Genomic DNA, 143579 nt, shown 5'->3' on the forward strand with positions numbered 1-143579 from the left:
CACACACACACAGTTACATAACATCGTAGGCAGTACTCAGTAAACCTTTGCATCATCAATACACAGATCTAATGAATGCATTTGACAACCACAAACTGCCTGCAGCTCAGATCATGCTATCTAATATGCCAAGGGAGTAAGTAAGAGTAAAAAAAAAAAAGAACCTGCCAAGGATTTGATTTCTCTACACTTAGTTTGACAGAATGTAGAGGAATTCGAATCCAACTGAGCACAATATAGCTCCTTTCTGCTTACGAAGAAGGGCTGACAGATTGCTGTATCAGCTCCAACAAGGATAACCTGATGGAGCCGGTCCAGGACTTGGTTCCTCAGCCCTGCTAGCTCCCTCTAAACCACTAGGCCTCACTGGCAAGAAGCTCAGCCAAGGCTGAGGATTGAAAGACAGATGGATGATGATGATGAATGGTGGGCCCTAGCTAGATAGTCCATCGTTTCTACAACCCCGCTCAACTTTCTATTCTGGGGCCTGGTTAGTAAAGACAGCTTTGACAGTTGCGTTGTAAAACCTAAAACTTGAAACTACGAAAAAAAAGTAGTGGCTTGCTGTCTCTGAATACCTCACAGCAAAGTGGGTCCATTTCCTTCCTTACACCATAGCAAAAAAAGACAAAGAAAACTGAGTTGTAAACGCCTTGTCAAAATTCCAAAAGTCTATATCTCTTCTCTCTATGGTAATGATGTGCCCCTGTCAGAGATTGCTGCCCACTGGGGAGAGCTGGGCGAGATGCGAGGAGCGTGTGACATGTGGGGTACTTTGATGAAACGTGTGCGAGGGGACGGAGAGAAGAGGTGGTGGGGGGGTTGAGATCTGCTCAGGAACAAGACGGACTCCCTGTGGTCTCAATTACCAAACCCCTGTTGGTGTCGCGACACTCTCCTCTTTTCCACGCTCCAGCAGCACCACAGGACAGCCGAGTCCGTTGCTCTGTACCGCTGAGATCAAACACACCAGCTCACACCCTGCTTTAATGACAGCACTAGGCTCCTGCAGGGATTCAGGGTCTTCCAGACTTCCTCTTGTCAGTTGCTCGAGACAGATAACTTCCGCTGAAGTTGAAGGTACGGTTTGACTGTTGGGGTTGCCCCACTAAGAATAAGTAAGAACAACATGCAGTGGCTGTGTGTTGGAGTGCCTGCAGATTATAGAATATACAGTGTATGAGCTATTATATAGAGAGAATATATAGAATACAAACAATCGTTTAGTCATGAATTTTATGGACTGAAACCCCATTCGATGAGATAGATGGACAGTATATAGATGTGAATGATAAATCAGGGGTGTTTTTCTGAGGTTATGTTTTAGATTGATGATACCTCATCCTGTAGTGCCTCACCTTCTCCAACCTCTATGATTAGTCCTGAATGGCGATATAAAATGATAGTGCCGTTATGGTGGCACTTACCACACACTGAGGACACTCGACAATCCAAGGTCAAACGGCAGAGTAGGAGCAGTCATTCTGAAAGGACCTTTGTCAAGTCCTTATTGAAATTCATCAATAAAATTCAGGTCTGTAAGCCCTTTCAGAAATAAAATTGTCATGCTAATTCATTTTGATTGCCACGTTGAAGTGGCTAAACAAAATGAATTGCTTGGCCAGATGTGTCCATTGAGGCGGAAACAGGATATTTCATACTGAATTACCCTGATCGACGAGCTCATGGATCTCTGTGCATTTCTGATCAAAAGCTCACACATGTGGAATTGCAATCACCGCTTCTTTGCTCCAACATTGATTTGCGTGTTGAAGAAATACAGTCTGAGGGGTCCTCGAAAGCTTTGCATCTGAGTGGGATTTTTTTATATATTTTTATTTTCACATCAACAAAGGAAAAATAAGATTGGAGTTTTTATTAAGAGACTCTTGATTGTACATGGCGGAAATATCAGCATATTCATGAACCACTGTAGTAATGTGATGAATACGATGAATGACTGACTTTGAAAATGTCCACCCTGTGAAAACTTTCCAATTTCCATTTCAAACCTTAGGATGGATTCAAGTAAAACCTAACTGGATAGCATCACCTCTGACCCGCTACTTTGTATTGAATCAAATCTTACACTGTCAATGAACAATGCAAATACATAGTACCAGAATTTAGAAATGTCATACTAATATTTCTGAGAGAAATAAAAAGGGTCCTAAAAAAGGTTCTATATGGAACCCTATGCACCAAACAGGATTATATATAGAACCTTGCAGACCTGAAAAGGGTTAAAAAATGTAACTGGACCAGGAAAGGATTCCATATGAAAGCAGAGGGGTTCTTACAAATGGTTTAATGTAGCACCAGAAATCATCATAAATCGACTTTACAGCACCATGTCTCCTCTGACCAAAGAGCAGGGAGCTCTATGGGAATACCAGCCGTCTATTCTGCACTGAGGACCAGCGTTCTGTTGGATGCAAGAAGGAAAGGAAACGCTTTTCTAGTGAGCCATCTGGACATACATCCCCCAGAGGGGACACAGAGTAGGACATGCTCGCTCTCTCTCTCTCTTTCTCTCTCTCTGTCTTTCTCTCTCTCTGTCTCCTCTCTGTCTCTCTTTGTCTCTCTCTCTCTCTCTCTCTCTCTCTCTCTCTCTCTCTCTCTCTGTCTCTCTCTTTCATTCTCTAGCTTTATCTACCTTAATCTCGCTGCTTCGCTTTATCTGTCTGTCTATCTCTTTCTCTCCATTCTTCTCTGTCGCACTCTATACATTACATAAAGCTCACCATTAGAGTTAAAAAGGCTAACTGGGATGCTTTTCCCACTCACTGGTAGTGACTCATTGACAGTATCTGTTTGATGCCTTCTCCTCATCCATCTCTCTCTCCATCTCCCACTCTCTCTCCATCTCTCTCTCTCTCCCACTCCCTCTGTCAGATTCAGGGCTGCTGGGGCCCTTAGGGTATTGATCGGGCTCAGCTTGATGCTGTCAAAGTGATGGGGGTCTTGTGAATCTCAGACAGGCTCCTGGCCTGGTATTCACTAGGTCTCCCTACCCGTCTCTCTCTCTTTCAACCACACACACACACACACACATATGCACGCACACACACACATTCTTCCCATGTCTTTCTCTCTCTTTCTCTATTTCACTCCCGCTCTCTCTATGCTCTCCTGACACCCTCAATCTGTCAGTTAAAACCCTCAGGAATAACTGTTCAAACCAGGATGACTTGGACACTGCATTGAGCTCAGGAGTTTGAGCTAATCAAAATTGGCAATAACAAACTGCCTGGAACGCCTGACTTTGTTTACTTTTCAGACATTTTACAGCTGAGGGTATCTTGTTTCCTGGGGTTTCAGGCACAGAATGAAAGTTTGTCCTGGAGGGCAAGCATGTAATGTGCTCAATCACCCATAATGGCAGTCAAGACTACCGGTTTTAATGGAGTCTGTATTCCCCTAGTCGGATGTTTGTAAACGAGAGGGAGGAGAGGGAAATAGAAAATCGAGGCAGGGAGGAAGAGATTTTCGTTTGACTGAATTCTGTTGCAGCACATTTAAAAAAACACCATCATCAAGTAAATGTAACAGTGTCTGCACACTGCGTTGCACTTCGCAGGGTTTACGGTCTTGAAAAATGGCTAGCCACAATGGTCCCTACTCAGGAAGAGATTGACAGATACCAGCTGGACAGACTTGCAAGGAAACAATTATGTAATGCACGGACCTCAGTGTTAAATGGTGCCACTCACTCCAAAATCCAATACAGAAGTCAATAGCCCCGTACGGAGATTGCAACCTTCATCAGAGTTCATTTCCTTACTCCCCGACCAAGTCAATGACACTATCATGGAGGGTGGCTTCTTAAAGGGAAATTTCCAGCTAAATACCCAATAACTAATGTAACTTTATCCACGGCACAGTGAATGTTGTTCTTCCTGTCTTGCCTGCTACGGAGTAGGCCACAACGTCAGTTTCTTAGTTCAGTTGCTCCTCTGTGGTTGGCAGTGTTTTTTGGGGGGGGACTTATTGAAACATTAGCCTACAAATAAACATATCCAACAGATAGGCTGAATATGACATGTACAAAGTTATAGGCACATCTGCCAAATGGGTTTAAAGATGCATCTGGGAATAATATCAAACAAATTAACATGAGAAACTGCGCCCTCAATTCGCTTTGGTCCAGAAAGAGTTTGATAATCAGTCAAACTTTGATTGACAGTGGTTTCACAAAATAGGCCAATAGAAAACCCTGCCCTGTCAAAGGCAATTGACTGGAATAGGATCGCTAGAATAGAATTGGCTGGAAACTAACATGCAGGTCCAATAATTAGAAATTGACATTTCACAGGCACTAAACTGTCAGTGTCTCACTCAGAGTCTCATTAGCTTGCACAACATGTTAATAGGGGAAGAAAACCTTTCTATTTTTATTGAAAAAAATCGTACTTATTCTATACCTTAAAGCAGGCGAATCGAATCTTGTAAGCATTACAGCCTAAAACCACTGTGGTAACGTTGTTCTATTGACAGGAATCTGAACACATTTACAGGTGTTAAGCTGACACCCAACTCTATAGAGTTACGAAATGAGTGAACACAAAACATGAAAGACACTTCTGAAGTAACTAGGCCTATCAGTGTTGTATTTAGAATGGTGTTCATTGCTTCTTCCAGAAAGGCTAGCCTACTCTAATTATTGGGAATGGGCAGAGAACATGTTGCATGGGTCTACTACATCCTGTACAGTGCGCGTCTGTGTCCTCTCTATATTTTGTAAAATGACAGCGAACCTGGCTAAATTTGGCCCCAGCCTCTCCTTGACTCAGTAAATGAGGGGAGTGAAGGATGTTGTGCTCCCTTACATAAACGCTTCTGGCAAAATAGACTTTATTAAGACTCATAAAAAACACCATTAAAATTCACAACCCAGGGAGCGTCGGCTGACCCCTAGAGAATGATAAATTAGCCTTGTCGCTCTAGCAAAACGACCGTTTTACACCTTTATCTCCCAGTGCTATTCACAGCCTCTCTGTTACACGGGCAGACACACAAAGGCTCAGTGATCGTGTTGAAGAGGCTCAGCCCTCAAGTCATTTATAGTGAAACACGTTCCTTTTGTTTTGGTCGAAGAAAAAATACGCTTGTTTGGTTTTGGAACGGTCTATGTGAAGGATGTTCACTTAAGCTAATTGCGCCGTGTTAACACTTAATTTAATCTTTTCATTGTGCTCTCTATGAATTCGCTTATATTGCAAATTGGGTCTCCAGGGATTGTTTCTATCAGTCAATTGTAGTATATATATATATATATATATATATATATATATATATATATATATATATATATATATATATATATATATATATATATATATATAGCTAGTTCTGTCAGATGGAACAAGTTCTAAGTTGGTTTAGCACCCAAATTCTGATTAGGCTAACTGAGGCAGAGGGGAGGGGGGAACAAAATAGTGTAGAAAATAGCTAGAATCAGACCTTACTAGGCCGATAGATAAAGTCGAAGACGAGGTCCTTCTGCCCCACAAGCCCCCCTGTTGCGTTGTCCCTGTGCCTGTGATAACGATGAGCTAGTTAAAGTCTCCAGTGAGTCATCATTGGCGTCTCATTAGCGCGATGCTAAGGTAATGGGTCATCAAATGGACTTTTATGCAGACATTAATGCTAATTTGCTATGCTGCGGTGGTGTTCAACGATGCTGTTTCGAAAAATCAAGCCCTGTGAGAATGTTTGTGCCTCATTGGGTGTGCCTGGGTGAACTTCATCATAAGATTCAGGGCTCGGAAACTAAACACAATAGAGCTAATTCCCCAAACCAACCCCATTGAGGCAGTTTATATCTTGATCTTTCTTGGTATCCCAAACCCAGGGATGTAAAAATACAACTAGCCTGATACAGCCATTAAATAAGAGGGAGATTTGACGTTAAAGATTTGTCTTTCAAAGTGTAGCCTACCATGTTCGAAAGTAGCAATCAAAAGTGTGCCTTGCAGGCAATTATGACCATACACAAAGATAATGGAATAATTCAGTCAGTCCTTTACCCATTTTCTTCCTGAGTATCCTTGATTGCCGCTTATCTTCTCTGGGGAAAGTGCGAGACTGCCACGTACATGTTTCAAGTATTTATTTCCACACAAAGTCTTGATTTAAATAAAAAGCACAATCTAAAATCAAATTGACTTTTTATTTGTGTTGGATTTAAAGCAAAGAAGTGGAGGAAAATTACAGAGGTACAACTCGGCAGAAAGTCAAAGTTAATGTGGACAGCTGATGGTAGTCTTCTTTCCAAATGTATGCTGTAAGAATAATGCAACTACAACCACATGCACGTGCATGCACGCGCACACGCGCACGTACCCACGTATGCACGCGCACACTCCTTAGTCACTCAATCCGCCACAAATATGCACATACTGTAGGCTATACAAAGAAGGTACTCTCCCCCAGTCGCTCATTCACTCACACACTGGCCCACATAATTCTCGAAGGCAATAATATGAACCCCAGAGATGTCAGCTTTTTCTTTTATCATATTTTTAGAACAAAAAGAACACATATATTCACATAGATACATTTCTGGCATAAACACCAGCTGATTCTTCTGTGATTCATGTACAACACTGCCTGGAGCAGTCTCACTATTCCTGAAATGGCAAGTCTCTCTCATGTTAGCACAATGTTATCTTTGAAACATAAAAATACAATGAATTCAATGTATACATCATATGAAATATAAGCAACTGTTTTTAGCAAATGGTACTCATACCACATTATGCCATGTCATCTCAAAATATATGCAAATTTAGACAATAACTTTGAAACACAGTTTAATGAATCCAATGTTACACATTAATGGACACATTCACTGAATTTAAATTATATGACATACATTCCCCAATATAAATATATCTATGTAATTAAAAAACAAATCATACACTATAGCTTGAACATACAGCTGTGAACTTGTAGTGATATGTTTATTCGGCTTTAAGCTCCTACAGAGGTCGATGGGGTTTAATGAGAGGGATAGCACTGTATGTGTCAAATCAATGAAAAATCATGACAACCATTTTTATTTCACAGTGAGGAGGCAGATACACATACACGTGTGCACACACACACACAAGCAGGTGATGTAAGTCCGACAGACAGTGCCTCATAAGCTCTCCATGTGACGCGTGTGTGTTGTATTGACAGGAAGTGTTTGGGGAATTTGAACATACCAACAGTTCCAGTGGTGTCATTGTGAATCAAGATGAACAAAACCCTGTTGCAGTCCAGCCATTCAGCCAAACAGTTAAGAGTGTTCTCTTCCTCATTCCCCCTCTTTAACTGCACTGTAGAAGGAAAATGTACTTACATATTACTCATACAGTTCTCCCTCTCCCTCTCTCACTCTCCCACTCTCTCACTCTCTCACTCACACTCACACTCACACACACTCACACACACTCACACACACTCACACACACTCACACACACTCACACACACTCACACACACTCACACACACTCACACACACTCACACACCCCAAACTCTTGCATTCCCACAGTGAGACAGAAAAGACTAGGCTGTGACGAACAGAGGGTGGGACATGTTGCTTCCATACACAACGGGAGATAAATAGATCTGCATAAGGCTAGCATCCATATGGTACTACATCACCCAACAGAGGCATCTTCCTCCCTATGGAGTTTACAGTCTGTCCTTGTCGAAAAGACTGTATATGTTTCTTGAATCCAGAATCCACAGGAGGGAAAATTGTACCAGGAATGACGTCAAAATGGATACACTTAAAATGACTTGATGGCCGGATGGGTTTGTGTCCGTTAAACTCCACATGATTGCCTGCTCAGATGGTTGAAAGAATATCGTACTGTATGTCTCTTCTAGTTTGGAATAGGGCGGTTTCCATGACGATGTTGGCGATGTTGGTTTCTGGAGACTTGAGAGTTCTGAGAATGTTGGGCTGTTGGTAGAGCCAAGTCTGTCAAAGTCACCCTGGGTGGCATCGCTTACTGATGGACGAGGATGCTGATTGGCTGGAGCTCCAAAGTTGGCGAATGGACAGACACAATGTTATAACCTGGTGACTGGCTTCTATTCCCCTTACACCATGAATGCCAATATCCCTGCAAAAGAGAGAGACCCACACACACAGAGAAAGAGAGAGCGAGCAAAATATTAATTAATTAATTCCAGTGAGCAGAGTGACTTTCTTAATACAATGAAATAAATTGTTACTAATTATAATATATAACACATTTTATTGATTACATTATTTTAAAACTCTTCACATGTCTATCAAACTCTAAAATCAAAAACAATATGATAACACTGTAATCAACTTGTATCTATAATTCCAAATGAATTAATTATTCATGGTGACAATGAGCAAATTTGACACTCAAGATTGCCTGTATGAATCTTTCATACACTTAAATATGAGTCTGCAAATCTGTAAAGAATGTCATGAATTCCAAACCCTCTGCAAATAAATATTTATGAAGCCCCCAATTCCCCTTTTATTCCTGTCCCTGGTAATTGTCTGTGATTCATTTTGTTTTCTTTGTGGAAGAAGGAAAATCAATCTTGGAGTATTGGCTCTGAGACACAAACATGCAGATTTAACTGCCTCCAGTTCATCTCAGTATAACTAACGTTCATAGCTGCTACACAGGCATTTTCTGTTCTAGTATTCCATCGATTCCGAATCCACGATTCTATCAATATTGTGAAGGAGAACACTTCTTCCGTGCTGAAAAAACAATCATGAATGATACTCATCAGTTAAATGAGCTGCTGGTTTAGAGCCTTCTTAGCTAGCCAACAGGAACCATCCCAAAACACCTTATCAATTACTTCCATGGTGTATTTCCTTGGTACTCTCGTACATTGCAGCCAACTGAAGATGTTTTTTTGAAGCTTTCCTTTGAAGTCGACTCTTTGGGCTTTATTAATTTGTAACCTTTCACTTTTCAATACTTCTACTGCTAGCTTCCTTTGATTCCTTTCTTGGCACTTTCTGCAGGCATCAAAGCTTCAGGATATTCTCTTAGGAACATGTACAAGCCAGTGGTGTATTTTATGTATAAAGGAGAGGTTTGACCAGGATATACAGTAGGCACATTTTACCTACTGTATTTTGTAAAAGCAGTGACACCATAAATAACAATAAGAGATGTATTTTTACCTCAAGTTCCTGTGATGGAAATGTTTGGATCCCAGATGTCATCACAAGTTCAGATAAACTTACAACATGCAGTTTCTGCATATTAATTGTTATTGACAAGTAGCTAAAACCAGCGTTAAAGTAGTGCCTGCGGTTTCTACCTCCAACAATGCCTCTTCCCTTTTCATGACATGGTAAATGTAAGAAACAAACACAGAAATAGACTGGCACAAAGTCTACAAACCATAACACACTGAAAAGCATACAGTTTGAGGAAGAATAGAGGCAGACTCACCTACCCACTGATTTCAGAGTTCCTTATGACGGCTCCTTGGGCAAAGGCTGGAGAAGAAAAGAAAAGGTCAGAGTCATAAAAAACACCAGAGGAAGTGACTCTCTCTCTCTCTCTCTCTCTGTCTTTCGCTCTCTCTCTCTCTCTTTCGCTCTCTCTCTCTCTCGCTCTCTCTCTCTCTTTCGCTCTTTCTCTCTCTCTCTCTTTCTCTCTCTTTCTTTCTCTCTCTTTCTCTCTCGCTCTTTCTCTCTCATCAGGTAAGGTATCATACATCCCCCCCCACAAATTGCCTTGAGAACAGAGCAAAGCAGATGTCCATTTCGAAGCACAGATGGCCCCGTCTCTCAATTATATGTAAGGCTAGCTGATGGAAACTCAAGGTTGTTAGTCATTTCACACTTTCAGGACCTCCATGGACCATGCTCTGACTGAGGGATACTTGTGAGGAAGACCATCAGGGGGCTTCTGAGCTGATGGGCCAGACATCCCTCTACCCCCCCCCCCCTGAAAGATCAAAGAAAGATTCACTGAAGTGAAGACCGTAGCACACTTCCTGTATGGTTTTACAGTAAAAAAAAAAGAAAGACTTCTCTCATTTTCCCTGCTCACAATTCACTGGGGATAAACACAGCCTTGCTTTTACTCACTTAGGAACTAGGTCTCACTCTTCCACAGAAACCCATGAGGATTTTAAGTAGCATAAACTAAAACAACTGTTTTTCTTTTGGCGCAGGATGGTTGGGGGTTGGAGGAGGAGAGGTGGCTAGTGCCTTTTGAATGTGAGAGAAACGATATACTCGTGCGAGAGGATAATGGCTGTGATAATCATGATGAGGAAACTAATGGTCTGTTCAGCCAATTGAGGCAGGCAGGGGAGCGCGGCTCCCTGCGAGCAACGCATTGGCATTCCCGACAGCCTCTGCTTGGCCGTACAGCGACGGGCAGAGTTTGGTATTCTGCTGCCCTCCCGCCTGTCTGTCTCTCTGTTCATCTGTCAGTCTGTCCACCTGGCCCCAGCGGGGCTGAGAGAAACAGTGGTAGGAGCAGGGCTGATCCCATCACACCTCTCCTCCAACATGTCATCTAAATGCTAAGCACTTCTACTGCATCTTTAAATCAAAACAAGAAAAGAGGGGTGAGCGTGGGGAAAGAAAGCTCATAAGAGCACTATAGAATCCCTCCAGCATGGCCAAAGTTTTTTTTGTTGTTATTTGATTTCGGGTGCTGAGTAGCTGGAATATTCTCTGGTGCTGTGTGAAGAGAATGCTAAGGTTTTGTCATCTGTTACAAAAGCAAAACAGCAGAAGAGAGGGACAGATATTGATACAGCCCAACTTTGGCACTTTTCCCTTGTTTTCTTTCACAGAAAAACATTCCACCCACACCCACCCTCTTAAGACGTCAGGTGGGATTGTTGCAGTAGGAGCTCCAGTGAGGGAGCGTCCATTCTCTCTCACCACGAGTCTAAGCTATTGATTGCAGCGATACTAACTCAGTAGAAAGTGCTGAGGCGGCAGACACTGTGGCACTATTAACTGCTTACACTAATTAAAAGGCTAACAAGGTGAACTGAGCCCTGAGAGACAAGGTGTGGGGAAAGATAGAGTAACCACTTCAGCTGCCAGACACACACCTGGGCCCAGTCTTTACAGGACAAGGTCTCAAGAAACACCATACAGAAGAAGAGACAACAACACAAATCAGGTTAAAGATGGAAACAGAGAGAAAGAGAGAGAGACAGAGACCGAGAAAGAGAGAGCTAGAGAGAGAGACAGAGACCGAGAGAGAGGGGGGGGGGAAACAGGGATTTTCAAAATTGCAGTTTTCTCCTAATTAACTAGATTGGGTTTAATTAAAATCCATGAACCCTGTCCCTGAGATCCAGGTGTTCACAGCTTGGAGTAACTCAGCTGAACAGTTGTCAAAAAAGACTCAGGAGAGAAGAGAAAATACTGTTTCTTTTGTATATTTTTAAATGAGGCTCATAACTGAATGCAATGACATTGTTGTGCCAAGTAACCTGGTACCTAACACCACAGTCTAACACATTCTCCATTCAACAGGCACATAGAAATAATCCTAGTGGCACTTGTTTGAATCCAACTGAGAAGAAAAACTGTTCACACATAAATAATCTACCAATATAGTCACCCTCCATGACCCTTCCGCCAACCACCACACACAGCCCACCACCCGCCCTTTAGCTTGTTGACAACTGGGAGGAAAATAGCACCACAATTTGGGCAAAGTAAAAAGTACACAGTGAGAACGCTCATTCTCACCCTAACAGCTCCCCGTGACACTGTAAACACTCCAAGCACTCCGCCATGACAGTCAGGATCACAGAAATACACTCTCCCGGCCCCAGGACATCAGTAGCCAGGGCATTGATGTGCTAGCCTTCTGGAGGAGCATTTATCATCTAAAGACTCATCAAGCCTTCAGACTCAAGTCAGACACCAAGGCCGCTATCGTCACAGTGAGGTTCGAGGCTTTGACCAGCGGCGTGTTGGAGAGCATGCTAACAGATAACCACACAGCGTTTATGTGCAAATACCGACAACGGGGTTTCAGATGACTGGAAGAAGAAGAAAAAAAAAGGGAGAAGGGATGACGGTAGTTATCTAACATCTGTTGCCGTTTGGAATTAGCATGTTCTCTGAGGACTACAACCAGCGACAAAACCCAACACCTTCTGTCTGCTGTCGTAGAAAGTGCCAGAGAGAAATGCAGGGGAGGCACTGCGAGGAGAAAATCCACTGTGTACATTTGGTGGTGGTCCAGTCCCAACCTTGATGAGGCCAGTTCTCGCATTTTATGAACTAGGATTCGGTCCTAAGGTACCTAAGCTTAAGCATTGAGAATTTACTGGTCCATAAACATTCATCTTTGGCGTGATACGGCCCTCCTTCAGAAAGCTCTCTGCCCAAGAATCCATTAGCTTTAAAAAGGAAATAATGGCAAAGAGCATCATAACATCCATCATCCCCCCTGACAGAAACTGTGAAACAGAATCAAAGGAGCAGGCAGGGGTGATGGAGGCAGCACTCACCAGGCAGATGCATGTTGTCTGCTATTAGCTGGGCTGAAAGCTGCAGCAGTTACAACGACGCACGTCACTGCACCAGTGTTGAAAGTGTGTGTGACGCTTCCTGGTCTTTCTGACAGGCTGCCTCATCGGGCTCTGTGTGTGCGACTGGCACTACCTACGATGATGCAATGACCATCAGCCGGTGCCAACAGCTGCCTGTCATTAGTGGAATTCGAGAGTCGTTAGAAATGCAGGGTAGAAAGCCAAGCTAGCAATCAGGCTAAGTCTGTTATCTTTATCAACAGGTCTGTTTTCTTTTCCATTACTACCGTCAAGAGACCAAGGAATCCAAACCACTTGTACTTGTTGCAAATTAACTTGAAAATGCAAACTTACTCTCCACTTCATTGCGGGGGCTTCATTGCCATGACATTCAAGGCAGACCTTTGTCAAAGTCGGATATTTTTCACACCAGAAGAGCCCTCAGAGGAAAAGCTGAGCTGACTAAAACACAAATGGCAGTTCAAAGCAAGCCAATGACAGTGCTTCAGATGGGATGCAGGCTCAATATGCTCTAAGTGACAGGGCGAGAGGCTCGGCGGTCACAGAAGTCCCTCCTGACAGAAAACAAGAGCGGTAACATACGCTGGGGCGAAAAGGAAAAAAATACCTGAATTAATAGATAGTGGCAGCACCAGAGTAGTAACAAAAAAAGGGTTCTTTATTTATCTGCACAAGGAGGGCAGGGGCCTAAGGGACATCAGATACAGCAAATTAAATCATTAAATGAACTTGCTGCTAAGATGGAGCTTAAATGTAAAGACGTATCACGAGATCTACCATAGCAGGCACAGAGGAGATTCCAAGTGATTTAAATGGTAATCAGTCTCACTACATATGTTCCCTTATTACATTTACATTTAGTCATTTAGCAGACGGTCTTATCCACAGCGACTTACAGTAAGTACAGGGACATTCTCCCCCGAGGCAAGAAGGGTGAAGTGCCTTGCCCAAGGACACAACGTCATTTGGCATGGCCGGGAATCGAACTGGCAACCTTCAGATTACTAGCCCGCTTCCCTAACCGCTCAGCCACCTGACTCCTTATTATCCGACTGTGTGTTTTCTCTGGCCTCTCCACCCATGTCCCTCTCTCTTCCTGTCGACTCTCCCGCATCAAATGACACCAACGAATACATCGATTGATGCTACACATTTTCCAAGATAACATTTGGACAAAACGCCATTCGTGTTTACTCGTGAAATGCATGATCAAACGGGTTCGGTAGATTTGTCATATCTATAGTTGGCGTTCAGAATCAACTCACTCGTTAAATAACAAGTGTAAGTGTCTTTTACAAAGCTGGATGTAAACAGGGATGTTTGTTGATTGGAACCAAGCAGGGAAAACAGCAGAGGAAAACTGTCTGAAAACTAAAGAAAATTACATCAGGCTTTTATTCCTTTGAGTTCAGAGCTTATTTGAAGTCTGTCAGTTCCCTCAGACAGATAAGGTGATGGGTATATCAAAGGAACTATGGTCCCTGTTAAACATGACTTGGCTGGTTTGTTGTCACGGACATTAAAGCTCATTTTTACCGTGGCACTCTTATCAAAGCTTACATCATCTGTGTTGATTTGGTAACTTGCTTTCTGTGGATTGTGTCTGAGCTGGAGTGATCTAAGACACGAACAAAGGAATAAAATAAGATTACAAGAACAGACAAAACCAAGAACAGGAAGGTATCCAGAAGATTCGACGCTCCTTCTTCCAGCACCACTATGACATGACTTTATTATACAGTTATAGAGTATACAGTTAAAACATTGCTGTGGTGTAGTCACTGGCAACCAAACAGCCCAGCCTGGAACGCCTCCCGTCTATTAACAAAACCACTTCATCTAGCTCCCTTCTGATTCACAAGGACATCACCTCCACATGTTCCTTTCTCTGTCACCACAGGACTCCAGACACGGCCCCCTCGTAGTGTCCTCCACCCCCAGCAAGTACAGGAGCCAACAGCTGCAACAGAACCATCACAGCCGAGGAAGAAAATGTCCAAAACCTTATTGGAATTCTCTCTGACCTATTGGGTCATCTAGCACTTGCTGTAATTTTTTTGTTTCGCGTGCAACCATTTCTTTTTTTGTTCTATTTTTGTTGTTGTTGTGTAAAAGGCATGACAGAAACAATTCCTTGTCTCTTTTCAAGGCCTCAACAATAGCTGAGCTTTGACAGTTGCTACGTGGGCGAAAGGAATATGTGAGCAACTGTAGCTTGTCTGGTAGAGATTCACACTAAACAACAAACAGGAGCTATGATCAAATTAGAGTTAAAACTCTACACATGCATTCCCAAACAGGTCTAGCTGTGCTAAGAATACCCTGTGTATCTGACACTCTAGGCCGCACCCCATTACATCCCATTTGGAGCTTACTCTTTCAGTGTCACTTTTATTACACAGAATCGTTTTCAGCTAGCAAGATTTCAATTTTGTCCAATTTTGTCTGCAGTGGTGCCGCAAAAATACAGTGCCTCCGTACGAACCCGACACCCTGGTTTCCTTCGATCTAATCTCCTGTACGTAGTCTCAAAATCTCACCTCCCACATCAGCCCCCAGCCTCCTTTCTAGCCTGCCAAGCACAGGTCACAATCGGCTCCACTACACAGACAAGACGAACACGCCGTTACGCAACCTGTGTCCATGAATATTCAAAGGGCTCCCCTGAGCACAGCGAGGAGTCTGGCCCGGCCACGGTCCTTCAACAAACCAGCCACCCTTACACGCCCCCCTGTCAAGTTTACGAAAGCCACAAGCACATTCCTCCCTCCCAGCCAGGGTCTCAGCTCCAGAGAATATCATATTTGAACCTTTCAGCAGCTCGCTAGTGAAGACAAATTGCCGGCTTGATTGTAGGCCCCGGTGAGTGATTCATATTAATAGCTGGCTGGTATGGGAGCATGCTGCATATGCAAACTCCATTAGCGGGTTAGCCCAGAGAGAGTGACCTGGCAGAGTGTCACTGCTACACACTCTGGGGGGTGACTGCATTTAGAAAGGGACTGCAGGTACAGGGGTGTGTGTTCCCCTACACACACACACAGGTAGACAAAAAGATCAACAGGGACAGAGGACATGAACTACTGAATGGACGCAGACACACACACACACAGCTTGCCAAACCGCAGTCTGCATCACTCTTTTCTCTGACCTTCTGTTCTCTCTCTGCCCACCAGTCTCTTCAGCCCTCTTTATGGATTTCTCATTTACATCCATCTTCCAGAACATTCTCTTCTCCAACCTGAGGTATCGCCTCTTTCTTCTTCACTCCTGAAAGCCGGTCTCTCTCACCCAAAAACAAGAAGCCCCCTTCACAGGCACCTAATTGAGAGAACATCCATTCACTTGATGAGCGTTTTCAGCCATTTACCGAACTAGCAGACACAAACTCTGCTGGGCTGTCACCCTGCATCCTGTACCCAGGAGTAGGCAAGCGTGAAATCAGCAGCAGCTGCCCGGAGCTCCCAGACGAGCCGCAGTAGACTGAAATACATCAGGCACACAAACAGCGACTGGACGACCTTTCACCCCTGTCTACCTGACAATGAGGACGTCGCGCTCTCGCTCTCTCTCTCTCTCTCTCTCTCTCTCTCTCCCTCCCTCTCTCCCTCCCTCCCTCCCTCCCTCCCTCCCTCCCTCCCTCCCTCCCTCCCTCCCTCCCTCCCTCCCTCCCTCCCTCTCCCCCTCTCCCTCCCCCCTCTCCCTCTCTCTCTCTCGGTCCGTCCTTCTCTGACACAAACGCTCGCTCGCCCGCTCAATCACTCATGTTCGCTCTCCAGCTAGGTCACCACGTCTTGTTCCTCTGCCTCCTTAGCTCTGTCTCTCACTACAATTGTCTCAAGCAGTCACGCTTCATCGGCATATTAAAAATATTATATATATACACACAACCAACATTCAGGCTTTTCCATTTCGGAAGAAATTCGGCACACCTCAACCAGACGTCTCCTCCCCCCCGACCAGACGTCTCCTTCCCCCGACCAGACATCTCCTCCTCCCCCCCGACCAGACGTCTCCTCCTCCCCCCCGACCAGACGTCTCCTCTCCCCGACCAGACATCTCCACCCCCTTCCCCGACCAGACGTCTCCTCCTCCCCCCCGACCAGACATCTCCTCCCTCCCCCCGGGTACAGAGCGTGGTCTTACCGTGACGGTCTTGATGCGGCCGCTGCCTTTGGTGCAGGTCCAGCCGGAGCGGTTATAGAGGAGGCCGCACACCTCTCCGTCCAGGCAGGGCCCCATTTCACACCACTGTCTGCTACGCACGATACGCGCTGCAGGGGGCGACACAGGGGGAGAGAGGGGATGGGGGGGGAGACACGTTAGAGAAGCGTTTGATCAATATGCATGGTCACAACTTCCTGGTATGGTCTTGGCTGTTTTTGTTGGCTGACTGGTTTGCTAGATCCAGGCTTTCATGCCGAGATTCTCTTATGGATGACTTTGGTTTATAAATGCTTTATAAATGCAATGCAACAGATTTGGTCGTGGTTTAAACAGGTTGACAGCTAATATTGTGACCTGTACCACTGTAACGTATTACAAAGCACACAGCAGGTAGTGACTGTGTAAATGACTGCAGCCTGGATAAACGTTTCAATGCTGCTTACTATCAATACCAATATGCAAATCGTGAAGCGTCAATATTCACAAATGAACATTTTGGACCAGCTGATTTAAAATCATAAGTGATGAGACCAAACAGAAAGGAACGAGAGACCAAACGGAAGAAGCGAGCAGAAACATGCAAATCAGACAAACCCCCAAATCTGATCATCTCTGCATTATTAGATCTCCTCAGAGTCGCCTGTCTAGATGGCCCGTGACGACGGAACCACTTCTGCTCCCGAAACACTCATGCCTGGTTGACATTGAATTAGCCTTTGTCTCCTGTTGACACTGATACACAGCGATTGTTCTTCCTAGCACTCTGTGGTGGAGCCCACTCAAAGGTTATCTGTTCTCTAGGGGCCCTGGCCCAGGCTGCTGGGCCTGCCAGAGCACCTCCCACAGGAGGCTCGTGGGCTGGGGCTTAATGACCAGCTAAAAGAGACTGATAGTCTAGAATGTTCCCCTACAGACGTGAGGGGAGGTCGTTTGTGTTGTATCTAAATTGTGAAATGGAACTAGACCTGTATTCCTCTCGATGTTCACGCACGCTAATGCGTGCGCACAAACATATATATACAGTATATATACACATATATAAACATATATACACACACACACAGAGATACACAGCACTGGTCCTCTTCTCAGGATGGAAATTTATACTCATGCTGTCATAGGATCTTGTTTTTGTTAGAACTCAATTTGGGACGGGATAAACAAAAGGCGAAGGAAACAACAAAATGGATTTTATAAGAAAACAGCTATTTTGTTTCCATCATTCATATCGATCCCTTGATCAAGATAAACAGCAAAACGCCCCTGCCCCTGACACAGCAACATCTCTTCCAACAGCTGGTTTTTAGCCCTATCTATCAAGCGTGGCGAGGCATAGATTTATCAGTCACTCTAAAACGTAGTTGCCAGTACGTAGCACGGCAACAAAAACCCGATGCTGCAGAAGAAATAGAGCTGAGTTTGCACAGCAGTGTGCATGCTGAGTCGTGCACCAAGGTTGCACCCCCCCCCCCCCCCAAAAAAAAAAAAAACTCTATTGCATTGTATTCTAATCTATTCCATTGTATTGTACTCTCTTCTATTCTCTTGAGACACCTGAGTGGCCACCTTGGCGTGTCTCAGTGACGGTGCCACCCAGGCCATGTGGCCGGCAGCCCGGGCCTGTCAGCTGCAATGCCTGAGAGCCAGCGCTCCTGTCACTGTCTGAGGCCCTTCCCAGGATCACACATGTGACCATCTGTCTCAGGGCACGGAGCGCCAAGCAGACCTCAGCACCCCAGCACTGCCGCCACTGCACCACCTCGTGGGAGAGGGGGAGGGGAGGAGGGGAGAGGAGGAAGGGAGGGGAGGAGGGGAGAGGAGGAAGGAAGGGGAGAGGAGGAAGGGAGGGGAGGAGGGGAGAGGAGGAAGGAAGGGGAGAGGAGGAAGGGGGGGGGAGGGGAGGAAGGGAGGGGAGAGGAGGAGGGGAGAGGAGGAAGGGGGGGAGGGGAGGGGAGGAAGGGAGGGGAGAGGAGGAGGGGAGGGGAGAGGAGGAAGGGGGGATAGAGGGAGATGTGAGGAGGGGGTAGGGAGGAGGAAAGACACAGAAAAAGGGAGAAAGAGAGGGATGGAAGAGAATAGAGAGAGTGAGCGAGGAAGATGCGAAGGTGAGGGGAGGAAAAGAGTGAAAGTGTGGAGAGGAAAGGGAAGGAGGGGAGAAAGAGAGAGGGGAATTGGAAGAGAGAGATGGATAGAGAGGAGGGAGATGGAAGGTTTGAGAAAGAGTGAGATTGGAGGAGAATGGAAGATGAGAGAAAGAGATAGGAAACAGTGAGTGAAGGAAAGAGAGAGAGCAGGTGGGAGCCAACAGGAAACAGGAGCAAAGGGAGAGCATGACAGAGAGAGGAGAAGTGAACAGCCAATGATTCATTATTCAACAATCTCCGTATTGGTCTCTGTAGCCTTTTTTAAAACAGAAATCCCACCATATTACTTAAGAAGACTCCTCTTTGTGGAGGCTTTGTTGATTCCTACTGAACCAAACAAAGGCAGCGTAATGCTGGCCTGTGTGAGGTTTCAGATAGCAGACCGGCGTTCGGAGGCGTAGAGTAGTCCCGGTTTGGCTCTGTGACTACCTCCGCTGCCGGCTTACTGCCGGTACAACAATGACCCCCCTATTCCGTGCTCGTACCGTTTATACAACACGGCATGAAGCCGCAACATTCCCGCCTTGAACAGGTCGTGTATAAAAGGGGCTTACGACTCCAGTCACTTGTTAAAAAAAACTTTTTTCAAAATGAAGCTTAGGATCCATAGCAGGCAACCTCCCTGTTCCACGACACAGCAACAACCGCTGGGGCCTAATCTCACTTGATCTGTCATGCATGTGTTCCGTCTCCTTACGAACCTTTTCCACACAGCTGACCACAGCTTTTTCACATGTGCGTTTATTCCCTCAGTCCATAAAGACATGTGAAGCTAGAAAGTGCCCCTGATCCTCCTTAATGACAGACGTGCTGAGCCAGTCTGTAAGCAACAGGTCCCTCTTTAATGTACTCACTATTAATGGACCATAGGAGCAGCAGCGGGCGGCCAGTAATAATCAATTTCCTGCTGCGGTAATCATAGTTCTCTGGTAGTTAATTAGAGGCAGAACCACAGGGTTGTGTAGAGCTGTCTGCAACGATGCATTCAAAAATAACTGGTAATAACCTCGGCCTGATTGGTCTGTAATGTAATTGCTCTGCCGGGTGTACGGCGAGTGTTTGGGTTCAAATCCCCTCCACCACCCCACGACAACCCGCCCCTCGGCTCTTCTGCTTCCTTCTCACCTCAGTTTCCGGTCTCCTGTGCCTGGAAGTGAAAACAGGCGGTGTATAGATTGGTACAAAATGTATCTCCCACTTACCGTCTACGCAGGCAGGCCTCGCCCGCGTGGTGCCGGCGATCTGGCCTCTTCTGCAGGCGCAGCGGGCAGTCTGCCGGGCGATGGTGCGCCTGGGCACGCTGCTGTCCCTGTTCATCATCACAATCTCACAGGTGCCCACCGCCAACTGGCCTGCCAAACACATACAGAAAGCACAGGGGAGAACACATTATAGCCCTTCACCACACGGCAACAGGTCCACGCGGCAGGTTCTACAAAGACAGCCAACCGGAAAGGAAGGAATGGCAAGTTAGCTTCAACATATTTACGGAAACGCTTTAGCGAGTGAACTCTTTGTTAATTTACGCCAGAAGTCATTCCATGAGTCCTCCCAACAACTCAATCAGTCGAAGCCATATTTGGGAACAGGTTTGGGAACATCTGTCTCGCCCAGTAAGACTGATGCATTAACATGACATGTTAGTGCCTCCTGGGCAGTGTTGCCCTATTACAGTCCACAGAGTGTTTGCATATTTAAAGCAAGATAACTAACTGAACTGTAACGGTACGAAAGCCAAATGTAAAAACCAAATGACTACCGTAGAAGCCCCGAAGGGTCTGCATTCCCTAGTTTGAACTCTTAAAATGGGATGGTTAGAAAACACTTTTATGACCTTACCTACAGAAACAAACCAGAGTTTTGAAGATCTATAGCACCGCTTCTTGGCCGGATTCCTACCATTTCTACGGCGCCACTACCATAATGTGCATCCTGCTTTCATCCAGCAGCACGGCCTGTTATCTGGTCAATAATCTCCTCACACACAGCTGAGTCAGAGAAACGCCCTCTCCTGACGAGCTCTCCCTGCTGAACTGCAGACAGGACTCGTCAAGTGAAGGAAGAGTCACATCATGTGGCTTTGTTAGAGTTAAATGAAGGTTCAAGGGAGCCAAGGTCCTTACAATGGCCTTTAACAAAGGCGGTCCCTTCGATCGGATTTAATTAAGGAACATTGTTAAATCTGACAGGGAAAATCATTCAGGCTTTATTTTTACTGCAATTTCAATGAGACAGGTATTTACCGTAAAATATGAGAAATTAGAAAATAACAGGGTAGTTAGACAAAGATAGTATAATTAAGCCTCTTTGTTTCCTGAGCTTATATTTAAGTCCAGTAACTGGGAAGGGAAAACCCAAGCAGTCCTCTTGAAGGTTGAATCTCCCAATCGTACATCCTTTCCCTCTTACCCACTTAACATAGGCTCCCACTATCACACCCTGTGACACAGTACATGATAATCTCTGACAGGGACTGCATTACGATAGGAAACCTCACATGCTATCACCCTGGAACTCAGTTGGGGCTATGTTCATTTCATTTCACCACATCGCCCAACACGTTCCTAACCCACACACTCTCCCTCCCACCTTCCACAATTCGAGTCCCTGTGTGTGTGTGCGAATGTGTGTCTGCTTATGTGTGTGTGTGGGTGTGTCTGCGTATGTGTTTGTGTGCGCGCGTGCACAGCATGTATGCACGCCAGAATCTGTGTGTGTTTGTGTGCTCCGGGGGATGGCTGTGCCATCAGATATCAGTGCCCTCTCCTGTGTTTCAACAGCTAACAGATGAATGGGCCACATGCGATAAGCCCGGAGAAGAGGGGGGGATGAGAACGGGGGGAGGGAGGGGGGGATGAGGACGGGGGGAGGGAGGGGGGGAGGGAGGGAGGGAGGGAGGGAGGGGGGGGGGGAGGGAGGGGGGAGTAGGGGGTGGGGGGAGGGAGGGAAGAAGTAGCAGCATGCAGAGAGGTGGAGGGGGGAGAGAAGAGGGGGGAGGGCTTTTTAATGTGCCCCTGGCTATGGCAGGAGCTCAATCTTACAGAGGGGAGTTAATTCATGTGACAGGGGGTTTCTGTCACCGCATGGCGTGAAGGCACTTGGCCTCGTCTCTATTTCCGATGATGAAATGCACATACGGCGTCTGGGCCGGGCTGTGGGGGTGAGGGATGGCGTGGGGCGTCGAGGCTTTGGTTTCCATCACACATGACGACTGAGGGCCATGACACCCGCTACCGAGCAGAGAGGCTGGCTTCCAGGACGGACTGTCAGGAGGGCAAATGACCTTATCACTGAATCTCACACACACACACACACACACACAGGGATGGACACACACACACAAAGACACATACACTAACAAGCTGGCACACACAATCAGGCGCAAACAGACATACCAACGCACACACGCATGTTTTACATGATTGTGATACCATCCATGCGGTTGGCGTCTTGTGGATCAGAAACAGAAATGCCACAAAACAAAAATGTTTTGTCCAACATATGCAGCTGTAGGCTAACATGTATCCTCGTCCACAAGCTTCTGCCATCTTTCCTTTTCTCTTAATCTTGCCAGACAACTAAATATTGGATGCCAGGGCACTACACCTCCAGCACAGTGATGTGCATCTCATTAAACTGCGGCCATAGGCTTGTATCAGCTTACTGTAGGCATTTCAAGCCCTTTATTTCCATGGATGTACGAATCCCTCACATCTCAGTCATCCTTTCATTGGGCTAATCTGTAACACTTACTATTTTAGCAAAACATGACACAGAAACAGTTTTTTTGTTCTTGTAGCCTGGGAGGAAACAAACCCCAAACTGTGTTCAGTGCTGTGTGTGCTCAGAGTCGCAGCACACACAGCATAGAAAAAAAACTTTTCTGTCACTACCTTCAGTAGAAGACCAGCTGGCGTGAAAGGCAGATGTTCATTGACCTTCTTCAACTGTTCTGCCTCCACCATGAACCTCTGTTCCTGTATAACTAGGCCAGCCGTGCAGCGCTGCTGCATTTACAGCCCATCTTTTAGACATGACCTGGCTGGCAAGGCCTCAGTCTATACAACCTTGATTTGCATGTGGCTTTCCAGTGTTGGCCAGTAATTGCTGCCATTACCCAGTCCATCTGTGTGCTGTTATTACAACATTTCTGTTCCTGAGGATTTTTCATAATATAGAAGATGTCCTCTCCTACCTTTGATGAAAAGACAGTGTAATGTAGCACTCTATTGAAGGGAGTCTGTCACTATTTGTAGTGCTTTTACACTGCCTCTGCCTCTAACATCAGACATTTTTGAGTCCAGTGGATTCCATAGAGAAAACACAATGCAGAAATACAGTCAAGTGAGCAATAAACTCAACCGCAAAGGGAAGGGAACAGCTGATGGTTGTGTGTGAAATATAAGCCTTCCGTGCAGTCAAATCGATTCAGCAATAAAAACAATTCTGTTTTTTCCATAAACATCGACATAGTTCCATGGCTTTACTACCCATTGAGGCTTAAGTGTCTAAAAGGTTTGTTCACGTTTTCAAGCATGCAAGGTTGTAATCAAAGCCATCCTCTCTGTGACTAATTACTGCTGAGCTCAAGACATTAGTTGAATGGGATGAATGTTTTAACTTCACAATGTGCGTTTCAGCACTTTTCTTGTGAATGGCCAGTACAGCCCATCTTCATATTCTAGATCTCTGTGGTTAGTGGATGCGGAAAGCTACCAACAGAACAGCCGTTCCCTGAAGGACTAAGTGGGTCCACACTTTTACCCCACTGTGCAGCATCAGGAATGGTGCAACAATGTACAATATCCAATTCATGGATCAACCCAGGTGTGTTGCTGCCTGATCAAGGCTGTCCACAAGCACCTTGCAGAGTGCTCCTATCCTTCCTTGAAAACCAACACCTCGCTGTGCACGAAGGTTTGCTGTTGACACGGTATAGAGGGGTCTCGGACCGCACCAGTGAACCAGAAATCAGTTCCGTTGAGGAAATCCAGACATTTCCAAATTTATCGTTGAATAAACTGGCAGCGTGGAAAGGGGACCTGACAGGCCATCCATCTGCACGGGCGCCGGCCCAATGGTGTAAGCGGACAGCGGCTACTGCACTTTGATTTCCTGTCGGTGCCGCCATGACGGATGGCACGGTGATGCAAGGGAGGCAGAGCAGTCACGACACGACCCATCGCCCCGCTGCCCCTGGCTTCCCGCTAGCCTCTTCCCGCCACCCCCAAAACCACTCTCTGTTCCTGGGGCCCTCGGGGAACGGTGGGCGGAACTTGCTGGCACGCACCAGGCCCCGAACGGTGAGGAATGGAGATACGGTCGTCCCCTGGCTCACAGAATAAAAGTGTTGTGCTTCGCTGATTAATGGATACTGTAGCTCAGTGTTCAGCATAGTCACGAGGCTGCTGGTGGAGAACTTGGGATATTTTGTTTACAACAGGTAGGAAGTAAGGTGGCTGAGCGGTGAGGGAGTCGGCTAGTAATCTGAAGGTTGCCAGTTTGATTCCCAGCCGTGCAAAATGAAGTTGTGTCCTTGGGCAAGGCACTTCACCCTACTTGCTTCGGGGGGAATGTCCCTGTACTTACTGTAAGTCGCTCTGGATAAGAGCGTCTGCTAAATGACTAAATGTAAATGTAGAAATGTAGGTAGAAAACATGGCTGCCTTGGAAAGAGGGTTTTGTTGGGGATGGAGAGTGAGTATTTCAGTATCTTATATCATAGTCATCATTATGGAAAACTGTTAATCCTTGAGTAATCAATTAGAGTTATCTATTTAATTTATCACAGGGCAGAAAAAGGTCCCACATGTGAGATGAATATCTGAGGACCCAGGCCACGGTTAAAGAGAGAAGACCCTCAAGCTCTCAGATGAACAAGATAGATTTTTTCAATAATTTTGCACAATCATATGAGAGCCATCAACGATCTGACTTAAGTGATTGGTTCGTATCAACACCCTCTAATAAAATAATGGTGTAAATCCCATTTGAAAGTATATTGATAATATTGAGTGAAGGAAACAACTATCCCCTTTTCCCTTAAGGGTCATAAAATGTTGACGGCTTGGCAGAAGGCCATGGATGTCACAGTGGTTATTGGTTGTAAAGCTTAAAAGGCTACCTGATGTGTTTGATCATATATGCTTGAGGAACATGAGGGACATGGCCTTCTGGACCGGAAGCACAGGATGAGCTGGAGAGGGATTCATGCTTTGATTTTCTTATCTCCTAGTAAAATGGGCAGCCAAAACATCTTGTTCAGGGTAATAGACCATGAAGAGAACTAAAAACAGGATTTTGCTTTCTCGTTTGTGGATGCATGAACTGAAGCTGTAGCTGTTTAGAACTGTGTACATTATTTAATGTGGAAGGTAACAGTCATGGAATCACAATAGCAGAGTAGGCTTTCAAACAGTATTCCGTTATTATTCCCTAAATAAACCTATCATGCTGTCATGAAAAATAACAGTCAAGTAAAGCATATTTCATAGAATAGCCCACACTTTTCACAATAGTTTGTGTTTGCAACAGCAATGTTCAGCTGTAATCAGAAGGTCATGTATATGAGTTAACATCAAAGATATGCAACACAAATAAACAACAACAAAAAATTATGTAACAGGAAAAAAATGGTTAGGGAAGAGCGAACTGAGTGAGAATCGCAGTGTCCAGTTATATTATCATGCCAATCTATTCACCATCTGTCGCTTAAGCTATTCACCAGAAAGACATGCAGTGTTCCTGCCGTGGCATTGTAAAGAGTTGACGCACTTACCCTCTCTCAGGAGATGCGAGTAGATCACCCACAGGAGCAAAAGACAGCAAATTGACGCTCCTCCACCTGCGGAGAGTGCTTTCACTCCAGTCTGCATCCTCCTCCGTCCTGTCGAATTTTATCCTTGATCTTCTTTCCCACTTTAACGGGTGTGTTTAAACACTGTGCTCGAACTCGGTAAAGGGTGAATACTTATTCCAGTGGTGTTTCGATAGCCCGTCGTTGGCATCCATTTTGAGGGGTAAATTAGTGCAGGAAAAGCCTGGAGATTATGATTGACAGGAAATCCCTTTTATCAAATTCCGTATTTTTCTTCAGCTTGTGATAGTCACTACTGTTGCAGTTGTTGACTGCGAGGCAGATTGATGCGATTACCTCAAGTTCAAGTAAAATAGAATGTCATTGGCAAGTTTAGGAAACCGCGGTTAAAACCGGATAAAACTGTCATTATATAGCAGTCAGTTTAAATGAATAATCCTCCCCATGTGAGGCGGAATTTAACAGTTTTATCCTCAGACTGCAGAGTGGTATTCCCGGTTCAAAGGCTACAAGACGCGACGTTGAAGCGCAAGATCTCCGCAAGCATCGTCAGTTTCTTTGCGGCTGCTCGACGACGCACCACTTTTCCCCACCAACTCTGCCTTCACATGAGGCTGAGCGAGATCCTGTGGAAAATAAAAAGTTATTTCGAAGCACAATATTGCCTGCTGTCCTTGTACTTGGAAACATGGACACGCAGCACTACAACGAATGTAGGCTATCACAACTAGCCTATCATCCTAGACAAACGAGATTACATTTTTATAAGGTTTATATTAAGATAGGAGTTTTACTGATTTAAATGACAAACCGTGCACATATCTTACACTGAAGCTAATTTGAGAGGCATAACAATTTTAAGGTAGTCGGTGGTAAAAATGCCGTGCATAATATCAGTCATCACCGAGTTAATTTAAGAGGTGAGGTGATGATAATCTTTGCACAAATCACCTGTATGCTTCTGATTAGAATCGACATTTACCAATTCTATGAGTTGATCTCGCGAAATGTCGGTGTTCCTTTCTTCAGTCACTTCACCTACCTTGTGAAGTCCACGGAAGCTGGTCTGTGTCATTTACCGACGTAGCCTATCTTCCTGCCAAATCAATACTAGAAACGGCTTGGTTCGTCTGGACGGGGCAAAATCGGATAAGTGAAAAGCACAACATTTTTGTGCTATAAATAAAATATGTAGGCCTACCGTGCTGATTTTAGAGTCGAATCGTCCACGTCCCTGGAGTCACTTCTACTGCACAATTTAGGTTACACTCACTGGATCTCCTTCTATTCATCGAAAGAAAGTCTGCATTGCCAGTTGCCTTGAGTTAACATTCTCCCTCCCTCTCTTTTTCACTCACTCTCTACCCCCACCTCTCTCTCCCCCCCCCCACACACACACACAAACCGCTCTTCTTAAACACTGAACTGAACAACCTCAGTCTGAAGGGCATATTAACCCTGCTTATCACAAACAACGTTTAAACCCAGACAAAGCCCTGAAAGTATAGGACTAAACTAGAACCCACTGTGAATATCATCAATGCCTGTATAGGCTACTACTAGTTTTTCCTTGTCTTCCTTGAGGGTTTAGGTTGGTTGAGGGGCAGTTCTATGGGCATATGTGAAGCCCTCTGTGACATGCTTGCGTGTAAAAAAGGGCTATACAAATACATTTTATTTGATTTGATTTACTCCCTGCCCTTGCAAATTGCACCTTATTGCAGTCAAATCTCCTTGAAGCTGCAATGGGGACATCTTGATGCTCTAGTGTTCTACAAAGGATGCAAGAGCTCTCTGGATCTTGCGGGCTGTAGGTATAGCTGCTGAATCTCTCTCTCTCTCTCTCTCTCACACACACACACACACACACACACACACACACACACACGTACACACACCCACCCACCCACACACACACACACACACACACACACACAGTCAGATTTAGGGCTCTGCAGATGCCACTCTATCTTTTAAATGACCACCATTAAAACTCCCTGGTCGTTGAGTACCATACATATAACTCAGCTTTCTAGTCTGTGGCCAGCAGAGTGCACTTTATTAGCAGATGGAGTGATGGCCTCTGTGCACTTCAATTGCAGGCCCTCACCCAGTCTCACAGGAAAAGATATCATTTTGACGTATGGGCCGCTGATGTGAGACAACCACAAACTAGTTTCAACCCACCATCCATGTCCATACAGGACTCCAAAACTGAACGTGATACACTTTTTTTTCAGTTCTATCTAGGCATTGTAAACGCCATTACTAATAATCTAATAACATAAGAATAATATGAATAAGCATGTTTAAAATGGCAACGTACCTATACACATATCTGTCACCTGACCAGATGTGGTTCTGGTGTCTCCAACATCCTGTTCCACCAAACCCAGTCGGATGAAGACGCTCATCCTCCCGCTCCCACAGATGCAGCGGCGCTCCACCGCGTTCCACGCCGACGAGCGTTTGGTTATTACTAATATGACTTCCTTGCGGGCCGCTCTCCTCCTGGACGAGCGGAGCAGAAGCGGTTCTTTCCTTGGCCCGTTTTCTGCTCCGCTGGAGTGAGAACCGCGATGACAAGCCTCCGGTGGAGGAACGGAGCGTCTGTCTTTTTGAGACGCGGCGGACCTTGAAAGAACAACACATCCGAGACACAACAAGAACTCCCTGCAACGACCATGTGTGTGATGTGCCTCTCACATCAACAGCAGAGCCCAGGACTTACATTTACATTTTGTCATTTAGCAGACGCTCTTATCCAGAGCGACTTACAGTAAGTACAGGGACATTCTCCCCGAGGCAAGTAGGGTGAAGTGCCTTGCCCAAAGACACAACGTCATTTGGCACTGCCGGGAATCGAACCAGCAACCTTTGGATTACTAGCCCGATTCCCTAACCGCTCAGCCACCTACCTGACTTGTTCCTAATTGAACAGTTTGATTGTTTCGTGTTGTTGTCCGGGCCGAAGGGTCGAAATTTAGCATACAGCAACAGGTGTGTTTGACTAAATGGGCCATAGTGAGGGTTCTGACATCATGTTGTTCCTTGAGATTAGTGCGTTGTGTGAGTTTGTTGCCTCAAAATCGTAATGTTTTTAGATAGGACACGACTTATGACTGTCAGAAGTCAAGTCCTCCATCGAGACTGGTCAGTTCTGTTGAAGGCTCTTCGTTTCTCAATCTTGAGAGACTTCCTAATGGTTTGACACGAGTGAATTATGTCTGAGTCAAGTGACACTAGAGAAGGAAGCCTGATCTGAACTTTCAGTACAACCGCAGGAGTCAGTGACTCTGGACAGAGCCGTCCTCACACTGTGTGGACTCAGAGAATAGCCCTCTCAGTTTCTCTCACCAGAAAGTCCTCCATTGTTTATCTTCTACCGTATTGTTGGAAAGGAACTGAAGCAGTCTTGGAGTGTTTGTTTTTGATTAGCAGTGTTTAATGATCTCAACACATTCAATTATCAGCAGCCCACATTTCCAGTCGATAGTCATCCGCTCATTAATGGAGCAGAACTGATTACCAAAGAGAGGTGGGGTGAAATGTGATTTATTCAAACCACTAATTAAATCCACTCACAGAAGAAAAAAAACAGTTTCATCCCAGGTTGAAAAAACTTTCAATACATTTCACTTTCCATTACTTAAAGTTTAGGTTGTGAACTTTGTAAAAGCATGATGATAAATCTAATGTAGGCCCTAATTGTACATAATTGTATGTTACTGGGATACTTAGGGCCATCTCCTCTAAGCACAGCCAGGAACCAGATCTTTGGTTTATCTCTAGGTTTAGTGACATTGCTTGTAAAAATAGCTACACAAATAAAAATTTGATTTGACTAAATATCCTTGTTGGATGCCAGATGTAAAAATTGTTATTTAAAGACCATGCTACCTTTGGAGTAAGAGAATATACTTTATTTATGTATCTATAAAATAAGACTGTTCCAAGTTACACCAGAGTTTAGCACAGCAAACCATGGCTGTAGACCAAAGGTTCGTTTGGAAGCAGAGCATCAGCACGTGCACACAGCCATGTGCTGCTGTTCCTTTACAGAACCTCTTGGTGCACGCAGTCCCATCCATGAAGGTAAAATAGTTTGTGTGTGTGCGTGAGTGTGTCTGTGTGTGCACGTGTGATAGCCTACACGTGATAACGTGTAGCCTACATCGGTGGAAGTGTGTGTGTGTGCGGTGGTGGAGTATTTCATAACATGCAGCTAATTTCATTGCCGTGATACATGGTATCAACGAGTAAAAGTTACACTCGGTCCAATCGTGCGCTATCTAATTTTATCCCACTTTCGTCACACATCAACAACATAATCTACGGAAAGCAATAAAATGTTTTTACTCTGTCATTTTCCTCCGCGGTACACTGCCTCCTTGATCTCAGAGCTCATTTGTGTGTTTCATTTAATGTAATCACTCTGAAATAAACGAGTAGCTGCTGCAGTAAGCAGGCCTTTAAAGCACAGGTGAGTAATGAAGCTTTGCAGGATGTTGGTCGCATGATTAATATAAAATGGGCAGGCGGTCTTGGTGGATAATTGGGATACAACCTGTGGGATCGATAAGTTACTTATCACTAAGATTGCAGACTTTAAGATTGCTAACCTTATTCAATCCACATTTTATTTTACTTCTTCCACATTATCGTCCACGTTGTCACACTCAGCCGTATCACCATCATCGGTGTCACTGTAATGTATGCAATCATCGCAATCATCATCAGCAGCAGCAGAAGAAGAAACGTTAATATAAAAGAAAGCTTTGTCAAATAATGCATAAAAAGCTCAGCAAAACCAAGAATAGAATACGAGGAGCAGCAGAGAGGGGCTTTTCTTTGTATCTGTGTAAGCTGTTAGTCAGAAGTGAATCACGATCCAACATTAATGTGAACGCAGACCTGCCGGGCCGCTAGCTATCTCATTAGGTCAGGGGCGGTGTTGTGACACAGAAAGTATTGAACTGCATGTCCTCCTCAGTACTGCTAAAGCACACTTACAGTGCGCGGCCCTACTTCTGTCTGCGAGCCCGCTGCGAGTGCAGCCTCTTCACGTCTCCTCCCGCAGAGCCATGCCAGTCCACATCCTCGTCAACAGTCTGAGACTGGCGCTATTGTAATGATCGCCTGTAGGGCAGGGACATAGCTAGCCTACATCTTGATTCGGCTGTAGACCTCAGGCCCTCGATATCCACCCAGCTCTCCCAGACGGTGACACCAAATCTAACAGCGGGGAAGATTATTATTATTTTTTTTTACCGTTCAGATATGGGTTAGGCCTATGTAGGCCTACCTAATGTCAGTCATGTCAGAGTGTTAAAGTGCGTATCCAAAGCTGCATAGTGTGCTACTGTTTTGAGAGCTAGTATTTCTGTCCCCCTTGTCTTCCTACTCCTATGATGCGTTTCCATGAGAACAGCGATCTAATTTAAGTAGGTAGGCTGTTTCTCTGCTTTTGGGAACGTCCTACAAATCTTTTCATCATGTTCGGTATCTATAGTAACAAATGAGCGAAATTGGCAAGATGTTTTCATGTACACTCCCACATATGGTGCACTGCATCATGGTCTCACAGACAAATAACTGTTTGGCAGCGCAAGACAGTCATGCAGACAAATTAACTGTACACAGACCTGTTTATGCACAAGCTCTGAGAAGAGGCCCTGCTTTTGGGTTTCTGGGGTCCTGGGAATAGCCTAGTAGCCTACTACATTTCTTTCTGCCCATCCATTTGTTAATATCAGAGTAATGTGAAAATATCTGTTCTTGAGTCCTGCTCAGTCAGTCAGTCAGTCAGTCAGTCATCATATCTCTATCTCTCTCCCTCCCCCCCTCTCTCTCTCTCTCACACACACACACACAAACACACACACAGATCTACAGATTTTCATTCGGGGTGGCAATGGGGTGGCAGAAGGAAGTTGTTGGGTGGCCTCCTGGAGGCGAATCAAAACCCAAAGTAGGGGGGTACAGTACTCCCTATGGTAAATGATTAGGCTATAACATTGTAGTGTAAATTAAACAGTAACATTAATATTATTTATTGAAATGTTCTGTAATGTACAAATAATATTTTCCATGGGAAGATTGAAGTTCATGTTGTTTAATTGTAACTTGTTTCGCTACATGTTCTTATTGTTCTTCCCTTTGGGCTTTTTTTTCACAATGTATGCTTCATGTTTTGGCTACCAGCAATGTTTGGGGCTATCTCGTTGTTATGATCAGTGACCTATGCACTTTTGTAAAGCTCTCTCTTGGAAGTCGCTTTGGATAAAAGCGTCTGCTAAAAAATTAAAAAAAGATTGGGGTGGCAGCTGCCACCCCTTAGATCCGCCACTGCACACACACACACACACACACACACACGCACACGCACACGCACACACACACACATACACACACAAAGATCCTTAGGAAATTCATCCTCTCTCCAAGGACTTCAGAAGTTGCCCGTCTGTGTGAGGGGGTCATACAGAACTAGGATGTGCAGAGCAAGACGTCCTTCCGAAAAGAACTAGGATGTTTCAATGCTATTAGAGCTTCATAAGCCACCGTGACAAAGTGGAGCCATGCAGTCCTATTCATCTTCCAGCTGTGGCCCGGAGACTCGGACACGTCTCCAGACAGAGGGAATAGGAATGGGGCAGCAAGCAGCATGATACTGTATCTTCTGAAAGATTAGGCTTATCTCGGGGCTGTTTGGGCAGCCCTTCAGAGTGTAAACAACAACTGTGTGAAACATAAGGCAAGAGGAGGAAAACCATCAGCGAGAGCCGTGATGAGGGCGCAATATTTACCGCATTATGCGGAGCGCAATTCACGAGCACAAATCCCCCCCAAATAAATCAAGAGTGGATCATACTCCGCTGTGAATGTCATCTTGGTTATACGTCAACGCCTTGCCACAATCATCTTTACAACACTCGAGTCAGGAACCCTTGCGTTCTCTCTCAACCAACTGACACGATTTTCTCCTCAGCGGGAGAAACCAATCAAGACACCTCATCTCATCACTAACTATCGCTCGCTCCGGAGAGTTTCCCATAATGACATTGCTTTCAAGTACGAGATGCCCTTTTTTGGGCCTGATATGAGAATCTCAAGTACCCACCACATTTAAAGCATTTTAGCAATGCACAGAGAGTACCATATCAAATATTCATTTTCCGTTTGCACATCCGCGTAGCATGCTGAAACTGTCCACAGCCCAGACTTCGAGGAAGCACATGGCTGGAAGTAAGCATTCTTTAAATGAACGACACGATGCTCAGCATGTATTGTAAACTTTTTTTGGGTTTTGTTGCAAACTCGACATCAAAGACCAAAACCAGAACTCTAAAATCATGTTCACTGAAATATTCAGCTCCATCTGTCAGAGTGCACCCTTCTGTATGGTGAGCTGAACCCATTTCTAAAGAGCTGTGTGGTGTTCTGGTGTCAAGTAGTCAGCATTCAAAGTGACCCCAAAGTCTTTAAGTAGCTACAGTGTGTATCTTGTCTCTGCTACATCCCTGCGTGCAGTTCCAATGTCATCTCCCTTGCATCACCCAAACTCTCCCCACCCTGAAACCACAGGTGGCAGGGAACGACACATTAACATTTCATGGGTAGGCATTCAAAGAGGACTCATTTTCCATGCCTCTCAAAACCTGTGTTTGAAATTGTTTCAGAAAACATGACCCCACCCCATGCTAGGAGCATCAGTAGTGGAGTAGAAGTGTGTTTTTTTTCCCTTGCTAGTGTCAGTTTTACTCCTGGTTTATTGCTGTTATTGTGATGGGAGCTTTTCCTTCTTGAATCTGAACAGTTTCATTGAAACTGGAAGCATTGACAGTTGTAGCCAGGGGCGTAGCCACGTGGTGGCCAGGGGGGGCCACGGCCACCATTGGTCAGAGAATGGCCACCCTGCCGGTCCCCCCCCCCAACTTCACACACACACAAAAAAAAATGTTTTAAACCCTCCTGAACAGAAATGGTATAAAGCTGAAAAAATGCATTAGTATTTTTTTGAGTTGTAAATTATACAATGCAACACTGCAATACCATGTACAATAAAACTACTTACTACATAACTTAACCCTTGTGTTATCTTCGGGTCATTGTGACCCACCGTCGTATTGAGACAACTTTACCGCATACAAAAACAAAGTGAAGCATTTTCTTTTAACCGTCGGGCTGTCTCAGACCCCCCACATTGTGAAGGTTAAAAGAAAATTATTTGTTTTTGTATTGGGTAAAATTAGGTAAACACAACGGTGGTTCGTTATGAACCTTTGGGTCATGTGACCCGAAGGCAGCACAAGGGTTAAAAGATTTATAACAAAAAGGATAAATTATAGAACTAGGGAGAGATAGAGATAAAGAAAGAGAGAGGAAAGAGAGAAGATAAACTAAGTGAGACAGAGAAAGCAAAGCAGATGAGAATCTAACCAAGCACACAGGATGGGAGATGAAAAGGAGGAAGAGAGAAAACTCAGATCAGAGGTAATCAACCGTGAGGCCGTTGTGCAAAATTTACAGCTGTAATTTGGGATCCCAGGGCCTTGGTCTGAATAGAAAGCCTGTCACATTCTCATTTACCAGAAATGTCTATGCTTGGCGGCTTCTCTGCCTTTTTCTAACGGCTCAGGGCATGGCAGGATGTCTCTCCCTTCCTGCACACTTCAAATTAAACCTGCATAACAGAAGACAGGAGCTGTATAAGTATCACACCTCAGCAGTCAGTCAGGATGGAAGGCACCAGGAGGATTATGAAAATGAAGAAGCAAATTCCAGGAACTGGGACGGACGGAGGCGTGTTTTCATTCTTTTTAGAAAGAACTGCAGCAAATAATACAGATTTAAGATAGCGAGTAAACAAATAAACAATATAGTCACCTTCGAAACAGGGCTTGAGGAGTCTGGCAACAGCCCACACTGTTGATGCTGGTTTATCAGGCCTGGCAGTAAACACACTGAGTGAGATCCGCTAACAGGATTTGATACAATCTTCTGATCTGCTCGTGGTGTTCATCAACAAGGTTCCTTTGTGGTTCCACAGAGGATCATGTCACTGATCATGTTAGTGATTACGCAACTCGGTGTGCAACCTCTGAACATGCTGTATCACACTGTGCAGTTTGATCTAGAAGAAATCCCTCAATGGCTGCTTTCCTATCATCTGGTTACCTTGAGGAGCTGCCTGCAGTTCAGTGAGGGAGCCCTCAGCTCTATGGTGAGAAGAGAGATGGAAGAGGAGGAAGCACGGTTAGTGATTAAGCACTCAGTCTTTTCACACAGTGCATCCAAGAGTCAGGAGAGAGGCAAGGGAGAGGGCCCTGCACTTTTTTTTAACATCCATTTTCCCTTGAAAGTATTGTGGTAAAAAGGTCAGGAGTGTGTGATGAAAAGCACTATTGTAACTGTGCAAGAACACCAAATGTGGACCACTGTAGGTATTCAAAGAGTTTATGCTTTTGTCCTGTGTGTTACGGAGCATTTATGTATTTATTTTTCTACTGTCTGTTTGTATTGTGAATATGTTCATATCGTGTGTCAGTATCGTCTGTGTGTGTGTGTTCATACTGTGTGTGTGTGTGTGTCGGTATTGTGTGTGTGTCTGTATTGTGTGTGTGTTGGTATTGTTTATGTCTGTATTGTGTGCGTGTGTGTCGGCATTGTGTGTGTGTGTGTATCTGCACAGTTCACCCTTCAGCTGCAGAGTGCCAGAGTTTCCTCTCACGCTGCCTGCATAGCCATGCTGTAGCTGGCTAGCTGGCTGTGCTAAGCAGCCCTGCCCTTTCTAGGACAGCTCCCACGGCAACACCATCTCCACCGACCACCACCAGTCTCCATGGAACAGCTGTATTGAGTGTACGTCCTAATGTTCCCATGATGTCTTCCAATGGAGGGGACTCACTGGTGGGTGCCTGTGGTTTCGCTGTGTAATGAAATATGTCTGCTGTGATGTATGACTGCAGGAGAAGCCCAAATCAAAAATTGAATCACACTAACTTAATTTGTGGTCGGGGCAATCAAATTACTTGTTTTGGCTGCAGTGCTGACGATGAATTCATCTTTGTGACAAAGCTGTCAAGGCCACATATGAGGGGGAGGTGGAGATTGTGTGTGTGTGTGTGTGTAGGGGAATGGAATGAATGTACTGTAGGTACCATATGTTGTAGAGCATAGTGGCCATGTTAACCCTCGTGCTGCCTTCGGGTCACATGACCCAAAGGTTCATAACGAACCATCGTTGTGTTTACCCAATTTTACCCAATACAAAAACAAATAAAAATAATTTTCTTTTAACCTTCGCAATGTGGGGGGTCTGAGACAGCCCAACGGTTAAAAGAAAATGCTTCACTTTGTTTTTGTATGCGGTAAAGTTGTCGCAATACGACGGTGGGTCACAATGACTGATGGGTCAGAATGACCCGAAGATAACACAAGGGTTAATGCTAATCCTGTACAGTATGTGACAGTACAGTGGTGGAAAGGCCTTGTGGTGATGGCGCTGTAGCGATTGGCTAGCCTGCTACCGTTGAATATGCTTCACGAATGCCGCGATAGCTGGATGGTCACAAGGCTATGCAGGCTGCAACATGGACTAACACACTTATAAGCTCCATCACTCAACACTTAATGAACAGTCATCCGAAATTCCAGCACCACCTAATGCCACAACCCAAGTGGCTATTATGAACAGTTTATATCAATCAAAGACACTTGACATTATCACCTGCAATTATTATTTTTTCATTACATGAGGTTTTGTGAGCTTGTGGATTTTCTCCAAGAAAGAAAACAAGCTTGATCTCCTCGAAGCGGTTCAACAAGCCACGTTTTCACGGATCGTTTTCAGAGCAAATTGCCGGGCTGAGAATTATGAACAGCGCAGTCTAACCTTGGAGCTGGAATATCGGCAGTGACAGTTCTGTGTAAGGAGAAAAGGAGAGAAAGGGAGGGAGATGTTTCCTTTCTCTAACATACCCTGTCCTAAAGATCTACCCCACAGGCATGGGATGGTGATACAGCAGATCAAAATAACGACCAATGTCTTTTATCCACTGAGGTATACGCAGAACCCATCCATTTTTAAAATTGCGGCCACTGTTCAACCAATTATACCGATTGTGGGTAAGTGTCTGACAGGGCGTTCAAGATAACCATAGATATGCACACACACCATACAGATTTAACCCTCCTTAACAGTTGGCACACACACACACACACACAGGCAGAGTACCTGAATAGTGAAAGAAAATCTTTCCTGTGGGGGCAAGTGTAACCATGCACAACTGATGCAGCAGATATGCAGCACACATCCAAGCTTAAGTAATAAGGTGACACATGAGCACCCTTAAAGCACAGGCCTCTGAAGAACAGTGTTTATCATAAAACTGTGCCTTCCCTGCAGAACCAAGTCATTACTGGAATCAACGGACGACATGTCTATGTCTGACTTTGGCCAATTATGGGATGCTGGATAGATCAGAATCAGAATGGGATTTATTCGCCATGAAAGTTTGCACAGACAAGGAATTTGCTTTGGCAGGAAGGTGCATACAATAAACATATACCTAAAATTTAAATATGTGGACTATCTATACTAAGGGTACATAAACTAGCAGTACTAAGTGGGACTGTGACACCGGCAAATGTATTTTAGATGTATTTTAGACAACATGAAAACCACCTCCCACATTTGTCATACTCGTATAGTTAGTACACAAGTTCACCTCCAACTGTTAGACAATAGGCAGACAACTCACTTGGCTAAGGTGTCACACTGAGAAAGCCTCAATACCCATCTCCCTCACACACCCACAGACACACACCTCACTCACTCTCTCTTTCTCTGCTACTTCAAACACAGAACACCTACTCCTCTCCTCTATCTCCCCATTCCCTCTCTGTGTCTGTGCAGTAGAGTGCACTGCATTTAGCTCCTTTAGGGAAAACAACTCTCTCAACACTATAAATAGCTTGTTTACCCCTCGTGTGTTGTTTCGTTGACTCTCAGTCCTGCTGTGACTGTGTGCGCGCGAACTCGCCGTTTTTTTGTTGCTTTGGCGGTGTCACAGTCTATAATGAATAGACTGAAACCACAAAGGCGAGCTAAGAAAGAGAGAGAAGAGCAGTAAACCTAGGCCTGGATTTTGAAAGAGGAACACATTATTAAGGCAAACGCATGACAGATAAAAAAAAAGTCGAAAGAGAAGGGAAAAAAAATAATCTAAGAGAAAGACAGGTCCTTTGAGACTTCCTGATGTAGGTCCACCTGTGAGGTCCTGTTGTCACGGTAATGACCTGGAAGGACGTCCTCGTCGTTCCACTCCGAGGGTCGAACATGCCCGTCTCTTTTGTCTTTCCGGCTCTCCCTCTCTCATCTCTCTTCACTCCGGAACACCGTGCTAGTGACTAATTGATCCTCCGAGACAGGCTTTTTTGTCCCTGGACTGATGAACAAATGGTGTTAGGTGTAAGAGGATGGAGGACTGTGGAGCAGCATACAGAACGGGCCCTAGGGCTCTGGCGCGTTCCTTCTGATACAGGGTAGGCTGGCGGAGTGAGGTGGTTTCTCAACCTATCACCCCGGAGAAAAAAGGGGTCAAACTAGTTTACGGATGAAGAGGAAAAAAAAGAAGAAAAAAAGGATTCAATGGAAACACACACTCGTTCCTGGACTACATGCCCTCAACTAGATGAAAAACAGTATGTTCAGACGATATGGTTGCAAGGACACAGACTACAAAGCTGGCACCACCTTAGACAGGCTATGTGACGGGACCTACTGGAACATATCAGATCCCAGCATCAACTCCAGATCTCTCCCTCCCCCTCTGGTCCAGCCCTGCCCAGCTTAGAGAATCCACAGACCCCCTTATCCTCCCCAGCCCCTCAGCCACCCACAGGACCCCCCTTATCCTCCCCAGCCCCTCAGCCACCCACAGGACCCCCCTTATCCTCCCCAGCCCCTCAGCCACCCACAGGACCCCCCTTATCCTCCCCAGCCCCTCAGCCACCCACAGGACCCCCCTTATCCTCCCCAGCCCCTCAGCCACCCACAGGACCCCCCTTATCCTCCCCAGCCCCTCAGCCACCCACAGGACCCCCCTTATCCTCCCCAGCCCCTCAGCCACCCACAGGACCCAACTGAGTAGACAGGATGCTTCCAGGAGGGAAGGAGACAGACGGTGCAAAGGGAACCCAGCTAGAGGTGGAGGGAGAGAGTTACGACCACCCCTCCTCCCCCATCACCCCTCCTCCCCCATCACCCCTCCTCCCCAACCACCCCTCCTGCTCAACAACCCCTCCTCCCCCATCACCCCTCCTCCCCCACCACCCCTCCTACCCCATCACCCCTCCTCCCCCACCACCCCTCCTCCCCCACCACCCCTCCTCCCCCACCACCCCTCCTCCCCCATCACCCCTCCTCCCCCACCACCCCTCCTCCCCCATCAACCCTCCTGCCCCACCACCCCTCCTCGCCCCCAACCACCCCTCCTCCCCCAGCACCCCTCCTCCCCATCCACTCCTCCTCGCCCCCAACCACCCCTCCTCCCCCAGCACCCCTCCTCCCCATCCACTCCTCCTCGCCCCCAACCACCCCTCCTCCCCAACCACCCCTCCTCCCCCACCACCCCTCCTCCCCAACCACCCCTCCTCCCCAACCACCCCATCTCCCCCAACCACCCCTCCTCCCTTCGCCCCAAACACCTCTGGCACTGTCAGACATGGTTATGCTTATGAGACACAGGCTGAGGTCACTGCACCAGCATGTATTATCATCCAAATACACATAGGCTATGATAAGAATAGACTACTGACTCACAGCTTACTGTACTCTTCTGTGGAGGGATGGATGAGGAGTGGATTAACCCTTGTGTTATCTTCCGGTAATTCTGACCCATCAGTCATTGTGACCCACCGTCATATTGCGACAACTTTACCGCATACAAAAACAAAGTGAAGCATTTTCTTTTAACCGTTGGGCTGTCTCAGACCCCCCACATTGCAAAGGTTAAAATAAAATTATTTGTATTTGTTTTTGTATTGGGTAAACACAACGATGGTTCGTTATGAACCTTTGGGTCATGTGACCCGAAGGCAGCACAAGGGTTAATGGATCTGGCACGCAGGCTAGCATCAGAGGCTATTCACACGCATAGGCTACCGTGGACATTTGGGAATGGAAGACAATGATGGGAGGGAAAAGAAATGAATCACTGTTTTTTCTCTCGCCTTTCTTTTATCACCAAAGAACATGAGTCACACAATTGAAGAGTGACTGTGAATGTGTTTTTGTAGATTCCGTCTTTCATTATGCTTCACGACCATGCACTGTTGATTTGTGGACAGCTACCTGAGGCAAAAATACAAATAAAAGAAACGTAAAGGAGAGATAGTACATGGACAGAGAATGATAGTGAGGCCGACAAAAAGTGAGAGTGGGAGTGAGAGAGAGTAGGCAATTTGTTTTGCATTCCTGTTAAAAATAACTAAATGTAACCTAACTAATAAGAGGCAACGCTGGAGAGAAGCCCCTTCATCACTTGATTACCGAGTGTTGCCTTTGCATAACAATAAATGTTGTGTAACAGAGTGGCAGTAACCAAATCTAATTTGTCATCGAGAGTGCTACTTTGAAAAACATGTTAAAGCTGTAGACATGCTGAAAAACATACTTTAACTTCACATGACAATGATTTTATCTCAACGACATTAGCCCTTGAAACCCCCCCAAGTGACATCCCTGTGCAGTAACGCTGTCTAATGTCTCGCTGCTGGAACCTTAGAAGCAGACCAGCAGGTGGCAACTACTGGGATATAAAACAGAAGCCACTTTTCAATTCTCCACTTGTTCCCCCCCCTCTCTTCCTGCCACAGGAGCCATGCCCCACTTGTTCCCCCCCCCCCCCCCTCTTCCTGCCACAGGAGCCATGCCCCACTTCACCTCCTCAGGTCGTCCGCATTCCTCCTTTCCTCTCCTCCCTTCTCCCCTTTTTCACACCCTAATCGTTGAGACTTATAGAAAAATCAATTTCCCCTCCTTGTGGGGGGTGGGGAGTGCTTCGGCACTGTGTCTGATTGATGACGCGGAGACGCCTCCCTCACACCCCGCCGCCTTTTACAGGCTCACTGTTGATCGTCGTTCACCCGCAGCTTTATGGCTAATAATAACAAGGAATGTAATGGCCCGAACTGGAGCTAGGTAAATCTGCCCTGGGAGACAGGATGTGGTCAATGGAGACAACTGGAGGATGGTTCCGGTCCAGAGGATTACTTATGGGAAGGGTAAGGCGGAGGAGAGAGAGAGAGGGGGAGTGGTGGTGGTGGCGGAGTGAAAAAAATGAGAAACAGCCATACTGTACCATAACATCTATAATAAGGAGCAGCGAGGCCCAAGTGACTCATAGCTGAATGTAGGATGTTCAGAGGCGTGAATGGACACGATCACTAACAGCGTGCAGTGTTACAGTTGGTGACCGGAACCTACATAAAGCTCAAATCTATCTTGGCACGCCCGTGGATTTGGGTAGGCCTCTCACGTCACAGGAGTCAGGCTAGGTTTGGCAGAAGCCAAACAAACTTTCCTGTTAAGGTCTGCCGGCTGAGGGGCTGGAAGCCTGGATAAAACAGGTCAGGCCCGGGGGGAAGAGGGAGCAGGGAGGGGGTTGTGTCCCCTGAGACCACAGCTCAACACAGCTAAACTGCTGTCAAGTTCATCGATAGGGAGCTTTTCACAAGACTGCACAAAGACAGCCTCGTACAGGCCTCTAACTATGCCCTAAACACTGCAGCGCCTGCTATTGAACTCCCCAATCTGTCAATATCACCCTTCCCTCTTTCCACCAGTTAGCCACTTCGGAGAGGGAGAGGACACAGATGTGTGGAGGGGGTGGGGATGGTGGGGGAGGAAGAGGAGAAGGCTATAGCTGACAACAGAGGGTAGACAGGAGAGCAGAGGGAGGAGGAGAGCCGGCTCACTGGCCCACTTCCAAGCTGGGAGCTTGTTTCTTTCTAAAGACTGAGACCGTGCCCTCTTTTTTCATTCGATTAGAAAACAAGTGTATGGGGCGGAAAATGTGTTCACACTCATATACTGGGACAGTATGTAAGCATGAGCTCGGGAAAACAGGATTTCAACCCTGGTTGCCTGCGTGCGTCTCAGAATAACAACTTTAATAAGGACATAATGAAAGGTTAACTTTGAAAATAGAGCGAGGAAAGCGATTCGCTACCAGGGAAGGGGACGGTAGCCACGATATAAGCTCACGGCCGAGTAATTCTGCACGATGCTTCGCGACCACCCCCCCTTCCAAGGTCGAGTCTGTGGGGCGAAAAGCAAAAAGGGGGTAAAGGAGGCCGTGAAAGGCGCTGGTCCATCCGTCTGAAGATGAACCCAGGAGGGGCAGGCAGCCGTGATCACCTCGGCGGATGCCATTTGTCCCGGTGTCTGCCTCAAGGTGCCTGGCCACCTGTGACAGGCGACGTCTTGATGTAGCCCCTCCTCCCACCTCCACGCTCAGGTCCTTCACCTTCCATCATTTAGGACCGGCGTCTCCCAGCGAGTATCATTTGTCACCATCGACTGGCTCCACAGCCTCTCCTCCTCAGCCTTCTTCCCATCTCCTCCACAGTAAATAGCTAACCCCCCCCCCCCTGCCCCCCGCCGATCGATGGGGCCTATTTAACTTGAGCTATTGACTTGGTGGCCAGGCCCCTCGGAACACAGAGAAGAAAAATACAAACAAATTAGGCGGGTGAAAAGGAACCACAAAAAAAAGAGGGGAGGGCGAGGCGTCGAACGCGGGATTAAAAATGAGATTTTGAATAACACGTTTAGAATGGAGTATCAACAGAGAGAGAGACAGAGAGCGAGACAGAGCGAAAGACAATGAGGATGATAGAGGGGAAGAAAGAGAAAGAGAGGGAGGACAGAGGAGAAATCGATCAATGCTAGGAGATAATCTAGGACTCTGTCCCGATGTGTAAATGCGTGACATTGCAGGGGTGTGCACAACAGGGAAGAGATCAATTTGAGGCTTTTTGTTGCCCAGTAATCCTTAACTATCTATAAGTAATTAACCTTCAGAGGAGAACAGGGAAACAAATAAAGAAATAAATTGAGCAGCCGACTGCTAGTGTCTGCGAATAGCAATGAGTTCTTGTTTGTGCAATCGCAACTTCTATTGTACCCAGACTTGACCCGCAGCAACAAGGAAACAACACTGTTTTCTTGCCGTTTACTTCAATTCAGCCACCAGATGAAACAATATGAATTTTTTCATCCCTTACTGTTGAACTGGTGTTTATTTAATCGTCTACAGGTGACAGGTGTCTGATGATTTGCTTGAAAAACAAATTCAACGCGTTAGCAGCAAATATGAAATAGGTCAGGAGCCGTGCATCGTGCCTGAAGCCTCGTGGTGGAGAAAGGGTCCCTTTATTAGAGACACAGTGCCCTCTGGGGGTGGGCGTTCAAGGATCACCACCATCTCAGCTCACCTCTTCTTCTTTTTATTGGAAACAGCACAAGTCTTGGTGCCCGTTTTAGAAACCGACAGGGTAGGAACACCTGCTCCAGTAAACACACAAACACCAAAACGAACTGTACTGTGCAGGCACCGTACACAAAACAAGCAGCCAGAGATCTTTACACAGTTTTATTGGCATTCAAATGCCGTTACTTATCAACGTTTCGAATGGAACACCCCTCTGGTCGTTCACTTTCAGTCACCGACATCCTCCAATGATGCAGTTAGTAAAAAGCACACAGCCTGTTATTCAAAGTGTCACAGTAATACATGCTAAACACTAGTGGCCTCTATGAAGCGTACATACAGTGTGCAACAAGTAGGAAACGTCCGGTCTTCACTTGTCATTAGTATGGCAGCTGTAGAAAGCTGAAGCAAAAGAGAACGGCATTAAAAACCAAGGTGGCACGTCCCTCTCTCCCAGGCTGTGGCGTCTGAAGCCTCAGTAGCTCGCAGGACTGCCAAGCAGCTTGATGACAAACGATGTGTGGACGCTTGGTGGAGCAATTACTTGGAAACTGGTGCTCATTTCATTATTCACACCAAATCTGTTTGATAAAAACCAAGCTTGTGTACTCAACATACACCCTCCCCCCCCCCTCCCTTCCTCTCCCATCTTAAAAACAAACCAAAAAAAAAAAACTAGACTGAGAAACCCAACCCTCAATGCGATGGTTTCTTCTACAACAGCACGGTAGGATCCCTCTCCTCTGCTGTTCAGAACCGTACAGTACCAGTATAGCCACTGGGTGCTTTCATAGCAGGACAACGTGCCCAGGCTCCTGCATTAGGAAGTGTGATCATGAGCTGGACCTCCATCACAGCTTGTCTACCAGAACGGACACCTGGAGAGGAAAAACAATATCAGTGAAGAAGCTCACTAACAAACACGACCCCCCTGCAGATCAAAACATGTCTCATATGAGCAGAAGAGAAAGCTTCAGCTCCAGACCCCTTCCTTGCTTGCCAGTACAAGTTTTTGTGAATGTAGTTCAGTATTTAACAAGGTATCTATCTCCCATGGCGACAGCTGAGTACTGAACCAGCTGGGGAAACTGTGGGGTTTATGAAAGAAACAAGAAAATAACAGTTGAATTCAGACATGAATAATAAAAGAACCCCCCCCCCCCCTTCAGTTTCTCCAAACCCAACAGTGTTTTTTCTTAGCGTTTATTTCGAAAACAACAAATGAAACAGACAAAGGGAGACAGAGAACCAGCCCCCAGGCTGTGCGAGGCACCTCCACCCGTACTGACCATCCGATGTAGCACTGACACAGGTTCTCGTGAGAGGTGGCCTGCTTGATCAGAAGCTCCACCTGGGTGGGGACATCCAGGGTCTCGTCGTGTGAGAAGTCTCGCCCTGGAACAGAACGCATTAGAACCCCCGTCAGCACAGCATCTTATTGGCTGCTGGGGAAGGGTGCAACGCGGAACGTACCGGTGAGTTTGTCTCGGACCCGGTTAATGATCTGGATGGCCTTCTTGTTGAGGGCTTCGGGCTGCACGAGGCCGTCTCCAACTGCAGGGACACAAACACACACTGCTGACACAACCTGGCCGGCGGCAACAATGACTGTTTATCTGATGTCACTCTATGCTTTTCCCCCCCGGAAAAGAAAAAGGACTGCAGGAATTTCTACTCTATCGAGGAATGATGCCGCTTGAGAGGATGTCAGGCATGAGGAGATACTAGAGAGGATGTCAGGCATGAGGAGATACTAGAGAGGATGTCAGGCATGAGGAGATACTAGAGAGGATGTCAGGCATAAGGAGATACTAGAGAGGATTCCAGAGACAGGACTCACTGAAGGAGTGGATGGATTCGGGCACGGTGGTTCCTGGTTTCTTGAGCGTGGCCTCTCCAAGGTCGATCCCATCCAGGGCCTCTGCACGAGACAATAGCAGAAGACACATGCAGGTGGCTTCAGAAACGACAAGCTTCCAACCGATCTAACGTCGAAATCTTCGGCCTGTGATTAAAACCACCACGACGACACAAACAGAAACTGACCGACGGACTGTCCAGCGGTGTAGGAGTCAGTCCTGGTCCTGGAGCGCTTGTTCCCCTTGGTGTTCGCTGTGGACAACACAGGAGACACATGTTGGAACACTTCCTACAGCCCTGTCATGTCTGGTAAATAGTAGGAGGGTGGGTTACAGGTCACCATCTGTTTGAACCCACCTTTAGCAACTGTGTAGAGATGAGTTATGGCAGGGTGAGAGAGTTAGGGTGAGACCGTACAAACGTGGTTATAGCAGTTTTAGACAAAAAGATTGTGTACAGATGAATTATAGCAGGGTTAGACAAAAAGATTGTGTAGAGATGAGTTATAGCAGGGTTAGACTGGGCAGAGGTGGTCAGAAGTGTGCGGAGGCTGTTGGCGAGGGCTGTTGGCGAAGTCTTACTGTCCATCAGCCTCCAGTTGAGCAGCGGGTCGTAGACGAAGGCCTCCAGGACGGCCATGACGCTGTCCCTGTGTTCCCTCAGCACCTCCATCACCGTGTGACACGTGATCCGGTAGTTACCGTCCAGACCTGTCACCTGGGGCACACACACACACGCAGGCAAACACACACACGCAGGCAAACACACGCACGCAGGCAAACACACACACGCAGGCAAACACGCACACACAAACACACGCACGCACAAACACACGCAGAGATAGACACATTCACATGTGAAGACAGACACACACACACAGAGAAGAGTTTCAATGCTAGCCAGGCTACAGTAGTTTCATAATAAAATGGCTTTAACGGGCTAAACAGCGACCCCACCTCCATGGCGTTGGTCAGCATCCTGGTCAGCCTGAAAGGGATCTTCTCAGGGAACTTCTCTCTGGTCATGGCCACCTGGGAGGAGGTGCCGGCATTTACAAATAGTTGACGTAACTTTTCCAGATAGCTATCGAGCAGGAGTAAATGGAAATTTCTCTCACCTCAAAGCAGTCCCCAAAGTCAATGTGGAGGATTTTGCCACTCAGTCGATCCAACATCAGATTAGATGGATGTCTGTGTAGAGGGAAGGATTGAACCAGAATGAGAGAACCAGAAGGAGAACCAGAACAACTGGAGCCCTGATGAGAGCAGCACCCCTATTAAGCAGTGAGTTACTGCTTAATAGGGATGGGGGAAAACATCGATTGAATCAAAATAAAAAATCTTTTGGTTAAAAAAAATTCGTGAAACGATTTTTAATCGAATCGTGACCCCAAGAATCCATCCGAATTGTGAGGTACCAAAAGCTTCCCACCCCTACTGCTTAACTATACTCAGCATTTAGTTCCTGAGCTGTTATTGGTGGAGGGGCTCACCTGTCACCCAATCCCAGGATGTAGCCCACCATCGACATCACAGCCAGGGAGCGCGTGTAATTGGTCCTCCTGTCAAACCACACCTACAGAAGGATAACATTGTCTCACTGTTACATATTTCTGTTAGATCTCATATGTAACGCACGGCTGAAACCCTGTTCTGGCAGAGCTTCCTTCCTGCAGGCCTTTACAGCTGGATGATTCATGAATGAACTCGTTTTGTCCTAATCTGAGGTTAGAATGAGAACATGCAGAGGAAGCAGGACTGGAGAGCTGCCATCCAATTCACCTCTAGGCAGGTGTGTGTGTGTGTGTATCTGCATCACCTCTATGCAGGTGTGTGTGTGTATCTGCATCACCTCTATGCAGGTGTGTGTGTGTATCTGCATCACCTCTATGCAGGTGTGTGTGTGTATCTGCATCACCTCTATGCAGGTGTGTGTGTGTATCTGCATCACTTCTATGCAGGTGTGTGTGTGTATCTGCATCATTTCTATGCAGGTGTGTGTGTGTATCTGCATCACTTCTATGCAGGTGTGTGTGTGTATCTGCATCACCTCTATGCAGGTGTGTGTGTGTATCTGCATCACTTCTATGCAGGTGTATGTGTGTATCTGCATCACTTCTATGCAGGTGTGTGTGTATCTGCATCACCTCTATGCAGGTGTGTGTGTGTATCTGCATCACCTCTATGCAGGTGTGTGTGTGTATCTGCATCACCTCTATGCAGGTGTGTGTGTGTATCTGCATCACCTCTATGCAGGTGTGTGTGTGTATCTGCATCACTTCTATGCAGGTGTGTGTGTGTGTATCTGCATCACTTCTATGCAGGTGTGTGTGTGTCTGCATCACTTCTATGCAGGTGTGTGTGTGTGTATCTGCATCACCTCTAGGCAGGTGTGTGTGTGTGTGTGTGTATCTGCATCACTTCTATGCAGGTGTGTGTGTGTATCTGCATCACTTCTATGCAGGTGTGTGTGCGTGTGTGTTTGCATCACCTCTAGGCATGTGTGTGTGTGTGTTTGCATCACCTCTAGGCATGTGTGTGTGTGTGAGAGAGAGAGCGTCACCTCCAGACAGGTCTGACAGGGTGTGTGTGACAGGGTGTGTGACAGGGTGTGTGACAGGGTGTGTGTGACAGGATGTGTGTGACAGGGTGTGTGTGTCAGGGTGTGTGTGACAGGGTGTGTGTGACAGGGTGTGTGTGACAGGGTGTGTGTGACAGGGTGTGTGTGACAGGGTGTGTGTGTCAGGGTGTGTGTGACAGGTTGTGTGTGACAGGGTGTGTGTGACAGGGTGTGTGTGACAGGGTGTGTGTGTCAGGGTGTGTGTGACAGGTTGTGTGTGACAGGGTGTGTGTGACAGGGTGTGTGTGACAGGGTGTGTGTGTCAGGGTGTGTGTGACAGGGTGTGTGTGTGACAGGGTATGTGTGACAGGGTGTGTGTGACAGGGTGTGTGTGACAGGGTGTACCTCAGAGCTGGGGCTCTTCAGCCACAGCAGCTTGGCCAGGTCGTCTCCAGCCGTGTTGTTGACCGCATGTTCAAACACCTCCACCTTCTCCATCAGAGTCAGGTGGTCGTAGTCTGGAGCCATCTGCAGACCACAGGGAGACACATCACATCACATCACCTCACATCTGCAGACCACAGGGAGACACATCACATCACATCACCTCACATCTGCAGACCACAGGGAGACACACACATCACATCACATCTGCAGACCACAGGGAGACACATCACATCACCTCACATCTGCAGACCACAGGGAGACACATCACATCACCTCACATCTGCAGACCACAGGGAGACACATCACATCACCTCACATCTGCAGACCACAGGGAGACACATCACATCACCTCACATCTGCAGACCACAGGGAGACACATCACATCACCTCACATCTGCAGACCACAGGGAGACACACACATCACCTCACATCTGCAGACCACAGGGAGACACACACATCACATCACCTCACATCTGCAGACCACAGGGAGACACACACATCACCTCACATCTGCAGACCACAGGGTGACACATCACATCACCTCACATCTGCAGACCACAGGGAGACACATCACATCACCTCACATCTGCAGACCACAGGGAGACACACACATCACCTCACATCTGCAGACCACAGGGTGAAACATCACATCACATCTGCAGACCACAGGGAGACACACACATCACATCACATCTGCAGACCACAGGGAGACACACACATCACCTCACATCTGCAGACCACAGGGAGACACACACATCACATCACATCTGCAGACCACAGGGAGACACATCACATCACCTCACATCTGCAGACCACAGGGAGACACATCACATCACATCACCTCACATCTGCAGACCACAGGGAGACACATCACATCACCTCACATCTGCAGACCACAGGGAGACACATCACCTCACATCTGCAGACCACAGGGAGACACACACATCACATCACATCTGCAGACCACAGGGAGACACACACATCACATCACTTCACATCTGCAGACTACAGGGAGACACATCACATCACATCTGCAGACCACAGGGAGACACACATCACATCACCTCACATCTGCAGACCACAGGGAGACACACATCACATCACATCTGCAGACCACAGGGAGACACATCACATCTGTCGACCACAGGGAGACACACACATCACATCTGTTCAGTGCTCTTTCAAGGGGGCTTACTACGTTTTTCTTTCTGTTTGTTTGGTCACCATTATAACGCATCATATCCTAATTCATATTTGGTCAGTTGGCCGAAATAACAGACAAAACACCTCTGGCGAAAAACAAAAGACACTTCTGTTCATCGATTTGTGTAGCCGTTATCTTTTCGGATATAGGATTGTGTGTTCCTCCCATATGTGTGGAGGGCTGAGTGTGAAGGGGTTCAGTGTGGAGGGGTTCAGTGTGAAGGGGTTCAGTGTGGAGGGGTTCAGTGTGGAGGGATTTATTGTGGAGGGGTTCTTTGTGGAGGGGTTCAGTGTGGAGGGGTTCAGTGTGGAGGGGTTCAGTGTGGAGGGGTTCAGTGTGGAGGGGTTTATTGTGGAGGGGTTCTTTGTGGAGGGGTTCATTGTGGAGGGGTTCAGTGTGGAGAGGTTCAGTGTGGAGGGGTTCAGTGTGGAGGGGTTTATTGTGGAGGGGTTCTTTGTGGAGGGGTTCAGTGTGGAGGGGTTCAGTGTGGAGGGGTTCAGTGTGGAGGGGTTCAGTGTGGAGGGGTTCAGTGTAGAGGGGTTCAGTGTGGAGGGGTTCAGTGTGGAGGGGTTCAGTGTAGAGCGGTTCAGTGTAGAGGGGTTCAGTGTGGAGGGGTTCAGTGTGGAGGGGTTCAGTGTGGAGGGGTTCAGTGTAGAGGGGTTCAGTGTGGAGGGGTTCAGTGTAGAGGGGTTCAGTGTGGAGGGGTTCAGTGTGGAGGGGTTCAGTGTAGAGGGGTTCAGTGTGGAGGGGTTCAGTGTAGAGGGGTTCAGTGTGGAGGGGTTCAGTGTGGAGGGGTTCAGTGTGGAGGGGTTCAGTGTAGAGGGGTTCAGTGTGGAGGGGTTCAGTGTAGAGGGGTTCAGTGTGGAGGGGTTCAGTGTGGAGGGGTTCAGTGTGGAGGGGTTCAGTGTAGAGGGGTTCCTACCCGGAGCATGATGCGGTGCTCTATGTTGAGCAGGATCTTCTTCTTCTCCCGGTAGTCTCTGATGAGGGCGTGGAGCGTGTCACAGTGAGGCACCCAGCCAATCAGACCAGAGTTTGTGGACAGAGGAATCACCGCATACCTCTGGATGCTGCCACACAAATAGAAATGTGTTCTTACTATGTGTGAGTGGATGGAACAGAGTATCTGTTTGTGTGTGTGTGTGTGTGAGTGTATGAGACGGTGTGTGTTGGCGTATGGGAGAGTGTGTGTGTGTGTGTCCAGCAGCCCCCCCAGGTCTACCTGAGGTTCTTGCGTAGGGAGGCCGGGTCGTTGGCTAGCAGGGTGTTGACCAGACCGAACAGCTGCATCACCCTCTCATCCTGCCTCAGGTCCTCGTGACCCTTCAGCAGGAACATGAACTCGTGCCCGTTACTGCCTGCAGGGGGCGCCAACACACTGCATCACAACACCCAACATCACAACACCCAACACCTCTGACGCTGCCGCGGCAACGTCGTCAGAATGTAGCCAAGTTATTCCCGAAAGCCATTCAGCATGTAATTAAAACGCCATATGTAATTTATCAACTACTGTTTTTTAGAACGGGGATCATCTCAGGAGGAAAAAGTCCGGGTAGGTTTTAATGAATTTCAGAAACGGCTCTGTTTCCAGGAGACAGTGAATAATGTCTGGTGGGCTAGTTAGCTAATACTCAGTGGACCCGCTAGAACAACGGAAGTGATCCGAGTTCCCACTCAAACGTCCCCACTGAGCCAGATGTTACATAAGGAGAGACACCCAGGGACACCGTGTACACAGGGGAGACCCGTGGAGACAAGTGTGTGTGTGTTGCTAGGAGACAAAGTCTGTTGTCCATTTCCCCAAAGTTATTTATATCAGTAGTGTGTGGGTGTGTGTACTGGTGATGTTGTAAGGTTTGAAGGGTAAAGGCTAAACAGTGTTTGGGTATAGCGTCTAGGCTAGCACGGAGGCTAATACTGCTACAAAAAGAATACGTCTAATTCCCCTTAAATACAATTATATAAATGTTTTTTTTGTGATGAACTGATGTTTACGGTAGGCACCTCTCCTATCAAGGAAACAGTATCTTAGATCGTGCTACCTCCAGGCATAAGTACAGCAGACTAAAACAACGATAAAAAAACAAACATAAATAAATCCTGGCTAGTTGGCAGGAGCAGCCAGGTGATCAGGCCGGTGGAGGCGGAGGGCTTACCCATGATGGTGAGCTTGCGGGGCCGCTGTTTGGAGGTGATGACCTGCAGCGAGGGGGCGATGGACTGGATGCGGATGATGGGCTGGTTGGGGTCGTAGGTGCCGGGCACAGCCAGTTCCAGGTCTCGACACATCAGCAGCTTAGGAGACACGTACTGCAGCTCCAGAGACGTCAGCTGGGACACACACACACACGTTAGAGATTTGTATCCATGTAGCTGTACAGAGGGCAGTGTGTGTGTGTGTGTGTGTGTGTGTGTGAAAGCGACATCAGGAGGGCATGTGTGTATCTGTGTGAGAGGCGGTGAGTCACAGATAGAAGGTGACAGTGTTCAGTGTGGTTGTGTGTGTGACTGTGTGCATAAAGGGAAAAGTGTTTCCCAGTGCCATGACCCTCTGTCACTCTTCCTCCTTCAGCCTCCATCCATCTCTCAGTCTCTCCATTCATCCATCCATCCATCCATCTCTCAGTCTCTCCATCCATCCATCCATCTCTCAGTCTCTCCATCCATCCATCCATCCATCCCTCAGTCTCTCCATCCATCCATCCATCTCTCAGTCTCTCCATCCATCCATCCATCCATCTCTCAGTCTCTCCATCCATCCATCCATCCATCTCTCAGTCTCTCCATCCATCCATCCATCTCTCAGTCTCTCCATCCATCCATCCATCTCTCAGTCTCTCCATCCATCCATCTCTCAGTCTCTCCATCCATCCATCCATCCATCTCTCAGTCTCTCCATCCATCCATCCATCTCTCAGTCTCTCCATCCATCCATCCATCTCTCAGTCTCTCCATCCATCCATCCATCCATCTCTCAGTCTCTCCATCCATCCATCTCTCAGTCTCTCCATCCATCCATCTCTCAGTCTCTCCATCCATCCCTCCATCCATCTCTCAGTCTCTCCATCCATCCATCCATCTCTCAGTCTCTCCATCCATCCATCTCTCAGTCTCTCCATCCATCCATCTCTCAGTCTCTCCATCTCTCAGTCTCTCCATCACTGCCAGTTTGATGCTTTCTCATAGCGCAGGCCTCCTTTTGAAAATAACCTTCCTCCAGGAAATCACCTGTGCAAATACAGCCTAAGAAAGGAGTCTATGTTTCTCTCTGGCAGTGCTGTCTCTCTAGACTCCACAACGCTGTAACAAAGTCTCTACAGTGAGGCCTCCACAACTCTAACAATGTCTCTACAGTGAGGTCTCTACAACGCTAACAAAGTCTCTACAGTGAGGTCTCTACAGTGAGGTCTCTACCGTGAGGTCTCCACAGTGAGGTCTCCACAGTGAGGTCTCCACAGTGAGGTCTCCACAGTGAGGTCTCTACAGTGAGGTCTCTACAGTGAGGTCTCTACAGTGAGGTCTCTACAGTGAGGTCTCTACAGTGAGGTCTCTACAGTGAGGTCTCTACAGTGAGGTCTCTACAGTGAGGTCTCCACAGTGAGGTCTCCACAGTGAGGTCTCTACAGTGAGGTCTCTACAGTGAGGTCTCCACAGTGAGGTCTCTACAGTGAGGTCTCTACAGTGAGGTCTCCACAGTGAGGTCTCCACAGTGAGGTCTCCACAGTGAGGTCTCTACAGTGAGGTCTCCACAGTGAGGTCTCCACAGTGAGGTCTCTACAGTGAGGTCTCTACAGTGAGGTCTCTACAGTGAGGTCTCTACCGTGAGGTCTCCACAGTGAGGTCTCTACAGTGAGGTCTCTACCGTGAGGTCTCTACCGTGAGGTCTCTACAGTGGGGTCTCTACAGTGAGGTCTCTACAGTGAGGTCTCCACAGTGAGGTCTCCACAGTGAGGTCTCTACAGTGAGGTCTCTACAGTGAGGTCTCTACAGTGAGGTCTCTACAGTGAGGTCTCTACAGTGAGGTCTCCACAGTGAGGTCTCTACAGTGAGGTCTCTACAGTGAGGTCTCTACAGTGAGGTCTCCACAGTGAGGTCTCTACAGTGAGGTCTCTACAGTGAGGTCTCTACAGTGAGGTCTCCACAGTGAGGTCTCCACAGTGAGGTCTCTACAGTGAGGTCTCTACAGTGAGGTCTCTACAGTGAGGTCTCTACAGTGAGGTCTCCACAGTGAGGTCTCTACAGTGAGGTCTCTACAGTGAGGTCTCTACAGTGAGGTCTCTACCGTGAGGTCTCCACAGTGAGGTCTCTACCGTGAGGTCTCCACAGTGAGGTCTCTACAGTGAGGTCTCTACAGTGAGGTCTCTACAGTGAGGTCTCTACAACGCTGTTCTTGGCACTGTAGGACACATACGTGCTACTCCGAGTGACGGAAAACTATTTGACATGAATCATCACGTCTATCGTTAGTGAATCACTCTGGTTATGGATCGGGATATGACCCAGGTGAATCAGCTCCTCTGTCCTGCCACACCTGGGCAGGTACGCCTGAGCAGGTATGCCTGAGCAGGTATGCCTGAGCAGCAGGGGAAACATGCACGTCTCCGCAGCTGCTGAGAGACAGGAATGCACACACTGTACACACAGGAGGAGCCCACTGCCACACAGGGCTCCGGCGGGTTCCTGAAGCCCGCATGCCCCTCTCGTATCAAGTTAGGAGACTTGTGTCCTACAGGTAGACATGACCAAAAGTGTGAGTGTTTATATGAGACAGAGACATCAGTGTGGTGTGTTTGTGAGTATGCATCATGTGTGTCTGTGTGCGTGTGTATGTGAGAGAGGGAGTGCGGGTTTTAGAGAGAGTGTGTGTGTTAGAGAGAGAGTGTGTGTGTGTGAGAGAGAGAGATAGAGAGAGTGTATGTGTGAGAGAGAGAGAGAAGCGAGAGAGGGAGAGGGAGGGAGAGAGGGGGGGAGAGGGGAGAGAGAGGGGGGGGAGAGGGGGAGAGGAGACACAAAGAGTATTTGTGTGTGAGAATAGAGAGTGTGTGTGTGAGAGTGCTCCCAGACCTGTGGCAGCTGTTTGGAGATGCGTCTGAAGACGTGGTAGTACAGGTCCCAGGCCTGGGTCAGGTCCTTCACGTTACCAGAGCGCATGTACTTCCTGCACCAGTCCTGGGCCTCCATCAGGTCCCGCCCGTACGTCTGCAACAACAACAAGAACGGCAACTCATCCACGAGAACGACAGCACATCATTAAATTACATTTACATTTAGCAGACGCTCTTATCCAGAGCGACTTACAGTAAGTACAGGGACATTCCCCCGAGGCAAGTAGGGTGAAGTGCCTTGCCCAAGGACACAACGTCATTTTGACACGGCCGGAAATCGAACCAGCGACCTTGTGATTACTAGCCCGATTCCCTAACCGCTCAGCACCCTGACACATCAACCACAACCAACACACCCCACACACCCACAACACATCAAACGCAACCACATCAACAGGAACCACAACTCTGGATCCCTCCCTGAAAAGCAGAGCTCCCTTGGACGGCGTGGCCCCCCGAGCCAGCGTACCTGGTTGAAGGAGGTCTCCTTGAGCGTCTGCGGCCCCCTCTCCATCATAGCATGAAGGGGCTCCAGCACAGCGAACATGCCCTTCACGTTCCTCTCCCCGAAGTAGAGGCGGGACGCCTCCTCCAGGCCCTCGTGCCACATCTCGTGCCACAGGATGGCCACGCGGATCAGCTCCTCGCTCACCTGGGGGGCACGCGGGTTAGCCGGGAGATGTGTGTGTGTGTGTGTGTGTGTGTGTGTGTCGGAGCGTGCGCTTCTGAGTGCGTCTGTGTGGTTCTGAATGTGTGTGTGTGTGTGTGCATGTCATATTCGTGTGTACGTGTGCATGTCATATCTGTGTGTGTGCATGTCATATGCGCGTGTGTGTGTGTATGTGTGTGTGTGCATGTCATATCTGTGTGTGTGTATGTGTGTGTGTGCATGTGTGTGTGTGCATGTGTGTGTGTGTGCATGTCATATCTGTGTGTGTGTGTATGTGTGTGTGTGCATGTGTGTGTGTGCATGTCATATGCATGTGTGTGTATGTGCATGTCATATCTGTGTGTGTGTATGTGTGTGTGTGCATGTGTGTGTGTGCATGTGTGTGTGTGTGCATGTCATATCTGTGTGTGTGTGTATGTGTGTGTGTGCATGTGTGTGTGTGCATGTCATATGCATGTGTGTGTATGTGTGTATGTGCATGTCATATCTGTGTGTGTGTGTTCTCACCATGATGGCCTGCTGCACCAGAGCGTTGCAGTGCTCACACATGTTCTTGAGGATCTTGTTGGCAGCGTTGTGGCGGGCGGTGGTGGTGGACTTGGACGCCACGGTCAGAGGATAGATCAGAGCCTGCGGAACAACACAATCAGCCAATCAACGAGGGATCGACATCCTGTCTCCATCCTGTCTCCATCCTGTCTCCATCCTGTCTCCATCCTGTCTCCATCCTGTCTCCATCCTGTCTGCATCCTGTCTCCATCCTGTCTGCATCCTGTCTGCATCCTGTCTCCATCCTGTCTGCATCCTGTCTGCATCCTGTCTGCATCCTGTCTGCATCCTGTCTGCATCCTGTCTGCATCCTGTCTGCATCCTGTGTAACAGCAGGTGAGGTGTGTGGGGTGGGGTACCTGGGGGTGGTAGCGTCCAATGTCGGTGAGCAGCTGGTGGATGAGACGGCCCACCAGAGCGCGGGGCGTGTCAATCCGAGCGATCAGCTGAGGGATCACCTGTAGGGGCGGGGTTAGGGGCGCGGGGTCAAAGGTTAACCTGTGGATGTTTTGGGATTGAAGGTTTTGTTTCCCTGGGGTGAGAGGACTCGTGGGCTACTGCAGGGCTCCCCTCTCTGGGCTCCAGGGAGTACACAGGGCAGGGAGGGAGGCAGGGCAGGGAGTACACAGGGCAGGGAGGGAGGCAGGGCAGGGAGTACACAGGGCAGGGAGGGAGGCAGGGCAGGGAGTACACAGGGCAGGGAGGGAGGCAGGGCAGGGAGTACACAGGGCAGGGAGGGAGGCAGGGCAGGGAGTACACAGGGCAGGGAGGGAGGCAGGGCAGGGAGTACACAGGGCAGGGAGGGAGGCAGGGCAGGGAGGGAGGGAGGCAGGGCAGGGAGGGAGGCAGGGCAGGGAGTACACAGGGCAGGGAGGGAGGCAGGGCAGGGAGGGAGGCAGGGCAGGCAGGGAGGCAGGGAGGGAGGGGAGAGAGTGGTGCTCACCTGCAGCCAGGTGTCTATCTGGATGGTCTTGATGCCCTCCACCAGCGCCTCATTCACCTCGGGCCAGTGCCCGTAATCAAACCACAGAGTCAGAACCCTGGAGGAAGACAAACCACTCAGCGACTCTAACAACTCAAAACGACGAGCTCCCTTCTCGGAACATTCACCCTGTCCACCCTCAGAGTAGCTCCCCACGCTTCACCGGCACGTCCGGGGCATGCAGTGAGCTTTTCTTCCACCAGAGGTCTCCCTTTCCCACCCTCGCACCTCCCCCAGGTCCCCCCTGTGGTGAGGCCCAGGCGGTGGGGGGGGGGGCTGCTCACCTGAGGGTGTCCTGCAGGTTGTTGCCCCGGGACAGGGAGATGGACCGGAAGAAGCCCTGGACTGCAGGCACCGTGTACATCAGCAGGGTCTTAGACAGGTCCTGAGGGACAGGCAGAGGGGGGAGAAGATATATATATATATGTATATATGTGTATATATATTTATATATGAAGATGTAGCTGTTAATTTAAGAGATGGATTCTCCCCCTGTTGTTAATGTCCTTTAAAGTGTGTTTTGTGTCTGATTGGCTTTTGTTTCTCAGTGTTCTTTAAAAGAAAACCTAATAAAAAGTTTAAAAAAATTGTTTACAGTATGATTTATAATATTAGGTTCTTCTGTGATGGCGTACAACGTCTGAATGCCTACTGATGCCTCAGCATGACTGAAATCCCTCTGATGCTGAGTGAATGCGGCTTGGCCTAATGGCATGTCAGTTCTCTTTGGCAGTCTTAGTACGTGTGAAATCAGTTTGTCACTTCTCCTCTCCAAGATGTTAATGAAGAATCTGTACAATGTCTTGAACTGGGGCCATTTATTATGGCAGTTCTTGGTCAGTATTGTAAGGATTTGTGTGTGTGTGAAAGAGAGAGGCTAGCCTCTAATGTTCTGGCTGAGTGTGCGTGTATGTGTGAGTCTTTGTACGTTTGACAGAACCTGGTTCAATTTTCCTTTGGACAGGTGGCGGAATGGAACATTGAGACAGTGTGGGTGTTTAGTGTGACCTCACACAAGCCTCAGTGTGTGTGTGTGTGTATATGAAAGTGTGTGTGTGTGTGTTTAGTGTGACCTCACACAAGCCCAAGTGTGTGTGTGTGTGTGTATATGAAAGTGTGTGGGTGTGTGTGTTTAGTGTGACCTCACACAAGCCCAAGTGTATGTGTGTGTGTATGTGAGTGTATATGAAAGTGTGTGTGTGCAGCAGCCCTCCTCACCTCGCTGGCCTTCTTCTGCCCAGGGGAGGGCACAGGGCTGTGATCGGTGCTGTCCACCTCGCTGTCGCTGTTGGACGCCTCGCTGGTGGCGCTGGTACCGCTGGCGTGGCGATGCTTCTTCTTGTCGTCGCGGCCCTGGTTCTGGTGCTTGTAGTGGAGCACCGCCTCAAAGTTCATCACCGCCCAGGCGTGCCAGGCCTGGACCGGAGGGAGGAGGGGAGGGGGAGAGGAGGACAGGGGGAGGATGGGAGAGGAGGACAGGGGGGAGGAGGGGTGGGGGAGAGGAGGACAGGGGGGAGGAGGGGTGGGAGGAGGGAGGGAGGAGGGGTGAGAGGAGGGAGGGACAGGGGGGAGGAGGGGAGGAGGGACAGGGGGGAGGAGGAGAGGAGGACAGGGGGGAGGAGGGGGGGAGGAGGGGGACGAGGGAGGACAGGGGGGACGAGGGGAGGGGGAGGAGGGACAGGGGGGAGGAGGGGAGGGGGGAGGAGGAGGGGGGGAGAGGAGGGAGGGACAGGGGGGAGGAGGGGAGGAGGGACAGGGGGGAGGAGGAGAGGAGGACAGGGGGGAGGAGGGGGGGAGGAGGGGGACGAGGGAGGACAGGGGGGACGAGGGGAGGGGGAGGAGGGACAGGGGGGAGGAGGGGAGGGGGGAGGAGGAGGGGGGGAGAGGAGGGACACGGGGGAGGAGAGGAGGACAGGGGGGAGGAGGGGGGGAGAGGAGGGACAGGGGGGAGGAGGAGGGAGTGGGGATTGGGGGGAGAGGAAGGAAGGAAGGGGGGTGGAGGGGGACAAGGTGGAAGATTATGGAGATCAGGTGAGTTGTCTGAATGTCCGTCATCACGAGGAGCGGGTAAATGTCCCTGAGGGGGATTGGGTTAGAATGTTTTTCTGGATCTGAACAAAGCTTATGTAATTGGCAAACGAAAGCCAAGGGGTGAAAGGGAAGGAACAGATCTTGATCTTGATAGAGCGAGCACTCAGTTAAGAGTGGCCTACAGCCTGGGCATGGTCATCACTGGTTAGGCCCCGCCGGTTCCTTTCAAGTCAACACTTATCTTTGACGCACCAGTGGAAAGAACACTTGAATGTGATGCTTTGAGAAGTGATGATTCACTTCACACAGGTAGCGCTGAAAGGTTTTATTTATGCAGCCTGACCAAATCCAACTTCAATCACTTCAGGCTGTACAACACTACGGATTTGGTGTTCACAGACACGACAACAGGGCAAGGACGAACCCCTGGTTCTCTACATGGGCAGGGAGGGAGGATGTGTGGTGACAGGGAGAGTGTTGGAGGGACTGACCTTGTACCAGTTGCGGTCATGCTCGGTGGAGTGGCTGTAGTACTGCAGCACCTTGGGGATGGTGCTCTCGTTGATGCCCTGCAGACTCAGCTGCCACTCTCCCAGCTTCAGGAAACACCTGGGGGGAGGGAGGGAGGGATGGAGGGAGAGGTTCGGTGAGAGGTCGGAAGTTGGGAGAGAGTTGGGGAGGGGGAGGTTGGATGAGACGGAGGCAGAGAGGAAAAGAGGGGGAGGTTGTGTAAGAGGTAGGGAGGGCGAGAAGGGGACGGAGAGAGAGAGAGACACCAAGGTCTTGGTCAACAGATTAGCGGTTGCATTAGAGCTTTGATAAATCACGGAGGGCATCCATGATAAACACTGATGTCAACAGCCCCAGCACGACAGCAGGGAGAGAGGCCTTCTCGCGGCGAGCCTTGGGCTTGTTTTGCTGTTAAGATGAATAGGTTCCTCGTGCGTTCTCTCCGACACAGCCGTCTAGGCCTTAAGCCCAGGTCTGTGGTACACTCTCTAGTAAAAAATAACACATGAATTCAATTCCTAGTTTCGCAGAAGACAGCGTTCTGCTGTCCCGCGTCCAGGGAGACAAATCTCAACACTCCGCTGACTGTCACGGCTTGTCGAGAGGGGACTTGGCCCAGGTATCCAAACCCACTGCAGGACAGTGTATTAAATGGACGTGGCGTTCACATAGGACACTTACAGTAAAGCACCATGAGCAGAAGGCAGCCGTGCATTTAGCCAATGAAAGGTTCTGGGATCACTCAAAAGAGGGGAGTGTCACAAAGTCAATAATTGGAGAATTCTTCTGGTCTGGGAGCAGTGCCTTGTGGTCTCCCTCCAGATGCTCCGAGCCCCCCCCCCCATCACTCTCACAGACACCAGCTCTTCAGGGCAAAAACGCTCAAATCAAACTAGCCGTGTGTGATGTACCTGCGCCAGAACATGTAACCGGATTAGAACACGACGTGACGAGAATCGTCGAGGGACTGTCGTCCGTCTCATCCATCAGCCTCCTCTTGTACTACAGCTGCTGCTATTTCTAGAGCACTCCTAATAAATCAGCCATAAAGGTGACGTCATCCCCGTTGAAAGCTTTTCCATGTGCGGAGGCAGCGGTGCAGAGTGACAAGCTGGCGTTGACGGCACACGCTCTGAGCCTATCACTGTTGGCCTTCCAAACGGCTCGTCTGTGCAAACACAGTAGATAAAACCCTGAAATGACAATGCATTCTTTGGGAAGATGGCAGGACACGTGTGTGTACACGTGTGTCTGTGTATGAGTCTGTTAGTTTGTGTCTGTGTGTGTGTGTGCATGTTTGTGTGTGTGTGCATGTGTGCGAGAGACAGAGAGACAGAGAGAGAGAGAGACACAGACAGAGTGCAGACCAGGTGTGCACCATTCCACGCTCCCAACCTGTTTTCAGGAAAGCGTGTCATCACGTCTGAGCCACGGGGGCCGTACAGGTGTTTTCCCCGGCAAGCATTCCTGGGACAACACAACCTCCTGTCTCAAGACAGGAAAACATTTTTCCTGGTGCCATGCTTGCTTGTGGCCTCCCATGAATTATGAGGTGTGAGGGTGTGTATGTCCGGATGTGTGTGTGTGTTTCCCAATGATGAGTGTCTTTACAGTAGGTTTAACTGTATGTCGTCTCTGATTAAGTGTGAGGTTCTCTCTCCTCGCATAAAGAAAACACGAGTGCTTGTGGCCTCTTGCTTGTTGTTTGTCCAGGGTGAAACCCTGCACAGCCTCCCGCTCCAGCTCTGGGAGCAGCACACCGTCCCCTCACAGACGGACCGGCCCTCGGAGGACTGGGATCCCCCTCTGGGTCGTCATGTGAAGTCCTGAAGGCCCACGAAGAGGGCGGCTGTGGCTCAGGGGGTAGAGAAGGTCATATGTTCATCGCAAGGTTGGCAGTTCGATCCCCGACTCCTCCTACGTCATGTGCCGAAGTATCCTTGAGCAAGACTCTGAACCCCAAGTTGCTCCCGATGGGCAGACCGGAGCCTGGCATGGCAGCTCGCTGCCGTCGGTACGTGTGAGTGAGAGTATGAATGGGTTAATGAGAGGCAAAATTGTAAAGCGCTTTGAGTGCTACTAAGGTAGAAAAGCGCTATATAAATGCAGTCCATTTACCATTTCACAAAGAAGGAGGAGGCTCTGCTTCAGGGATCCTTCTGTCACGGCCCGCAGAGCAACAACATCCTCGGGCTCTGATGTCTAGGGGAAGCCATTTTGAAAAACTCGGGGAAGGATATTCCCATCCTCAAATCTCTACTTCTGCTTTCGATGCTCTGTCCAAACTCTCTGGACAGACGCACGGTGCCAAGCAGACAGTCCTGCAGGAGCACAGCAGGAGAGGCCGGGGTGTGAACGGGTACTGCAGGGCCACGCCCAGGTGGAGGTCAAGACACGGGTGCCGGCACAGGAGCAGGATGCCAGGTTGGGGGGAGGAACCCAGCTGGCCCCTGTACCCGAGAGGATCACGCTAACTGTGGGTTGGAGAGAAGCAGCTTGACGGCCTGCTGCCTGGAGGGCTGAAGAGAGCGCTTGGCTGGTGTTTGATGAAAGAGAGAGATGCCAGTAAACGAGTGAACCGCCGCTGCCAGTCAGGTCATGGGAACCAAAGAAACGCTTCGTTCTGCGCCTGACCTCTGGTGTTCTGAGCACGAGAGCGGAGAACCTGGCTGACCCGCCGAGGCCACTCGGTTCCTCCACACGAACAATCTCTATTACGCTGACTGTTCCAGTCCAAGATGCTGCCAGACACACACAGCCTTCGTTACAGCGAGGGCTGAGGTGGTGAGTTACCTTACCTCTCAGGGCACATAAAGAGCCTGAGAAGTTACTACACAGCAATTTCAGCTTCTCCAAAGAGCTGCTTTCAGCCAAGACCAAAACATTCACAGTCCCATCTGGTACATGATAAAACCCAAATGTTGCATTTTGGATGAATAGTCAAACGATTTGAAATGTTGTTTGGTGACTGAAAGTAAAGTCGACAGTCGAGACATTTCTAAAAGGCCTATCAGATGCTGGATAACATGTTGCCTTAGAGACAGACAGTGTGTGTTCATGTTTGCGTGCATGCAGGTGTGTGTGTGTGTGTGTGTGTGTGTAAGGGGTGCTGACCTGGCCATGAGCTTATGCAGCTCCTGCTTGTGCTGCTGGTCCTCTGCAGCGATGGCATGCTGGGCCTGCTGCTGCATGCCCTGCACAAAGTGCTGCATGTGCTGGAACGCATCGATCTGAGGAGGGGAGGGGCAGGAGGTCGTCAAGGAGACGGAGAGAGAGAGACAGGAGGACATCATCGAGACAGAGCGAGGACAATACCAGCTCTACGTGTCGGAGAATCAATGTTTTTCTTGTATGTATATCTAGCGTGATGAAATTCTGTTGACCCTGCGAAATAGATCAGCGTTTAAATCTATTTCCATATCCCGTTCCATTAAACTTGAGATGGGAGTCGAATCGTTTTAACTTGATTTAATAGAATAAATCCCAAATCGATTAGGATTTTTGAAGGTAATCAAATTAATCCTGCTCAACAGCTGAGATTTAATTACAGTTCCCCAAACAGGCCGATCCAATATCCATAAATCTGATAAAAATTATTCTTTAAGAATTTTAACTTAATTATATTCCACCCTTCGTAATCCTTCAAGATATCTGATCTTTGAACCTTGTCTAACAGAGCTATACTTATGAGAAATGGGTCTAGTCTGGTGTATAGTGTGTGAGTGAGTGTGTGTGTGTGTGAGAATGTGTGTGTGTGTGTGTGTATGTGAGAGACTGTGTGTGTGTGTGTGTGCGTGAGAATGTGTGTGTGTGAGAGACTGTGTGTGTGTGTGTAAGAGACTGTGTGTGTGTGTATGTGAGAGACTGTGTGTGTGTGTGTGTGTGTGTGAGAGAATGTGTGTGTGTGTGTGAGAATGTGTGTGAGCGACTGTGTGTGTTTGTGTGTGTATGTTAGAGACTGTGTATGTGTATGTGAGAGACTGTGTATGTGTGTGTATGTGTGTGTGTGTGTGTGTGTGTGTGTGTGAGAGAGACTGTGTGTGTGTGTGTGTGTGTGAGAGAGACTGTGTGTGTGTGTGTGTGTGAGAGACTGTGTGTGTGTGAGAGACTGTGTGTGTGTGTGTGAGAATGTGTGTGTGCATGTGTGTGTGAGAGACTGTGTGTGTGTGTGTGTACACGTGTGTGTGTGTATGTGCGTGTGTGAGAGAGAGAGACTGTGTGTGTGTGTGTGAGAGACTGTGTGTGTGTGTGTGAGACTGTGTGTGTGTGTGTGTGTGTGTATGTGTGTGTGTATGTGCGTGTGTGAGAGAGAGAGACTGTGTGTGTGTGTGCGTGAGAGACTGTGTGTGTGTGTGTGAGAGACTGTGTGTGTGTGTGTGTGTGAGAGACTGTGTGTGTGTGTGTGTGTGTGTGTGAGAGACTGTGTGTGTGTGTGTGAGAGACTGTGTGTGTGTGTGTGTCATTAAGATTCCTGCCTGGTGAGTGGAGCTGCTCCTGCAGCTGGCCCCGTGGCAGACAGCGGGCGGGCGTGCGAGGATCACACTTACGTAACCTCTCCATCACAACAGGCTCTAACACTTCACTAATGAGACACACACCAGGGGGGCAGGGGGGCCAGGTCCACTGGGGAGGACACGGGGGAAGGGTGCGTGTGACAAAACGTGTGTGTGTGTGTGAGAGAGTGTGTGTACTGACAGAGGTGTGGAGTGGAGTGAATGAGTTCCCCTGCTGTTCCCCTGTGGTTGGAATGATGAGACATTCTTCACTACTGCACATTATTCCTCGGAGCGTTCTCCAGGAAAAACCCATCCTCACACGACAGCCTCCGCAGGAGTTTCACAAGAACGCATTCCAGTCTGCTCCTCTCTGGCCTACCCTTCCCTTCACCAGCGTTTTGTGAAGAAGATGCACAAAAAATACCAAAACAAACCTGCCACAGGACCAACTACTGTACCAGGAACCAGGTGTGGCATCACAGACCTCCCCTCTCCTCCTTCTCCTCTCCCCTCCTCTCCCCTCCCGTACCCTCTCCTCCTTCTCCTCTCCCCTCCCATCCCGTACCCTCTCCTCCTTCTCCTCTCCCCTCCCCTCCCGTACCCTCTCCTCCTTCTCCTCTCCCCACTCCTCCCGTACCCTCTCCTCCTTCTCCTCTCCCCACCCCTCCCGTACCCTCTCCTCCTTCTCCTCTCCCCCCCTCCCGTACCCTCTCCTCCTTCTCCTCTCCCCACTCCTCCCGTACCCTCTCCTCCTTCTCCTCTCCCCTCCCCTCCCGTACCCTCTCCTCCTTCTCCTCTCCCCTCCCCTCCCGTACCCTCTCCTCCTCCTCTCCCCTCCTCTCCCGTACCCTCTCCTCCTTCTCCTCTCCTCCCCTCCCGTACCCTCTCCCAACCCCCGATGCCCTCACCTTGCGGGTGCTCTTCCACATGTACTTCATGTAGGCGTAGGTGACGTGGGGGTGGGCCGTGGGCAGCGGGTGGTCCAGCTGCTTGGAGGGGTCCACTCCCAGGAGCAGCACCAGGGTCTTGTGTGCCAGGGCCTGGAAGGGGGGGAGGAGAGAGAGAGGAGAGGGGGGGGGAGAGAGAGAGGAGAGGGGGGTGGAGAGAGAGAGGAGAGGGGGGGGGAGAGGAGATGGGGAGGAGGTAGGAGGAAAGGGGGGGGTGGAGAGGGGGGGAGGAGAGAGAGGAGAGGAGGGGAGGAGGTAGGAGGGAAAGGGGGGAGGGAGAGAGGGGGAGGAGAGAGAGGAGGTAGGAGGGAAGGGGGGGGAGAGAGGAGAGGGGGGGGGGAGAGAGGAGAGGGGGGAGGAGAGGAGATTGGGGAGGAGGTAGGAGGGAAGGGGGGGGGAGAGAGGAGAGGGGGGGAGGAGAGAGAGGAGGTAGGAGGGAAGGGGGGGAGAGAGGAGAGGGGGGGAGGAGAGAGAGGAGGTAGGAGGGAAGGGGGGGGGAGAGAGGAGGGGGGGAGGAGAGAGAGGAGGTAGGAGGGAAGGGGGGGGGAGAGAGGAGAGGGGGGGAGGAGAGAGAGGAGAGAGGGGGAGGAGAGAGAGGAGAGAGGAGGTAGGAGGGAAGGGGGGGAGAACACAGTGTCAGAGGGTTAAATGGTTAAAGAAGTGCTGGCCCCTGAAGGTCTCCACGGTGATCCTGTCCCTTAACAAGCCTCCGTAACGAACACCAGCCTGCTGGAGCCACATGGCAAATAAACAACTCAATTAGAGCTACAGAGGGGGTGTGTGTGTGTGTGTGTGTGTGCATAAGTACGTGTGTGTGTGTGTGTACGTGTGTGGAGACCTGAGATTGCGTCCCCCCCCCCCAGGGAGAGTGTTTTATGCAACAGTGTGGTCATTCTTGCCCCTGTTCAGTCATCTACCTCCTGGTTTTCCCTTCATCACCCCCTCCCCCACGCCTGTGTTTGATCTGCATGGCCAGGAGCCAGGCACAGCTCTCTGTGAATGACATCATACCGGATGTCACTGGAAGAATTCTGTGTGTGTGTGTGTGTGTGGTAATTTGGTGTGCTGCCTGCAATCTAGTACAATCACCTGGAAAAACAGTAGAGCAGAGAAGGAAAAATTGTGACACTTTTATTGAACAGATTTAAGGTAGGGTTTCTAAACAAAGTGATTGGGAGACTTACATTACATCCATCAGTAATTTCAGAAAAGCTTTTTTTCCCCCGGTTTGATTTCCATTTTCTTCATTGTCACAGCAAACTGAAGTAAGCTTGATTTGACAAGAGGCTTATTTATAAAGGTCAACCTTGTTTCCTTGCTGTCTGAAAGTATAGTTTGTGGGGTCAATCACATATCCATGTGTTTGGGTAAGTTTATATCCATCTCACACATGCCTAGGCTACACGACCATGCCTTTCTAACTGTAATGAACGAGGCAGAGTATTAACTGATGTACTGACCACCAGGAGATGTGCACAGGGGTGTAGGTTTGTTTTCAGAAGTGGGTGAGAAAGCTTTTTTTGTTTTTTTTATAAAAATATGTTAAATATGTTTTTCTTAATAAAAAGTGTTTTTATTTATTTATTTTTTTGCAGATTTGCAGTTTTTAAAAGTGTGTGGTACATGTCCCACTCCATGTCCAGTGAAAGCGAGGCCCCTGGACGTTCGACACGTCGTCATGACGAGGCAGCGTGTCGTCGTCATGACGAGGCAGCGTGTTGCCGGAGCGACGTGCGTACTCACCAGGCGTCCACTCTTGCCACAGAGGCTGGCGTACTTCAGCCAGGTCCTCATGTCCTCGTGGGGGTTAATGACCAGGGAGCGCACCATCAGGATCTTCTGCCAGTCCTCCACCACACGCTGGCAACCCTGGAGGGAGGAGGGAGGGAGGAGGAGGGGAGGGAGGAGGGGTGAGAGGAGGGAGGGAGGAGGAGGGGTGGGAGGAGGGAGGGAGGAGGAGGGGTGGGAGGAGGGAGGGAGGAGGGGTGAGAGGAGGGAGGGAGGAGGAGGGGTGGGAGGAGGGAGGGAGGAGGAGGGGTGGGAGGAGGGAGGGAGGAGGGGTGAGAGGAGGGAGGGAGGAGGAGGGGTGGGAGGGAGGGAGGAGGAGGGGTGGGAGGAGGGAGGGAGGAGGGGGGAGAGGAGGGAGGGGGAGGGGTGGGAGGAGAGAGGGAGGAGGGGTGAGAGGAGGGAGGGAGGAGGAGGGGTGGGAGGAGGGAGGGAGGAGGGGTGAGAGGAGGGGTGGGAGGAGGGGTGGGAGGAGGAGGGGTGGGAGGAGGGAGGGAGGGAGGAGGGAGGAGGAGGGGTGGAAGGAGGGAGGGAGGAGGGGTGGGAGGAGGGAGGGAGGAGGGGTGAGAGGAGGGAGGGGGAGGGGTGGGAGGAGAGAGGGAGGAGGGGTGAGAGGAGGGAGGGAGGAGGAGGGGTGGGAGGAGGGAGGGAGGAGGGGTGAGAGGAGGGGTGGGAGGAGGAGGGGAGGGAGGAGGGAGGGAGGGGGGGAGGGAGGAGGAGGGGTGGAGGAGGGATGAGAGGAGGGAGGGAGGAGGAGGGGTGGGAGGAGGGAGGGAGGAGGGGTGGGAGGAGGAGGGGTGGGAGGAGGGAGGAGGAGGGGTGGGACGAGGGAGGGAGGGAGGAGGGAGGGAGGAGGAGGGGTGGGAGGAGGGAGGGATGAGAGGAGGGAGGGAGGAGGAGGGGTGGGAGGAGGGAGGGAGGAGGGGTGAGAGGAGGGAGGGAGGGAGGAGGAGGGGTGAACAGTAGAACACTCTGTCAACACAGCACAGCAACACACGTCTGTCTCCTGCCCTGCGTTCTGTAACCAGCACAGTCTCACGGGGAGACCAACATGTGAGCAAACAGAGAAGGGAGACAGATGCTGCTGGAAATACCTGTGGGACGCCAGGATGTACACTCTCTCTTTCTCTCTCTCACACTCTCTCTCACACTCTCTCTCACACTCTCTCTCTCTCTCTCTCGCTCGCTCGCTCGCACACACACACACACACACACACACACACACACACACACACGCACACACACAGACACACACACACAGTCACATAACGTTGATCACAGGCGCTGTGTGTCTGTATGAAGGAGCTGAAGAGGACCACAGGGATGCTAAATGGTGAATACACACGCTATGTGGTGATGCAGGTTCCTAAAACTCACTGATTCATTCCAGCCTTTTGACAGACGGGAGAGAGGGAGATGGAAACAGAGTGTGAGAGTATAGGACGGAGTTAGAGAGAAAGTGAGAGGGAGAGAGAACGAGATGTGGTGAGTCCTTGACAGATGTGTCAAATTAGCCGCCAATAAATCACAGACTAGGGATCCCTGCCAGCCAGCCGGCCGGCCAACCAGCCAGCGTGCTGAGGTCTGGAGCTGCCATCAGGCCCCGGTGTTTGTTCAGGGAGAGCCTCTAGATCCAACCACCTCTTCCCACAAACGCTCCACAGCTTTTATGAATGGAACAAGTCAAGTTGATCAAGGAGGTTTTGACAACATAGAGAGTGAGGGTGTGTGTGTGTTGGGGAGGGGGACACCTTTAGGGCCCATGCACCCCTCAGGGGAGACACATGACAGTCCCGAGGAAAACGTCAACAACCGCCTTGTTGGGTTGTTGCCTAGGCAACGGGCGTGGAGAGTTTTTTTTGGCTCGATGCTTCCAAGAGTCGAACACCTGAACTAGCACGGAGGGTCTGGAATGCCCGAAGAGACAGGAGAGAGACCATTAGAATGTCACGCTGGGTATCAGGCATGTCTGGAGGCGATGCCGTCGCACGCAAGGAACGGCTTCAGGTCTCAACCGTTTACCATGCCCTCCTCATGCCTTCCTCACCTCCCCACCCTCCCGGTGTCATGTTTTGGCCTTTTGGTAGCAACAACACGCTAAGGCAAACTCCCGAAGCCACTCCAGTCACAGCTACGGCACCGGTAAAACCAGCGGTAAGACAAACAGGGATTCATACTTTCAACTGTAACTACGGTAATTTCTTGACGGGCCAGCATTTGTATTTGGTTGCGAGAGCTTTGCGGTGGAGCCTGTGTGTTCCGACCAGAGGTGGTTAATGTGCTCATCTTCATGTCGCTCTCACTCTGCCTCCGCTGATGTCATTAACTGTCATAATCACTCTAATCACAATCCAGCCTTCCGGACGATTGGGCTCTGGGCGCTTGGCAACGCTTGGGTTTGGACGCTAGACACCGGACCTTAGGGTTGATACAGGGCTTTATAAATAAGTAAAGAAACAATATTAGCCTTAGAAGAAAGAAGAAACTAATCTCCTGCAGCTGAATTTTTTTGAAACTTACATTTACATTTAGTCATTTAGCAGACGCTCTTATCCCGAGCGACTGACAGTAAGTACAGGGAATTCCCCCCGAGGCAAGTAGGGTGAAGTGCCTTGCCCAAGGATACAACGTCATTTTACACGGCCGGGAATCGAACCGGTAACCTTCAGATTACTAGCCCGACTCCCTAACCGCTCAGCCACCTGACTCCTTGGCCCCATTAGTCAGCAACAAATAACATTGCAAAGAAGCTATTAGTAAAAGCAGAGTTAATTTAACGAGTAAAGACGTGTTTCCTATTTGGGACACAGTACTTAGTCGAATATAGATGATGTCATACAGTTCTTCGTGGGCCAGTTGTGTGTAGACAGTTTCAACTTTTGAAGATGGATAGGGGGGGTCATTCAAGGATGCGCTGATGATTGTGTGTGAACTGTCCCTGTGTGTCTTCTGGACTTGGGTCTGCTCCCCTCTAACACATAACTCCTTAGAGCGTGTGTGTGTGTGTGTGTGTACTGTGTGTGTGTGTGTACTGTGTGTACGTGTGTAGTCACCTGCAGTCTCTCCCACCAGGTCTCTCGGATGATGTCCCTCCTCTCTGGGACCAGCTTGTACTGAATCACCTCCTCCAGCTCTGACAGCATCTGGCATGACACCATGGCCTGCAAAACACATACACGCACAGGAACACGCACACACACACCAAAACATACACACACACAACACATTCGTACACAGTCATTTCAAATCCTAACTACAGTATGTGATAACCGTTCCATAAGACTGAAGGCACTCACAATGAACCAGCAACACATTCATACTCTATGATGACATTCTCTATAAATCCGTTTTTTTATAATAATTTTTTATCTGCGGTCAATTTCTAAATATCACATTGTTAAGGTCATGGTTTAGGTGCAGACAGGCTGAAGGGCTGCTATAGAGGGAGCCAAGCAATTTCCTCTTTCCTTTATCCTACTGATATCAGTGTCAGACCTTATGTTAATGCTATTTTTTTTTGTTATCAGACAACATCTGCATGAGATCGGCTCCTGTGATGCTGTTCCAACTGTCATCTGGCAATGTTATTATATAATTCAACAGAAATGGATGAGGAAAATACAGTTCAGTCATGTGGAGTTCACGGTAAGGACCCAAACTGCAATTAATCTAGTCAAATTAAATTATTTTATGAATATAAATATTAGAATGAATTAACACTGAATATGAATATTATAGACAGAAGAGAGACCAGAGGAGAGACCAGAGGAGAGAGACCTACCCCGTAAGCTCGGCTGTAGCTCTCTCCAGCCATGGCCGTCAGCTCAGCATCCAGCAGGTCTCTGGCCTTGTCGATACACTGGAACACAAAACACACACACACGTTCATTATTAGGCTGCAAACGTTTTCCAAGCAAAAGCCAGGACAGTCAAGTCAGGACAGTCAAGTTAACAGTAAAAACAAACACGACCAAGTGCAGTTTCTGACAACCACTTGATAAGACATTTGAGGGCTGACGAATGAGCATGTCAGGAACAAAATCGGCTCACCTTCTCACCTACCCTCTCAAACCCTGTCCTACCCTCTCAAACCATCTCCTAACCTCTCAAACCCTCTCAAACACTCTGTGAAAATAAAGAGGAGTGAAATGTTCCATTTCCTCGGTGAAGAAAACGAGTCTGGAACCCAGACCGTACAGTGAAGCAGCGACCAGAACTCATAACCCTCCTAATCCTAACCTCGTCAGCTCCTGGCACCTCCGCAACGAGAAGGGGATTGAGCTCGGTTCACATGAAGTCAGATGGCTGAGCGGTGAGGGAGTCGGGCTAGTAATCTGAAGGTTGCCAGTTCGATTCCCAGCCGTGCCAAATGACATTGTGTCCTTGGGCAAGGCACTTCACCCTACTTGCTTCGGGGGGAATGTCCCTGTACTTACTGTAAGTCGCTCTGGATAAGAGCGTCTACTAAATGTAAATGTAAGGCCCGGATCAAACCCAGGCAGCATGAACACACTGGGGAACGCACCCCCTACTTACTACAGCTCAGAACTGCCGACGCTGGCACGATGGACTGCTTTGATTAAACGAGCCGTGTTAACACTGGGGTGTTTGTGTACACAAACAGCCTCTCCCTGTGCCAGGTGCTGCATATGAGACAGACAGCAGCCCTTCGTCTGAGCAGGCGGGTTACCAGAACTGCCTGGATTGTTGATTACTGTTTGACAAAGCTTTCCAGATCCCTTTTATGTTCTTTGCAAACAGCAACCCAAACGAGGAGGCAGATATTAACCTAAAAAAAAGAGAAGAGAGAGTGGAGAAAGATAGAAAACAGAAAGAAGCAGCTCTGTGGAAACATCCAGACAGGCAGGCAGAAAGACAGGCAGGCAAGTAGGTAGACAGGCAAGAAGGTAGACTGGCAGATAGTCAGCAAGGTAGGAGGGCAGGCAGCTAGGCAGGTAGACAAACAGACAGACAAACAGCCAGGCATACCGATAGACACAGACAGACAGGTAGACAGGAAGGCAGACAGTGAGGCAGCCAGACAGGCAGGATTTAGCAGACTGTAATTAGGCCCGGGACCAGATAAGGGAGGACGGAGAGGAGGCTAGGCAGCGGGGAGGGAGGGTCAGGGGGGGACAGCTGTTTCAGCAGGCCTGGAGCAATTACTTTTTTGGAGGGGGGAGTGATTGCGTGCCAAAACACCCAACAGGCATTCACAACACGGGGAAGGGAGGAGGGGGGGGCTTTGGGGAGGGGGGGGGGGGAGGTCTCTGAGACGAGGTGACAATGAGGCTGGTTCTTTATGATCCGAGTAACTACTCAACTAAGGGTCTGTTTACTCAAGGCTCACTGTGCTGCACATTCAATTGAAGTCTTGTCTAGTTGACTCCTGATAAATGCCATGTCTTAGCAGCATCCTGAATGTGTGTGTGTGTGGGATGGTGCGTGTGTGTCTGGTGCAGGTTACAGAGTGCACGTCAACACACCGTTCATGCATTACCCTCTACAAACACGTTCAGGCAAAACGATGATGAATGTAATTGTTCAAATGTGCGCACAGACATTTTCCTAACCAAGATACTGTACATCCTGACTATTGGCAAGGCAGCTAGCAGCATTGTTAGGCCAGAGAGCACCACTGTTGTGTCTGCACAGCTACAAGAAACAGATCAATCTCTCTTAGGTTTACAGCGTCGGGCTAGATCCCTTCCAGAGAGATACGTGTGGTTCCTCAGAGCCCACGTCTCCCTGTAGGAGAGAGAAAACTCCTGGAGAACAAGGCCTGGAACCAAAGACTTTAAGCCACAGGATTAGCATCCATATCCGGAGGACAGGAGTGAGCTCATGTTCACATCGAAGCTTTCACGCTGTTCTTCTTTCCCTTCATCTGCTTCTCATTCAGCCTTCTGCTCACTGAGAACCGGCCCTCCCTCCAAAACAAGGCAAAAGTCACCTTGTCTTTTCAGAGTGCTTTAGGCCACACCTGGTCTTCATCTCCAATCAAAGGGAGGGTTTGGAGGGATAGGGGGGGGGGGGGAGGAGGGAGGGGGGGTGAGAGGAGGGGGGGGGAGAGGAGGGAGGGGGGGGAGGGGGGAGAGGAGGGAGGGGGGGGGAGGGGGGGACAGCTCCGTTGACGACTCCTGAGAGTCTGAGCAGTGGGTTTGTAGCGCTGTGCTGGACCGTGAGGCCCGTGCTGGTTCGGCTCCCCACTGGCATCCAGCCTGGACAGAGCTCTCTCTGGAGACCATGAAGTCATAGAAGTACTGCCTCGGCTCTCGGCCAATGAGGAAATCAGTCGCTTGACCAGACCCAACCTTGTTGATAACCATAAAGAGGGCTCTGTATTCGCCCCAGGCTGAGTAACGCCGATGACTTACGATTCTGGACAGTTTCATAAAGTTTCCAAACAGAGGAAGTGGCACATTGTTAAAAGAAGGGTTTTATTCATTTCAGGACACGGCTGAAAAAATTACGAATTCCGTTTTGATATATTTGTGAGGCCATTGATGCATTCCTTTTAGGCCTTTTATTAAACTGGGTGCTAAAGCAATATGGAGTAGTTTTCCGCTTCTGCGAAACAGTTAGAAAAGTGTCTAACTTTTAAAACCTTTTTAAAGTCTTAAGCAAAGGCGCCAGCAGCATTGAAGCCAGACAAATAAAAATAGGTTATGAACATACAATATGTCTCAATGTACACTGTTTCCAAGTGGAAAAACACCTTTGTAAAAAAATAAAAAAATAAAAACAACAGTCAATCAACTGATCTACAGTATATAAAACCCCCAGACTGCCTCTCCTGTTGGCTGAGCCAGCTCCTGTACAGGACAAGTGCTGTTTGGTGATGTCACTCACCTGCTGGGCCAATGAGAAGAGGTCTTGATGCAGGGCGAGGACAGCTCTGTAGAAGGCCCCGTCATGGGTGTCCCTGGGGATCATACAGGTGTACTCTTCCATGCTGTCCCAGTGGCCTGGGGGAACACACACACACATCAACATACACCACAGTGGTCCAGACCCATCAGCGTCCTATGAGGAACTACTGGCAGCTACTTGGCTGATTGAAGTTAGCCCGTGATGGATGGTGATAGACAGATGGTTCATCCAATCACGTGGCTGCCCAAGAAGTCCTTGGAAAGTTTGGAAAAGGGCAGGCACTTCAAAACATACTGTTGTTACACTGTGTGGATCCGCTACTAACCCAACTGCTGTTACACAACAAACCAAGTTAGATAATAGAAATGTGGTGTTACTTTTCCTGTGGTGAATTCCTTTGTTTTAATTTCATCTGTATGCTTCAGGGTTAGTATGAGCTCCACACAGAACTAACAAGGACTGTTCAAATGTGTTCTAAGATTCCTTGTGATTAATAATAGACTACAAATAGTCTCATGGCTCCAGTACCACTGTGGTTTCTGAATAAACCTTCAAACAAAAACTAATAAAAAAAGAAAACTGGAATAAAAATCAAAAGAGTGTGGCTGGAGTTAATATTTTGATTACCCAGAACAGCAACGAGTGTGTTCAGGGTCCAGGTGGACTGGGCCTGTGTGTGAGCGGCTCTGAAGGGTCATGGATCAAGTTCTCCTGTAATGAAGCCCTGGGCCTCGGGGCTCCGGGAGCACCCAGTGTAGTCTCCGCCCCGGGCTCACCACAGAGCAGGCTGGCCGGGGGAGGGGAAGGCCTCCTTTCCATCTTTGCACGTTATGAGATGGTTACTCTTATGAGTGAATGCCATTCTCAGGTGGAGGGGGAGAGAGGATCTGGAGCCTCTGCTGGTGTCGTTGGCGCTCGGCCGAAACAGCCGTGAGTCGGGAAGGACGGCGCAAATCCCTCTTGGTGTGTGATGTGTGTGGACAAGTACTGTGGTTAAACGTGTGCTTACAGGGATTGCAATTCAACTAAGTGAATATGTTCGATATACCTACGTTATTTTAAATTTCTAAATACAAACAGTACAAAATAAAGGGCAGGCAGGTACTTTTAGGCCACCTTTATACCGACTTAGCAATACATTATTTTAAAGCTAGAATGTATGTTATTGTTATTTTATTATTATTTTACCATTCAGATGTTGTTTATAGGCATCATACATTTTGAATATCGTATTAGCAGTGAAAGTAATAAGAAATATTGTATTGTAAAACTACTGTAACAGTTGACCCAGAGTGTGAGGCGGTCGTGGTCTCTTACCCAGGCCCCAGGCTGCAGCCGCGGCCATGCGAGCCATCTTAGCCTGGGTGTCCTCAGTCACCAGGGTCCACTCCTCACAGCACTGCTGGTGCAGCTGGCCCCTGGACACACACAGATAGTACACACACACACGTTTCAGGAAAGGCATGGGGTGACAAAAGTGATACTCGTTTTGGAAGAAAAAGAATTGGCTGATAACTAGGGTTGCCAACTTTGTCTCTATGAGATATGGGACAGAAGGTGGTCTCCCGCAGCAGTGTGGGTATGGTTTTGTGTGAATGTAGTGTTTTGTTTGGCTATATGCACACGACAGTGATGAGTATTTCCGGGGGAAAATAGGCCAGCTCTAGAATTTCCGGTGAAGTTGGAAACGTGATTATTAATAACCAGAACAGGTTATGTGTCTTACCTCAGAGACACACGATCAATCTCAAACTCAAAGAGCTACATTTACATCGTCAGAAAGACAACACTTCTTGAAATCCATCCCTATGATTGATCCTACTAACTCTGAATTATGAATTGATCCCGGATAGAATTTCCCTTCACCGCACCCCTGCATTCTGTTCCCACTGACCCTGCAACATTCGCTTTGCCCGTGGAGCCCTCCTACCAAGCAGAACTGGCGCAGGATGAAAAGAAAAACAACTCAATAAAGGATGCTCAGCTTCACTGAAAACCTGGCCTCCTCCAGCTGTCCCCCAGCCTCTCCGACCGGGGACGGTATGGCTCTGATAATCACTAACCCAATAAACACACCGGTTCCCACCATGACCAGGTGAACTCACCCAACCTTTACATGACACGAAGTACCGAACTGTACTGCACGTTCCTTCACCCTGCTCCCAGAGGAAGGAACCCTGGCGGCTGCCCCCTCGCCACGTGCATCATGGGAAAGACGGGGGGGGGGGGGGGGGGGGGGGCAGGAGGCAACGAGAATAAGAATTTCCCCAGCTGTCAGGCTTGGATAATTCATGGAGGCTACAAAAACAAAAGGCCCCTGTCACCACTGCTGTGCGTGCCTGTCGTAGTCTGACCTAGCGGGGAGAGCACAGCAGAGGTATGATCAACGCACGAGCCGGCAGCACATCCTTCAACCTGCTGGAATTCCACTGAAATAATATTCAACAGATATGGTGAGACTGGCCATGGTTTCTTCTTATTTTAGAGGCATTAGGGGCCCCCTGTTAATGTCACCTGTGGTAACCTTGCAATGTGGCAAAATGATCTGAGGTCTAACTGTAAAGGCAGGAATCTGTGTATCTGTGGCTGGATTTCCTCGAGAACCGGGCACAGTCTGAGGATGAAATGTGCTCGGTGTATTGCTTAGGACCTGCAGGGTTGTCATGTGTTATGTTGTTTGGAAAAGTGTTTCTTAACAACCACAAAAACGATATATATATACCTATTTGCAGCCATGTGGAGCTGCACTAGCTGATAGAGCTATGAATCTTGTGATAGTTAAATATAGACGTTCACTGCTAACCGGTACTGCACACTGCCCTAGTGAAATTAAATGGAAGATGCCAAGTGCATTTGTGCCTTTAAATACCACATTGTGGAACAAGACTTTCTTTAGAAAAAAGTGTTAAATGTTTTAAATCTAACAATTAAATAATACTTAGCCAAATCCTTCATTTACGGTTATGGCCTGTGTGGTCTATCAACAAAACAGATTCACATTCTGTACCTTCAGACCGAACAACTTCTGCCAAACTGACTTTAGACCACTTTGGAAATGTGACTAAACAGAACAAAATGTGCAAATTCCACAAGGCAATAGATATTCCCGTGAGAGAACAATCCTTAACAATTAAGAGAATTATAATGTTCTGTCCTGTCCCCCCCACAAACACACACACAAACACACACACACACACACACACTTGAATCATGTTTTTGTTCAGGGGATATACAACTATGCCCCAACATCACCAGTTACATAAGCTAGCTAGGTGCTTTTAACAGAATGCTTTTCACTACACTCCAACTTTTAATAGGGAACATAATTACAGCTTACAAAGATAGGCGGTGAGGCAATTTATGCAGTAACCCCACACACACACACTTGAATCATGTTTTTGATCAGGGGATATACAACTATGCCCCAACGTCGCCAGCTACATAAGCTACGTACGTGCATGTTTATCACCAGGAACTATGACGCTGCATATTACTGAACTCTGTTTCCTAATGACTCCTGGAAGAACGTACTGATCCACCTGCTTCAAGCCAGACATGAGGGAGACCAACAGAGATGGATGATGAAGAGAGATGAAGATAAGAGAGTGTTCTTGGCGTACGGTAGATTTGAGGTTTCATCTATTTCTGAACCACAGAACCATTCACTGTCCTGGACTGACTGTCCTGGCTCTTTCCAGCAATATTCTCTCATTACAGGAAATGTAAATCTCTCTCTCTCTCCATCTCTCTCTCTCCATCTCACTCGCACTCTCTCTCGCACTCTCTCTCACTTTTACCATCTCTCTCTCGCACTCTGTCATTCTCTCCCTTACTCTCCCTCTCATTTTTACCATCCCTCTCTCTCTCTTTCTTTCTCTCTCTTTTTATCTCTCTCACAGATCCAGCCATCTCAGAGCCTAATGTCAGCTTCCATTAGGAACAGGCTGCTGGTCCGCTGTGTTCAAGTACAAAGTGCTGAGGACAGGTCAGCTTACGGCAGCTTCTCTTTCACAGACTTCATCTTCCTCCATTACACTCAGGAGTCAAACTTCTTTAAGCAGTGAAGCGATGGGCCCAGAGCAAAGCGGTATTTAGTGAAAAATGTTGAGCCAAAAAATTAAATCAGGCCCTGACAACTTGGATATGATAAAACAATGTTTTAAGTCACACATTATTACGTTTGGCCAATATTTTTTTTAAGCTAAACACATAGAATACTTATACCTTGATGAACAACTTGAAAGAGAAATGTGATTCTTTGGCCCTCTTCCAACGACATTTAATGGAATTTAATTGAAATCAAACTGTATTTGAATCAAACTGTATTTGAATCAAACTGTATTTGTACAGATTTGAACAGCAGTTTGATGTGACTCACCATTCTCCCAAAGCCTCCAGGCAGCGCATGCGCCCCAGGATGAGCTCGGGGTCCTCGTCCTTGTTCATGTCGATCTTCTTGTCATACGCCACCAGGGCGTCTTCCCACTCATGCAGCTTCTCGTACCAGGTGGCTTGGATTTCCTGTCAAACGAGACCGTGACAAGAAAGATACGCTTCTATGAGGTGATGAGTGGTACATGTATACACAGTCCATATAAAGTACATGGGATATATCTGCTTTATGAATACAATGACTAATGGATATAGGAGGTGGGTTTGTAGCATGACGGTACGTCAATCCAGTGAAAGCAAAATGACTACAATGAGACATTCTTAATCTTTCAGATATCTCCGTTGAGTTATTTCATGTATGTACCAGTCACAGGTCTGCCACTGAAGCAGACTTGAGAAATTAAATGGAAAGGGACAACAGTTTTCCCGTCACAGGCATCTCATCGAACTGTGACCGTCACGTGACTTCCCGAGTCGCCGCTGCGTGTTGACGTCTTGTCAGTGACCTGAGGAAGTGATTCCCAGACCTGAGGAGACCTTTAGCGACCTGGTGATAAGCCTGACTGGGAGGACAAACAAAACATTGTCCGCCCTGTCCATGGTCTGCTAGTTCGCTCTCGCAGTAAAACGCCTCAGACTGTTTACCTCATAAACAAGGTTTCTGGAAGTGCTCTCCAAGGTGTTTTTAACCAAAGGCTTTTCACTACACTACAACTTTAACAGAGAACATAATTACAGCTTATGAAGACCGGCGGCGAGGCAATTTATGCAGGAACCCCACCTGTGAAACAGTCGGGGGTCTAACAACCGGACTCTGGGCTTAAAGTAGCCACTTAATAAAACACTAGTGGCACATACTGTAAAATGTACATTTAATCATCTAGCAGACGCTCTTATCCAGAGCGACTTACAGTAAGTACAGGGACATTCCCCCGAGGCAAGTAAGGTGAAGTGCCTTGCCCAAGGACACAACGTAATTTTTCACAGCCAGGAATCAAACCGGCAACCTTCTGATTAAAAGCCTGATTCCCTAACCGCTCAGGCATCTGACCCCCCTTCTATTTGGGTTGTTTCTACTTCCCAGCTAATTTTATATATTTTCCTGTTCAACTTTCAAGTAAGACTTGAGTTGAGTTCATATTATTTACGAGCCGTGCTTACTTTCAGCAAGTGACAATGCCGATACACATCAACTGGCTGATCAAACACAATAACAGACTTGTGTCATTACTGGAACAGAAGGAGACAATCGGGTCCAACAAGGAATGCTTTTCTGGAGTGTTACGTAATGGATGTGGAAAGCTGGGGTGAGGGCTTCCAAGACATGTACTCTGTTTAGATCTGTTCTTTTATATCTGGAACAGCTCCATCTAGACAACGTGAGAGACTCTGAGCAGAGAGGTACTAGCTAGCACAGTTCAAATTATGCACAGGTTCTGCAAAATCTGTTGGAAAATTGACAAATTATCCGAGAGTGTTCGATTAGGAATGTTTTTCTAGGAATGCCATCTGAGACAGTGAGAATGAAGGTGCAACAAGTTCAAAAAGTGACACATTTTTGACCCTTGATTTGGCATGTAAAAAGTCCCTAAGGAACATGATTAAATACTGTACAGTGAGTTATATAGTGGCTCTGAGCAGATTTCACAGTTAGATAAATATTACTGTAAGCAAGCTTGGTATGGAACAAAATGTCCACAGTCACAATTTTCACAGACACATAAAAAAAAGCAGTAAGTACAGGTGAAATTCAGAAAAAAAAACAAAAAAAAAAACGATATGTCACCCATTTAATAGAGGGGGAACGGCACTCTTGCCCTTTAACAACACGAAAGCTACCGACCATCGAAGCAGATGCTCTTTCCACATGTTGTGAGGCGAAATCCCCACGTGCCTCAGACAGCGCTCGTCCTCCTCTGGGTAACGGAACGAGTCACAAGACACCCTGATGGACCACTTGTGAGTATAAACACAGATGAATAAAGAAGATCACGGATGATCAAACACTCACCAGCTCGCCAAAGTGTTTCATGGCGTACTCCAGCACCCCTGATGCTGCCTCTGGCTGCTGCAGTTTGTTATTGATGCTGCGACAGACAAGACCGAAACACACTTTAGACAGTTTTCATACACAACATGGCAAGCAGCACAAAGACAGCTCTCAAGAGTCGCTTGGAGCGTTGTCAGGGTGATGGATGGCAGTTGAGATCATACATATAGATACGCACACAATCAGAGCTGATGAAATAGGAGGAACAGGATCCATGCACTGCTGTCACTTTGTGACTAATGGGTCTGAACTACCACTTGCTGATGGCCAAGGAAAATGTTTAAGAGTTGCTTAACATGTTGCTCACATGCGAACACCACGAGTTGTGCAGTTGTGCTATCCTAAGATGATATACAACTGTCTGATTCACAAGCTGGGTTTCTACGGTCACCACTGTCGAGAATGAAGAAACGACCTATCAGAGTCTTCACCTTTGCCTTTAGGGTGTTAAAACAAATGCTTCCTCTTTTAACAAAGGTGTGTATTCTGAAAGGTAATTGTGCTACCGGCAACAATAGGTCTGTGGACGATGCAGTTAACATGGCCCTCCACTTCACCCTACAGCACCTGGACTCCCCAGCATCCTATGCCAGGATCCTGTTTGTGGACTTCAGCTCTGCCTTCAATACCATCATCCCCGCCCTGCTTCAGGACAAGCTCTCCCAGCTGAACGTGCCTGATTCCACCTGCAGGTGGATCACAGACTTCCTGTCTGACAGGAAGCAGTGCGTTAAGCTGGGAACACAAGTCTCTGACTCCCGGTCCATCAGCACCGGATCACCTCAGGGCTGCGTCCTTTCTCCTCTGCTCTTCTCCCTGTACACCAACAGTTGCACCTCCAGTCATCCGTCCGTCAAACTCCTGAAGTTTGCGGACGACACCAGCCTTATTGGGCTCATCTCTGGTGGAGACGAGTCTGATTATAGGTGGGAAGCGGCCAACCTGGTGACCTGGTGCAGCCAGAACAACTTAGAGCTCAATGCTCTTAAGACAGTGGAGATGGTTGTGGACTTCAGGAGGAACACAGCCCCACTCACCCCCATCACCCTGTGTGACTCCCCAGTCAACACTGTGGAGTCCTTCCGCTTCCTGGGCACTATCCTCTCCCGGGACCTCAAGTGGGAACTGAACATCAGCTCCCTCATCAAGAAAGCACAACAGAGGATGTACTTCCTTCGGCAGCTGAAGAAGTTCAACCTGCCAAAGACAATGATGGTGCACTTCTACTCAGCCATCATTGAGTCCATCCTCACCTCCTCCATCACCGTCTGGTACGCTGCTGCCACTGCCAAGGACAAGAGCAGACTGCAGCGTATCATCCGCACTGCTGAGAAGGTGATTGGCTGCAATCTGCCTACCCTCGAGGACCTGCACACCTCGAGGACCCTGAGGCGAGCGAGGAAGATTGTGGCCGACTCCTCCCACCCTGGACACTCCCTGTTTCAGTCACTCCCCTCCGTTTCTTCCCTTCCGCTGTTGGCCTCTTCAACAAGGCCAAGGGACCACACTGACTCTAATGACTTCTTGCTTAAAACACACTGCTTTTTGCACTGCATTACAAAATGGTATCTTGTACATTTGTATTTTTTGTAATATTTGTATTTTTATATTGTAATTTACGGCAACTTATATTTTATTTTATTGTATATTTAATTATATTCTAATCCCACTTAGTACTGCTAGTTTATGTACCCTTAGTATAGATAGTCCACATATTTAAATTTTAGGTATATGTTTATTGTATGCACCTTCCTGCCAAAGCAAATTCCTTGTCTGTGCAAACTTTCATGGCGAATAAATCCCATTCTGATTCTGATTCTAGGTAGCGCATCGACATATTACACATTTAGGAGATACACACACAACACATCTGGAAGCACTCATTTGAAACGCAAGTCTGTAGTATTTCCTAGACTGCAAAAGCCTCGCTCGCCTCGCTTGCTCCTCCACTGCCATTACATCTGTTAAATGTACTAGTGTCTGAAGGAAGCTCGGAGGCAGTTGGGGGGGTGGACAGCGGGTGACAGAGTTGATGAAGGAACTGAGACTCTATATGTCAGAATCACTCGATGACATGGAGCCAAGAGCCAGACGTGATAAGATGACACAGCAAGTGTTTTTTTTACCATTTAAATGGTGCAGCATATCAACCACACAAGTGTCCTGCATACAATATGAATCGAAAATGACCATGACACTCGGTCGACTTTGACTGTATGTAACCAGTCTTTAAAATAGTGGTACCGCAAGGGTCCTGTCATGAAGCATGTCTGTTTCTGTTAAGAGGATATTTTAGTAGTAACTATTTCTTCAAACTCATTTTGATAATCCAAATGTGAATTAGGCACACACTGCCTGACTGTGCCATACAATCAAACACTGACTGATGCTTTCGATCCTCAAAAGTAAAAAACATTATTTAAAAAAGTGTAAGGACCCTTCAACACTTGAGGGAAATCAAAATGGACAGAAAGAGAGACGTTGCATAACACTGGAGGTGAGCTCAATTCAATAAACGTGTGTTTGTCTCCGTGTGTGTGTCTGAGACTAACAGGAACGTGAGTACTGTATGTTCAGATAAGGTTTGATTTTAATGTGAAACATTTTCTGGCAGGAACACCATAAATGTTGAACATTTACTCACACCATCTTGGTTACGGCTTATGTTAAAACACAATCCCTTTCCTTGGGGCGTTTTGATTTTGATCCCGAAACTAAACCTGTTGAAAATAATCAGCGAGTATATAGAAGGACAACCTTCAACAATAAAGAAACACAAAACCCCCCAGCATCCAGACACCAGCAGACTCACACTAAAGCTACCCAGATGTGGCCGTCTGAGATGACGAATTGGAACAAGTAACAGTTTTCTCTCCCATGAACCCTGGGGACTTCACTGTCCCCCAGACTGCGCCACCTGGCTCCGAGTCCCAACACACAAACTCTAAACACATCCAGATGACGGGGGCTCACGTAACATGCGGCACACTGAGGTCTCCATCAACACACGGCCAGCCAGCAGCCACCTTTCAGGACCAGGGCCAGCCAACCTTTGTTCCCTGGCCCTTGTCCCCCACCCGTCACCGCCAGAGTCATGGCTGGTCTGACACCCACCGTTAGTCTGATCCCATGCAGAATGACCTCAGTCACAGGGAAGTTACTCCGGAAAATGCGAGCGCTAAAATTATATTACCTGTAAAATGGTAATGAATGACTGCATGTACCCCAATAAAGAATGGACAAAACAAGCTATTCTTGCTCCTCTATAAACCTTGATGGTTAAAAAAACTAAAAACTATTAACTAAATCTAGGTTGAGCTTTAGCATCCTTAGTCATTCATTTGTGTCATTTGAGTTTACTATGGTAACTTTAAACAACTTCAAGATATGTTACTAGGTAAGAGTTGTCTACAGTACAGATTGAGGAAATTTAACAATCGGGCCATGTCTGTGTATACACGGAAGAAATATGCTTTTTGTCCTTGTGGAACATTGCTGAAATCTTTTATTTTAGCTCATAAACCATCATGGGTACGACAATTCACATGTCACCTAAATATTTTTGTTCAGTGTACATTTGAGCCTTGTTTCAACAGGTTTGGTTTAAAGGTTTACAAGTGACCAGGGGCCTCAACTGAAATCTCCCAAAACAGTTGTTTTCTCTAAACCATCAGAGCCCTAATCTGAACACACATTTCAACAAGTCCCCTAAGAAGAGTAAATACCGTGAATATATTTTAGGGCTTTCATTCAGAGCTGACTGCCTGCTTACTTTGACAACCCTCTTCATTAGAAAAACAAGAGTTCTCCATGCTTTTGTCATTCATCATGTCAGATAGGTGGGGAGAAAGGTATTAACACAGGTCTTAAACTAAACCTAATCAAAAGCCTCCAGCAAGCTGGTGCTTCTGACAAAGGAGGTTCTTAATTTGTCAACTGTAATACTGTGCATACTATTAAAACAGGGCTGAATACTAATCAGGTCATTTTGCAGATCCAGTGTTGCTTTTTGGACCTTGCTCTGACAGGATAAGACTCACAAAACTCCTCTCTCACGCAATCACCCTGTCTCCACTATGCAGTTGAGTGGCTTGGCTTTCTGTTCAATGACACAGAATACGATCTTTCAGGAAAACCTAACTTCCCCCCACAGAGCGTAACATATGTGAAGGAGAGAGGGAAAATCGTGTCTCACTAGTGAACCTAATCTAATCTAATCAGTACAGTATCCTCTAGATCCTTGCAGATTTTTCGCCCTTTAGCCTGCCAAACGTTGACTCTGTTCCTCAACATTGAACAAAACTGTTTCACAAAGTGGTAGTTGAAGACTTTCACTGACAGACCACAATACTGTTATTTCTGGTATTGAAAAAAGTTATTTCGGAAAACGGCTTGAGGAAAGTATGAATCAAGACCCAACAATAAAAGGCATTTGCTTTAATTGAGGTTTGCCCACATGTAAGATGTGTATTTCCTCAGTATGACTTACATAATCTCAGTGGAAGCGGTTCAGACAGTGTAGATGTGTCAATTCATCACATAAACTGGGTTCACTGACAGATCTGTGCCCTCGACTTTCCCCTACTAAGTGTGAAGACTGAAACTCTGCCCAACCTGATGACATGACCCGCTAAAATGGACTTTTCCCCTTCACCAGTCCACCAGTTTCCCCAACAGTATCTGCTTTGCCTCATTCATTGTTGCAATTCCCATACAATGTAATTTCGATAATGACTGGCAGCAAAAAAAGGCAGAAAAGGAAAAGAGGGGGAGGAGGAGGGGGGGAAAGAAAAAGCAACTGGAAAATGCCAGAGGGCGATCAGCACCTCCTGCCAGTGTTCAGGGAGAAAAGAATCCCACGTGCAGGCCACACCTGACCCAAGAGGAGCTGCATGTGAGGGGAAAGTTATTGAGGTGGTCATTAAAAATAGACTTCAAGCACCAGCAGTGGCTCTCCCGGTGAGAAGAGAGGGGTGGTGCCCCGCCTGATCCATCTGCCAGGGAGACAAAACAAAAACAGCCACACACATGGCACCTTTCAAGAGTTTGCTGAAGGGAGTTGTGGTCCGCAGGGGTGATGCGATGCTGCAATGGCCTCTGTCTGACTCTTAAATTGCCATTTAATTGGTGTGCATGGGGGACTACTCAGGGAAACTAGGGGGAGGGGGGAGAGGTGGCAGGCTGGCCTTCGAGAGAAAGATCTCGGAATAAGCAAAGATTCAGTATCGCCCAACTTAACTAGACGCCAAATAGACACTGTGTATGTATTCACGAAAAAAACGTATTTGATTGGATTGTCTCTAAATGGTGGCGGGTAACCCTGAGCTCTCTGACAATGGAAGAAGAAGAGTAGAAAGAAAAGTGACAACGGGTGTTTGACGAAACTCTGGCTTTGATGCCAGACAAACTGTTATTTGTGAGGCGGCCAGATTGCAATCAATGATGGTTTAGAAGAGGGGCCAGAATGAGCTAAAGCATGTAGTACTGTAAGGGTATTTTCTTCCATTGCAGCACTTCTTTCCCAAGAAGACTACATAGGGGGAATGGGCAGAGCAAGCTGACAGCTCACACTTCAGCGCTTCCAAAAACCACTTGGTGTGACACAGTCATCGTCCCCCCCCCGTCCCCCCCCCCCAATTTGACAGTACAACACACAGAGAGGCCTTTGAATGAGTGAATCTCATTACGTTGCAAACATATTGCTCGATATTGAGTTAGACAGCCGGCAAACGCAGTACAGTGTGAACAAAACAGTGCAATGTTGTTCTAAAGTGGGAGTCAGGTGACTGAGCGGTTAGAGAATCAGGCTAGTAATCAGAAGGTCGCTGGTTCGATTCCCGGCCGTGTCAAATGACGTTGTGTCCTTGGGCAAGGCACTTCACCCTACTTGCCTCAGGGGGAATGTCCCTGTACTTACTGTAAGTCGCTCTGGATAAGAGCGTCTGCTAAATGACTAAATGTAAATGTAAAGTGAGGCAGCATTATGTACACTGACTGAGAGCATCTGGAGTGTCCTGACGGTCACTCAGAGGGTGACGGTACACGGACAGAGTTTCCATCGCTGTGAAACAGGACTGTCCGTGTACAGAGTATACACTTTCGGACAGTAGGACTTACAAATACAGTAAGTTGGATGCGTTTCCAAAAATACATCAATCCTTTGCCCTTTACTTTTCCCTCTTTCTAAACCCCAGAATTTGGAAGAAAACTGATTGGTATTGAGTTCTCCGCATTAGTAAGCTAAATGATAGTGAGCAATGCATGATGGTTAGCCAAGACCAGTTTTGTTTTCCTGTTCCATCCATAAAAATCTGCACCAACAGGCCCATTTCAGATTAAGGCTATTAGAAAATGACTGATATAATTCGACCCAGAACGTTCTTGTTTTTTCAGCTGGGTTTTCCACAGGACCATGGCTGAGCTTTGAACAAAGGATGGAAATTATATTTTTCCCTGGATTATGGAATGACACAGAGAGAGGGACGTAAGTTCGGAGTCAGGTGGCTGAGCAGTTAGAGAATCAGGCTAGTAATCAGAAGGTCGCTGGTTCAATTCCCGGCCGTGCCAAATGACGTTGTGTCCTTGGGCAAGGCACTTCACCCTACTTGCCTCGGGGGAATGTCCCTGTACTTACTGTAAGTCGCTCTGGATAAGAGCGTCTGCTAAATGACAAAATGTAAATGTCAGAATCAGAATCAGAATTCGGTTTATTCGCCATGTATGTTATACAAACACGGAATTTACTGTGGCAGGGAGGTGCAAAACACTAAACATATACAGATCTTAAATTAAGTAAAAGTACAAAAGTTTAACTATTTCTAAGAACTAAACAATCTAAGAATACAACAATTTAAATATAAAATAAAATATATATAAAAATAAGAATAGAATGAGCAGCGTGAATGGTCAACATAGTGCAACCGGATACTGAGATAAAGTGGCTTATGCATACTAAATTGCCATTAGATGGACTTATAATAGTTAAAAGTGAATGAATGTAACTCATTGATACCTCTTCACTTAGGATGTGCTAGTTATTTGTACCTGATCATTTGTAAATACTGACCTGCAAAGAAAATTAATAATTAATTTAATACAAGGTCAAGTATATAGTCAATAGCATCATGTATTGTAATCTTGAAGAAATCAATATCAACAGCCAGAGAATTTTCTGGTATTGCTGGTATTATAGCAACCTGTAGGACTTTGATGAGTGATGTAAACATCTCAGATTACTTTAAGCAAACGATGACATCACCAACCAGAAAAAGACCTACCTCACCTAAGCTGAAGGGCCTCATCCTGACGTAAGTGTGTGTATGTGTGTGTAAGTGTGTGTGTGTGTGTGTGAGTGTGTGTGTGCTGACAGCATAAATCCTGCGAACCTGACACGACCCTGTCCGTTATACAGGCGCATCTCAACATAGAACACACAGAGCGACCCCAAAATTCCAAACTGTCAAACGCAGACCTTGACCGCTAACTACTGAGGAGGCAGTGACACATCTTTCTGTATGCAAGGAGCCCAGGGCAAACGGGTCAGCCAAGTCATGTCCCTCTTCCGCCACAGATGTTGCTGTCATGTGGGTGGTTAACTACAATCAGTCAACCTTTACACAGTTTGACTAGACTAGACCATTGTTTCAGAGGATTCCCCCAACGAAACGATTCCCGAAAACCGTGTTTGTTTTGTTTTTATCACCTAGCAGATGCTCGTTTTCCAAAAGTGTGTGTGGGGGGAAAAATATACATACATTCGGTAACATATCATAAATGAATTAATCATTTTGTCACTACTTTTAACTAATGTTAGTTAGGGTCAAGGCATTAGATGGAGAAATCATTCCATCTTTGTTTATGCCATGCTGTTAACACATTGAGACACCGCCACAGAATGTGTCTCGCGAGTCCTTCACCTCGGGGTCAAAAGGTCTAGGGAAGAAAGGTGCCCCCTCTGCCTTTGGAGTCACTGAGAATGACCTCATCAGAATGTTGCTGTTGCTATGTGGACACAAACATGGGAACCATGGACTACTTGGTGAGAGACACTTTCCATCCATATTGAATGAATTTAACAGTAAAATTAGCAGTCCAACATTTTTTTTTTGAATAATTATACTTTTAAGTACCGGCACAGTCATTGAGTTTTTTTTCTCCATAACAGACGCATGTTTTTGAACTTTTTCTTTCCAAACAATGGAAAACGAGCAGCATGGAGGGTTGCCTCATTTCTACAACAAAAGGATTATATTTGATTAGATACGAAAATTGTCAAAGCAACAAATGCATTCCTTTGTGTATTTTCTAAGTTATTAGTTACATTTTGCCTTTGATATTAAATTATATAAACAATCCCATTCAGAAATTCCATCCTTAGGTCATTGAAAAGTACTAAATGGGTTGACTACAGACAGTTATAACGACAGATGCCAGGAAAAGCCAACCAAGCACAACCAGACGTTGAAAATTCACAACAAAAAGAGAATCCTTCAGTACCCACAGATATGAGCCCCGCTCACTGTCACGCACATGCTCTTTGAAGAAGTGCCACACAGTCACATAACATAGCAGACGGCTCAAAAAGGATAAGGAATAAGGATCTTTTGTCCCGGCTTCTGTTCTGCAGTGTCCACTGAGCCATAATCAACACCACCTGGTAGTCGTGGCAACCTAAGCCACCAGACCAGCCGGTGTACTGCAGGAGCCTGATGCCTTCCGCTCAGACAGGTGGCGGGTGCCCGGGCTAATACAAATTGTCTCATTACAGGCAAATATGGAATAGTTTGTTCAGACCTTAGGCATGACTGGCAATTACATATCTGGAATTGTAAACATCATGCCTGGGAAGCTTTGGTAGTTCACTAGATAAGTGTGCGTACCGTGTAAGCTGAGGCCTTAGCACAGCGGCCTGGGTTCAAATCTGGCCTTGTCCCTTTGCTGTCTTCTCCTCTCTCTCCCCCTGCCTTTCCTGTCACACGTCACAAACTGTCCAATGAAGCATAAAAAATGCCACAAAAATATTTACCTTCAAAAAACTATACCATACCACATTATTTGAAATGTAAATAGATTTAAATCTTTGACTTAGCGGCTAAAGACTTCTCATGAAGTTTAAAAATAAAATAAAAAATACTTGCCTACTGTATAACTTTTGTTGTTATAGCCCACACTGCACCAACGTAATTACACTATAAACATAATTAGGTTAGTCACTCAAAGTGTGGGCTGTAAAACATCCTGAAATGTGGTAGAAACTGGGTTAACCTCAGTGTATCAATATCTATCAACAATGAGGTTCTCTCTCTCTGTCTATGCTGCTCCCACTACCAACTCACAGGTAGGGAGATGGTGATCTCTAAGAAAATAATAAACAGAAACTCTATCTGCGATAGAGAATATTAAGAAAAGTAGAAAAAGAGCACCATGCAATAATGGCATCATATTTTCTATTCTAAGTTACAATAAATGGTTGAAAAAAAATGATGGCCTGCACTGAGGTATTGAATTCAGGTGCAACACGCTACGTTAATAAAGATGATATTGTTTTAGTTCTTGCGAGAGGCAGTTCTGGAATTCTCTGGCTTCCGTTCTGCCTCCTCCCTTCTCCTTAATTGAACCCATGAGTGCTCTGACAGACTGACAGGTTGGCCCCTCCGGTCACTGAACAGTCTGATTTCAAACTGTTTTACAAAGCTCCTTTTCAGAAAGGATGACTTGGCGTTGAGCAATTCCTGACAAGAAACACTTGCACAGTGAGCTCACTCTTAACAGAGATAAATGGGAACCAGGATCTGAGCAAGGGGCCAAGCTCTGAATATGTTTTATAGTACATGAAAATCAAAGCAAAAACGGAGCAAAACTAGTTTTCCACAGAGGCGTAAGGGGGGGTACACTTAAGGGTGTCTCTCGGTGTGTGTTAATTAGCTACAACACCTCCGAAGTCGAAGGGAGCTCAGCATTCTTCCCACGGAGCGGAATTCTTCCCATGTTGAGACGGAAAAGGATGTGTAGGGCAGGAACAGCGTGAAGCTGAAGGCATAAAGCAGCATCCAGCTGGACCTAACGGCACCGAATGACAGAGTCCAGATCTAGAGAGAAGCTGGGCCCTGGGGGCACATTGCTTGAGAGAGAAATGTGACTCCCAGAGTCTGAGCAATGAGAATATCCAGGAAAGCAAATTATCCGGAATTTTCCAAAAGAGACAGTCACTCGTGACGTAAAAAAAATGGTATAGTGACGAAGATGGATTTGATGTGGAAATAGACATGGTCATCCTTCAGTCACTTGAGGACTTTGAAAATGTCAGATGGTTATGAACTTTGGGTTCCTGTAAGTCTGTTTTTAGATTGTAAAAACACGTTTCTTTTGTTTGAGGTGAGGCACATGGATAATGTTTAGAGGCTTCTGGCATTCACATATTTTTTCTTTTCAGAAATGCAGAAGATATACTTGATTTGGAAATGTAAAATCATTGAGATCCATTTACGGTCAAAAATTCAAGAATCCATTTACGGTCAAATTTATGGTCAAAAAATAGAAGTCTATTACTATCCTCACAGAGGGCACAACTCAATCTCTACAAAATCTGGTTATTTTTCACAAATTCTTTACCAAATAAAATCCAGTTGTCCTTGTAATAGATTAGATAAAATTAATTTCATTTGTTATTTAAATCTGAGTGAAATCTTTCAGTGTCAAATCCTAACAAAATGTCATCTGAATTGACCCCAACCATAGACGCCATGATCCTACAAAAAAAAACTACGTGTGACCAGGGGAACTGCACAGCAGTGGCAAGTTCAAAGACCAAGAAGTGACATTCAGAGATCTCAATCCCAAACAGGAAACAGGCCCAGAGAGTATCCCAATACGCATCCTTCAGGAGAATGACACACTGAAGCAATTCCAGCGTGACCTTTTCACACTTGTATAATATTTACAGAATCGTTTAAGAAGAGATCATTCATTAGCGCAACCAGCCACATTTCCTGATGACTCAAAAAGTTGATGGTGACCAGACACCGATTGTTTCCTCATTGCTCGCCTCCCCAGGGCGAGGAGCGTTTTACAGAGGGATGCCTCCCCTGGAGGGAGTCAGGTGGCTGAGCGGTGAGGGAATCGGGCTAGTAATCCGAAGGTTGCCAGTTCGATTCCCGGCCGTGTCAAATGACGTTGTGTCCTTGGGCAAGGCACTTCACCCTACTTGCCTCAGGGGGAATGTCCCTGTACTTACTGTAAGTCGCTCTGGATAAGAGCGTCTGCTAAATGACTACATGTAAATGTAAATGCCTGCCAACCACCAGCGGGAGAGGCTTAATAAAGGGGCGGGGCTACTTGAAAAAAAAGACAGAGGTATGGATGGCAGGTTATGTAAGAAGGTGGCGAAGGAGGGTGAAGGTGTCGAGTTTAATTTGTTTTGAAGTGCTCTGAATTCCACTGCACAACCCCTAATACTTCTGAAAAGCCTTTATCAATAAAGACATATCTTAGCTTATGGGAAATGATTTCTCCTTATTAGTGGTTGAATAATTTGTGATACTTGGTTGCTTGCTCCCTTGTTCTGATTTCCTTTTAATGTCTTTACTTTCGGAGCCCCTGTAGTTTGAGCTGTAAAATTATCTAAAGAAAAATAACCATCAAACACGAGGAGAGTGTACTGGTTGCTTAGGCCTGTAATTACATTCAGGACCAGACATTCCCATGACAACGTTGTTTAGGAAAATTCAGAATGTTCTTACAATAGTAAATCTGAAGGGAAATATTAATTAGGTCTAAACTGGTGTGGGAGTGAGAAATCTCTTTACGGACACACAAAGTACGTGGCACGCATCCCTTTCAATAGACATGGAAGCCTTAACAATGTTTTCTGTCGCATGCTGGTTCACAGAGGGAAAAACAGTATAGTAGGTTCCTGTTTTAGCTGTGTTGATGTTAAGGTACTGGTCTTGGCAGGGCAGTGTCATACATAAGTGAAAGCTTTTTACATGTTGGATTGACTCCCAAGACTTAATCAGACTCCTCCTGGGCAAATTCTTTCCTCTTAATATCCTCCGTGCTATCAATGTACTCTGTGTGCACTGAACTTGAAATATTCACAAAGCCCCCTAGTCCTCTTCTAAATGATTTTTATACATTTCTTTGTTTTCAGGAAATGTTAAAGCTACTTTAGACTCCATGCCACAACAGGAGAAAAACGGTGGCATCAATAATACCCTAAACCCGCAATTAAAGAGTACTTAGCAACTAAAGCTATTCCTTTGAGATGTCAAGGGCAACGTTTATTGAAGAAACATCCCCTTAAAGGTGTCATGCAATCTATCATTACCTAAAACTGTTACCTTAATGTGTGAAATACACTGGGAGATAATTGTACCATTACACATTACTAACAGCTGCAAACACACAAAATGACTGGCAAGGTCTTTCTGTAGCTGACTCATTCCAAAACGGAAGGCAGTGGCGATCCAAATGAAAAGGTAGGGCGTAGCTCTACTAGTAATAACGTGGGGCTTAAGTGTGCTTCGGCGGGAGTGCAACCCTTGTTTTTGTTCCCTTGTTTGTCCACACAAAAATACAATCTGTCCTTTTGACAAACCCCTTGCAAAGTAAGTAGAGAACAAACAGGGGCAGACACAGCCAGTGAGCGAAAGTAAGAGGAGAGGTGAGGGGAGGGACGGAGGGAGGGAGGCAGGGGAAGGAGGGGTTGGGGTGGGGAAGGCCCTCCACCTCGAGTGTCTGAAGGGGGTCAGTGGTGACTGGTAAGCACTCCCAGAACAGGAGGAGGGGCCACCCGTAAAGATATTTAAGATGCAGAAGCACAGCAGTTCTTCACGGAGGAGACAGGAAAGGCACTGTGTGATCAGTTGTCCAAAAAACAGCTCCAGGTTCAACCAGTGAGGGCGTCTATTCTTAACTTCACCAAACCAAGCCTGTTCGTTCTCGTCAAGACCTCCATCAGAGCAGAGAGTCAGCTGTTCGCCAGGACAGCCGGTAAACAAGCCAGAGACAAAACCTAGACTTTCACTAAAGTTCGAGATCTCAATTCGCAATATTAAGATGTCAGTGAGGATAGCTGCTCTGAGCGTCACCTTGCTTCTCCTGCTGGTGGCAACATGCGCGCAGAGTCCCAGGAAGAGGCTGGTGCCCCCCAAGGTCCCCAAGGCTCAGTGCTGCGATGAGGTGCGCTCCCTCAAGGTGCAAGTGGCCAACCTGACCAGTTTGCTGGAGGAGATGAGCCGCAAGCAGGAGACAGACTTGATGAACGTGGTGAGGCAGATGTTGGAGCTGGATAAGCAGAATCGGCAGCAGGAAGCCCGCGTCACCGAAGCTGAGAGCAAGTACTCTGAGATCAACAACCGGGTGGAGATCATGCAGCTGCAGGCCGCCCAGTCAGTCACCCAGACCTCTTCAGGTAAGGATTGTGTGTGTTGGTATGTTTGAGGTTTATACTCAGAGGGAGAAGTACATTGTGTGTACCGTACTGCAATTTGGCAAAAAAGTTGACATAACGAGAAAGTTGAGCTATTTTTGACTTAGCAAAAAAGAAATATTTCGCTCTAAGGAAAATGCAAGAAATGTGGTCAGCTTCATATGATTGTCAGCCCTGCTTTGAACCACATGACCTCCCCCCTCTCTCTCATCTACGATTCTGCCTCCCTCTCGTGTCTGCACGCCAGCTGCCGTCAGACACTCACCCCAGGTGTGAAAACCATATCCATGACTGACATCACACACAGCCTTAAATATTAATTGCAGACACTCGTGTGAAAGACATAGGAAATGTGTTTGGACTTGAAAAGGCTTCCCCCTCCATCCCTTCCCATGATCACTACTTCTGTCAGTCTTACCGTCTGAAAACTATTGAACAAAACCTGTCTTTGTCAATCAATTGTTAGGCATCACCAGTAATCTGGAAGATGCCCTGAAGACTGTGGTACTTAAATAAAATGGTAAAAATGGTTCCACATTCTGTCTAGCTGTGGAATATAAATTAGTCTTCATTCCAAATACCCACTATACTCATGACATTCCTTTCATTTTACAGGATACTATTAATATATTTTAAGACGTAAAAAACTATAATCAACCACGCACGCTCTGAATCCACCAGACAGCTGCCATCAATCGATGATAATGGAGATTATAGTGGGCAAAACGTCTCGAGGTGTCCTGCAAAAGTCAGAACCTGTAATTCAGACACAGTGTCAGACTGTCACTAAAGAGCACTTCCATCACAGCTTAATTGCCTCCGTCAGTCATTTGAACTTCGGCAAACCATTAATCAGCATCGCCACCACAGAGTTTTAAACAGGCATCGCTCAGAGTATTATTATAATACCCAATTAGCTGTGCTACTTTTATGTCATTGGCAAGGGGAACACAGAGGGTCTTTATACAGTCTCTGAAAATTACAGAGAGACTTTGCAGACTCTGGGGAGGCAGAACAGGAAGAAAAGCACAGATTAAAGTGGAGGTTTCCACTTCATTCTCAGACAGCCATCGAAAAGAAAAAGAAAATCTAAGGACACTTTTTTTATATACACTGGATCGATTTCTCCCCAGTGATCCCTGAGAAATACTAATGGCATTGCCATGCCATGATGGGAACAATGGAGGGAACTATGCAAGACTCAGAACCATGCTGCGAATAATTTCCTTCTGTACGGAATTCTTGGTGAAAGACATTTTTTCAGATGCCAAGTCCACCCCCTCACCCCCCCGCCAGACATGTATCCCCAAGATACCGTTTACAGGCCATTAGCATTTTTCAAACCAACCCATAAAACAACATCTGTTTTTTCAATGACTGACGAGACCTTTTCTTTCACTAGATGCCATATACGACTGTGCGGCTCTGTACAGCAAGAACTACAAGATCTCTGGGGAGTACAAACTGCCTGCAGATGACTTCCTGGGAACTCCTGAGATAGATGTAAGTAACACGGTTAGAACTGTCAAAGGAAAAACTTAAAACTGACCCGACACTGAAACCCTGATCATGATCATAGTGGCCCAGCGGTGTAGTTCTTGCTACAGAACGATAACACCATGTGGCTAATGTGAAGATGTTGAATGTGTTTGGTTGGTTCTAGGTGTTCTGTGACATGGAGAGTCACGGCGGAGGCTGGACCCTCATCCAGAGGCGCAAGGTGGGCCTGACTTCCTTCAACCGCGACTGGAAGCAGTACAAGAATGGCTTTGGAACCATCCGAGGAGACTTCTGGCTGGGCAACGAGCACATCTTCCGTCTGACAAGGCAGCCCAGTGTTCTCAGGATAGAGATGGAGGTACGAGGGGAGAGGGGGTACGATGGAAGATTGGGTGTCTGTGTTTGATAACAAAAAAAAGCCTTCCAGGCAAGGCCCCGGCTACAGGGAGGACAATTTGATTTACTCTCTCTTGTTCTAGGCCTGACTGAAAGATAAAGTCCCAGACCAGTAAAAAAACTCAAAGTAGCTTAGTATATAAAATCCTCAATCTAAAGTGATGACAGATTTTTTCATCTCTGTAAATTTAGCAACCATAAATATTTCAGAAGGTTCTGTATTCTCAGTTGCATCATTTTCCATACAGTAAGTCGTTACGAAGAGCTGAATGTTGTGCTGTGTGTTCTTGCTGTGTTGTGAAGGACTGGGAAGGACAAACCCGCTATGCAGAGTACGGCTACTTCACTGTGAGTAATGAGCTGAACAGCTACAAGCTTTTCCTCGCCAACTACAGTGGAAATGCTGGAGACTCTCTGCGTTACCACAATAACACCAACTTCAGCACCAAGAACAAGGACAATGACAAGTGTGTCGACGACTGCGCTGAACTACGCAAAGGTACGAAAACAGCCTCAACTGCTAAGGGACTAAATCCCAATACTTAAGTGGCAAAGGTTAACGAAAACTGTTTGCTTAAAAAAAAGCAATAGTTCATAGAACACACTTAACTGAATAATTTGAACTTTTTTTTTTTTCCTTCAAACAGGGGGCTACTGGTATAACTGCTGTACTGACTCCAACCTGAATGGCGTGTTCTATCGCTATGGGGATCACACCAAGAGCACAGATGGGATCACTTGGTACGGGTGGCATGGGCCCAACTACTCCATGAAGAGAGTGGAGATGAAGATCCGGCCACAGAATTTTCATCCATGAAGGCTTTCCACTTCAAACTCTTAACTGAAACGCATGCTTGCTGAGAGATACATGAACCAAACAAAAATGTGACTCTTCTTTGATGAGGAGACACATAGGTGTGTTACTTCTGGATCATTTCTAAGGGTTGAATGTGTAATGATTTGATTGTAAATTGTAGTTAATTTCATATTTATCTTCGAAATATTTTTATTTTCTTAAAAGCTTTGACAGAAGCCTCTTTACCACCGTTCCATAAGGGTAACTGAATGTTGCTTCCCTCTATAATTTTGTCTCAAAAAATTAGGGTGTATTTATCACATCACAAGCTGTCTAGTAGACTGTGATAAGGGGTGAATGCGTGTTTGGAATTGGTATAACAATGCCAGGGGGGGGGGGGGGGGGGGAATCATGAAGATACATATATTGTGTTGCCATGGGAATGACCACTCGTGGTCCTTCCACCACAAATACCCAACAGATTTTATTGTGAGAAAATGTGTTGATTTTGTGGAATTGTCATTTGTAAAATGTGTACAGCTCTATATTGTGTGTTGTGTTGTGGGATAGAAAATAAACGTGTATTTTTTAAAGTAGTGGTGTTACCAAGTCAGATTACATAATGACCCCAAGCCATAACAAAGTGGAAAATTCCTAACAGGTCTGACACATATGCCTGTCCAACAAAGAGCATGCATTTTCCTTCAGCTACTGATCTTAACACTAAGGTCACATTCTGACATTCAGACTAGAGGTCAAAGTAACCTTGTTTTTAAAAATGAAGACCACACACATAAAATAAATCGCCCTAACCAAGGGCTAAACAGCAACTGCATTGCAATGTTTTTGTAAAGATTCAGGCAGTGTGAGAACAACCAAGCACTTCCCCCATCTCAGCTCCACTGACGTGAGGTCATGGAAGTCAGCACTCCCTAAATATCTTACTGCAACCTCCATTAAAGCTTCCTTTTCATTCTGGGAAAGAGTACAAAGTCATTCAATAGCAAGTCCTTGAGAACATTGGGGCAAGTCCTTCATGACCAGGCTATTCTATTATAAAGGAGCCTCTTGTGCCTTCAGTACGTTCCACTCAGCTTCCACCAGCCATGGAGTGGAGCTTGAGGTCCAGAGGGAAGCCGCTAGGTCGGTTCCCACTGGGGTCCCTAATTAATGAAGGGAGGAACCTTGTGGCCTGGCATAACCTTCTGGCTGCCTGTGTGGAACGCCCCAATCTGAACACACCAACAAGCTTCATTCCTCCATCCGCGCTGATTCAAGGTCTGCCGGGAAATTGTATCGTTCGATTTCAGACTAGCGTAAAATGATATATATATATATATATGATGCATATTTTACAAGGCTGCAGTACAGAAGCTGCATGAAAGCTGCATGAAAGAGTCAGGACGGCCAGTGTTGGATGAGTACCCGTCTGAGAGGATGGGGTTCTGCTTAAGAGGTTACAGACCCCTTTACATCTGAGCATACCAGACTTTATTTGAAATTCCATTTCCACGGTGCCCGGCAACCTTATGGCCATGTGTTTACTATAAACAGATGGGCTGGATGCAGTGACACTCTTTTCCAGTCACTGCGTTGGGAGATTGGGCTACCGGCCTCACATTTTAACTGTAAATAAAACAGGCATCTCTTAAAGAGGCCTTTATAGGGAGCTACCACACCAGGGATGACTAGGTCCAAGCTCTGATCATTAAATTCAATGGGAAAAGCTTTCAATCCAACAAGCAAAATTCATAATAAAAAAAGCTCAATAAAATCATCAGTGCTCAAATAAAAAAAATTTTTTTTTTTAAATTGGCATGGTAGGCAGATAACCACCTGACACTGAGAACATCATTGACTTCTGACATCGTCTGGATCTATGTGATCTGTGATACAAAACATTTAGCAACAATAACAAAAGCGTCCCATCTCCTTCTTCTACAGGTAAACTTGACCTGACCACCCTTTGATTTGGTAAAGAGTAGCTATATTGGGATATATAACCTATATATGGAGTATATTTCTCCAACCACCAAGTGCCTGACCTCAAGTTGGCCGTCAGTATCACAGGCACTTTTTCCCTCAGACTTTGCTTAGAGTACGGGTGGCCTGAGCACATAATAGGGCTCCTTATTCAATAAATCCCTAAATCCCTCATGTCTTATTCATACGGTGAACCCCCGCATCTGGACTGCTTGAGGAGAGATCTTGAAAGTCTACCTCACTTCCTATGTTGAGAGCGTGGATAATGCAAGAATGTGCATTTCCGCTTTACTGACGGTAAATGCCTTCACCAGACACAGAAATAACAAAATGCAAAAAAAAGAGGACCCATATGGTTTGAATTACAGTACAGTTTGAAAAGCTGACATATTTATCTATGAATGCAGCAATCAAGATTTCACAAAAAAATCTTTAAAATAAACTAATTAAAAAAAAGCTTTATCTTTTTCAGTTTTGAAAACTCAAGCCAAGCCATTTATCTTAATTCACTACTCTGCACTACAAATAAGTGATTCAAGCTAAGTAAAATGACAACAAGGCAAGGACAATTTATCAACAAAACAAATTCTATCCACGTCAAATTGGGATGATTAACTATCATGTAACCCCTGCACATCGCTAGTCGTTGTATAGGATAGAACAGGTCTATGCACAAAGAATTGAGACTTTTATGGGGAATCCTGCAAAGGTGAGAACCAGATGGAGTAACTAAAAACGCTGAAGAGCTGGCTCTTCATTTATCATCATCAAGGCCCAAATAAATTGAAAACAGGCCACCAAGATACACTATTCCAGACACTTTGCATGGAAGGAGGCAAACGTCCAATTAAATGGCTGGAAAACAGATTTCTTCTTACAATACTAACGTAAAAGCACAAATGGCAAGATGAATCTGGAAAAGTTGACATCATATGAAAATGCTACCTGATGGAAGATATGTGAACCATTATCTATTGTAATGAAATTGACTTTCATGAAGGAACAGGCCTGTTAAGAATTTGTTAATCACAAACATTTTCAACCAACTTCTAAATAATCCTGAATACTGGAACTAATGTTGGCAAAGAGGAATTTAAAGTCAAGGGTGAACAGCTGTTGAACAAAGTCTTTACGACCTTAAATGACCTAAACACCACTACTCTAGGCTAAACACTTGCAGAAAGGTTTGTAACATAACTAAACAACGTCTACAACGTATGAGATAATTTAAAACAATTAGCTGTTCCGTCTGCAATAAGCAAACATCTCACAGAAATGCGATAATTTGTTTTCCTTTTATCCAGAAATGATCCACTCCCTCAACATTCCCATAGCTAATGATTTCAATGCTCCAAGTCACAGGGGTGAAGAAAAAAAAAAAGAATATCATATTTTACGTCAATCAAAGGTATAGTTATTTCAGGATAATGCAATTAGGTAACATGCCCTCTCAAGTATTTGCACTTAGTCACCAAGGCAAGCGACAGCTGCTTTGAACTACTTAACGTCAGGCATTTCTCTTTCAACCCATATGCCACATTCCACAAAACTGACACCAGGAAGCCAAAGAAAATGGCCCCTGTCGTTAAGCTACTTTGTGGTTTCATCTCAGACAGTTTTTTGGGAGCCCAACACAAACTGGAATTAGATAACCTACAAGTAGACAATTATTTAATATTGCTAGTCACTTCGCTTTAGAAAAGCAAATTCTTGAATTTGCTACCAGTTTGATCTCGGATTAGAGCTCCTGATCGAATGTGAATCTCTGTGAATTGAAATTACTAAAATAATTTTTAGTAATTATTAGTAATTTTTAAATTATTTTAGAATAATTACTTATTCTAAAATCTGTTATAATTTGTACACTTTTTTGATACGTTTTTTTCACCTTTGAAAAAGTCAAACCTATCTTTTGTCTTTTTGTATTCATTATTTCACTGCTTTCCATCGCTTCGGTCTTTCCAAAATATTTTTCAAGAAAACAGCGAAAAACTTTTTTGGAGTTTTGTTTTGGGGGGGGAGGGGGGGATATGTTTTCAACCTTTCTAAAAAAAAAAAAGAAAGAAAAAAAGGGGTTCTTTCCACACACGATAAATATGTTTCCAAACTTATTTTAGATTTTGTTTTGAATGTTTTGAAACTTTTTTGTGCCTGTTCAGCCATATTACCGCTGTTGGAGAGCAGATGCGGCCTTCTTACCTGATAAGAGATTCCAAGATCTGAGGAGATGGGCCTTTCTGGAACTCCAGCTCTTTGTAGTGCAGGGCCTTGGCGTAAGCTCGGCATTTAGCAGCTCTCTCCCCCAGCAACACTATGCCGTTGTCGTCTCTCAGGGGTAGGGGCCCCTTAAAAGACAAGGACAATTCGTTAGAGGAATCCATCATCAGGTGAATTAACCGTTTGCGAAGGGATAGGTAACCCCTCATTTAAAACGCTTTTAATCGGAGACCCCTTTAATAACTGTGGGTGTTTTTTGTCGAATGGTCGAACGGACTCCGTGTGAGATTGAGTTATGAAGGGAACTTTCGTAACTCAAACATGTCACAGCCCTGAAGCTCACCTTGTCGCTGTGCTCCATGAACTCGGCGAGGTTGAGCAGGGTCTGGGTAACCTCGGCTATGTCCTGGGAGGTGAGGGCCAGCTCGATGCTGCGGATCAGCTCATCCTGCTGGTCCTCACTCAGCTCAGACCAACAGGACAGGAACGCCGCATTGAATAGGTCCCTGCAGTGAGGGGGGATTTCATTACTGGATCTTCTACATATTTCACTCTCTCTTTTCAATGGCTAGTGAAAGACTGTGTCCCCGGAGATGTTTCTCCATCGATACTCCTGCAGATCCCCACTAATTGATGTCGATTTATATTTCAGTTCAAAACTGATCAGAAAACTTTCAAGTCTCTTCAAATCTCAAACATGCTGTCCGATGCTACAGTCTGACAGAGGTCAAATCAGGTCTTTCACAGATCCGCAACTCGACCCAAACAGAGCTGCTTAGAATTGAGGAGTTGGTACGGTAGGATTGGGAGACAGACAAGTGTGCAGGAGAGGAGAAGGGTTACCGGGCCAGGGGGATGTAGGTCTGGGCCAGCGACCAGCAGGACCGCAGGGCAGGGGAGGAAGACTCCTTCAGCAACACCACGCTCAGGCGCCTCAGCCACTCCAGCCAGTCGTCCTTGGATACCTTCCTGGCTGCGCCCCATGCCTAGCGCCACCAGAGGAAAACACAAGGGCTGCTTTCTTTAGTGGGGTTTTGGGCTGTGGGAATCTCAATGAGCATACACATGTACCTTTGGCATTGGGTCTGGGGGAGTCTTGCACTGATTTGATGAGTAGGGCTAGTTAAAGTTCTAATCTTAGTTCTAATTCTAGGGTATATATGTCATGGTGTGTGATAGGGGAAATTGGTGGTTGTAATTCTTGTAAAAAGTAAGTGGAAACGTCCTCAATCCGTGATCGTTACATCTGTTTATAAAACACAAATAAATAAAGTGTCTTGTGGTGGAAAACATCCCTGACCTTCTGCAAAGCAGTGGTGCTGACGTGGAGCTTCTTCATGGGTCCCGCCTCCACCGGCCCGCTAACGAGCGTGTCGCCTTGGTTACCACGCAGGTGGCGATGCTGGAAGATCAGAGAGTCCTCTTCCTCTTCCGCAAGCGTGTACCCCTGAAGTAAACACAGTTCGACTGAGAAATACACAAACACACGCTAAACCGGCCCACACAACAAGTCCTACTAAGAAGGCCGGCTTCCAAACATGTGTTGTGTACAGCTACGTGTCCTGCTTGATGAGTTATTGTTGACAAACAATGCAATTTGTCTGTATTCTATAAACTCTGAGGTTGGCGCTGAAATTGTGGACAGTTGATGGCTTTTTATTATCTACAGACATGTGCTGGTACATGTGCTTACAACGTCAACATGTTAGGACTTTGAGTCTGTGAAGGAGAAATATAATAAACAGTAATATAAGTGGAATTCCAAATTTTGCAGACACCATCCGATTGTTCCAGTCTCTCAAGGCGAAGCCAAACATGAAAAGACCATTTCTGTAACATGCTTATCTCATGCCAAACATCTTGCATGGAGAAAAAGATAGAGAGAGAGATGTAAAGGAGAGAGATGGAGAGAGATGGAGAGAGATAGAGAGAGATAGGGAGAGAGAGAGAGAGAGAGAAAGAGAGAGAGAGAGAGGGTAGGGAGGCTGACCTTGACGATCCGACAGATGAGAACGTCATAGCGCTGGTGATTGATCCTGTGCTTTAACATGACTTTGTTCACCATGGGGATGAAGATCTGGTACTGGAGATGAGAAAAGAGAAGGGAGCCAGTAAAAGTGAGCTTGCGTCATGGTTTATGTGTTTAAGCTATTCACCTCGCCCCTTTGCCATAACCAAAATGACAGACCGGCATTACTTTGCATTTGACCCACATGGCCTTCTGTTAGACCTGTCTCTTTCAAGTCCAGCCAGACATGCCCACATGTGGTTTCTATGGTTTGGGGTGCAGCGGTAAGTGTGTGTGTGTCTATGTACACTTGTGTGTGTGTCTATGTACATGTGTGTGTGTGTGTATACTTGTGTATGTGTATGTGACTTAATCGCTATCCATAAACACCGCTCCTGCTGCCATTCGGTCAATGTGTGATGACATCATCGGCCTCACAGGAAGTAGTAAAAGCGTGCAGGCGGAGTCAGTCATTGTGGGAAACCACTCCTGTTCCACCAGAGGCAGGGTCTGGCAGCGTGCACATCAAAGCAGATCTAAGAGGGCCCTGAGGGGTACCCCCCCACCCCCCAAACCCCCCCGCCCTGCCAGATACCTTCTTGCCCAGCTGGAAAACTAGCGAGGACAGCGTGTCCATGGAGGTGATGCGCAGCTCCGGGGTGCTGTCCAGCGTGCGCACAATGGGGTGGATGATGCGCGAGGCGTAGTCCGTAAAGTCTAGGGACTCGGTCAGCCGGTCCAGCGTTTCCAAGGCAACCCTGGAGGGTAAGAGCAAAACACAGATAAACAACGCTATTTGAGTGCTACTAAAAGAGGCAGATGTCTTGTTCCTGAAGGTTTGGATGCATAAAAAAAAAAAATCACAGCGCATTAGAAGCTCTCAACCGTTAAGTATTTGTAGACTCGCTGAAGCCCTGAGGGTTAAATAAAATACAGTACGCATCTCTGGCAATTTATGCTGGAAACAGTAGGTCTCTTCAGTACTGGCATGAATGTATTACAGCACACCGATATAAAAACGTGAGTAGAAGGAAAATGTTGTTTTGAGAAGTTTCACTGACTTCCGAGCCTGCAGGGGCGCATCCGGGGCGTCGAACAGCTTGACGATGGGGGGCAGGAGCAGGTGGAGGTAATCATCCAGGTTGGCACCAAACAGCTGAATGGCATTGAGGAGCTAAGGAGAGAAGCAGGAAACACCGTTTATATACGATTTTACCAACACCGTAATGAGTGAAAGCGCTTATCTTAAGTATTTGTAATAGTCCTAAAGGGCCTTCATTGGTTGCCTGTGTTTTGTGATTTTGCTGAAAGGCACTATATCAGTATCATTTCAGATTTGATTGGAGCAAGACAAGAGACTTAATTGACAGAAGGCACGTTTTATACTGGTGTTACTGTTACCAGCTGAGATGAAACTTGCTTTTAGTACTTCAACTTCTTTTTTTTCTTTTTTTTGCCATTTTACTGTTTCAACACAGAGTAGGGAATTTCACACAATCTTTCAAAAGCGATTCTCTGTAACCATAGTTACAAAATGAGCTTTTTTCATACACGTATTCCTCCTACATGCAAGCTGGTTCCATCACATGTCTGAATCAAAAGATATCAGTACATTTGGTCAAGTGGGTGGTTGTTCCGTGTGGACTTAACACCCAGTAAAGTCCTCAATGAGAATGGTGGTGTGAGTGTGTGTGTGGGCGGTTGGCTGGTGTTTGGGTGCCAGGCTGAGCTGTGGGATGACGTACCGTACACAGACCGAAGACCCCCAACCTCTAAATTGCACTCGGCGAGACTACAGGAAGTTGGGGCCTCGACAGAACAGCTCCCGGAATGATGGAGCTCTGTTTTCTTTTCTTTTACTTGGGCTGGAAGGTAACCCTACTCCCTCTCCCTCTCCCCCGTCCGTGACCTCTAGTATGATACGTGTACAGATTACCCAAGGCCTCTGTTATTGACTAACCAGACGTGGAACGGTGGAAGCTCAACATCTCTCTGTCTAAAAGGACACATAACATGTGCTATGCCAGGGGAGAGGCTGTATAACTGTGGTTGGTTTGGAGTGCGGTGGTACCCTTGTAGATTTTATTAAGCTGATTGGTGATTTACTGTTGAGGGGAAACCTGGATCCGTATCGGGGTAATTAGAGAAACTGGATAGAGTGCCAGGCAGCCCTGCTTGACTGGCTGAGAGGTCTTGTTTGTGAGGTTGCTTCAGCTAGACTGGAAGTTCAAGGTCGGTTTCAATATCAACCACGAGTTGGTTTACCTGTTTATAATAACCTCCGTTCGATGAAAATGACCACCGTGGTTTGAATGAATGGCTTTAGAAAACAGTTTAGAAAACAAATCTTTGTACGTTTCCCCCGATAATGTTTATAAGCCTAACCGTCCTGAGAGACCACTGTGGCGTGAGGGATTTAGCATGCACTATGTATATACCTATGATCTAGATGCACGAGAGTGTGTAGTACATGTCGCTTTTGGATAAAAGTGTACGCTTAATGAATAAAACGTGTAACATGTAATAACAGTAACAAGAATGTGTCAGACACTTAGCAGACACTTTTATCCAAAGCAATGTAAATCACCGGGAGAGATTCAAACCTGCGACCGCTTGATCTGTAGTCAAGTGCTCCAACCACTGAGCTATACCTTCCGATTCAGCTTTGTCCAGGTTAATTAAACAGTCTGAGTCTTGCAGTGGCCTTACCTTGATGGTGACACTGCGTCCTGTGCTGTTGTCATGCATGAAGACGCGCAGCATGTGCGGGATGAGCTGGGGCAGGTAGAGCTTGAACTCGCCCCCCAAGGCGACCACGATCTGCTCGATCAGCAGGATGATGGTGTTCTGCATGGGGTTGTTGGGCGTCCAGTACTCCTGAGAACCACACGTGTCAGGAGAACATGTCGGAAAGTTGCACTACGTCGTAAAAGCGCATAAGCCCTAGGAGAGACGTTACCACCGTGTTCAGAAATGTGTTTTTCCCCCACAATTATGAGCGACCTGGTTTAACATGGGTCTAGGGTAAAAGGCTGGGACGATGCTGCCAGAGTGCAAGCTACCAAACGCTACCTCATTGGGAGTCAGGTGGCTGAGCGGTTAGGGAATCTGGCTAGTAATCAGAAGGTTGCGGGTTCGATTCCCGGCCGTTCCAAATTGACGTTGTGTCCTTGCGCAAGGCACTTCACCCTATTTGCCTCGGGGGGAATGTCCTTGTACTTACTGTAAGTCGCTCTGGATAAGAGCGTCTGCTAAATGACTAAAATGTCAATGTCATCCTCCCTATTGCTATATAGAAAAGAGCCGGTTTGGGTAACTGGGTCAAACTAAAGTGGGGTCTTCTCATAACTAAGCAGTAGATCTGGAAGGACATTCCACAGTGCGAGAGATGACTGGACACCACATGTGGGAGACGGACGTCAATTTCCTGTCAACTGAATTGACACCACGTCCTAGAACCACTAAGGGGGAATAAGGGGGGGTTAAGTTCCAGTTAAAGCCACTGGACAGATAATAGAGATGGCGGGATGTGAAAACAAAAAAAACTTGCCTCAGCTGTGAAAGCTCGTGATGTTTTGTCACTGGCTAGGGGTCCCTACCCCCACTTTCCTGCTCTGGAGGATAGACAGAAAAGCTACCAGATTCAGATGAATGTGCCTTGAATGGCTATTCCAGCCCTTCAAAGCCCTGGATGCATGGAGTAGACTCTGTTACTAAAATGAATAGATCCTTTGTTTGACTGGCCATTTATTAACTCACTGACTCAAGACGCAGTGAAAAAAGTTCCTTTTTCCTGAGTAGTTAAAGCTGCCGATAAGTTATTGAGATTTCAATGAGGAGAGGACATTTGATATTTTGCTCCTTCGTATTGAGTATGTGCTTGACAGCTTGAGAGGGTGTGTAGGGCAACGGGTTTAACCGAAATTTTGGATGTTTCACATCATCTGATAAGTTTGTATAACTATCAATTTCAGGAAGCTGTCATGTGAATATACAATAGCATGACTGACCGAAGTGGGAAGTCCAAATCACATATACAACCGATGCGAGACAATCAAATTCTAATTACTGATTAGAATCTCCTATAAACTATATTATTTCCTCATCAAGTCCTTAATTATTTATTTTTTTAATGCTTTTCTATACCGACCCCAGTCATTGTGTGCAGACACACATAGACAGTGCCACAGCACGAGTTCAGTTCAAGGCCCGTTGCACATTAAGGCTAATGAGGAAAGGAGAGAAGTGAACTGAAGGAATTAAGAGTTTGCAGCTGTTTTCTGAGTCCCCCAAAAAAAACAGAGAGAGAGAAAAAGGGGCTCATTGTTGAACAAAGCTACTCACTCTGATGAGGGTGAAGATGTCATCCATGTAGGGCCGGATGTGGATCTTCACAAACGACACCACCATCCCCATCTGCTGGAAGAGAAACTGAGAGAAGGACAGAGGGAGAGAGGGGGAGGAAAGGGGTGAGAAAGCAGGTGTAGCCAAAACATGTTGATTGGCTTCAGTCCGACTGCTCTGAGGAAAATATATGGTGATGGGGTCATGAGTTTAGTCACAGGCTGTCTAACACTGCCCTGACACGGTACACCTCTTGTTGAAGCTACTGAGAGGAAAACGTGTGGTTGTGATGAAATAGCCTGGGTCAAAAGCACCTTCTTGGCTGTAGTGAGTATCAAAGGTCTTCCTGTTAACCTGACAGTAAACAGGTCACCTCAAGTACATCTTCTCTTCAACCTTTTTCCTGACTTCCTCTGAACTTTAACAACATTTTACAAAAGTGAAACGTTCACAAAAAAAGAAATTGTCAACGCCTTAACCCATAGAACACATCTGTTAAAAAAGAAAATCAGTTTAAGTAAAACCAATAAATTAAAACAAATGAGCTACTTAGCATTAGCTACCTCTCGGATGCTGGTGTCGCACACCCGGATGACATTGAGGAAAGTGGGCATGACCTGGGGCAGGAATTGAACACACTTGAGGCCCAGAGACTTGAAGATGAAGGTGACGGCTTGGACCACCATGGTGTGGTGGTTAGACAGCGAAGGGTCCCGCAAGATACGCATCAGAGTCACTATGGCAACCGCCGGGTAGAACTCGTCCAGGGGGAGGTTGCCCATGTTCACCAGCATCTCACTGGTGCTGTAGTCAGCTGAGATGGGAAGATGAAGAATAGATTAGAGAGAGAGAGACAAAGAAAAAGACACAGAGAAATATAGATTTGCTATTATGGAGAAACAGCATTTGTCTCTAGTTTACATACTAACTTCCACATCAGATTTAGTTTGGCACTGAACAATGTATTTTGATAGCCAGTTCTCTCTTGGGCTAGTCGTAATTGTAAACGGATATTGTGAGTAGGTTCCTAAGTGAATGAGAAATTCTCTAATCAGCTTGCCGCCAAGATGATTTCACACTAAGCATCAACAACATTTACCACTTGGAGGACTCTTCTGGTCACAAGGTCGTACGTGACAAAGGGCTGTCCCGGGGGCAGTCAGTGTGTCTGTCCCAGGGAGGGGTCTACAAGCTTTTATTGGAGAGCTGGAGAGACAAGAGATGTCTGGTATTCAACGTTTCATTGGTCCGTCGTGAGGGTTCGGTTTCAACAGAAACGCAAGTCACACGGCGCTCTCTGGCCCTTTACGAAGTCTAGTCAGACACAACACGTTTACGGCGGTTTTTCATGTAGAGGCACACGGTCGAGCTGTTTTTATTGTTAGCTATCAAAACACACACAAAAAAAAAAAAAAAAATTACGAGTCAAAGGTGACCGAAAGATATTTACATTTAGTCATTTAGCAGACGCTCTTATCCAGAGCGACTTACAGTAAGTACAGGGACATTGCCCCGAGGCAAGTAGGGTGAAGTGCCTTGCCCAAGGAAACAACGTCATTTGGCATGGCCGGGAATCGAACTGGCAACCTTCAGATTACTAGCCCGATTCCCTAACCGCTCAGCCACCTGACTCCCCAGAAGATATAATTCCATTCATCATACACCACGCCACCAACCACCATATCACCAATTAAAGTCATTCAGTTGGGGGTGTGTGTACAGTCAGGTGAGGTGAATCCGACATTCAATTCCTCCCTGACCCTATATAACCGTTAAATATTCTGCTCATTCACAGCGATTGCCAGACTCCTTAGCTCCATTAGCTCTGACGGTTACCAGATCTGCCGTTTGGAGGCCTCCATTCCAGTCGCAGCCCATTTAGTAGCCTAACACTGCTAAAACTATCACCATAAAGCTCAATGTCACATTCACAATGCATCTGTGAATTGAATACACATTCAGCAAGTTTTTCCTGCACATCCACAGCTATGCACGCAATAAGTTGATTCAGTGGTTCGCTGGAAGCTAACTGGACAAGTGAAATCATCATTTAAACAAAGAGGTGAGATCAGCAAAATATCTTGCGTTTTCGTTCCGTCGTTTATCTAGGTTCGTCTCTGGACTAGTGTGGCCGGTCAGATGGTATTATCAGATGTGCAGACTTGTGTAAACGCAATGATGTAATATGGCATTGACATGGAACCATCTTCACTGATACGGCCAAGGTATGAATTTCCCTCAAGGGGGCCCTGTCTAGGACGTCGATCGAGTCTGCACCTGCGATCGCGATGAGTGATTTATGATTGCAATATGTGAACAAAATATACACATGACAAAAAATATATATATCTTCATTCAAGATGAATATGTTTTGACATTTTGATAGTGCATAGTCTGAGATCAGAAATTACATCACAACTTAAGTATTGTCTATTAGCTCATATATGAAAAAATATATCAAACTACAGCACCCTGGTAGCTCATGTGCACGTACCATGTAGGCTGAGGCCTGGATTCAAATCCCATTTTGGCCCTTTACTGCATATCCTTTCCTGTCACATTTCATTTCAAAACTGTCCAATAAAAAGATGAAAGCTGGCAAAAATAAATAAATAAACTCATCAAATTGTAGCTTACAGAAACTGTGTTGAACACATTAGGCGGGGGGTATAAAAGGTATGGTCTCCTTTCACTATGTCGTATCGTCTGAAGGGCTGGCAGCGTTATGTAGGTCACTTCTGATCATATACCGAACTCTGGCAGGTTTTAAAACACTTAGTATGATCACGTTCACTGTGAAGCGACTTCTCTGCGCCGGGTTCCCTTGGTTCAGGATCTAACACAAGTCAGGAGACATTTTAATGTCCTGGGGCTCCAACAGGTTGTAAACCCCGACCATTATTTCTGTTGACTGTGCTCAATTGTTTCATGAGTTATGAGTTTTGATGACAGAATGGATACTGGATGTTGGATACTTGCAGTGGTCTCCACTTTTAACAAAGGCAATAACTCATTCGAATACACACATGGGTCAGTCTAAGGAGTTGTGCTACAGCCAGGTTCGACACCTTTGATAATTGAAACATTTTATATTTTTCATCCATTGTAATGGCCATACACTTTAGAGAACGTGGACACCAACAGAACGATTTTTATTCCACTTTATGTGACCTAGCCTGCTCTGCCAAGCAGGTAGCCATGTGCCTCTGTGTGTGTGTGTGTGTGTGTGTGTGTGTGTGTGTGTGTGTGTGTGTGTGTGTGTGTGTGTGTGTGTGTGTGTGTGTGTGTGTGTGTGTGTGTGTGTGTGTGTGCGTGTGTGCGTGTGTGTGTATAGTCTGTGATGCTGTAATGAGGTGTGTGTATAGTCTGTGATGCTGTAATGAGGTATGTGTGTGTGTATAGTCTGTGATGCTGTAATGAGGTGTGTGTGTGTGTGTGTGTGTGTGTGTGTGTGTGTAAAGCAGGGGCTCACCAGAGTCATTACTCGACTTGGACTCTGACAGGCTGACAGCAGAGGCATCTCTTGACTGGTCGATCATGCCAATGTTGACCTTGTGCTTATAGGGGTCCAGGGCTCCCAGCAAGCCCAGCACACGGATAGCCTGGAGGACAGAGAGAATGGTATATGAGCATACCTGCACCTCCAGCAAGGTTAAAACCTTTTAAACGTGGCAACATAGTAAATACTGTATTTTAAGGCACTGATATGTTTTTGAGGTAAATAATTAAGGCAGGCTTGAGATGTACCAGGATGTTATGTATTGATTTCACTTAGTAGATGCTTATAATAAGCAATTATAGCACAGGGAGATTTGAACCAGAGATCACTTGATCTGGATCTGTCAAATACTCTGAGCTATAACCTATATCATGTTTAAGTCAAGTCAGGTTCACATTGTTAGCCTTGATTGTAGCGACAGGGTCAAACTGTGGTCATTATTAGACCTGTATTTGTTTTGTTAAAGCTTGGCATCATGGTTTGGCGGAAGACGGGAGACATTTTGGGCTAGCAGCATGTTGCCTCATGCCCTATACTACTTTTAACCAGTGCATCTGCTAAACGCTGGAAAATGACAAACTGAGCCAAAATGGAGGCACCTCTCTCCTGATTCCCTGGTTCTGCTCTGTCTTCAGGAAGTTCAGCAGCACCTCAAGGAGTGAGGGGTACTTGCGGTAGGGATCCACAACATAGCCTGTGCTGGCGACTTGTTGGCCAAGGGTCCACAGCGCCACCTGGTGGGAAAAGGAAAATAAGAAACTACACTGTCAAAGTAACCAAATGTTTTTTCTCTATCACAAAACTTCATGAAAAAACAAAACCAAAAAAAAGATTGGTTTATCTTCAAAGGGTGAAATCTATGGAACATACCTGTCTCTTAGCCAATGAGGAGGAGTCCTGCAGCATGTCCATGATGATGGGGAACAGCTCATCCATCCACTTCCTCATCTCCAGACCACTCACCTGGACGACAAGTAAACAGAAGCCAATGAAAATACACATCCCTTGTATTTGTTTTTGCTTCACTAACTAATGGACTCCAAAAGTTTGTGCACAACCCATGACCCATGTTCTCCCAGCATGATTTGACAATGTTCCATTCTGACGTCACAGAAAACTTGGCCTTCCTCAGTCTTCCATTCCCCCCCTCAAATGTTCAATGATGTATCTTTTGTCCTCTCGTTTGGACCCTTACGGTGCACCTACAAACTGTTTTCTGTTCTCATACAGGTTCTTTCCCCTCTGTGCGACTTCTCCAGAGTGGCTCCAGAGACAGCCTCTGACTCTGACCTGTCCTTGAACCATCTCAGAACAAACTCTCTTGTCTACTCTGGCATCTCCAGCACTCCCTCTGCGCTGCAGTCCTAGACGACCCCTGACCCTGCTCTCCTCTCCCCTGCCTGGGCTCTGCGAGTTCACCTGGCCAGGGACAGGGATGGGGATCAAACTGGGAACAACAACATCATTGAAACTCTCTCCAGGTAAGGTTAGATTTTTTTCTGCGACTCGTCTGTATACTAGAAGATGTATACAGACTAATGACTCTAGAGGACGATTTGTTTTTATCGATAGATACACACAAAAAAGAGATACAAAAAAAAGTTAAATGTTAAAACAAAGCTAAAAATGCGTTGAGAAATATTTAAATGAAAAGTAAACATTTTAAGACAAAACAAATACATTACAAACAAATACATTATTATCATTTTGGGGGGTAAAAAGCCTTTTGCACAGCACTGTATACACACTGAATCTAACAGGGACTTATTGGTTGTAGGTTACAGATAGCTAGGTGGGTTCCTGCTGGTCTTACCTGAGCCAACTCTCCGATGGTGGCCAGAACACTGATGACCACCCCTGGGTTGGGGTCTGTGTCTTTCAGCTTCAGGATCAGAGCCTTGGGTGGAGAGACAGAAAGAGGTGGAATCAAGTAAATCACATAAGTATTGAAATGATGGGAAAACGTATTTTAAAACTTAATGTAACACAATATAAATCACTTTCTGTTAAGCTGCCAGCTTTCAAGAGATGAAGAGGTTATGTAGCCTTTAATGGTGTGACTACGGGTGCAGTGGTGACAGCTGTACCTTCAGAATGGGCTCCATGTAGGGTCGGATGAGACGAGGGGCGTTGGACACCAGGTGACCCAGCATGCGGGCGCTCTGCTCCTTGTTCCTGCCCACGCCGCTGTGCTCCAGCTCGGTCAGGATCTGTCGGGGTGGCAAAACAGGAAAACGAAACGCTTCAACAAAAACGCTTCGAGCTAGTCAGGAGCAGGGTTCAAACAGAACCCTCAACAAACAAAAACCTCGCCCCTCCCCCCCCCCACTCTCTTGTGGACGATCTGTTTAAAAGTCAGGTTCCACGACAGGCGGAGGTGAAGGGAGCACGTGGTTGCTGTGGTGCCGACCTGGATGAGCATCTTGCGGAGGAAGGGCATGACGAAGGCCGGGTTCATGCTGCTGAGGCGGCCGATGGTGCAGATCGCCAGCTCGCGGATCTCAAACACCTCGTCGTTCAGAGCCACGAACAGCGCCTGCAGATTCTCGGCCTGCGCCAGGTGGGCGTCGAAGCGGTCATCCAGAGAGGCCAGCACGCAGTAGCGGATGTCAGGATCTGGGAGAGAGAGACCACGGCAACAGTTAGATAAACAGTTGGAGGGTGGGATGGGGGGAGGGGTATAGCTCAGTGGCAGAGCATTTAACTGCAGATCAAAAAGTTGCGGGTTCGAATAACCCCCTAAAAGCATCTGCAAAAAGGGACACATCCTTATTATTATCTTCAACCACACGATAATTCCACAGACTTCATCCATGGTTTTACTGCTGTAATTATAGTACTGTAGCTCAAAACTAAGCATTTCCAGCCCACTGAAAAACAGACAAATGCCCCATCAGGGCCTTTACGTATCAAACTGTATTCATTCAGCAGACGGTCTAATCCAAACCCTTCACTACCCACCGTGGAGCCAGCGTGACCGTCCTTCTCACCTGGGTCGGTGATGCCCACCACCAGCAGCTTGCTGAGGACGTCGGCCACCACCTGCACGGCGGTCTGGCTCACCACGTGGCCGTGGCCGCTGATCAGGTGGATGGAAGGCGTGAGCAGGCGGGAGCAGGTGCGAGCCGCCTCCATGCGGATCTCCTTGTGCTCGCTGTTCAGAAAGTGGTCGGCGCAGTGGCGGACGAACTGGGTCAGGGAGTGGCCTGCCGGGAGAAACAGGTAGGGAGGAACAGGGAGGGAGGAACAGGGAGGGAGGAACAGGGAGGGTTGAATACAGATTTGGAAAGGGAGTAAGGATGCTCATAATGTTGCCAATTTAGCGACAATGTCGTTAGATTTAGCAACTTTTCACCTTCCCTACTGGTGACAAAAAAAGTTGTATCTAGCGACTTTCTGATACTTGGGCCGTTTCCGTTTTAGAGCAGTAAAAAAATAACTGTAATTTAACTTATGTGTTGTTTAACCGCTAATCATGTAGGTACAGGCAGCGTGGTCGGTGCTCTTGGATTCAATGAGTTTTCGTTTTGTTTACTAGCGTAAGGGGTCCATAATGGCATTAGCGTCCTAGCTCTGGACGCTCGTCAGAAATCTTATGAAAATGTCGATATAATACAAAATAAAAACGTTATGTCACAGAATTTTACTTTAATATATACACTTATATTAAAACACACCGTTGTTTAAATCCAATAGAAATAGCCTAATCAGTTTTTGTTTTGTTGTTGTTTTGTTGTTGTTAACTTTCAGCAGATGTAAACGATCGGTTAGGTTTCTAGTGTGTTTGTCATTTGTGACAAGAACAGTTGCATTGGAATTATTGGTCTTTCTCCTCTTAACAGTTTCTAACCTAAATGTGTTGGTTTTATTCTTCTTTGTGTGAAGTTAACCCTATATAAACTCTACAATACAACCTGGCCAAGACTATGCACTACTGTCAGGTTTTGACCAGCGTCTCGTGAAAGGCCACACCTTCAAACTCGAAGCTGCCCAGGGTTCTGAGAGCCAGAGTGATGCTGCCCACGTCACTGGCCTCGGGGATGTTGGTGAGGCTGGGCGAGGCCAGCTGGTGGGCCAGGCCCTTGGGCATGCCGGGGTGGCGCAGGGGCCTGTGCATCAGCACCAGGGAGAGCATCTTCAGCAGACCGTCCTGGATGTCCTTCTTTAGCTGAGGGATCTGACGACTCAGGTCGTAGAGAACCGCGGTGAGGGCGGGGCTGTGGGGGGGGGGGGGGTACAGTGAGGAGGCAGGTGGTAACACAAATAGTTGCTTATTTACTCACTCACACACCCACTTGCACTCTCATACTCACTCATACACACACACACACACACACTTGCACTCTCATACTCACTTCTACACACACACACACACACACACACTTGCACTCTCATACTCACTTCTACACACACACACACACACACACTTGCACTCTCATACTCACTTCTACACACACACACACACACACACTTGCACTCTCATACGCTCTCTCTCTTTCTCTCTCTCTCTCTCTTCATGCATTAAAACACCTTGACCCTACCTGAGTCCCACGGCCAGCATGGGCTCCAGAAGCTCTTTGATGTCCTGCTGTATGCTGGGGCCCATGGCCCTGGACAGCATGCTGATGCAGGTGAACACTGTGGCGTCCACCTGCATCATCTTCTGCCTCCTAAAGAGACACGAGGAGAGGAGAGGTTAGCACAGCACCACTGTACAAACACTCAACTCAGGTCCACATCATTATTTCTCACAAGAACCAAATACTCTGCCCTCTCTATACGACAGGATCTGACCATCAGGTTCATGTTCTTTCATACCCGTAGGTGAAGACACCAGGAAGATGTATTCAAGAGCGATTAAGAGGTGACAGACACCTCATACACAAACCCACTGGCTCACAGCAACAGCTCTTACTTGTGGGCGAAGTCCTTGGGCGGCAGGGCTGCCTTGATGATCTCCAGGATCTTGCTGAGGTAAGGCTGGATCTCCGTCCTCACGGCCACCACCAGCAGACCCAGGGCCTGGAAGGCTAACGTGCGCTCCTTCTCCTTCTTCAGGCAGCCTAGCAGGTAGCCCATGGTGTCCGACAGGTACTGGTCTGGGGATGGAGAAAGGAGGAAAAGAAGGAAGAGAGAGGGGGGCGGGGGGGTGGGAGAGAAATGTCACGAAGAGAAAAGAGCCGGGGATGTTGTGAGATAAATTAAGAAGAAGTAGAGGTGAAAAGAGAAAAGAGGTTCTATTCTGACCCGTGAAGGTGTTTGGTTGGAAGGCGGCCAGCCGGGGCAGCAAGTTGAGGGTGGTCATCTGGATCAGAGGGTTCTTACTGGTCCTGTACTTCAGAACCCAACGACACACCTGATAGCCGGAGACAACAGAACATGTCACCCTTCGCAGAACGATCAGCAACCTTTACAGAGGCTGAGGGGTCGACACGGTGAGACCGAAAGTACGTATTGCTTTAACAGAAAGTGTCACATACACCTTCCATAACTCAAAACACGTTTCTCCACAAATAAAATTGATACATCCGATACAATTTGATATAACGTAGTTGGATTTTGAACCTGCGACCTCTTAAGCGGTCAAAGTGCTCTAACCACTGAGCCACACCCATCGACCGTGACCGGTGACAGACCTGGTCGAAGCGCTCCTCCATCAGCTCCCGGCAGTAGCGGCTCTCCACCAGGGTGCTCTTGGCAGGCACGGGCGTGGCCCCGAAGCTGAGGAAGCCCTGGGGGGTGCTGTAGCCCAGCAGGCCCAGCAGGGCGTTGGACTGCTGCGGCTGCACCGACTGGAAGCTGGTGAACGGGGTGATGTGGCGAGGCTTGGTCCCGAAGCCCATCAGCTCTTTGCAGTAGCGGTCGTGAACAACCTGCTGCTGGGAGATCTCCTCCATCTCCTCCCGCATGCGCTGCGGACGGGTGAGGGATGATGAGAGGACGGGTGAGGGATGATGAGAGGACGTCGTCGAGAATTAGGGCGGTAATGTCGGTTAGGGAATCGGGCTATTAATCAGATTAATCAGGTGCAAAATGACGTTGTGTCCTTGGGCAAGGCACTTCACCCTACTTGCCTCGGGTGAATGTCCCTTACTGTAAGTCGTGCTGGATAAGAGCATCTGCTAAACGACTAAATGTAAATGTATAGCGTTCACTTGTCTAAATTTGAACCCGGAAAACCTCTTGATCTACTTTTATCACTTGTATTATTGTTTTTAATGATTTTATGTAAAGCACCTTGAGCTACAATTTTTGTATGAAATGTTCTATATAAATAAAGTCTTACTTACTTACTTGATATTGCGGGCAAATAACCTATAACCCTGACAAAAGCATCATAGATAGATGGCATGGTAACATTCTAGTAGACGCTGTTTCACCTCTCCTTCCATGCTGCTGATGCGGACCAGCTCGTTCAGGATGAGGAGGGCCCCGTGGACCCTGTCGTCACGGTTCATGCCCTTCTCCTTGGCCAGCGTCTCGTCAAACCCCTTTTCTGCTTCCTCAAACGTTTGCTTTGGAGAAGAGGGGGAAAAGAAGAAGCAAACTAAGAATGAGGGATTTTGAAAGATATCGTCGTCATACTAAAAAACTGTACCCGAGACGTAGATTAAAAACAATGAAATGTAAACAACTGATATGGTTCTCTCTTACTTTGTACCACTGTGGTTTCTGCATCTCCTTGGTTTCCCTCTGGGTGGTGAGGATGAGGCAAGCCCTGAGGGCAGACACCGCACCCTCACGTATGGCCTGCTTGGGGTCCCAAACCGCATAGAAGATGTTGTCGAAGAACGGCTGCACTTGCTGGAAGAAGAAGGTGGGTGCGCTCACAGCCAACTCCCTCAAGACGAGCACCTGACGGGTAAAGGTGAAAAGGATTACTCGCAAAAAGAAAACTCACTTTCCATTCCAAGGACATGTAAACAAACGCTTATCAGGGCTCAAGAACAGCCCCGACCAGTGTGAGAACCCTCCTAATAAAAACAAAGCATTCGACGACCAACGCAACAACCCCAGGGACTGCAACATTGACAAAACAAACACACCTGGGGCATGTTCCCTAAAACAGGTTCACAGAATAAGCCAGGCTCATGTCAGTTACTTTCCCCTGACATAAGCCCGGGTTATTCGGTGAACTCGCAGCACGGAACAGGGCCTCAGGCCTCACTGGCAGCCCCAAGTTGTGACCTACTTACAGCTGCGTGACGTCTTCCTTCGTTCCTATCGGCGCCCAGCCACTCCAGCGCCCTCTTCACCTCGAACTCCACATACTCCGCCGTGAAGGTGTCCCCCGCCATGGACAGGTGACCCATGGCCTTGGAGGCCATCTCCATGACGACGGGGTCACTTGAGGGCAGCAGGTTGCGCAGGTAGTTGGCAAAGCGACTGATTCTTGTGGCATTTCCTCCCTCTACTCCAATCAGACTCACTGGGAAGAGTTAACGATTTTGGTTAAGGTCATGGTTGAAGACACTCGAGGGGAGAGAAAAAAAAGAATCTATGTGTGCTTCTAGAATTACCTATGGCGAGAATCCCTCCTTTTTTCTCATTTACATCCGAGCTGGACACCAGCTCGAATATGTGATGGTTTAACTCATCATAGAATGTGGTGGCCTCATCTTGGCTCAACTTGGGTAGCATTCGAAACACACAAAAAAACATTTAAGTATAAAGATTAACATGTTGTAATCATCTTATACCACTGCTAATAACGACCGAATAAGCATGGACATAAAGGACAACAGCACCACGGCTGCACTTCAAAAGGCCTCGGAGAGACTAAAGCCTCAAGAGAGGCTCGGGAACGTATATGACAGCCAGTTAGGAGACGTGTACTAGGCTACTGCACAAGCAGTTCAAGTACAACTCACCTCTCTAAGCTCTGTGGTAACATAGTGCTGAAGATCTTTGGCAGACTTTGCTCGCGTGTCCTCATTGCGACTCTTTAGCCCACTCACGAACTGTTGCAGCACAGTGGCTGTTCCCGACATGATCACCATTGGAATGGCCGGACCTGTACATTTGAGTCGTAGGCTAATATTATAACTATTCAAACAGATGCGAGTCTAAACCACCGAAATTGTAACACCAACTTACTGCAACGTCCATCAGAAATCTGGATACTCGTTCCAGCTACACAAACTTAACTAGCTGTCATTAACTCAATGTTATTGTAGCCCATCTAGTCTGTTTGGCTGAACAAACTACTGCAATCAAGTTCGCTGATAATTGATGCATAACTAGCCAAATGCTAGATAATACTGTAAAGAGATGAAAGAATTGTTATGCTAACGTGTTTGCGTTTTTTTGCTGCAAGATTCGATACAATTCGTTAGCTAAAGCTAGCTAGGTGCCTCGCACTGTAGCACCACCAGCTAAACTAGCTAGCACTTACGTTACTCTCCTGAAGCAAATTACATGAGCGCTTGAATTGTTAAGCATGCAGACAACAAAGATAGCTAAGTCTTACTTAATGAACTTGTTTCGGCGAAGAAATATGTCCTTATTCTGGCAGAAATTAACTCATTGCTCTGTCTTGTTTTGAAATGTGGGTAGGAAATGTTTTGTTTAGCTAGCTTGCTGGTTAAGGTAAGGGTGCAAGCAAGCAAGTGCTATGGGCAGGGGTCTAGCAGGGATCACGCCAACACATTCTCAAACATCATATTGCGCTTCGCAGCCGTCAATAGGGCTGCGCAGAATGTTTCAAGTTTCAACTTTATTTGCCGTTCACGGATGAAGTACAGGTACATTGGAATTATTTGACAAGCTCCTATTGTCAGTCCATAGCGGCCTATCTAAACTTATAATAAATAATCTAACCTATATTAAAAACTGCAATAAAGTCCTAAACAAATACCTTTAACAGAATTAAAACGAAATTATTGTATTGTTACAGATGTTGAAATCAACTCTCTACTACTTCTTGTTATAATGTAAAATTCATCATTTCTTATCTTATTATTATTATTATTAAAATATGAATAAGAGTAATAAGTTGACCAGTTATTTGTTAATAGGGAATCCACCCCAACTAACGCACATGGATGACTGGTAGTGTTTTGATGGGAAGTTCAAGCATTCATTTATGACTGGTTTATAGCAGAGCCATTGAAAAATATTGAAAATCCTATTTTGCAATAGCTCTGGTTTGTATATATAAAGTCAACAGCGAATATCTGCACATTGTAATGGTAATTGCAATAGTTTACCACTAGATGGATCCATTGCCTTGAAAATAGTTTGACAAAAAGAGAAACCTACCCAAGATGCAGAGAAAGAAACACACAGAGGTCGTTATACAGCATACTCTAAATATTGAGTTTTCAAATGATACATACATTTATTTCTGCATGACATTCGCAAAGCATTGATGAGGTTTAAATAGACCTCTTGATTTGGAGGGTAAATTATCTGGTTTATCAGTTTTAAATGTCATGGACATTTGTCTGCACCAGAGATCATCATAATTATCGTTTTTCTCATCATTGCATTTAATCGTCATTTAATGAGGTGTGTCTTAGAATCCCATCTTGTCTATGTTTCATTTACTTTTGAAATATTATAGTATTGGCAGGTATTATTTAGATACTGTTGTTAATTTTCAACTTTTTATATTTTCTACATCTTATATTTATAAAACTACAAGTTTAACATATGCACCTTCCTGCCATAGTAAATTCCTTGTTTGTGCAAACTTACTTGGCGAATAAAGCTGTTTCTGATTCTGATTCTGGTTGCTAAGCAGTACATATACAGCTAATGAAACACCTGAATGTGTAATACGATTCCACAAAGACCTGTTTGGATCTGAGGAATTGTTCTATCCTAATGGTGCAGACAGGGCATGTACAGTTAGAGGAGGTATAGACAATAAGAAACAACTCATCCAATCTCATCATTTTGCCTTTCTTTCCAAAACAAAGGTTTGATTAAGTTATTGTAGTTGTTTTGTTCATGATCAGGCAACTTCTGAATCAAAGCAGTTCCAGAAGAGCCTCACTATCTCCAAGTGAAAGGACGGAGAAGGGATGTATCGTGCTGGACGTCTGGATGGATGGGAGAATTAAATCAACAGGACATTTCCAGGGGACACACGATAATGAAATCTTGTGATTCATGTCTGAGTCAAGCAATGGTTCAATAACGGCCCACGCCCAAATGGAATAAGCTAATTGATTGAATAGAATGATAAATCGTTGAACCTCTCTAGGGTGCCTCACGAACTCTGTGTGACATTGAAGAGATGGAGCCCTTTTTGTCTGTGTCATCCCTCACATTCCCAAAGCATAACTGACCAAGTGAACGATTCACTTATGATTCATAACAGTACATAACTGTAGTCTGATCAAGCACATGATGACTCACTCACTCGTAACTCACTGAACCAGATTGTATTAACACACACGATTTTATAAATTGTTCCAAAAGGTCAGTGGGTTTTCTTTCTACACATGTTCTTGTTCAATATGAGGTGCAGATGTGCTAGTAATAGAGTCTATCCCACCCCACCCCCATTCCTTCTGTCATTGTCAGTTCGAGGAGATGCTGTGCACCATCAGCACAGTGCTGAGAGATTGACCTCTCCTTTGGCTCCATATTTGGGCACAGATTCAAAGAGGGATGGCAAAAAGTTTGTCAGCAACATTTCCTGGAGCCAGTGTCTGTGTGTGTCTGCGTATGCGTCGGTGTGGTGTGTGTGTGCCTGTGTGCGTACGGATAAGTGTGTGTGTGTGTCCGTGCATGCGTGTGTGTTTGTCAAAGTGTGTCTCTGTGCACACAGTTTGACTTTGAATGCTCATTGTGTGTAGAAATCGGTGGACATGCCCACACACACACAGATACACACATGTGTATGCGTGCATCATGTCTGCATTTATCACATCGCAACAACTCGAGTTTAAAAGGAGCCCTGAAAGGAAACACCTGCTGCAGACGGCCCACAGAGTTCGGGAGGAAATTAGGAGGCGAGGGGGGAGAAATGAAACGTAAAGACAAAGCGAACATTGGAGCAGTAGTATCTTGCTGGTGCGCATACTCTACAGGCCTCCCCGGCCAGCCAGACATACTTCAATGATGAGGCATTGAGACGCTGCAGGCATCGTCTCCAGTCTGTTTGCTCTTCGCTCTGGGACTCACCGGAAAGAGGTGCGTGAAGAGGGGAAAGGGGCCCTGGCACCTTTCCCCTCCGGCACACAAACACGTGACTCACTCACCTAGTCGGATGAACATGCACACAAAGGCCCACGCATGCAAGTGTGCTCACACATACTCACTCGACACACCAAAAAAACAGGTAATCTGCTTAAGTTCTGTTTTACCGGCAAGGGGCACTCTTACCGGCACACAAACAGGTGACACACTCACCTGGTCGGATGAACACATTTAGCAGTCGCTCTTATCCAGAGCGACTTACAGTAAGTACAAAGTACAGGGACATTCCCCGCCGAGGCAAGTAGGGTGAAGGACACAACGTCATTTGGCACGGCCGGGAATTAAACCGGAAACCTTCTGATTAATAGCCCGATTCCCTAACCGCTCAGCCACCTGACCTCCAAGCGCACAAAGGCCCACGTACGCCTGTGTGTTCACACACACACACACACACACACACACACACACACACACAAAGAAAAACAGGTACTCTGCTTAAGTTCTGTTTTACCAGCATGCATTAACTGAAACACCATATACAGACGGTTGTCAAGTCCCAACAGGCATCTGGCTGCTTCCATTGAGTGACAGACAGGATGTTGGGAGCACTTTCATCACTCGAGCTTTGATTTCTGTAGCTCTCTGTTTCCTTCTCTTGTTTTTTTTTTTGTGTGTGCTAGTACTCTTGAAATGGTTCTATTATGACGCATACCACTTCTCACAGACATGAAGAATGAATAGCAGGTCAAAAGGTAACGCCGACCATCTATCTTCAATCCATCCTTTGGGTTATTTTTGATCAAAAGAACGATTTTCTCTTTTAACATTCTATTTCCACCTCGGGGACAAGATGATAGACACCCATTAAAAACAGTGTGCAACAGAAAAGACTAAACCAAAGGAGTTCAATAGTATCAACTGTTACGTGTTTTGATCATCATTCTGATCAAATTCTCTTTAGTCACCCTAGCAACCAGCCCACTGTCCTTGTGATGCAAATTCAATATTTTCTTTTACATCTACAAGTATGTGTTTGGTAGCCAAACACTACTACCTCTGGACATTGGTCAAATTCACCATCCAGACAAAGCTAATCAAAGCAACCTTTATGATTCCTTAAATAAAGTATATATTTTTCGGTGGCCTTCTATCAAACGTAAGTAGACACGAGTCATAGTCATATTCATGTTCATTAAGAGTTGGTGTAAATCCAGTTGGTTATTCTCGCTTCCACTGGCCTCTATTGCCAAGAGAGGAAGGATCAGAGACTCTGGGATGGCATTGGAGTGATTCAATATGAGTCAGATGTGAAAGTATGTATATGAACATCTGTTTCTTGATGTTGTGGGCTGCTCTCGTCCTCTACCTGGTCATATCCAAACATCGCACACTAACTTCCACAATCTGGCCTCTGCTCTCGCCAAGTGTCTCACACCTATCATCAAATAGCAAATGTGCAGCACACTACCAACTACAATAACGAAAATCATATATGGAGGACTGTTTGTAAAATAGGCAGGAATTTATGTGGGGCCTGTTGGAATGAAACCGATGTTTTGTTTCAAACATGTAATAAGTACAAGTACAGGTACATTGAAAATTATTGGTCTTGCTCCTCTCTACAGTAAAACAAAAAAAAAGTAGTGTATCCTAATCCTATCAATAAAAGTGTTAAAGTTGCTCAGTTAACTTTGGAGAACTTTTCTTTCTTCGGTCTGGTGTTGTTCGGGTATTGCGTTGTTGGGTTTTCTTTTATGTAGTTTTTTGTTGTTAACCATTGGAAATTCAATCAACTTTAAGTCATAAAAACTCTGGAGAACTAACTTCCTTGGAGAAGGTCTAGACAGAATATTAAACTTGCTGGTTAATGATAGCAAAAAAGGCTGACCCGCTCAATGGAACTAAGTCAACAGCAATCAGTCAGATGAATCAGCAGAACGGACTGACACAGTGACAATAGCGCATCAGCAATTAGCTAATGTAGCCGGGTGGCCATTTTGGAATGAGGGGGCCTATGATTGAGGAGGATCTGTAGAATGATGTTCTCTGTTGCTGTGCTTAGCTCTAGCACATCACTCAATTCTATTTCAATAGAAGTTCTGGCAGGTCCACAAGCACACACCGTACATGTACACACACACACACACATATATATGTACACACACACACATACATACATACACACACATACCCATATTGATTCTCAATAGGTTTCTTCCAGGGCCAAGATGCATTGATCAAACGCTAATGCTAATACACGAGTCAGATGGAAGAGGTTTTTAGAGAACCAGAGGTAGGCCCGTGTTTATGTAAATGAGAGCTCATTTCGATATAATTTAAATCAAAGGCTGATTGACGGAATAGAGAGGATGAGAAGAGGCAAAAGCAAAGGTTTCAGAAACACCATCATCAGTCGCTATTGCTTCCTCTCAGACAATGCGAACTCATCAGTCCGCATTGTCTGTGCAACTTGAGAGGCAAATCACTCTAGTTTTTTCTTTGCTGAGAAAACCTTAAATTCTTTCAATCACAGTATGTACTCCTGGTAACGAAATTAGTCTGATGTATAGTAGACAGGTTTTAATTTCCCTTTTGTCTACTCTGGTGGCTTGGGAGATTTGGACAGCCCGATCGTGCTCATTTCCTAATGGACTCAGTATGACGTCTGCCAAAGAGCGGCATCAATAAAATAAGATGGACGGTAATACTGGCCATTCTGCGGAGACAGCCCCAGCTATGACACAGACAGCGGATGAGTAGGGAAGTCTCGCAGGCCTCCAAGACTTATTGTAATGTCCCTCACTATTAGTCCGAGTTATGTTGCTGTTACTGTTATAGGAAACACATACACTGAGTAGGCTATATGACAGCCGTTCCGGAGATTGAGGTCATTTGCCTGTCCTACTGTACATTTTCAGTTTTCACAGGTCCTACTTAAACATGTATAAGCCACCACAGAAGTACTCAGTGATAACAGTTAGCGATGCCTGTTCAGCGGATGCTAATTTAACTCCCAACTAAGGGGAACACTATCCATCCCTCTTTCAAGACAGGAATAGTAATACCTGATTGGCCAATCTGGTTTTCTTCAGGGTCAGTTTCCTATCTGTGCTAGCAACTGTGTCTGACAGTCATTTAAATGCAGATGAGGTACTCTGTGCTGTCAGAGAGAGCCCCGGACACCACCCTGGAGCTTTTTGCTACAGGTTCTCCAGATTGTCATTATAGAGATAGAGACTGTAATGAAACGTATTGTTTGGCCATGTCTAAATCTTTGTCATTTTAGTGAATTAGATTCCTTAGTGAGTACTGCCACACAGAGTATAAAACGCCTGTGGTAAGACAGTGATAGGACCAATACTGCACCTGTGTCTGTTTCTGTGTGTGTGTTTCTCTGTCTGTCTGTGTGTGTGTGTGTGTGTGTGTGTGTGTGTGTGTGTGTGTGTGTGTGTGTGTGTGTGTGTGTGAGAAAGATAGACGGAGAGAGAGAGAGTGAGAGGTAGAGTGTGTCTGTACATCTGAATGACAGACTGCACAACCAAGCCACAGTTCCTGTCATCCACCACAATGCATCCAGATGGGGTCTGTTTGCCTGTTTGTTGACAGTGTTAACAGACTACAGGAAACATTGCACCTCTACTCAAACAGTAGATAAGAGGGTCTGCTAGCTCTCACTGTCTCTCTCTCTCTCTCTCTCTCTCTCTCTCTCTCTCTCTCTCGCTCTCTCTCTGTCTCTCTTAGCCTGGAATATAACGTTCAATCTCTTCCACCCTACTGGAGAAGAAAAGAAAAGCATGTGTAAGAGAAAGAGAGAGGCATGAGCATTCCAGCTAAAAGGGGAAGATAAAACCAGGTGTGAGAATCACTCTCCTGTATAGACTTGAGATCACAAAGCAGGACAACACCTGGCAGTCGACAACCTGCCCAGCTAAACACTGGCTGTTTGCTGCACATCCACTGTTTGCCTTGGGAGAGGAGACTCCGATGGGACTGAATGTCATTGGCAAATGCCAGAGCAGTTTTCTCCTCGAACAGCCACTCACACATATCTTAACTTTGTGACAGAGTCAACCTACAAAGCTATGGAACAATTTGACAAGATGCAAACCACATGCAATTTTGTGCTGTGTGCTGATATGGATTTGAAAGTCTTTGTAGTTTGTTAAGGGGTTCTACAACAGTTAGGTATATTACCATATTCAAATTAAGTATTATCGTGCAGAAAAGAGAAAGAGAGTGGTTTTATGACACACTCATAAGCAACCAAAACAACATTATTTTTATCTTTTTTTTTCTTTTCTCCTTGAAACAAGAAAACAAATGTCATTATCATTATACTCTAGATGAGCACATTACTCAGTAACCTAAGGAGAGTTTCCATGCTGTGTCTTCAGTCAGAATAGTTGCACGGAGAGACAGTAAAAACAAGCCATGTCTCTAGGCTTTGCTACGCTGGCGAGGATACTGGACACTGTGTCTGTGGACGCAGGCAGATGCCAAGGAGGCCAGCCTCCCTATTATGTTCCCAAGCTGATACCTGATAATGGGGATAAGCTTGTCCTCTGGAAAACAAAAGAGCTACAGCAGACTCTTTTGATAACGTTGGAATGTGTGTGTGTGTGCGTGAGCTTGCATGGGTTAGTGTGTGTGTGTGTGAGCTTGCATGAGTTAGTATGTGTGAGTGAGCTTGCATGGGTTAGTGTGTGTGTGTTTGCATGGGTTAGTGTGTGTGTGTGTGTGTGTGTGTGTGAGCTTGCATGGGTTAGTGTGTGTGTGAGCTTGCATGGGTTAGAGTGTGTGTGTGTGTGTGTCTGTGTACAGGAATGGGGTTACTTGCGCTAATGGTGGCTTGTGAATCTTTTGTGAGTAGTTTAACATAGCAGAATACTAAAAGACTGCGGGGCAAGGGGAAATTCCTATTCACAACCTAAAGGATATTCACAACGCAATTTTCACAACACAGAACAGATAGTGATTAATTATAGGAGGCATTGTGCATTATTTATGTAGTATGCATTGGGGGATATCACTTACATGACTCATTCACAGTAGACTACATATGGGCACAAAGAAGAATATAAGTTACGTTGATAGCTGAACTGCGACAATTTCATTGATTGGATAGGGGATTATGACAATGCGAATACACCCACCGTGCTGCAGTAAAGTCAACAGCCGGCCATGGGCTATAAGTTTAAGTCTACACTGCAATTTTTGGAAGCTAAAATAATTCACCCTTCTTTTTCTTGGATTCACAATATTCATCTGAAAACTATGTTTTGTTCCCTTAAGTATATACATATATATATTTTATATATATGTAATAATTTTACAGGTAGGTTTAATGCACGTAGCTTTTTAGACATAATCACTATGAGACTGTAAACATTGGCTTATGTTAAATAAGAGGCAGAAAGGATGAGGGTTCCTATGACCAGAACACACAGTCACATGTCCCAGTACCCAGATCATCCTGTTTTTGGTATTTATCAGTGTTGCGTACTGTTTACTGTGAAACAATCCCTCATGAAGGATTAGGTAGGAGCAAGAGAAAAAAACAAATCCATATAAAAACCTAACTGAAGTGATGTGTGGGAACATTTTCAATAACACTTCTAAAAGTCAGCTTGTTTCTTTTTTTCTTTCACAATAATTACTTTTCCTTTGCTGTTTTCTTGACAAATAACCAATGAAAAAGTCTTCGCAGATATGGCTGCTTGTTAAACCTTGTTTACTTCTGAATGCCTTTGTGTTGAAATATTTGAGGGATGAGAGGTGCTGTCACAAGACAATTGATGGTGAGATTTAACATGATGTTTCGTGATTTGGATGGTTCTCGGCAGGGAAAGATGCCCCATTGTCAGAAACATTCTCTTTGTAGAGAGTACTGAAGACAACTCTGCTCAGATCAAACTCTTTCTTATTAGGCTTTCTTGGGACTTCAGCTATAGTTTAGGGTTGAAGTAATATTACCTCAGCAAACCAATATCTATCTAAGATTGAGCCGAATATTAGATCTTAAATTTCTTTTGGCAGCAATAAAGAGAGATGAACTGAATTGAGCCTTTGAGTGAGAAATAAAATAAGAGCTACTGTAACATGAACAATTTCTGCGAATATACTTTGTCGGTAGGCCTATTGCGCATCGCCAAGCCTGTCATTTTCCAGGAATAGATTGACGGGTAGTTAAAATTACAGCTTTTGAAAGAGGGGAAATGTCTGCAGTGTCTGTTCCTCAATGGGAGCTGTAACAAAACACACGGAACCATTTACAGAAGTTTAGGATGGAAATCTTTAATACGAGGAAATGGAATTATCTGATTTTAGTGGTGGGGCAAATAAGGTAGTTCAAGGCTGCTTATTTTATAGTTATTAAACTCATAAGATTATTTATTTTAAGATGTTTAGGCTATTTACAAGTGATAAAACGTAAAAAGTATTTACATAGTAGTAGCCTACATAAAAAGTATTTATGAAACCTAAAAGTTTCTTGCACGCCATTTGCAAATAATAACGTCCAAATAACAAAATATAAAAAAGGTTCCATGATTCTAAGTTTATAGATGTGTTTTGTGTGTCTAATGTTTATAATCAGCAATAGCTATTTAAAGTGAAGTAATAAAATACGAATGCTTTTCCATCACCATTAGAAGTTACCCAAATAATAAAAAGATTTAATACCACTTGCACTTGCCCTAAAGCCATTGTTTCCCTTGTGGATATTGTGTCGTCTGGGGCGCAATCTCTCCAATGGGTGGCGTTTTACACCACTGTCAGCAACAGCCATCCTCAACCCGCAAACCAGGTCCCTTCACTGCCCATATCAGCAATTCAGACTACATGCAAATCAGGAACGTCATTCTGAAAGAACCGAGTGTGAGAGAGGGGGAGAAGAGCAGCGCATTCCTTGAGAGAGAATCCTACCCTTTTCTTCTCTCTGCCGGCTTGCAGCGAGGGAGCTCAGCTCGTGCAGCAGATGCATGAAATTTGGTTCAAATTGAGGGAGATTCGTGGTCTGTAGGGAAGTTGGGACAGGATTTTAGGCCATTCTAAAGAGCGGTTACTGCTTATCACAGTTAGTACCTGGCGTCGTGAAGCCATTTAATCTTTTCGTAACTTTTTTGCGTTCCGTTTTGTGACCATGGGTTCACAACGGATACACTTGTACGGGTGTGCAATGCTCATAGTCGCGGTTTTCTGTCAACGATGTCATGGAAGTTGCCCGGAGAAGGAGTTGGAAAAAAGGGAAGAGGAGGCGAACGTAGTTTTGACTGGTACCGTAGAGGAAATCATGAACATGGATCCTGTGCACAATACCTACTCTTGCAAGGTAAGTCTGGCCCGACGTTACTTCAGTTTGTGTGGAATGCAGTGACTGCCCATTACTAGTCCAATACGAAAATGTTACAAAGTCGCTCAGAAACTCAATACTGTATGCGCCGTGCGATATGTAGGCTAATAGAAAAGTAGCACCTGTCAGAGTAGTAGGCTAGCCTAGCCAATTTTACGATTACTTGACACGTTAGAGTAATAATTCAACCTTATACAAAATCGAATGTGACAACTGACGTTTCTTTCAACTTTAATATTTGTGTTCCATCCCCAAAAATATTTTTGTCAGGGCATCAGGTGTGGTGCTTAGCCCCTTGCCGTCAAGTGAAATAACTGTTCGAGCTGTGAGCAGTGTTTTAACAACATGGTTTTTATTTGAAATGTGTCCAGCATTTGGAGGTTTCGTATGAGTTAAACCATCATAAATTATACTACAGGGCTGGGGCACTCATGTACGTAATGACCCCAAACATCCGATGCTGTATTCACATGCTGTGAACCGCCATGAACTTTGACTTCCATTACAGAACTTCAAGACGATCCCAGTAAACATAAGGCGTAGTATAAATGACTAGTGTTACTGCTGTGCAGATTATAGTCCTGGCACAACACAGCATCCAGGGCTTTGTTTTAGGTACAGCAGGTGCTGAACTGCTCTCTTGTCTCTTAGTCTTGTGAGCAACAAAGGGATGGTCCACAATTCAGCGAGCTCAGATCTTTCTTTATAGGGAACAGCCTACCTCAGATAACTCACACATCCATCTTACACAAACAGAACGATCTTGTCTTGGCCATTTATAACATATATAAAAACAAACACCACATTTTCTGTCCAGAAATCTTTCAGTTTTAAAACCAAGCAGTACGCAGTGCCTGCGGTATTCTGACTGTTCTGTGTCTGTCCCATGACATGAGATTCAGAGGGAGCAGATTAGAGGCACACGCTTCCCATTCTGGGAAATGGAAACCACCCACCACCAAAATGGAATGAGTCCACAGAGGAGCCTAAAAAGGGAAATCTGTCCAATGAGGAGAAAGCGTCTGCTCTGATGCGATTAGCCAAGGTTACTGCGGAACACATGCAGTACTGGCTGTATGTTGTCATTCAACCCTCATATTTACCCCTGTGTAATAACCCATACTGCCAAACCATAATACCATGTAATTACATAAGTATTCCTATGCGACGACAACGCTATTACCACAGGTATTACCACAGTCATTGAAGTACATTGAGGGTAAAGTGTCACCAAAATGACAGATTGAACATGATTAAAAAAGACCTGAGCTTGTCTGTGACCTATTTTAATGAGGAGCACCTCTCTGGAGAAGCATAAACAACAAATATCTTGACCCTTTTGTCCTGTCTCCCGTGACCTTTGTACAGGTGAGAGTTTGGCGGTACTTGAAGGGTAAGACCACGGTCAATGGGGAGATTCTTCTGGACGGCGGAAACAAGGTGATGATCGGTGGCTTCGGGGACCCGGGCATCTGTGACAACCAGGTTGCCACGGGCGACACGCGCATTTTCTTTGTGAACCTTGCCCCGGAGTACATGTGGCCGGCACACAAGAACGAGCTGATGCTGAACTCCAGCCTCATGAGAATCACGCTGCGGAACCTCGAGGACGTGGAACACTGCGTGGACGGTAAGACGCCATATTTGTTTGTGAACAGTATGTATCCGACACGGCTGCCTCGGTCTCAACTGGGGACTTTGTCCTTTTGAGGCATTCTCACCCTGGGAGTACCCTAACCCTTCGATGAGGAAAAACGTTTGACTCTCGTCTTATGTTCCTATTTTAACTGTGATGACATGTACCGAGATTTACATTTAGTCATTTATCAGACGCTCTTATCCAGAGCGACTTACACTAACTACAGGGACATTCTCCCAGAGGCAAGTAGGGTGAAGTGCCTTGCCCAAGGACACAACGTCATTTGGCCTGGAATCAGATATATAGCCCGACTCCCTAACCGCTCAGCCATATTTGTTTGTGCGTTCGTGAACAGTATGTATCCGACACGGCTGCCTCGGTCTCAACTGGCAGTAAGAGGTGGGGACTTTGTCCTTTTGAGGCATTCGCATATCCAATAATGTTGGGTGGTTGTGTTACATAGATATGGTATGACACACGTCAGTGTTGTGCCAAAGGGTGTTAAACTCTCGGCAGTAGTTCATCACTTTGAGAGACCCCGGATTCTTTTAAGATGAGTGGTGTGTGATTTACATAGCTCTAGGCTCCCTGAATCCATGTTTTAACGTCGCTCCGATACATTGGGACACCTGAGTCATTTTAGGAGCTTAGTTGTCATGGTGAAGCTTTGGCTTTTCCCAGGCTGACCTGAAATTGTGGTGGGTGTGTCTCCTTTGATAAACACCTTGAAGGACAGAGAGTAACTTTCTTGAGGTTTGACTCCTGATCTTTGACCCTGTCAGTGGGGCGTCTCGAAGTCAGAGAGAAGCTCTTCAGGTGACCCGCAACAGGGGGGTATTTACCGGGGATGGAGTTTCACAGTTGACAAACATGTTCCCGCTGTGTTAGCGCCACAGTTTAGGTTCTGTGGAAAACCGACTAATGTAAGTTTCTTATTTGATGTAGACTACTCTGAGGAAATAAGGGTAACAGGCAGAAGCAGGACGCAGAGAATGAATGAACAGATCAGGCTTGTCTGCGCTTCAGAACATGCCGTCTTAAAAATAGTTTTTAAGGAGTTTCCTGAGTGTGACAGGAGAAACAGAAGGAAACAGAAGACATGAAATACATTTCAGCCAGCTGCAGCCTTAGATACGGACCACTTTTTGGGGAAGTTAGTTCAAACTCTTTGCTTTCTTGTTAGTTCTTTTCGCCAAGAAGTCATTAGTCAGGCACGATGAGAAGGTTTCTATAGCCGTGACTAATAAGGCCTAATATCTGCCATGACTGTGCCTGTGTTTGCCCTCAACGCATGCAAGCGAGGCTTGTTACTCCTCAGCTTCTGCGGGTGCTTGACAATGCTGGCAGTCGTTCAAAGTCCACCACTCATGCAGGCCTCCCAGATCTGGGGGGAGAAGGTTTCAGGGCTTCTAGAAGTCGCTAGGGGCCAATCGGAGCCCATCGTGCTCTTCTTCACTGGTGTCTCCAGTGGGGTTTGGTAAAATCTGGCACACTCCTTATATTTCCTGTCCAGACACGAAAAATGGTACTGCTAACCTATCTAATGGTGAGTGGCCAACATACCATTGATTTTATTTTCCTTGTTGTGCGAAGGGGAGGTTGTTGGCTCTTGCGATCGCTGTCGAGAATGTGTCTTTTTTTGGTGTGAGTGCTTTGAGTTTCAAGAGGGTCTTGGCACAAAAGATTTAGCTGAGCATCCTATTTCACATAACCTAATGTGCTCATGGCTAAGTGCTTAAATACTGAAAATTAAGATTCAATTGAATGGTGAATAGAACTGATTCTTCCTTTTTGTCATAAATAAGATCAATACCATTTTGGGGGTTTGTAGGACGTTTTTGTACAATGCAGTACTCTACACTACTTACATGCTAATAGGCCTATGCATTTTTCATGCTCAGGTCTAATCCTTTACTGTACGGCATGGCCTGTAAAAAAAAAACAGACAGGTTGAACACCTCATTCAGAACATTGGCTAAAAGCTGTGATGCTTCCTGTGAACTGCCAGTCTGATAGAATCATTCGTTTTTTTCTGTGGATCAAATTGACCAAGATGATTAGATTGCATTCCTCTGTCCCATGAAGAAGGAGCTCAGAGGCTCGCCATAGCGCAAAATTTTAATTAAGAAAGTCAAGTTGGATCTCATCTTGTGTGCAACCAACCACCTTGCGCCCAGGAGACTGTGGATGTTAGTACGGCCCGACAAGACTCTACCTGCCACTCGCTCATTGTACCCTTCTCTCCTTTCTCCTCATTCTCCACATTTTCAATAGTCGGGAGAGACAGAGGAATGCTTGGCAGAGCAGGGTGGGGAGGCACGTCGTCAAGATGTGGAAGGAAGGAAGAAAAAAAAGGGCTTTGTGTAACTTTCTCCGGTAATGATGAGTTTTGAGGATGAGTTTGCAGAGGGAAAAAAAGATGATTGATGTGGAAAGGTAGAGAGGGAGAAGAGAGAGAGAGGGGGGGGGATATTTGAACCAAGAACAAATTCCTTGTACAGGTGTGGACTTGGAATTTTTGGGGATGTTTTGTTTGTCATTAACCACTCTGAAAGAGCGACCAAAGCTCTGTGGAGATGGACGCCTCTCTGCATCATGTTTCCTCCCTCACCCCTCCACTCTGCGAGGCCAGCCTCACTCGGATAACGCCTTCATCTTGCTAAGGCTGCTCTCCCCGAGATCTCAGTAAACAAACACGCCGGCGGCACTCTTAAAACACCCAAGTAGTATTTCTCTCCCTGCACGGACAAGCCAACCACCTTCCTCCAGGTTAGAATGTGCTATCTCTGTTTACTGGGCCTCTCTGAGGCGTTCCGAGACTGAATGATGAGAAACTAAAAAGGCAGAAGGGAACTCTCAGACTGAGAACCGCATCCCCCCGCATTGTTGAGTTACACCTTGCAGGAGCCGATAAGAGACGAGCCACAGTGCTGAATCTTCCCGTCCTTTGTCTGCTCCGCGAGCAACTGTTCAGAGAAATGTTACCATATTCAATTGTGCCACGCGCCGAGTTGTCAGATAATGTGACAAAATCAACCGGAGCCATTTGCGATGCTTCAAGACACAATGAAGCCACGGTCTCAAACAAATGAAGTGAGGGGATTCAGGAATTCAAAATGAATGCCTGGCGCTTTATTTTATGTAAAGGAAAGGGAAAATGTTTGTTGTAATTTCTCTTTTTCCTTTGCCCGTAAAAAAGAAAGAGAGTGAGTGAGAGAGAGAGAAGCACTATAAACACACAAACATACACACCCAGACATACACACAGAGAAAGCCACAGCAAAAGGCCTGGGAGTGAGGGAAGGAGGAAGCCAACTTGATGGATAGGCGTCGAGGGTACAAGGACATTTTATCTCTCCCGCTCCGTTTATCAGCTGTTTTTGTTTCGGCTCCACCTGATGCCAGTATAGTCATCCCCTCGAGGCTCAACAAGGCTTCTTTTTTTACCTCTGTGGATCCTCTCCTCTCCTTTTGAGTCCTCTCTTAAAGAAGTCCTTTAGTGGCAGGTTTATAGCAGTGTAACACCTGTCTCCAATAAGCGAAGAGATGATCTGTCCTTCCATAGATACTAAAAGAGGCCACACAGCGTAATTCGGTGCGTGTAACCAAAGCACGACAGTCGCTCTCCGCAGTCGATCTAGGGGACCATATAGGCTGTTTATGGTGTGTGTATAGCTGCTGTATATCACTTGCGCTCTACGGTGTGTGCATAACCCCGTGAGGGCTGTCGGTGAGCAGTATGGGGTTAGCCAGCTAAGCCGGGATTGGGATGGGGGTCCTGATTTGCCGGCAGGTGGTCTTGCCTAATGATGGGCGAGCAGACAGGCCTGCGGAATGCTCCTCGGGGTGGGATGTGGAGTGAACCCCCCCCCACCTCTCTGACTCCAATCCCCCCCCCCCCAGCCCCTCAGCGTTCCTCCGGTGAGCAAGCCTTGGCCACCGGAAAACCGTTCCACTTTTTTCCCCACTGTTTGTTCAAGGAGGAGGCCTGGAATGTCTTGGAATTCCCCCCCCCACGCAAGCCCCTACCTGGCTCCCTCCCTCCTTCTCCCCCTTCCCTCCTTCCAGCCCTTCGTTATCAGATCTCAGACGGTGATAATGGAAGTGAAAAGGAAAAATTAGGGGAGGGAGATATGAAACGGAAGACTTCTCTCGTTCTTTAAATTCTCCATGCGGAATGAGCACACGATATGGCTCTGTGAGGCCATCATGGAAGAACCTCATAGACACACATAGGAAGTTGAATCAGAAGGCAGTCGAACCCTTGTTCAAAGGATCTGCGTGTTGCTTCCAGAGCTTCAAAAGGAAGCAGCGTTTGTTTGTTTTGAGATAGTGAGGGGTTGTTTTGTCTGAGGGGTCATTTGTCAGCCATGGTTAATCAGTGACTCGAAAGGCTCTGGAAGATGACTAAGTGATGCAAGAGCATGCAGGAATGTGGACTGCACTTCCTTCTTAGACCTACTACGTACTTAGTCCCTCACACCAGATAAGATTATCAGAGAGGACACACCAGCCATCAAAATATCGCCCAATTGTACGAGACAAGTTTGCATACTACTGAGACAACAAGTATGTATTAGCATACTTATTGGGGGGCAAGTAGGATTTGTATTTCCAAGATTGCGGAATAAGGGAAAATGAAGGAATTTGACCAAGAATGAATCTGTCTTTTCCCAGATGGGTGAGAGACGATGCAGTCTTGTGTTTTTATCCTGCCTACGTGTTCACAAGAAACCCTTTGTGTTCAGAGAGTCACGGGAAGTCAAAGTCACGACACAGAGAGGGGCGACTCGAAGGATTGGACTTTTCTCAGGGTGCCTCTGTGGATTAGGGTGTGTGCACGCCTGAATGTGCGTGTCTGACAGAAAGAGTGCGTGAGCCATCTCCAGCACGCACGTGTGTGCGTGTACCTGTGTGGGTCGTGTGTTTAAGACAAACCCACGTGCAATCAGGTGATAATGAGGCTTTGATGTGAGCTCAACACAGAGACAGGGGAGGCCGGAGATGTACCTGTTTGCCAGCTAGCCCCGAGTCTCCAGAGTTATTATGGATTTTAATTAAAAATGTGGAAGTGGAGACCTTGTCTGGAATACCGATGAAGGGTTCAAAATGAAAAAGCCACGAAAGATAGAAAAGAGGGACAAAAGAGAGAGAAAGAATGAGAGAGAGAGAGAGAGAGAGAGAGAGAGAGAGAGAGAGAGAGAGAGAGAGAGAGAGAGAGAGAGAGAGAGAGAGAGAGAGAGAGAGAGAGAGAGAGAGAGAAGAGAGGAGTGGACCTGTTGGCACTATCTGGCTTCACTCACTAGTCTACCTTTGAGTGTGTTTCTGTTGCCTGATAAGAATCACCAGATGGATAGATAGCTCACAGTGATACATTATCACATCCCTGGCAGTGTGTCACTGCTTGTGTCACTAGATTCACAATGTGGGCTTCACAAACACATAGGCTAATGTTCTTGGTATAAAGTATGAAAGCCATAGCAACGGTTTACAAAACAATAAGAAACCAAAGCCTCCCTATTGTAATTATGTGTTGGCACAACCTGTGTGTTAATAGTTCTAGAATGCACAAGCCTGTAGTTGAATGTCATGCATTTTCCACAGGACATTCTCTCGAACCCTCATCTCATCACGGGCCATGATTCACGGCACAGTTACGACACATTCAAATAGATATTGTGGCCTCTAACAGATTGGCTTATAGAACGGTCTGGTCCTGAACGTAGCCCCAGGCAGAAAACGGAATTGGAGACATTCTATGTACAGTACGTCACTAAAGAAGCGTCCGTAAAGGGGGAAATATACAATTTCCAACATGACATTTACAAATGTTACCCTTGCTTGAGAATCAATCAACAGCATAACACAGCATTCAAGAACTGGAGACCCTGTAACCAATAGCCCCCCCCCCCCTCCACACACACACACACACACACACACACACGGCAGCATTGTCGTTTCTCACAAGCTACACCGCTGCAATATTAGATACACACATTCCGTCACCATTCCTCATAAGTCATGCTAATGAGAGTATAAGTCATGCTGATTAGAGTATAAGTAATGCTGAGGTATTCTTCAGGCACCAATAGGGCACCCGTCTTCTAGCCACCTGTAGCTAGAACAAGAGGAGGCGGCTCAGTTAAACTGCGGAGGAAACTCCCGCTTCTCCACCAGCTAGCTCTCAGGCCTCGGAAGCACAGCCAAGCGGAAAACCCCCCCTGGATCTCAGACACAATGAGAGCAGCGGCGGGAGGCTGTGGGATACAGGCTTCCTCGGGTCTGGGTCTAAAACAACATTCCCCACTTAGACTCAAAGTGTCTCACGGGCTGGACAGCTGTGGTGGTGGACGGAGAGCTGGTTAGTGTGTCACGTCAGAAGAAGCTTCCGGGTTCTCCTCAGTGGGAAGAAGCAAAATAAATGTAGTCATAAAAAAAAAATGGTTTTAGTCGCTGTCATGTCTATGGTTTTTAGCAACATAAATGTTTTTATGTTGCTTTTAAATGAAACTTTTTTTTTTGGGGGGGGGGTGGGGTGAGCTTAGCTGTTAGCTGTCATGTCAACGTTTTTTGGGATTTAAGAAATGAACTCACGAAAGGATACGTTCAAAGCTTGTCAGCTTCTTGCTGTTCCTGGTCACGAGAGGTAAAGAGGTCAACTAGGGAATTTACAACGTTGGTCTATTATTTGTGCACTTTTATTTGTAGAAGCCCCACTTAACAAGAGGAAGGTAGCCTTTGAGTTTCCTCTGTGTGTGGCTGTGATATAGATGTTAGTACAGTCCCCAAGACATAAAGCATGTTAATGAAGTCATTCAAACATCTTCCAGCCTTGTGTACTGATGTCATTCAGAAACAGGAAACAGGAAGTATCTTATTACCAGAACGTCACCACCACTCCCCTGGATGCTGGGTGTGGAGGTGAGCTTGACCCGGCTTTGGTAAATATTTAAAACCCACCCTGTTGTTTCCTGAGGTAGCGTGCTGAGGCATCTGCTGTGCCAGTCAGTACTTCCCCCCTCGATCTGTAATGTTAATTAAGCACCGGTTTCCGAATCTCTAATGCTGCTCCAGGGAATTGAACCGTTGGAAAATGTCGATCTGAGAGCTGTGTTCGAATGGAGCTCCGTGTCACCTTAACACCTGTTTCTCTGTATTCAGTGTGTGCCCAGTGAGGTGAAGGAGAGATTTAAGGAGTAAACTATGCAGCTTGATGGTGCCGGCAGTTGTTAGGCTTCTTTGGTGAACTGTGTCAGTAATGGTGTCTTATCTGTCCTCTGCGAGTGTATACAGATGGTCTAAACACAGGCCTTTCCCGCGGCCTTCTGCTCCTCCGCTCATCACTTGCTGTCTCTATCGCTTCCTGTCGCCCTCCTCATCCCTCTCTCCGCTCCATAGCGGGTCAAAGTGACCCCTAATGACCACAGGACTAGCTCATCCCATTCCCTCACACGGTCATTGAGAAACCCTGTTTTGTGGGAAAGGTCTTGACCCGTTTCCCTCCTTCTCTCTTCCTCTGACTGTCGGCTTGTCATCCCTCTGTCTCGTCACTCATGCCGCATGCGTGTTTGTCAGACGTCAGATGTCTGCCTACCCCGTCGGAGGTGTGTTGAGTGTCTTCACATCTGTCTCTCTAGCCGTCTGTCAGTTCCTGCACCTCTCTATCTCCTCACCCTTCTCTGTCCATATCTCTGTCATCGTCTCTATCCAGCCGTAGTAGCAGGTGATGGTTCTCTCTCTCTCTCTTTCTTTCTCTTTCTCTCTCCCTTCCTTCTGTCTCTTTCTCTGTCTGTTTCTCTCCCTCAGTTTTTCTCTTTCTCTCTCTTTCTATTTCTCCCTTTTCCCTCCTTCTTCATTTTCCCCTCCCCCTTCCACCCCCCCCCTCTCTCTCTCTCTCTCTCTCTCTCTCCCCCCCACCCTCTCACACACACACTTCCCACACTCCTTCTCTCCTTCCTCTGTGTCTGGGAAAGCAGATCTGAGGCCAGTCCACCTGTAATTAGGCTGGAATCTGGGTTGTAAAGCTGCTATAGTCTAATAACCAGGTGCGGCCTGGAGACCTGAGCCTGACAAGAGAGAGAAAAATAAAACAACCTACATCTCACTCTCCCAAGTTCCACAAGGTGCTGGCCAGGTAGCTTTCAAACATCAATTGTGCTTCTTTTATATTGAATTCACCCAATAGGTTACTGGTATTTTTCAAGATAAGTAAAAGTACTTAGGTGATTTTTCCAGTTGGTGGGGTCTGAGTGTCTCTCTGCTCATCTCTGTGTGCGTGTTGCCATGTATGCATGTGTGGGATATCATATCTGTCAGGGGGGCTGGAAGGGGAGTAAGCTGATTGTTGACAAGGCCCTGACATTCATCTCTGCTTTATCTAGGGCCTCAGGAATGCTCTCTTATTCTCTCTGTTTTTTACTCTCTCCCTCCCTCTATCTCTATTGTCTCTCTCTCTCCCTCTATCTCCCTACCTCTCTCTGTCCCACCTCCCTCTCTCTCCTTCTCTCCCTCTCTCCTTCTCTCCCTCTCTCCTTCTCTCCCTCTCTCTCCCTTCTCTCCTTCTCCCCCCTCTCTCCCTCTCTCCCTCTCTCCCTCTCCCGCTCTCCATCTCTCCCTCTATCTCCCTACCTCTCTCAGTCCCACCTCCCTCTCTCCCTCTCTCCCTCTCTCCCTCTCCCCTCTCTCCCTCTCTCCCTCTCTCCCTCTCTCCCTCTCTCCACTCCCTCTCCCTCTCTCCCTCTCTCCCTCTCTCCCTCTCCCTCCCTCTCTTTCTCTCTCCCTCTCCCACTCTCTCCCTCTCCCTCTCTCCCTCTCTCCCTCTCCCTCCCTCTCTTTCTCTCTCCCTCTCCCACTCTCTCTCCCTCTCCCTCTCCCTCTCCCTCTCTCCCTCTCTTCTTCTCTCCCTCTCTCCCCTCCTCTCCCCTCTCCTCCCTCTCCCTCTCTCCCTCTCTCCCTCTCTCCCTCTCTCCCTCTCTCCCTCTCCTCCCTCTCCCTCCCTCTCTTTCTCTCTCCCTCTCCCACTCTCTCTCCCTCTCCCTCTCCCTCTCCCTCTCTCCCTCTCTCCTTCTCTCCCTCTCTCCCTCTCTCTCCCTCTCTCCTTCTCTCCTCTCTCCCTCTCTCCCTCTCTCCTTCTCTCCCTCTCTCCCTCTCTCCCTCTCTCCCTCTCTCTCCTGAGGCTTTGCAGCCCTGCTCACCAGGCCAGCCCCAATGAGCCAGAGATTTGCCAGGCTGGAGAGTAGCCACTGTGATGCTTCTGTTGTTTTAGCCAACAATGGCAATGAAGTGTTGGCTTTCAGAAGCAAATACTATCTGGCACAGGAAGTCTCAGTGTCACACACAAGCATGTGACCCTCGCTGGAGAAGGCTCAGGACGGGTCTAGGAATCAAACTAAGCTGTACAGTGTTTTAAACATAATTTTATCTTTAGATTTCAGCACAGTGAATGCTGGTGTCCCGGTGTGTGTAGATGGAGGAGATATAGTCACTTGTAGCCTACCTAGCCCTCGTCTTCCAGGCGGTGTGGTCACATGGTTCTGGAGCTAGGCAGGGCTGTGGGCAGCATGGTTCCTCCAGTTAGTGAGAAATGAGGGAACCCATCAGTAGAAAGAAGAGGGGCGAATGTTGTCCCGGAGTGCAATTAAAGACAGATGATCTGCAGAGAGTGAAGAAAAAGTGGAATACACGCATGACAGAAACAAGTTTGAAATCCCGGCAGAGGAGAGATGAGAGAGCCAGGGGACAGCAAAGGGAGAAACAAAGGGAGGGGTGCAGGGAGAGAGAGAGGGAAGGTGTGGGAGGAATGGAGGGGTGCAGGGAGAGAGAGAGGGAAGGTGTGGGAGGAATGGAGGGGTGCAGGGAGAGAGAGAGGGAAGCGGGCCATCTCCCCTGCTTTGGGTCGGGGCCTTTATTATCCTCTGTGAGATGAAGTCATCCCATGACCAGCCAGAGAGACGCTGCACTGCTCCATCGAGAGTTACACTCGTCCAACACCGTCTCTCTCCCATGTCCTGTGTGTGTGTGTGTACTGTACATTTATGGGTGTGTGTTCAGTGTGTTGAAAAAAAACGTCTCTCTGTGAGTTTGTGCATGTGTGTCAGTTCTTAGTGCAGTGTGTCTTACGATCAACAAGTGTTTGTGGCAGAAAGCGAGACTGAAAGTGACGGAATTCACATTAAACTCCAGTTTTTTATTCAGTTGCTTGTGTCACACTTCAAGAAACATGGTAAGCAGAGCAAAATGTATTCTACGCTGTGAGCCAGCTCGCAGCGTTTATCTGGTAGAAATGGGAATCTCTGCCTGAGGGAACAGGTTCCATCAGTGACTACCGCCAGAGGTGTGCCCAAAGCTGCCTCTCACGACTCTGCTTGCCTCTTCGTACTTTGCCTATCTCACAAGATGAACATGACCATGGAACATTTCCATATGGCAAAGTCAGCCATTTTGAATGACCAAAGTTCAGTAAAACTTTCCGACAAGTCATTTTAAATCCATCTTCAGCCCCATTGAGATTTGAGTTTTCCCATTTAGGTGGAAATGTTTGGGACTGGAAGCTGTACGAGTTAAAAGCTCTGAGAAAACCGACAAGGTTTAAGAAAGAGGTATTCAGTAGGCGGAGAAGGACTTTCTTGACTCTTTACTAACTTTGTTCGTGAACTATGTCAGATTGCAGGCCGTTCCTTCAGGGAGAAACAACTCCCTCCGTCTCTTGAGCTTGGTACATAAAGGTATTGTTGAAATGCAGCTTCTCGACAGGAGACAAGTCTGAGCGTGTTCCCTCTCAGATGTGTTTGATTCTGGAAGAAAATGTAAATGTCATCTGTCCCACACGGACTGCCTGCAAATATTTGCTTCTTTTATCCAATGAGCCTGCCAAGTCTCCTGTGGACGGTATAAATTGGCAACAGAACTAAAACCATGTTTTATTCTCTTATGTTCTTCTGGGTAGTCTGTTCCTAAGACCTGCACTAACCTGCGCAATTTCCTCGCTATCAATGAAAACAGTTCGATGAACTTAATATGATCAGGCATTGGATGGACGCCCCGCAAAAAAAGTCACATGGAATTCCCCTCAGGTCCTTAATTTCACTGGGTTCCAGGGCCATTCCCTGAAGGTCAGGTTGCCTAGAAACGATCTTATCTCCCACATCCACTCTAGTAAATCAAGAGGGGAACCACACAGTCCACTCTCTTTAACCTAAAGGAGAGAGGGTTCAAAGTTCAGAGGTGAAGTCAGGGGCAGGTGTGTGTGTACCTATTTTCCTGGAAACCAAAGCACGTATTGTCCTTGGCTGTGTAAGTAGGATTCATTTGTATATTTGATTGGAGCTCACCTGTGGATTGATGCTCAACATAACTACTAGCTCACTCATTTGAGATGTACTGTAACTTTGGAGTGTATGTCTGTGTGTCTGTGTGTGTGTGTTGGTGTTTGTGTGTATTCTTTCTCCAGAGCCTAACAGCCCCCCCCCTCCCTAAGCACAGATTTATCTCTTTCTGTCTCTCTCTCTCTCTCTCTCTCTCTCTCTCTCTCTCTCTCTCTCTCTCTCTCTTCTCTCTCTCTCTCTCTCTCTCTCTCTCTCTCTCTCTCAGTATCTCTCTCTGTCTTTCAGTATCTCTTTCAGCATCTCTCTCTCTCTCTCTCTCTCTCTCTCTCAGTATCTCTCTCACCATCTCTCTCTCTCTCTCTCTCTCTCTCTCTCTCTCTCTCCTCTCTCTCTCTCTCTCTCTCTCTCTCTCTCTCTCTCTCTCTCTCAGTATCTCTCTCTCTCTCTCTCTTTCAGTATCTCTCTCAGCATCTCTCTCTCTCTCTCTCTCTCTCTCTCTCTCAGTATCTCTCTCTCTCTCTCTCTTTCAGTATCTCTCTCAGCATCTCTCTCTCTCTCTCTCTCTCTCTCTCTCTCTCTCTCTCTCTCTCTCTCTCTCTATCTCTCTCAGTATCTCTCTCACCATCTCTCTCTCTCTCTCTCTCTCTCTCTCTTAGTATCTCTCTCTCTCTCTGTGCTCCGTCTGTGCAGATTGAACTGGCTGGCAGGATGCTGGCGGAATCTTGATCAGGGCAAATTAACATGGAGACAATGGGGGAAGTTCAAGTGATTTCTCCTCCCTTTCTCAACCCTCTCTCTCCCAAGCCCATTTCTCCCTCTGCCGCTTCTCTCCTCTTTCCCTCCCCTTCGCTTTGGTCTTTTCTACCAGAGCTGCCCTCCCCCCCACCTCTTCTTTTCCATGGGTGTCTTAGGAGACAGAGGAGAACAACAGTGGGCAGGATGGAGAGATCGGCTCTCCTCTCTACAGTAGAGTGCTCTGAATGGGCATAGACTCTACTCAAGAGGACAGAGCCCTCTCTCAATGCAACCCCAGTTATAATGAACTCCACACACACGCGCGCATACACACACACGCCCTCATGCCCCCACGCTACCGCAGCAGACAGAGTCAGGACTAGAGCCAACTTGGTGTCACTCCCGTCTGCTTTAATACAGACATAAACTGTGTTCATACATGACGCAACATACGACACTTGCTTGAGCTCTGCCCTTCACTGTCATTTTCACTGATTGGAATAGACAGGATGAACCCTTTCAACGGCACTGGAAGGACGCTGCACTCGGTCTATAAATATCTGAGATATTAACAGTGAGATATTAACAGCTACCAAGATACATACAAGAGGGAAAATACAAAGCGTCATGAATTATTTTACTGTGATTTGGTCAGTGAAAATGGAAGATGGATCTCCTAAGAGCATAACAGAAGTCTACAGCGATGATAATAGCACTCTTGTCACTGAGCTACATCAACAGTTGTCGGTTCACCTCCCCGACTGAGTACCACCAGTATCACCCTAATAAAAAACATAACAAAGAGGATAGGGTTCCTATCTTGCTGAACATCCCCTCAGTCTGTAGGAAGCTACAGGTAGTGTATATCTGCAGGATTACCTTCAGTCAGTCACGGATGTCGTGTTTATGGATTCGCTCGCTTTAGCATCTCTTGTCTGCTGGTGAGGGGTCTGAAATTAGATCCAGGATGCAGATCACCGATTGGTCCTCATTGCGACGGCCTGACAGATTAGACCGCTCCGCTCGCTAGGCAGGGTTTTATCCATGGAAGAATTTTATTAAGGATGCGTCAAGCAGGCTTTTTGTTTAATTAGGGAGACTTGGTGTGATAAGCGAGGTGTTTGAAGTCCAAATGTTAGGAATTGAATGTCAGTCTTTGTACACGTGTGTACATGTGTATGAGTGTGTGTGTGTGTGTGTTTGGACATGGTTCAGGGGAATAGCAGTGCTTTCTCCCAGTAACCAGGGTAGAGTAAGTCCGGGCTTTAACAGGGCTCCCTTGGAGAGTGCCCAATCACTTTTTAATCTTGCCCTTTTTGTTGGCTGGGTGAGTTGCTGGAATTGAATCTCGAGAAGAACAACGTTCGCTATGCAGTCTCCAAGTACTGCGACTATCGGCGAAACATCTCAAAAAGATCCGGCACTCCACTGCAGGTGTTTGAAAATGGAGGGTGCGTTGAGTCGAGTGCTTATTTAAGTGAATTTTAAGTTTCCATTTGCCTGTAGAGGCTGCTATATTTTCCAAATGTTGAATACAGCAACTGGAAAAAGGGGGTTTCACAACATTG

The 143579-nt window shown here is 46.6% G+C and overlaps 4 protein-coding genes across 7 annotated transcripts; 2 read left to right on the forward strand and 2 right to left on the reverse strand.

The window, feature by feature from the left end:
• Positions 1–7651: 7651 nt before the first annotated feature.
• Positions 7652–27021, reverse strand: tafa5l (TAFA chemokine like family member 5, like). Of its 4 annotated transcripts, none has more exons than XM_062460127.1 (6): positions 26877–27021; positions 25637–26301; positions 20061–20210; positions 16694–16821; positions 9457–9503; positions 7652–8121 (listed from the first exon to the last, which is right to left on the reverse strand). In XM_062460127.1, the coding sequence occupies exons 2-5, from the start codon at positions 25731–25733 to the stop codon at positions 9480–9482; spliced, it is 399 nt and encodes a 132-aa protein (XP_062316111.1). In that variant the 5' UTR covers positions 25734–26301; positions 26877–27021; the 3' UTR covers positions 7652–8121; positions 9457–9479. The 4 variants fall into 4 exon arrangements, with proteins under 4 accessions (XP_062316111.1, XP_062316112.1, XP_062316113.1 ...); XM_062460128.1 differs by having other exon boundaries at positions 26718–26966; XM_062460129.1 differs by having other exon boundaries at positions 9461–9503; positions 26658–26966.
• Positions 27022–43323: 16302 nt separating this feature from the next.
• mtor (mechanistic target of rapamycin kinase) lies at positions 43324–118412 on the reverse strand. The gene is made up of 58 exons (XM_062460131.1): positions 118282–118412; positions 117683–117825; positions 117332–117440; positions 117008–117240; positions 116466–116666; positions 116192–116326; positions 115448–115723; positions 115059–115167; positions 114727–114910; positions 114353–114481; positions 113784–114028; positions 112802–113017; positions 112222–112427; positions 111899–112021; positions 111625–111708; positions 110682–110774; positions 110411–110545; positions 109785–109914; positions 106876–107126; positions 106313–106399; positions 104678–104845; positions 103030–103142; positions 102564–102726; positions 101951–102043; positions 101261–101407; positions 100804–100946; positions 100304–100466; positions 99943–100088; positions 79601–79676; positions 77576–77718; positions 74515–74615; positions 73177–73292; positions 70106–70183; positions 69378–69485; positions 66283–66408; positions 64501–64632; positions 62211–62326; positions 59078–59195; positions 57774–57971; positions 56840–56940; positions 56517–56613; positions 55933–56031; positions 55532–55654; positions 54824–55006; positions 54314–54448; positions 51406–51580; positions 50469–50604; positions 50169–50316; positions 48001–48123; positions 46529–46611; positions 46154–46226; positions 45993–46067; positions 45618–45753; positions 45223–45288; positions 45017–45097; positions 44650–44730; positions 44466–44571; positions 43324–44054 (listed from the first exon to the last, which is right to left on the reverse strand). The coding sequence occupies exons 2-58, from the start codon at positions 117809–117811 to the stop codon at positions 44039–44041; spliced, it is 7560 nt and encodes a 2519-aa protein (XP_062316115.1). The 5' UTR covers positions 117812–117825; positions 118282–118412; the 3' UTR covers positions 43324–44038.
• On the forward strand, positions 92453–96356 carry angptl7 (angiopoietin-like 7). Its single transcript, XM_062460130.1, has 5 exons — positions 92453–93050; positions 94471–94571; positions 94732–94926; positions 95268–95463; positions 95612–96356. The coding sequence occupies exons 1-5, from the start codon at positions 92696–92698 to the stop codon at positions 95779–95781; spliced, it is 1017 nt and encodes a 338-aa protein (XP_062316114.1). The 5' UTR covers positions 92453–92695; the 3' UTR covers positions 95782–96356.
• A 9402-nt stretch (positions 118413–127814) lies between the features above and the next one.
• Positions 127815–130772, forward strand: LOC134019584 (agrin-like). The gene is made up of 3 exons (XM_062460548.1): positions 127815–128292; positions 129682–129943; positions 130735–130772. The coding sequence occupies exons 1-3, from the start codon at positions 128104–128106 to the stop codon at positions 130770–130772; spliced, it is 489 nt and encodes a 162-aa protein (XP_062316532.1). The 5' UTR covers positions 127815–128103.
• The last annotated feature ends 12807 nt before the right edge of the window (positions 130773–143579 follow it).

The sequence above is a fragment of the Osmerus eperlanus genome, chromosome 4 (assembly GCF_963692335.1).
Source record: "Osmerus eperlanus chromosome 4, fOsmEpe2.1, whole genome shotgun sequence".
NCBI classification, from domain to species: domain Eukaryota; kingdom Metazoa; phylum Chordata; class Actinopteri; order Osmeriformes; family Osmeridae; genus Osmerus; species Osmerus eperlanus.

Excerpts from the sequence above, each read along its gene's own strand:
- angptl7 (XM_062460130.1), top strand. The coding sequence starts at position 92,696 with ATGTCAGTGAGGATAGCTGCTCTGAGCGTCACCTTGCTTCTCCTGCTG. Across the intron at positions 93,051-94,470 it reads AGTCACCCAGACCTCTTCAG|ATGCCATATACGACTGTGCG; the intron begins GTAAGGATTGTG and ends TTCTTTCACTAG. Across the intron at positions 94,927-95,267 it reads TTCTCAGGATAGAGATGGAG|GACTGGGAAGGACAAACCCG; the intron begins GTACGAGGGGAG and ends TGTGTTGTGAAG.
- tafa5l (XM_062460127.1), bottom strand. The coding sequence starts at position 25,733 with ATGCAGACTGGAGTGAAAGCACTCTCCGCAGGTGGAGGAGCGTCAATT. Across the intron at positions 20,211-25,636 it reads CTCGCATCTCCTGAGAGAGG|GCCAGTTGGCGGTGGGCACC; the intron begins GTAAGTGCGTCA and ends TGTGTTTGGCAG. Across the intron at positions 16,822-20,060 it reads GAGGCCTGCCTGCGTAGACG|CGCGTATCGTGCGTAGCAGA; the intron begins GTAAGTGGGAGA and ends CGCCCCCTGCAG.
- LOC134019584 (XM_062460548.1), top strand. The coding sequence starts at position 128,104 with ATGGGTTCACAACGGATACACTTGTACGGGTGTGCAATGCTCATAGTC. Across the intron at positions 128,293-129,681 it reads ACAATACCTACTCTTGCAAG|GTGAGAGTTTGGCGGTACTT; the intron begins GTAAGTCTGGCC and ends ACCTTTGTACAG. Across the intron at positions 129,944-130,734 it reads CGTGGAACACTGCGTGGACG|TGGGGCGTCTCGAAGTCAGA; the intron begins GTAAGACGCCAT and ends TGACCCTGTCAG.
- mtor (XM_062460131.1), bottom strand. The coding sequence starts at position 117,811 with ATGGTGATCATGTCGGGAACAGCCACTGTGCTGCAACAGTTCGTGAGT. Across the intron at positions 102,727-103,029 it reads GCGCCCCTGCAGGCTCGGAA|GGTTGCCTTGGAAACGCTGG; the intron begins GTCAGTGAAACT and ends CTTACCCTCCAG. Across the intron at positions 44,731-45,016 it reads CGAATCCATCCACTCCTTCA|TTGGAGACGGCCTCGTGCAG; the intron begins GTGAGTCCTGTC and ends GTGTCCCTGCAG.